This window comes from Typopeltis vanoorti, chromosome 15 (assembly GCF_054136105.1).
Source record: "Typopeltis vanoorti isolate ZY-2024b chromosome 15, IOZ_Tvanoo_1.0, whole genome shotgun sequence".
NCBI lineage: Eukaryota > Metazoa > Arthropoda > Arachnida > Uropygi > Thelyphonidae > Typopeltis > Typopeltis vanoorti.
The window spans coordinates 11,852,177-11,996,355 of record NC_143563.1 but is presented as its reverse complement, the minus strand read 5'-3'; the positions used below and the strand labels follow the sequence as shown (position 1 = coordinate 11,996,355).

The window sequence follows — 144,179 nt, the reverse complement described above, 5'->3', positions numbered from 1 at the left end:
TTTAACCTTCTCACCTGTGGAATACATTTAGACATTGCATCTACTAAATAGTTTTTGAAAATCTCCCAAGCTACATTGATCTCTTTTCCAGCTAACGCCTCATTCCATGCTATACATGCAAGCTGTCTCCTGAGCTCTTCATAATCATCCCCCCCCCCTTGTACTTTCACATATACCCTTTTTTTCACAGGGGTCCTTGCACTGCTGGCAACCACCCAGGTAATCACCTCATGGTCACTTTCAGCAATTGGTGGATGATTTGACACCTCATTTATAATTACATCCTCTGATGAGATGACCAAATGCAAGACTCTTATTCCTCGTGTGCCCTCTGTTACATACTGTCTGAGGTAGTTATCTCTCAAAAACTCAAGAAACTCATTTTCTTTACTTCCAGTTGCTATCTCTTCATTCCAGTCTATATTGCCATAATTAAAATCACCCATAATGATCACCCTTTTCTTATTTGCTTGGCTTATTTGACTATACATTTCACTATCACCACCATCCACATTTCCAGATCTCTAACAACATCCCACCAAGTATTTGATTCTATTCACCTCTATCTCACACCATACTGCCTCAAAACCACTGGCCCTATTTCCCTCTTGCATCTCTACCTTGTATGGACATAACTCTTTCTCTATCATCAATAGCACTCCCCCTCCCTTTTTACCCCTTCTATCCTCACGAAACACATCATACCTTTTGATCTCTATTCCTGTCAGGATGTCGTCCTCATCTAACCATGTCTCACTTATTCTGACAATGTTTGGGTGAACAGACGCAATTAGTGCAACCATTTCATCCGCCTTGTTTCTTATACTTCTAGCATCGGTATACAAACAAACAGATGCGATTATCTGATGCGATGTCTTCAAAACTTGTGCAGTTGAGCCCCTGAATATCAGATCCTTGTCCACCACCACCACTCCCAGATCTCTCATTTCCTCTACTTCTTTTAAAGTTTCCCCCTGAAGTGTATATGCTACATTCCATTGCTGCTTTCCAAATTTCAAAACCTTACACTTCGCAACATTGAACTGAAAGTTCCACTTATCTGCCCTGTCATGCAGTCTATTCAAGTCCTCCTGCAAGGCCATAACAGCTGCATATCACTAGTTAAACCCATCCCAATATCATTAATATAACAATTGAACATCAATGGTCCCAAAACTGACCCCTTTGGTACATCACTAGTGATCATCCTCTTACAGGATACTATATCCCCCATATACAACTCTCTGATACCTATCTGACAGCGAGTCAACTCAGAAGTTTGCTATACAATCCCAGCTGTTTCAGTTTATTTATTAGTTTGTCATGTGGGAGCCTATTAAAAGCTTTTGCAAAATCCAACTATACTGCTGTATATGCACTTCTACTGTCTAAGATATTCATCACCTTGTTGTAGTACATAAGTAATATAGTAAATCATGATCTCTCCCCTTAACAATATCATTCTGATAACCACAAAGAATACTGCTGTTTTCATCCCAGTATTCTGTATACTACTTCTCATCAATCTCTCTAGTTCTAGTACCTTCACCACAACTCCAGATATACAGATTGGCCTATAATTTGAAGCCACAGCCTTATCACCATCTTTTATGCAGTGGAACAATTTTACCTTCTTTCCACTCCCTAACCTGTGCTATTATAAGACTTATTAAACAGGCATACCAATGCTACTGTCAGTTCCCTGGAACATTCCCTTAAGATGCATGTTGATGTGTCATGTCATCAAATTCTATTGCCTTACTGACATCGAGGTTGTTTATTTCCTCAAATATTTCCTGCTTGCTCACAGTTAAGCCCTCCTCTCCTATGTCCTCTAACTTAAGTTCCTCATGATTCCACCCTGATCAAGATGAAGCACTCTTATAAATTGATCATTGAATACCTCAACAATGTCTTCCTGCAATTTTCATCCATTAATATCATCTTACCATGATCATTCTTCCTTCTACTTGCCAGATATCTAAAAACCTCTCTAGGGTGTTTCTTTGCCTGCTTTGCCAATTTCTGCTCATACTGCACATTTGTTTTTGTGACTAACTGAGTCACTCTCTTGGCTTGTTCTTCATGTAACTGATTATTACAATTATTCATCTTCTACTGCCTCCAAAGTACCTTCTTCCAGATTTCATGGTTAAGCCCCTCATCCATCCATTTTACACCTACCTTATTCAGCCTTTTAACCTTTGGAATATATTCACACATTGATGCTGTGTGAATATTCATCACACAATTCAATGTGTGAATGATTCACACATTGATTTTATTTTTTTGTCAGTTTTCAAGCAGCATTTATTTCCTTACTGCTCAACTCCTCATTCTATGATATAGCTCCAAGCTGTCTCCTAAGCTTATCATAATCACCAGCAGTGGTGTAGCTAGAGCTTTTGCCGCCCAGGGCGGTCCCTGAGTTTGCCACCCCTCTCAACACACACCAAAAATACTACAAAAAGTCAAAACGACATATAGGGAAATAAATTAAAACACTATGTTTATTTTTGAAGTAAACCTTTAATTTCAACATTCTAAAATGTTATTTTTCTTGCTTTTCTGTTAGCAAAATTGTCGATGACATTGGTGAAGTCTGTTTCATAGTACTGTAGGTAATTCTTAATCAATTTTATTTAGAAAAACTCCTCTCACAACTAGCAGACGTACAGCAATTGTGAGGAAAATTCGCAACAGTATTACAATATTTGGAACTAAGTTCTTGAGTCTGTATTTTAGAATTAACTGCAAAAGTTCAAAAAGGTTCAAAGTGCTGCCTGGGGCAGACCCCCCCCCCCTCGCTAGCTACGCTTCTGATCACCAGCCTTATGATTCCACATATATCTTTTCCTGATAGAAGTCTGCATATGGCTAGCCACATTCCAAAATATAATTTTATATTTTTTTGTTTTATATTCTTGTATGAAACAAGAACACATTGTGTAAAACACTGAGGAAAAGTTAATGTTTTGCAAACCTGCAGTTTATTTCATCTAATTTACATTATTTTTATTTAGGCTTGTCACTTGTATATTAATACACTTTAAATTCACTTTCAGTGTGTATTTAGATTAGATTACTCTGCTTCAAATAGTGTGTTTGCATTTACTCGAAACATTATCTTTCACTTGCATTTAGTACAGAGTCATTCCCCCACAGGATGCATTCTGAAGTTTGGATAACACTGCCTTATCTCTAATATAAACTTTTATTTTATAAGACAAGAACAAGTATGATGCAGTAATGTTTTGTGTGTATTCACTTGCCAGTACCTGTTCTTATTTTCGCTTATTGAAAATTCAACAGTTTGTTTCCTTTAATGCACTAAAATCGCATTCCTATTATTTCCTTATGCAGATTACACAGTGAAGAACAAACGTATTATTATCACATCAGCATCTTCATGGAGTATGGACTTATGGGAGGCAGACTAATCTGTTTGCACAGTGCTATTAGATGATAACGTTTTCATAACAGCATCTTTTTTGTTGATAATGTGATTATGTATCGCATGTTCATTAGTGATAAGGTCCTAAATATAACGTTATTTTCATAGTTTTTTTTTTCTTTTATGAAATCCAGTTAAAAATATTGATTTTACCCTTTTGTGTTTTACAGATTTTAAAGACACCATTGTGTTCTGAATGACAAGATAAGTCCCAATGTATATGAACTACAAAATAAAAATTAACCTATATGTTCAGGATAAATAAAATAATATGATACCAAAGTAATCAGATAAAAATTAGTGATAAAAATATGCAATATACAAAAGATAATCAGATGATCATTAGAAGCTGTCAGCAAATAGGAAGTAGTAAGAAACTGAAAGATATGACAAGAAATGTAACAAAGACTGCCACGATGGTTACAATGACATCAATACTGCAAAAAACTAATGAAGAAATTTTGATATATTTAAGTGAAAAAGGGAGTGGTTTACAAACTTATTTGGAAAAGCGTGAATTAAAACTTGAAGAGGTAAAATTACTTTTATTCCTCTTGGCTAAAGCTTGTGAAACAAGAAATTCAAGAAATGTTGTAAATCTTCTTCAGAAACTTCTCTCATATAACATATTTCTTCTTGGGACAGTTCCAAGCACATTTATTAAATCTGTTTCTATGTCAAATGATGTTTATGAAATGGCAAGATGCTTAGTGAGAATATTGGAAGAATTTTTTTTTAGGATGCCTTCTGCCACTAGTTCTGAATTAGATATCCTTATTCCATTTTTGAAAGATTATCTTGAGAAAAACAAAGCTATTGTTATAGATGCAGAAGGTATTTTAAAATCTGTAGTTCAATTGGAGAAACAAAAACTTGAATTCTTTTCAACTGCACTGACAAATGTATCTACATCTGAAGCTTCTTTTATACCACCTAGTGATTTTCGTCTATTATCTGTTATTCCAACAGAAGCTGATATACTTTCACCACAGCCTGTATATCTTCGGAAAAATATCATTTCTGGATGCTATCCAAGTGTTAATGATTATTTGGATGTGCAGTTTCGGCTTCTAAGAGAAGACATGTTGCATTCCTTGCGAGAAGGAATTATGGAGTATAAATTTCTTCATTCAAGACATCGCTCAACAAATTATCTAACCAAATGTCGCATTTACAATACCGTCATTATGATGGGATATGACTACACCCCTTCAGGCCTTATTTATGTAGCTAATGTACTATTATCAAAATCAGTGAACTGGAAATTCACCAATAAACTGAAACCAAAAAGTTTGCTTTGTCTGTCTTCAGACAATTTTGAGACCATGTATTTTGTGTGTATTTCTCAACGATCACCTTATCAAGAAATAAGTGGCAGCTGTATACTGAGTCTAACTACAGAAACAGACTCTGGAGAGCAGCTAAAACTGCCCCTTTCTACATATACTGCTATTGAACCAGATGCATACTTAGAAGCTTATCAACATTCCCTGAAAGTGATGCAAAATATGCCAATGGAGAAGTTTGCATTTTCTGATGTAATAGTTTTTCTTAAAAACTATGTTTCCTTACCTCTTTATCTCCATCCGTGTGCTAGATATAAGTTACCACTGCCAGTAAAACCAAAGAAGTTACAGAGAGTAATATTTGATAAAAAATTTGTGTGCAGTTATTTCACAAATAAATCCATTTCAGATGAAAAGTACCTACAGAAATTAATGGAAATTGTTTCACAGCCAACTGTTGATTGTTGCATATCTGATGAAAATTGGTCGTCTTTTTCAGATACCCTTGCACTAGATGAACAACAGATGAAGGCATTTCAATTAGCATTAACAAATAAGATTTCTGTTGTTCAAGGTCCACCAGGAACAGGAAAGACTTATTTAGGACAGAAAATTGTAAATACTATTTTAATCAATATGAATAAAGAAACAAGAACACCAATTTTAGTTGTCTGCTATACAAATCATGCCTTGGATCAGTTCCTACAGGGATTATTTCCTTTCACAAGGAAACTCTTGAGGTATGGTGGCAGGACCAAATGTGCAGAAATAGTACCACACGAATTGCACAATATTGCATCTGCTATTAGAAATTGTTCCTCTTTATTAATACAAGGTTCGAAAGGTAAATTTAATGACGATAAGATACTTTCCTTGCTGATAGCCAAAACTTTATTTAAACATTCAGAGTTTCCTGATTATGAACCAGTTTCTTCATCTAAATCTAGGTTTATTTCTTTAAAAAAAAAACTACAGGATTTGAATTCTGATCTACAATTTCTCATATCACATCCCCTCTACTGTGGGGAAAAAATTTTAGGCAAGAAAGTATCTAGCATTCATAAGAAACAAAAGAAGGAAACAGCAATAGAGTTTGTAAGAGAATGGCTGTGTTTAACTCCAGAGTTGATCCACCTGTATGATGAAACAGAAGCAAACAAAAAAGTCTTAAAAAAGAAAGCAAGCTATATCAAATCTGCAAACAAATATGATCAATATTTAAAGTTGAATACAAATAGGTCTACTCATATAGAAACAGTAACTCATAAATTTCTCATGGCAGAACCAGAAACCACAAAAGCAAACCCTGAAATAAGCACTTGCCAAACTGAATGGAATATAGTAAAACCAGAACCTGTCCAGTTAAATCATGGATTTAGTTCTCTCTTCAGCTCTCAATGGAATACATTTGATTATGTTGATAATGGCAATGTAGTCTTCAACTCTGATGATGTGGCTGAAATCTCAAAGGAATTGATAAATATTTTGACTGGATCTACACAGGCCCAAGACAATGTGGAATGCTGTGATATACAGAATCTATCAGAAACTACTGACAGTGAAATATGGGGATTACTTATTGAAGAACGGTGGAAACTTTTCCAGAAATGTAGAAGTGAACAAGAAGAAATGCTGAAAAATGAAATTGTAAAATATGAGAATGATTGTAGAATTCTCACTGAACATATCCAACTGCAAAAAACTATTTATTATGGTCACATTTTACAGCAAGCTGATATTGTTGCTTTCACTGCAACTTCTGCTGCCAAGAACAGGAAATTGATTCAGCTATTTGAACCAAAAGTCATTGTATTTGAAGAAGCAGCAGAAATTCTAGAAGGTCAAGTTATTGCTGCTATTCCTGATTCTGCTGAGCACTTAATCTTGATTGGAGATCATCAGCAGCTGAAGCCTAAAAATGCTGTTCATGAGCTGGCAATAAAATATAATTTAAATGTATCATTGTTTGAAAGGTTGTTCAGCAATGGGATACCCTCACAAACTCTTCATTTGCAGCACAGAATGCGCCCTGCTATAGCTGAACTTCTCACACCAGATATATACCCACATTTGAAAAATCACCCAAGTGTTCATCGATACCCAGATGTTAGGGGCATGAAACACAATGTGTTTTTTGTGTGTCACCAGTATCCTGAAGAGGAATATACTGAAGCCAGAAGTTATTCTAACACAAGAGAAGCAAGATTTCTGATTGGTCTTTGTATGTATCTTTTAGAGCAGAATTATGAGCCATCTGAAATCACTATTCTTGTTCCTTATGTTGGTCAGCTCCTTGTTATTAAAAATATAATGGACAGTAAGAGAATTCATGGTGTACAGGTCTCAACTGTTGATAATTTTCAGGGAGAAGAAAATAACATCATTCTTATCTCATTTGTTCGAAGCAACAGTTATGAAATTATTGGTTTTCTAAATGCAAGCAATCGTGTTTGTGTAGCATTATCACGTGCGAAACATGCTCTGTATTGTTTTGGCAATTTCATGCTTTTTGCAGAAAAGAATAAGCTGTGGTCTTCCATAGTTACAAAATTAGCTAAAAAGGGTGCTATTGGATATGAATTAACCATTCAGTGTTCTAAGCATCCAGAAACACAGAAAAAAGTGTTAAGCGAAGTAGACTTTCTTTTAAGGTGCACTCAACCTTGTGGTTTTCGTTTTAGTTGTGGTCATCACTGTCAGAAGAAATGCTATTTTAATGAAAGGCATAAAGGGTTATCATGCAAACAATGCTCTAAAAAAGCTAACAAAAAAATCTTTGCATTTGATGATGCAAGGTCACAATATCGAAAGCATGGAGACACAGCCAGTGAAAGTTCATGGGAACAGCTCAGAACAAATGATGAAAACAGGTCATTTTCTGAAGAAACTGATGAACATTTGAAGTACATGGTTCATAGTGAGATTACGCAAAACGGAAAATTTTATGGGGTTTTCTCTCAAACCACTTCTTGTGAAGACGTCTTTGAAACTGCTCAAGATGGTGATAATGCAGATACTTTGAAAATGACCCATGAGGAAAAGTCACTCACATGTGATGATAAAATTTCTGCTCTTGTAAAATTTGGCAGTAATCAGCATAACTGTATTGCTCTCAGTTCCCATATTCAATGTGACAGCATAATATCTGCTAGCTCTCCATGTGGCCATCAGGTAGAGATTACATGTGGTAAGTATGCCCTACTAGACAAGGACAAGGTAGGAAGTGTATGCAAGGAAACAGTTGTTGTTAGTTCTCCATGTGGTCATCAGGTACAAACCATGTGTTGTAATTTTCACAGCTTTAATGGAGAAAATATAAGACAGCTGTGCAGTAAACTGATAAACATTACTTCTCCATGTGGGCATATGGTCAGGATTCCATGTCGAAGGAGAGTACAGAATTCTACAGACTGCTTCCTGGTTAAGGTATGTCCTGAACCATGTGCCACTATTTTAAATTGTGGTCATAAGTGCCCTGGTAATTGTTCTGATTGTTCTTACTTGCAGATACATGGACGCTGCTTCCAGTCATGTGTGCAGGTGCTGCCTTGTGGTCACCAATGTAAACAGCTGTGTGGGGCACCATGTTTTTGCAACTCGCGTTGCATGGTTCGTTGTCCTCATTATCGATGCACAAATCTATGCAACCGGCCTTGTATCAAATGCAAAATGCCATGCATCTGGCAATGCAAGCACATTGCTTGTACTCGTCAGTGTGGTGAAAAGTGTGACAGGCTTCCTTGTGACAAGCCATGTGTACAGATCTATCCCTGTGGTCATCGGTGTGTTGGATTTTGTGGAGAACCCTGTCCACCAGTATGTTATCGATGTTGGAATGGAATGCTAGTTCATAAGGATTGTGAGAGTCTCCAGAAACGGTATGTGTTGTTAGTTGATTGTGGACATGCTGTGGAAAATAAATATTTCTCAGAATGGTTGAAAAAGTCCCAACTAAAGAATTGCAGAGCAAACTGTCCACGATGTTTAAAACCCATTACTTACAACTGTAGATACAGAAATAGCATTGAATGCATGTTGCAGAAGTACCGAATGACAGATCATATTCAGATTAAAATAAACACATTACGATATAAATTGGAAAACTCTCCTTTATTACAGTCCTCAAATGCACTTTCTTCTGTTTTGAAAGAAATACTCGCTATGCTTAACGATGGTAGACCACTTGTTGAAGTCAGACTTGCTGCTCTAGAAACCATTGTATCCTTGTGTAACAAATTTGGTTGCCTTAATTCTGCTTTAGACTCTGAACACCAGCAACATATAACTGACGTATCACTATGGATAAAGTATAATCTAAATCAAGCTAGTCTTCAGCAACTCAGTGATCTTACGTGGGTAATAAGAAGAACACTAATATTTTGTTCACTTTCCATCCAGAAATATAAGTGTGTAAAATCTGAAAATTCTGAAGTTAAAGCATTGTTTGCTGAAACCATGGATATGCTTCAATCATTTAGACATTATCGGGAAAAAGAGGAAAAGATTGTACAAAGCAAAATAAAGGCAATGAATGATCTCATTGAAATATCTGGTCCCCAGAAAATGAGTAGACATCAGTATTCTACATTTTTCTACTTTCCTGAGTTGGATTAATTTGGGTTTGAAATTTGAACTTTGAAAATTCTCTTCATATATGCAGTAACTCATAGAACACTCAGAACTTCAAAACATGACATGCTGAATAAATGATGCTTGTACAGTGAGTAACATTTCCTTGAAATACACAATTTCAGTTTGGTCTATCAGGTGTGTGAAATTCATTATCAGAGAATTGATGCTAAAAAGCTTTGTATTGAATATTATTTCTTCATGTGTTTTGAAAAGTTTAATGCCATATAAAATTATTGAACAGAATTAAACTTAATGAAAAAAATCGTATGTATTTACATACATATACCTGTGTTGTTGCTGATTACTTGATAAATCCTGTTCTTCATTGCTAGACAAGTGACATATTCTTTCTCTTAAAAGAATATTGAAACTGTTATTGATTAGATATTGTTTAAATTTTTGGGTGATTTAACTTCCCTTAGTTGTTGTTTTTGCTATATTACTTTTACTATTAATAAACTTCTTTTGTTTTTCTGTTATCTCCTTTAATTAAGATGAAGTGGGTTATTTTGACTAAACCTGAATAATATCTGTGATAAATTTAATATGAAAATCAGCATTTAAAAGACAAACAAATGAAAATTGGCAGAACCATCAACTAATGTAGAATGTAGAATCTACAGAACAAGTAAAATATTTCAGTTATTTAAGCACAGTTTAATACTATTTTTGCAAATAACAGTTTCACACACTTAAAGGAAACTAGACCACTCTGAAAAAATTAACTCCTTTTAAACTCGCATTAAGTTCACTATTGAGTGTGAATTTAATGACAGGCTTTCCTTTCTGGATACCCTAATACTTCGTAACTAAGATGATACTGAATTTTCCATTTACAGGAAGCCACCTTCACTGACAAGAATTATCAAAAGCCTCATGCACCAAGCATGCACACTTTAACTCTCTGCTATTAACACAGAGGATTGCTGCAATACTGAGAAGGACTCTGACCTGCAGAGATAAGAGTTATCATAGTATTAGACCCTGATCAGTCCACACCTAGACTATTGTTCTCAAATTTGGTCCCCAGGATTTGAAGGGGATAAATTAACTGTGGAAAGGGTACAGAGGCAGATAACAAAGATGGTTTCAGGATTTTAAAAAGTTATGAGGTTTGGCTGAGGAAATGTGGACTACAGAGTTTGGTAGATAGAAGGAGAGTGATATGATTGGGACTTTTAAACTGTTGAGAGGTCATTACAGGGTTGACACTGGGGAGTTCTTTCGCTTGGTTGAACAGCAGGAAGGAGTGATGACAAGGGGCTATCCCTGGAAGTTACGAAAGGAAGCTGTGAGAAAGAGGGTGAGGAGTGGTTTCTTTGCATGGAGGGTGGTTGAACCATGGAATACATTGCCTGATGGAGTGGTGAGAGTGAGAATGGTCAATGAGTTCAAGGAGTGGTATGATAGACTTTGTGTTTCCTAGGAGGGACCTCTGGCAATGAATCTTTTGGCTCCATGGAGGCCTGAATAATAATAATTAGAAGAATTAAATAAAATAAAACTCACTCTATCATTTAGTAGATACAATGAAACCATGATACAGCAGATAATTGATAATTATCATCCTTCTGCCACACTGCAATCTGTTTAAAGGATCCACATACCCTACCTTAAAGGGACTTCTTAACAAATAGCAAGGATCTCCTGCAAACATAATCTGTACAGTAGCTTCAAAGTAGACCAGAAGTTATCTTCTTTCCAACCATCTATTAAGTATAAATTATCACCTCTGTCTTTGCTTGGTGCTTATCAAGTACCTTGTTCCTGTTGACTCACTCCTTTGGACAGACTTGCCATTTTGCTGAGATCAAAATCCAAGATTATGTAAGATTTCTGGAATCAGAAGGTGATGGAAATGCAAGAAGGAAGAAGTAGAGGAAACCCAAAGAAGAGATAAAAAAGATAATCTAGAGGAAGATCTGAAGGAGAACAACCTGGACAAAGATGCAGTTTACAACAGAAACTAGTGAAGAAGACTCACCAGAAGCAGCAACCCTGTATAGAAATGAGAACAGTTGAAGAAGAAGAAGGTTTAGGACTTGCTTCTGATGCCATTGACACTAGATGTGAAGTTCACTGGAATCAAAGAAAGATGTTGCACTGCAATAGGCTTAATTTGATCATCTCTTTCTTGAATTGTGTAAAGTCTTAGGCAACTGCCCTAATCTTCATTGCCTATCTCCATCACTGAATGGTTATCGCTAAGTTTTGGAAAGTAATTGCAATTAATTGTTTATAATTTTTTTAATCACCAGCAGTATGACTCAGTGTTCATGTTTTAAAGTTGTAGCTAATTCTTCTGCTTTCTCCCTGAATGAATGATGTTTGTGTTACATTGAGCGAAATATATAGAAGAATTTAATAAATTCTTATTTCCTTTAGCCATGATTTTAAAAATAGTATTAGGTTTTCCATTCATGTTTCCATTAAATGAACTGGTAATTTGGGAACAAATTTTAGTGAAGATGGCAAATTAAATATGGAAATATACAATAAAAATTGCAAATCTGGTGTGGTAGGAAGTCAAATTTATATGGAATACGAGAGAAATTTGTGGTAATCGCATAAAATACTTAAAATAACATATATGTTTCTACCATACTTTCTGTTTTCTGTGTTATCAGCTAGCCTTTGTCACCTACAAACCTTCAATCTGTGCATGGGGAACAATTCATAGACCTGTCAGAATCTTGCTCAGTTCTGCTGGATCCAGTCCACTCCTTCCTCATCCTCAAGAAATCTGAGTGATCAAATCTATATGCAACAGTCCAGATGTGGCCTTTATTAAAACTATAAAGGCGAATAATAATCTCTGTATCCTTACTTCTCAATGTGTTCTTTGATATCCAGATAATCTGATGAGCTATTTTGACCACCTTTGCAATATGGCCTATGCACTTCAACTCCCTGTCCACATTCACTCCCCAATCCTTTGCCTATACTGCCAGTCTATTTATGTCATCCTGCAGGATCTCTGTGTCATCTTCATTAACTAACACTCGTCCTAGTTTGCATCATCAGCAAACTGGATATTTTCCTTGAATTATTCCTTATATTTTTAATGTACAAATTAAACGGCAATGACCCAAGTTCAGAGCTCTTCCATTACATCAGTAGTCACCTGCCTGGATTTCCCTACATGCTTTGATCTCATCATTTATTCATTTCCTTAATCCAATTCATTATGAAAAGTGTGCAAATTATCATTTTGCTGTACTTCCATGGAGTTATAGCATTCATTGTGGGAGGTCCATTTTAAACAACCAGAGTCTCTCATACTACTTGTTAAACCAGGAAGTGGCAACCTTTTTTTAATGAAAGCTATATTTGATGTAATAATATCAAAAACAAAATAAAATTTGAAGAGCCACACTGCATCTCAAACTGTGAGAGAAAGGGGAGTTTTTTTTAAGAAACAGAATGGAGCAGGAAGATGTTTTATTTAAAATACTGTAAAACAAACAAACAAAAAAATCATCATCATCATACATATCAAGGATTTAGGCCTAGTATGGCCTGTTCCGGCCTTAGAAGTCATTGTTGAATCGTTTAAGAGGACGTCCTGGTTTTCTTTTTCCTAATGGCTTGTACTTTAAGGTTTGTTTTGGTAATCTTTCTGTTTTCATTCTTTGAACGTGTTCCATCCATCTATGTTTATATTTTTTAATTTTTTCAATTACTGGTTCTTGGTTTAGTTCTTTCATAATATCTTTGTTTCTTTTGTGATCAAATAGGGTATACTTTGAAGTTTTTCTCATAAACTTCATTTCTGCTGTTGTTAATCTTTGTTTGTCTTTTTGTTTTATTGTCCAGTTTTCGCTTCCGTACATTAAGACCGGTAGGGCTAATGTATTGTATACTTTTAGCCTGGTTTGTTTTTGAACTAGGTTTGGTTTAAATATAGAGTTAATTACTCCTGTTATTTTTAAATATTTTGCAATTTTTATGTTTATATCTTTTTCATTTTCATAAGTGATCATACATCCTAGGTAGTTAAATGAATTCACCTGTTCTAAGATCTTGTTATCTAATACTATTTTAGTTCTTGCTGGATCTTGTCCTTTAAAGGCCATAGTTTTTGATTTTTCCATTGATATTATCATACCATAATCTTTGGATATCTCATTTAGATTTAAAATAGCTTTCTGTAAGTTATCTTCAGAATTTGTAATTATTATTTGGTCGTCTGCAAAGAGGAGAGTGTTTAAGTTAACTGTAGGTGAAAGTTTAATTCCTTGATGTAAATTTTTACTCCATTTTATTATTATTTCATTTAAGTAGATATTAAAAAGAGTTGCTGAGAGGGGACATCCCTGTCAGACCCCTTGGTTTATCTCTCTTGTATATGATAGCTCATGATTTAATCTTATTTGTATTTGATTATTTTCATATATACTTGTGACAGCTTTTAGGATATTATTTGGTATTTGTCTTTCTTTTAATATGTTAAATAATATGTTTCTTTTAACTTTGTCAAATGCTTTTTCAAAGTCAATAAATGCAATATGTGTTTCTAAATTATATTCTCTTCTTTTCTCTATTATTAATTTTAGGCAGAAGGCTGGATCTATACATGATTGTCCTTTTCTAAATCCATTTTGTACCTCTAGAATAAAGTTTTCAGAATATTTCATTAGTTTGTTATTTAAGATTTGCTGTATATTTTGTAACATGAATTTAGTATACTGATACCTCTATAGTTTTTAGGGTCATCTCTATTACCTTTCTTAAAGATAGGAATCAAAATTGCTTTTTTCCATTCTATTGGGGGGATACCAGTTGAGTAAATTTTATTTAAAAATAATAAGAGTCTTCCTTTGAATCTTGTTCCTGCGTATTTATATAGTTCTGAACCTAGCTTATCTTCTCCAGGTGATTTTCCGTTTCTTGTTTCTTTCAGGCTGATTTCTAATTCTTCTTCAGTTATTTCCTTTTCATTTTCGGTAATTGTTTGGCAGTTGTCTTTTTTAAAATATTTGTCTGTCCACAGTTCTGTGTAGTAATTTAGAAATTCTTCTAATTTCAATTCAGTGTTTAATTTTATGTTTTCTTTGGTATCTGCATTTAGGTGTTTCAAAATCTTATATACATTGGGTCTTATTTTATATAAATCATGTTCTAAATTAGAAACAAATTTATTCCATGATTCTCTATGTCTTTTTCTGACTTCTCTTTTAGCTATGGCTCTTATTCTTTTATATTCTATTTCATCTTCTAATCTTTTACTGCTTCACCATTTGTGATAGGCTTCTTTTTTCTTTTTGATTATTTCTTTGATTGTATCATCCCAGATCTTCAGTTTTTTTCTTTTATTGAATTTTTTGGTCTTTCCTAAGCTTTCGTTTACTGCTGCATTTAGTATCGTTTTTATATTAAGCCATTCTATTTCTATTTCTTCATTTTGTTTTATTTTATCTAGATACTGGTTAATTCTTTGTTCATATAGCCATTGTACATTTGTGTCATTCAATAGTCTAGTTTTATAAACAAATGTTTCAATTTTTCTTTCTGTTCTTGTTACTTGTAGGTGGTAATCTTAATTTTATTTTAACGAGGAAGTGGTCACTGCTTATTTCATATCCTCTGTGAACTCTAACATCTAGTGAAAATTTCGATGTCTTTTCATTTAATATGAAGTAATCTAATATTGATTTCCATCCTCTTGCTGCCCAAGTATATTTATGTATATCTTTATGTTTATAGAAGGAATTCATTATTTTTAGGTTATTATAAACTACAAAGTCAATCAATATTTTACCATTTCTGTTTAGAGTGTGTTCTCCATGTATTCCTATATTATTATTAATTTTCGTGTTTCCAATTCTTGCATTTAAGTCTCCTGCTAAAATTATGTAACCATTTTTATTTATTTTATTGTATATGTTTTGTAGCTGATTATAAAAATCAATATTATCCTGTTCTCTTCCTTCTTCTGGGGCATATAAACCAATTATTGTTAAATAGCCACCAATAGCAATTATCCATAATTTATAATGTTTTAACTGTTTTGAAAGGGAGTTATGAATCCAAATCATGACTCCTGCTTGTGCTCTTTGGTCTCTGTCGACTCCACTGTATATCACATTAAAATTTTCAGTTCTCATAGTTCCTTTTAATTTCTTTTTTGTTTCAGTGATTACTGCTATTTTAAAATTTCTTTCATTTAATAACTGGTCTAATTCTATTTCTTTATATGCTATTCCTCTTACATTCCAGTTTGCTATGTGTATTATATTTTGTCGTTCCCATTTTCGTTTTCCCTTTTCCATTCCAGGGTCGTTTCCCATAGATTTAATCCGATTATCTTTTTCTGTCAGCATACAAGTATGGTTATGTTCTCCATGTCAGGGGACTAGCCTGACGATGGAATAGTTCAGTGGTAGGGCTTCTGAACTCGCCTTCTTCTGATAACCATAGGAGGAATAGGGTATATTGAAGGGGAAAGGGTAGATTATAGAAGAAATATAGTAAGGTTTATAGAAAGGACATAGTTGTAAGGCCAGAAATGAAAAGATCCCAAGGCCCTCGAGTACTCTAATAGCACAAGGGTCATAAAGTAAGAAGAGTTGGCTGATAAGGCCTTATAGGAAAGATTAAAGTAAGTGGGTCTTCCTCAAAGTAGAAGAAGGAGAGGATAGATCCAGCTAGCGGTCCATGGGAGTGTCGCTTCCCTTACAATCAAGATGATTGCCCCTTATGGCCCTGTTGGTCCACGAGTCCTTATGCAGTATATTCGGACCACCCCACCATATATATATATATACACACACACGCACGCGCATGTACACACACACACATATGGTGGGCTCCCCTATCCGCCACCCAGGGGACGTGCTCTCTAGGGGTTACAGGGTCCCCTCTCAGGGGACCCTGTAAAAAAATATATTCATTAATAGCAAAAAACATAACAAACATCGAGTTAGGTATGATTTAATGTGACTTTTGCTGCTGCCATTGCGTGAGTTTCTCAACATCAGGCAATTATGTCGTAATTTTCATCTTTAAACTTGTGTGAGACACATTATTCAGATAGTTTCTTGATTTATTTTTAATATATATGCTTGCAGAGATACGTTGAGTCAAAAAACTGAAGAGAAGTCTAAATGTCATTTTGTTTTGCAACTCCTTTGCAGCTTTTTTTTGTTTTGTTTTGTTTTGTTTTCTTGGCTCACTGGATATGTATATTTTGATTAATGTATCATGTTCAGTCAAAAATGCCTTTCTACATTTTTCTTTTTCCTTTGAAAGTTTTCACTACATATTAAACACCATGGAAGTCCTGAAGAATTTGCCACAGATGCATATGACTCAACCCATTCCTTCTTATATTCCTGGTTTTCTTATCCAGTCTTTCTCTTTTGAGATGATATTTTAAAAAATGAGAGCAGTTTTGATGTCCTTTTATTTCACTTGTTTAACAATACCATGCTATTTATGTTTAAAAAAAAATCAAGTGATTGATAACGTAAATTCATGTACCTATCATTACTTTTTCTCATTTTAGCTATTTTATACTCATCACTGTTGCAACGTTAACCTTCAACACAAGGTGTCGAAGATATGCATGCTCTGTTCATGATGCACAGACAAACTGAACTGAGAAGTGATTGTGGCATGTGCTTGTTATACATGTAGGTTGCACATTGCTGATCCTTGCTATAAACAGATTTGCCATCTGTTGATTCACGATCCGTCCATGGAATTCACTGCCTGAATGCAATAATGCCACTTCTCACACTTCTACTCACCACCTTCTTTTACATCTTTCAGGGATGGCCTCTTGTTCTACTATATGAACAAGGGGCCATCATTCAGATGATATGATTCACATATCATCTGAATGATATGTGAATCATATCATCTGAATTATGTCTTCTATCCATCAAACTCTGTAGTTTGCATGTCCTTTGTTTAACCTCATCACTAACATTGTAAGCAAACAATGTTTGCACCTGAAAATATTTTCAGGACTGAAGCAAGGTGGTGCAACTGTTGGCAACTCGGAGCAAAGGTGGACCAAGCTCTCATCACTCCTTGTCTTAGTATCTCCCACCATGCAAAGCACATGTCCTTGCAGACATGTATAATGCTATGCATTGAGGGAAGGGCCACTACCCAGACCGGTTTCGACCTTTGTATACATGAAGCAAGCTCTAAAAATTAGGTGCTCCCGAAAGATCGCCCATCTCAGTGTTGTTCCACTCAGTGACAGGCTCACCCCGCCACCGAGAAGAACTTCTCAGCATAGGCTCTACCCAGTGGCAGGCTCACCCCACCACCGAGAAGAACTTCTCAGCATAGGCTCTACCCAGTGGCAGGCTCACCCCACCACCAAGTAGAGCCATAATCTCGGCAGTGGCCCCCAAATCAGAGCCAGAGTCGCACCAGTTTCGACCTTTATTGAGATCTCGTCAGTGGGAGGCAGACCCAGAGGTGGTGATGCTAAGGCAGAAGCAATGGAGAGGTCATATTTACCTATATGAGTCGCCAACCGGTGCACCACCTTATTATTAAATTACTCTGGATTTAGAGAAAGATGTTGGAAGTTTATTTTGCACTTGGTTAGACTATAATAAATTTAGTTTAATCCTTTATCCAAGTGTGAACAAACAATGTTTGCACCTGAAAATATCTTCAGGACTGAAGCAAGGTGGTGCAACTCGGAGCAAAGGTGGACCAAGCTGTCATCACTCCTTGTCTCAGTATCTCCCATCATGCAAGGCACATGTCCTTGCAGACATGATAATGCTATGCATTGAGGGAAGGGCCACTACTCAGACCAGTTTCAACCTTTATTGAAGTCTCGTTAGTGAGAGGCAGACCCAGAGGTGGTGACACTAAGGCAGAAGCAATGGAGAGGTCATATAGGTAAATACTGAGGTAGATACTGTGACAAGGAGCGATGAGAGTTTGGTCCACCTTTGCTCCGAGTTGCCAACAGTTGCAATGTATCTTAATGTTAATGGTTTATGTATTTTTGTCAAATCCTGGTAACCAGATCTGGGCACAACAGTCCAGATGTGGCCTGATCAAGGCTTTATACAATGGAATCACCACTCTTTTTTTTTCCTCTGCTGGTCAAAATTCATCTTAGCATTGTAAGAATCCTCTGAGTTGTTTCACAATATTTGCATTGTGTGCCCTAACCAGGGCTCCAGAAATACAACTTAAATCTATTAGCCAGATAAAAAGTTTATTTGGCCATAGTTATTGGTCTAATTTATATAAATATTTTTATAGATGTTTTTTTTTAAAAAAAACACTAAATGTTATGGTGAAAAACAAAGTAATACATTCTTTAATTCTCACTATATACTTTAAGGGGTTTAAAATGTCCACCACAACACAACTCATTGCAACTTAGTTTGTGTTTTCTTTCATTTATTGGTCATAAATTGATTTGATTAAAATTTTATTTATTTGAAGAATAACTGCAGTTTAATGTAAATATACATGATATGAGAAACTTACATATCCAGTGACAATATTACTGACATAAAGGTTAAAAAGCCAAAATCCCAGTATTGACTCCTAGAACCCCACTTGTGACTCTTCCTCTTCCTTGATATATCCCCCCCCCACCGAAGCAAAATACAAACTGGTCTATAGTTTGACTGCATTCTGCCACCAACTTGGATTATTATTATTATTACATCACACCTCCAGGGAGTCCAAAGACTCATCGAGGGAGGGTGCCTACTCTACAACTCTTCGTCTCACTACCCCACCAACCTCCATCATCTAACACCAATGCCATCTACTGCCACTAGTACTTTCACAGACAATCACAAACATCCGCGGTTAGTAGTTGGAAGGGGGCCAATCATTCGATGCTGTTGGCACACTCTCCCTCGATGAGTCTTTGGACTCCCTGGAGGTGTCAAATAATAATAATAATAATCTATGCCCATGCTGGGATTCGAACCTGCAGCCTTTTGGCTGGAGAGCGGATATGCTAACCACTTGGCCAACCAGGCTGGCAAAAAATTTCCTATAATTGGCGACTAGACTTGAACTTAAGTTTATATTCGGGCTGTTTAATGCTTAGTGCAAACACCACTTCCACTGAGCTACACAGGCCCAGATTAATTTAATTCTTTGCAAGTTGAGACATGTATGGCACTACCTTTCCCTCCTTCCAGTCATTTGGCATTTTCTTAGTAGCTAGACTTTCATTGAACAGCCAGGTCAAAAGGAGCTTCCAATTCCTCTGCACATTCTCTCAAACTACACAGCAAAATGACATCCAGCCTCACTGCTTTATTGATTTATTGATCTCCAGAGGCAAGATGTTCTACTTCATAGAACTCTTATAGGGGACATAAGAGTCCCCTTTAAAGTTCTTCATAGAACTTTAAAGGGAACAGCAGAGTTCTACTTCATAGAACTCTGCTGTCCCCTTTAAAGTATCACATTCCTAAATTCTGCCTTTTAACAACTTGTCCAATTCTTTCCAGTTTGCTCCATTGAGATATAAAATGAACAGGTTAGTCACAGGAGCTACTAGTTCCCTTGCATGTTCTTTTAATACACTGGTTGATAGGAAAATTAATGCAAATACAGCCATAAATAGGATCTAATCCTATTGCTCTATTTGCATATATATATTGTTTTTCTTTAGGGTATAGCCATTTTCTGTATGGTACATTTCAACTTTCATTGAATCGTTCACTTATTAAATGTGTGTGTGTGTGTGTGTGTGTGTGTGCGCGCTTGCATGCAGTGACGGTTGATAGAACAGTTTTATGACTCTGCCATAACCGACATAGAAGATCAAGGATTCTCACTGCTTCATTTCCAGAAGGACTGAAAAATGGACTTGGAACCTTATGTTAAAACAACTGATATAACCACAAGAAAGAACATAAGGTACCTTCATAACCCTGTTACTAGTATGTTCTTTCTTGTGGTTATATCAGTTGCTTTAATATCATTATTGTTCTAGGTGTTTATCAGAAATTTCAAGCCCCCCCCCTCATATAGGATATTGCCTAATTTTGGAAGTTGTTTTTTTTTCCCACTTGGTTAGACTATAATAAATTTAGTTTAATCCTTTATCCAAGTGTAAGCAAACAAAGTTTGCACCTGAAGTATCTTCAGGACTGAGGCAACTCATTTTAAAGGTGGACCAAGCTCTCATCACTACTTGTCTTAGTATCTCCCATAATGCACATCTCCTTGCGGACATGTATAATGCTATGCACTAAGGGAAGGGCCACTACCCAGAGTTTGTTCACAGTCAAGAAAGGAGTAGGAACTACGTTTTTCTTACACAGAGCAGTGCATGAGTGGAATAGTTTGCTTTTTTGGGGGGGGGGGTAGTAAGCGCATCTTGTGTGAATGAATTTAAGGAAAGGTATGAAGCTGGATTGGGTGATGTATGGCCTCCCTCGATGAGTCCTTGACTCCTGGAGATCTCAGGTGGTACTAATAATAACAACTCTAATATAGTTCTTGGTAAACAAACAGGTGTGGGCGATCAATTTTTGTAAGCTGCGGATAAAATGTGTGCATGAAAAATGGAAAAAAACAACTTTTCATTTGACGGTAAAGTTAGCCATTCTCTTAAGAAGGGGAGTGGGTTTTTTCTTTCTTTCCTCTTTCACAGCAAATCTGGGTAAGAACACACGCAATCATCCTACATAGTTCTGTACACTAGCCATAGAACCTTAGCTGTTTTAATCAGTAGCGCACTGAGGGTTTAATCTTGCCGGGGGAGGGGGCTTGTTGAGTAGAAGATAGCTCGCATACGAGCTGTGACTGAGCATCTGCAATAATTCTGGTTTTAATTATAGTATTTAATGGAGAAACACTATGCTTCGAGACATTTGTAATCAATACTTTTGATAAGAAATCTTATAAGTCACTTGAAAGTAAGTTTATATATTTGTTTTTCTTCGCTGACAAAATAACTTGCAATGCTCCATTCACGTAATTCAGAATAGCCTGGTATCTATGATTTCCATAAATATTCATTCAATCGTACCTAAATAATTTTATACCATCAATTAAAGTCGATTGGTAACAGCGAAATATGCAAATGACAACAGAAAAAGAAGCGAGTATTTGAATATCAATATTTTCTTCCTGGTTTCAGTTTAACACGACACGAAGTGTATTAAAAACCTGTAAATGGGATTGTTATTCTATTACAAATTGTTAGGAACGATATGCAGTTAACCCTTGAACAACGCGGGGTTAGGACGCAGACCTCCTCCCCGCGCATTATTCGAATCCGCGTATAATATTTGACTCCACAAAAACTTAACTATTAATAGCCTACTGTTGACCGGAAGCCTTTCCGATAACATAAACAGTCGACTAATACGTATTTTGTGTGTTATATGTATTATATACTGTATTCTTATATGAAGTAAGCTAGAATAAAAACGTTAAAGAAAATCATAAGGAAGTGAAAATACATTTACAGAAATGTACTGTATTTATCGATACCATAAGTTTACATCGTCTATTTACATCAGGGGTCTTCAACGTTTCAGACAATGCGGGCCGTATTAAAATTTACATTCACAATTTGATATTTTATTATGTTGCATTTATTTATTATGTTTTATTATGTAACTATATCTTGTGCATTTGATACTTTAAATAAAATCCTATAAAAATAAACAAACTCAGCTTTAAGAGCGTAGGTAGGAGTCGGGTTCATGATAAGTAAATACAATCAATACTTGAAAAAAGATAATTTAATGAAGAAAACATTCATTTTTTTGCAATGTCAATGGGAAACTTGGCAATGTTTTTCCTTGACCAGCTTTTCGATGTTGGCATCAATGTTGGAAGTCGCTATGCGCAGGTATTCTCGAGATGTTGGTCCGTAATCTGAGTTCTTGTCTTGGATTTCACATGCTTCATTCTGGAGAATTGCTCACATAAGTATGTGCTTCCTAACAAACGCACATCTTGAAAGAATGCCGGGGAAGATTAGGGAATGCGTCCTCAGAAATGTGGTCTTTGTAAAGCAAGGGCACATTGAATAATTTTTCTCTCAAAGAAGAGTTGTTTTGGAGTTCAAGCAGCTCCATTTGTACTGAGCCAGGCATTTCGGCAACATTGACACTGAATGGCATTGAAAATAAATCTGAAGAAGACTTCTGGGTTACGAAAATCACTCAATCTCTCTTCGAACTCACTTCGCAACACGGCTAATTTTGTAGCGTATTAATTAAGACACGAACAGTTGGACTCAACGAGAAGCTGAAAATGAGTTAAGTCTTTTTTTTTTTTTTTTTTGCGAGTTGTGCCTCCCAAAGTTTGAGCTTGGCCACAAAAGCTTTAATGTGATCAAACAGAGTATGCATCAGTTGATCTTTCGATTGTAGCCGAGTATGTATTTAGGTCATTCGTATGCAACAAGATGTCGGTCACGGAGACAAAGTCTGTCATCCACTTCGGATCGTCGAATTCCGAAATCGGCTTCCCCTTGGTCTTAATGAACTGCTGTATTTCGCTCCTTAAGTCAAAGACTTTTCAAAGAACCTTCCCTCTGCTCAACGACAGACAATAACTTTCATGACATACTCAAATCCAATAGTTTTCGTGCACAAATTCTCTTGGTGGATTAAACAGCGGTAATGGACGAAATCTTTTCCTTCTAGTTCTGGTTCTTTCCTTGGAAGAGCAACAAGCCTTCGTTCTTTCCCACCATAGAAGGGGCACCATCAATTACCACACTCTGAATGTTGGTTATGCTGAGGTCGAAACGCTGGAGAGTTTTCTTGGCGGCTTCAAGAATATCAGTGCCTTTCGTCGTTCCCTTCATAGGTACGAGCGCTAGCAGTTCTGTCACAGTGAATTGTTGATCAATGCCACGGACAAAGATAGCCAGTTGTGTTGTATCCTTCACATCTGTGCTCTCATCTAAAGCAAGCGAATATGACGTAAATTCGGACGACCGTTTTTTTTAAACTTCTTTCACTGTCATTGGCAAGTTCTTCGACACGTCTTGCTACAGTTATCCTATACAAACTCGGTTTTTTAAACACTTTTTATTTGGGCACAGAATATCCCCAGCAGCGATAAGACACTCTTTCACAAAACTCGCCGTCCAAGAAGGCGTTTGATTTTTAGCAATTTTTTCAGCTATTACATAACTTACTTTGACCTACGCTTCGCTCTCTTCCCTCTGCCTTTTAAACGTACCCTGTCGGCATTTTAAATCAATTTCGAGACGGTTCACTTTGTCCACACGAAGCTACCCTTGAAGGTGATCGAAATTGCACGCATGCTTTGTCTCATAGTGTTGATTTATATTGTATTCTTTTGATACTGACACTGACTCACGACAAATTAAACACACTGGCTTATCGTCGATCGGCACAAAAAAAAAGTACAAATCGGTCTACTTTTCATTAAAAACCCGACAAGAATCACTTGGTTTACGCTTTTTACTCGTAGATCCCATAGTAGTGGAAGGTGAACCCAAAAAATGGCCGTGTAGTGGTTATTATCCACTGATATGTCTCACACTAATGAAAAAAGTCTGGCAATATAAAACCACAATAGGCTATGGCTGACTCGACGAACCTGCGTGCGCTTATACACGAATATCACACTGTTCACGACTGACTGACTATGGATGAGATTCTCTTGTATTTATATGAAAATAGCGAAGTATCAAGAATCTTGGAGATGCACTCGAACGAGCTACTGCTTCAGCCATCTACCCGCGACGTTAGTACTAGTACTTAAGTACCGCTTGGCGCTGGTAGACGGCTGATGAATCATGTCTATTTAATATTCATTTTTATAGGATTTTATGTAAAGTATCAAATGCACAGCGTTCCTGGTGAATCTGAAAAGCATCTTACAATTCTGAATATCGCAGTACAGCTTAGTAAATTACTTTTTATTTAATCGCGTTTTAATGTTAAATAGTTATTTTTTCAAAATGGCCGGCGGGCCACGACAAAGAGCTCCGCGGGCCATGAGTTGAAGACCCCTGTCTTACATGATACAAAACATTGTAGGTGTTATACGCATTACTAACACTAGACATCAAAAATGAAAAGATAACGTGAAAAAGAATTATTCATATTTATTTACAGGTATAACAATTCATGCATCGATAACTAAGAAACAGCAATATGATTGCTTTATGGTAGGGCAGAGCTTCCCAAAGCGGGTTCTACAACTGAAATTCTAGGGCTTCATCGAATCTTGTTTACAAACATTCACTTATTTGTTTTTAATTAATGAATCAATGCGATATTTGTTTCTTTTATAGCTATTTTATTTTATTTTAATTATTATTATTATTTTTTTTTTGCGGGTAGTTTGTGTGTGTGTGTGTGTGTGTGTGTGTGTGTGTGTGTGTGTGTGTGTGTGTGTGTGTGTGTGTGTGTGTGTGTGTGTGTGTGTGTGTGTGTGTGATTTTCCATTTACTGTACCGAACTTTGTATTCATACTTTTTGCGGTAGCCTAGCCTATACACTAATGAACGAATTGTTGTAAAATTTTTATTTTATTCTAAATAATTAACATTTCTCTCGACTGCGAATGGCGCCATCTATGGTCTGTAAGTGTTTGTACGCGTAAGTTTTGATAAATTTTAACTTTTTATAATAGATTTGTGTATACATTGCATTTTTGAAAATTATGGAGACAACTACCGTGTTTGAATAAAAACTTGAGTTTAATATAACTAAAATCTACATTCGACGTTTCGCCCTTTATGTCAAGGTCATCTTCTGGAGCATACAACTATACACAGACAACAAGCTACACTACAATCAAACTGGTTTGTTAAAGATACTGACCAACCGCTACCACAATTATTGGCCTGACCTCTGCTGAAAAAAAAAAAAAATTATACATCGACGCTAGAGTCCTATTATTAGTGTTATCTGTTGGTTGTGGAAATACATTGGATGCAACAATAAGTATCTATCTATATACATATATTAACGTCATGATTATATCTGTACATTCCAGCCAGTTGGTATGAAATGGTTTCTAATACTAGTTGAAGATTGGCTAGAGTCCTGACTTATGTTGGATCTTATATATTAGGTAGGCTGAATGCGTGCCATCCAGATCCTTGGAATTTTCATGCCATCTTTGTTGTTGATATTTGGGTGGTTTATCAGGATTTCGCAGGCTTCCTTAAATTTCCTTTCATAGCAAGTTTTTGTGTAGTGTAAAGAGCGGGTGCTTTTCCAGTTGATTTGGTGTAAGGTGTTGAGCGCGCGGTGTGAGAGGCCTGCTTCACCATAATGGTTATATTTAATGTGTCTAATGTGTTCTTTCTTGCGTATAGGGATTGTCCGTCCTGTTTCACCAATGTACGGTAAGTTACAGGTGCAGCGGATGCAATAGACTCCAGGATGTGCTAATGGGAGGAGAGGATCCTTAGAGGAGCTGAATATGGTTTTAAGTTTAGTGGGTGGTTTAAAGGTGGCATTGAGGTTATAATGTAGGATTCTGTTGATTTTTTTCTGATAACCGTTTAATGTATGGGATGGTTATGGTTTTACTGTAATCTGGATTCGTTTTTGTTGTTGTTTTATGGAGTATTTTATTAATGGTATTTTTGTTATAGCCATTATTTATGAATGTGCCGCTGATGATTTTTAGTTCTTGTTTCAGGGCTTGCTGGTTAGAGCAAATAGTTGTGGCTCTGTTTTTAAGGGTGTTAAGGACTCCATATTTTTGTGATGGGTGGTGGTATGAATTAGCATGTGTGTATTGGCCAGTGTGTGGCGGTTTTCGGTAGACCGTGAAGGATAGACTGCCTGAAGGAAGACGTGTGACTAGTGTTCTAGGAACGGGAGCGAATTTTGATTTTCGATTTCGATGGTAAATTGTATGCGTTCGTGTTGTTTGTTCAAGTGGCTAAGGAATGTGTTTAGCGTTTGTCGCCCGTGCTGCTAAATCGCGAACACATCATCAACGTATCTAAGCCAGACTGTCGGTCTTAGCGTGGCGGAATCAAGAGCCCTTTGCTCAAAGGTTTCCATGTAGATGTTAGCGATTAGTGGTGAACCCATGGCTGTACCTTCTTTCTGTAAGTAAAATTTGTTTTGCCACACGAAGTAACCGGACTGTAGTACGTGGGTAAAGAGGGCCGTAATGTCGGGCGGAAATTTGTTCTGTAGTAGGAGAATTGTGTCATTGATGGGGACATTAGTGAAAAGGGTAGAAACGTCGAAACTGACTAATAGGTCGTCTTTGTCGAGTGTTATGTTTTTAATTTTGTTTATAAAGTGTTGTGTGTTTTTTATGTAGGAGGGGGAATGACCTACCAACTCCTTGAGTGTTGTCGCTAATTTCTTGGCTGAGTGGTAATTGGGACTGTCTATTCTTTCCACGATTGGTCGAAGGGGCACATTTTGTTTGTGTATTTTCGGGACCCCGTATATTCCCGGCGGGGGGCGTACTGGGATTTGAGTTTTTTAGCCGTGTCTGGTGGCCAAGAAGTGACGGACTTGACTAGTTTCTCTGTTTTATCCTTTTTGTTGGGTTATAATTTACCAGCTTATATGTGTTGTTATCTAGTTGATTCATTTGAAGTACGTATGTTGACCTATTAAGGACGACAGTGGCATTGCCTTTATCCGCTTTCGTTATTATTATACTTTGTTTGGCTTTTAATGACTTAATTGCTGCTAATTCTGTTTTTGTGAGATTGTTCTGTATGGTTTTCTTAGTGTTCAGGACATCACTAGTTTTTTATCTGCTATATTGTTAGGTAGGGACCTGATGCCTCTTTCTATGTGGTAGATAAATTCCAATTTGTTTACCTTTTTTAGGTGTTATTGCGTAGTTAAGTCCTTTATTCAGTAACGTAAGTTCACTATTTTTTATTCAGGGTGTGGCTTGATAGGTTGATCACAATAACCTTATTCCTATCTGCATCAGGCTAAAAAATAAATTTACGTCCGCTAAGGCACTCCGTATTTATGACCGCACAGAAAAAGCTATGCTCAGAGAACAGATTCAAACAGCCCGCCGAAACCTAGCTACAACAGAAAATCTGGTTTCAAAATTGCAATCCGAACTATCGAACTATATTAATCCAGACATTCTACAAGTACTTGAAAGAATTACTGACAATTCAGCCAAATATACCCTGGAAAAGAAAAAAGAAAAAAGAAAAACTCAAGACCAAATTCCACAGTTTGAAACAACGGCACAATATGGCGGCCAATCACAGGAATCCATCCAATCAGAAGACGACCTCCTCCCCGATAAACACCAACAATGAACAACAAACAAGGGAGATAAGGAGCGACCAACCACAGGCAAGCAAGAACCATGTGATCAACCTATCAAGCCACACCCTGAACAGCGGCGCACTTACGCTACTGAATAAAGGACTTAACTACGCAATAGCACCTAAAAAGGTAAACAAATTGGAATTTATCTACCACATTGAAAGAGGCATCAGGTCCCTACCTAACAATATAGCAGATAAAAAACTAGTGATGTCCTGAACACTAAGAAAACCATACAGAACAATCTCACAAAAACAGAATTAGCAGCAATTAAGTCATTAAAAGCCAAACAAAGTATAATAATAACGAAAGCGGATAAAGGCAATGCCACTGTCGTCCTTAATAGGTCAACATACGTACTTCAAATGAATCAACTAGATAACAACACATATAAGCTGGTAAATTATAACCCAACAAAAAGGATAAAACAGAGAAACTAGTCAAGTCCGTCACTTCTTGGCCACCAGACACGGCTAAAAAACTCAAACCCCACTATGCCCCCCTCCCCAGAATATACGGGGTCCCGAAAATACACAAACAAAATGTGCCCCTTCGACCAATCGTGGAAAGAATAGACAGTCCCAATTACCACTTAGCCAAGAAATTAGCGGCAACACTCAAGGAGTTGGTAGGTCATTCCCCCTCCTACATAAAAAACACACAACACTTTACAAACAAAATTAAAAACATAACACTCGACAAAGACGACCTATTAGTCAGTTTCGACGTTTCTGCCCTTTCAACTAATGTCTCCATCAATGACACAATTCTCCTACTACAGAACAAATTTCCGCCCGACATTACGGCCCTCTTTACTCACGTACTACAGTCCGGTTACTTCGTGTGGCAAAACAAATTTTACCTACAGAAAGAAGGTACAGCCATGGGCTCACCACCACTATCCCCCCCCCCCCAATCTCTAACATCTACATGGAAACCTTTGAGCAAAGGGCTCTTGATTCCGCCACGCTAAGACCGACAGTCTGGCTTAGATACGTTGATGACGTGTTCGCGATTTGGCCGCACGGGCGATAAACGCTAAACACATTCCTTAGCCACTTGAACAAACAACACGAATGCATACAATTTACTCCCGTCCCTAGACACACTAGTCACACGTCTTCCTTCAGGCAGTCTATACTTCACGGTCTACCGAAAACCGACACACACTGGCCAATACATACATGCTAATTCATACCACCACCCATCACGAAAATATGGAGTCCTTAACACCCTTAAAAACAGCTACAACAATTTGCTCTAACCAGCAAGCCCTGAAACAAGAACTAAAAATCATCAGCGGCACATTCATAAATAATAGCTATAACAAAAATACTATTAACAAAATACTCCATAAAACAACAACAAAGACGAATCTAGATTACAGTAAAACCAAAGCTATCCCATACATTAAAGGGGTATCAGAAAAAATCAACAGAATCCTACAACAACATTATAACCTCAATGCCACCTTTAAACCACCCACTAAACTTAAAAACATATTCAGCTCCTCTAAGGATCCTCTCCTCCCATTAGCACATCCTGGAGTCTATTGCATCCGCTGCACCTGTAACTTACCGTGCATCGGTGAAACAGGACGGACAATCCCTATACGCAAAAAAGAACACATTAGACATATTAAATATAACCATTATGGTGAAGCAGGCCTCTCACACCGCGCGCTCAACACCTTACACCAAATCAACTGGAAAAGCACCCGCTCTTTACACCACACAAAAACCTGCTATGAAAGAAATTTAAGAAAGCCCGCCAAATCCTGATAAACCACCCAAATATCAACAACAAGATGGCATGAAAATTCCAAGGATCTGGATGGCACGCATTCAGCCTACCTAATATATAAGATCCAACATAAGTTAGGACTCTAGCCAATCTTCAACTAGTATTAGAAACCATTTCATACCAACTGGCTGGAATGTACAGATATAATCATGACGTTAATATATGTATATAGATAGATACTTATTGTTGCACCCAATGTATTTCCACAACCAACAGATAACACTAATAATAGGACTCTAGCGTTGATGTATAATTTTTTTTTTTTTTTTTTCAGCAGAGGTCAGGCCAATAATTGTGGTAGCGGTTGGTCAGTATCTTTAACAAACCAGTTTGATTGTAGTGTAGCTTGTTTTCGGTGTATGGTTGTATGCTCCAGAAGATGACCTTGACATAAAGGGCGAAACGTCGAATGTAGATTTTAGTTATATTAAACTCAAGTTTTTATTCAAACACGGTAGTTGTCTCCATAATTTTCAAAAATGCATTCGGATCACCGTATAAGCTTAAAAGAAAAGATTTGTGTAAACTTTATGGTAGTAAATGATACAATAGACTAGTATCTACATATATTTTATCCATTGATGACATATCTTTTTCTTAATTTTTTTCGATATTGCTTACTGCTCGTTTTGTCTGCGCGTTTTTGAAAATTGTCGTAAATCTTCAAAAAATTTTCCAATATATTTATTCAAAAAAAAAAATATATATAAGTGGACTCGCTAAGTTCAAACTCGCGTTCTTCGAAGGTTAACTGTATTTACTATTAACTGGAGTTAGTTGTACAAAAGCAACTTCTTCAATGACGATTCGATCATGCTTTAGCTGTGAATATGTCAATTAATAATATTTGTCTGCACTTCGCATGAATTGTAGTGCATGTTGAATAATATTCTGCGCAGCGATAAGATATTTGCATTAGATATATAGTGATTGGAACTCACAGGATTCATACATCCATAATTCGATGGATTTTTTCCTTCTGGCCAAAATAAGGTTTATTGCAGTTGCACGAAATTCGGTAAACGCGGGATATTTCAGGTTGCTATGTTTTTGTTTGGGCCTACTGAGCAAGGAACGCAGTTTCAGAAGAGGAGTGAAAGCAGTCCGGATGCTGTATTTTTTAAGAACTTGGATTATTTTTGGCGAAACAGAACTGGCACATGGTAAGGATGATGTAGCCTTTTTCACTATTTCGAGTACTTTTGGTAACTTTGCCGCTTCTTTAGCCAGCTGATCAACTCTCTCATTTCACGAAAACCCACTCGTAAAGGGCTACATAACCTGAGGGGAGCCCTCAGGTTAGACGAAGCCCTTTGGTCTGAAAGACCTGGCTTCGATTCCCGTCTATGACGTGAGAAACCTTTATGTGATCTCTTTCGACTAAAGGTGAGTTAACCGGTCTCATACGGAGGTGGAGGATTTTCCTCCTGGTAACGGGGGAAAAACGGCTACGGACTTAGGGCAAGAAAGGCAACGGGAAACAACCTTGCTCCATAATCATCTCCCTAGTTTGTAGCATACGCTACAAACTAGGGAGATGCCCCATCCACCCACAAGGCTGAAGGGAAAATACAAATACATACTACCTGAGGCATAACCTCGCTCTCAATGGTTATGAACATTTAACACTTCTATCGCTATGTAGGCCGAGCGGGAAGATCGGTGTTGATAAGCATGTCTGAATACTGAAGAGACTTCAATTTTTGGTATGTTACTAGGTGATAATCCAGTTTTGAGTAATAAAGCTGAAGTTTTGTTTTTATGCAGTTCAGGTCTGCAAAATCTCTTGGAAGATTGTGGTGTGCTATGATGTCCACTGTTGGATTGTTCTGTGGGGGATGAGGCAAAATTTAAACTTCTCAGTAAGATTCTTTTCGGTGACAGATAAGACTTTGGAAGAAAGCCTTATGACAATTTTAGAGTGTCCTCGATGTTTTACTTGTTTTTATTATTCTTGTTAAGCTATTTAAATATTTTAATCAAATTATATATTTGATTAAAATATATAATTTTATTTTTTTTTTTTTTGAACTGCCCCTTTTTTATGTAAGTCTCACACTAATATCCCATAACTGTCGGTAGCATTGCAAGCTCTATTCTAGTGGTGGTCAGTTCTATTTTCTTGTAGATCCTCTCAGCTCTGGCTGAAGGGAAGAATATAATGGATTGAAAAGATCCTTCTGACATCTTAGCAAGTTTACATGTAGCCAATATTTTCACCAATTTGCCTACAGATGACACAGTGGATTTTCTTTCAAACCTTTACCCACCGGACACAGTAAGACCACTTAAACACTTTACGGACAACAAAAAGGACTTGCCATGTGTTCCCCACTATTTCCAACCTTGGCCAACTTCTTTATGCAAATAATTTCGAAACGAATGCGATTAAACACCATTACAAGAAACAAAATTTGGTTACGTTACATTGAAGATATTTTCGTTATTTGGTGAGGAACCATAGACTACTTAATTCTGGAGATCACAAAAAAGTACCGTAGAAGTAAACGAAGAAGGAAAAAGATTTTTCTTTTGAGTATAAAGAAATCCTACCGCGACTGGAATACTTTTACATGCCTCTTCACACCATCGCTTATCACAAAAGTTAGGCATGAATAAAACATTGCGAGGCAGACCATATAAGATGTCCAACCTCATTTAAAAGAAATTAACTACGCTACCTCAGGCATAGTCCCACCCTCAATGGTTAATAAATCACCACAATCACCAAAATTTTTCATAAAACTCCTGTATTTAAACATTTTAAGAATGCAATCACACCTCCTAACATGAGCGATTTACAGACCAAGTGGCTACACGAGTACCACATCAAAGTGGCCTTTTAACCTTTTCATAAAATCTCCGGATTTACACCACCAAAACACACACATCGCATGAAGACACCTGGAGTTTTTCAGATTCTTTGCTCTGGTGTTATTTGCTATCTAGGCTACACAGGAAGTTCAGAGGGGGGGATCTGAACACGTGAGAGACGCCGGGAAAAGATGACAGGATAAATCAGGTCTTGTGTCCCATGCAACAATGGTTGCCCAACTATTGATGGCTTGTACCAAAAGCCATATAAAGAAATGGATTTAACGTTCTTGTTTCGGATATTTATCTTTATGTACAATTAATCTCGTTAATTATCTCCAAACGTGTGTTTTGAACACCGTAAACCATCTATACAAGTATGTGCATTTTTAAAAATATAATAAATGGCTAACTGAATTGTGTGCGTTTAAAAATATTTACGTCTCATGCAAAGTACTTCTAAAGTCAATATTTTCTCACAACTTATGAAACAATCGTTTCAGAAATGAGCGATGCGATAAATGTATTTTGAACAATGTATAACGTAATATTCTGCTCATGCAAATATGAAAAGTTTGCAGGGGTAATAAACGTCACAAACACTCAACAATCAAACAACCTCTATAAAAGAGAGAAGGGAATGTTTTGATTTTCGTGTTTTCGGTGATGGTAATGAGAATGTTATTGAAGCTTACGTATGCTTTCGTTATTTCAGTATTTTAATTAGAAAAAGATGTCTTCATTAACCTTTGAATGTAAGCAAACGCCTCGATCAGAATAGGATATCAGCAGTTAAGTGGATCTACTCTCTCCGAAAGGTTTGTGAATCTAAAAGGCATTCGTTGATTGGCGTATTCTGAGCTATGGAGAAAGGAAATCAGCGCAGAGAATGTGGATGTGAAGGCTGCGTCTTTCGTTGAAAGCCCTGATTACGGTTAGGGCGCAATCGGTCCAGAATGCTAGTGTGTTGCTAGGGCATTCATCAGAGAAACGACTCTGAGGCATTAGCGTGCGGAGGTGGAGCTGGCAAGGATGACCCGGTTACGTAGGAGTGGGGACAGTATAACACGGGTGGCTCGACGGTAATCAGGAAACGAGTTGTAACTGACACTTCTAGAAAGAGGATTTGGGAGGGTGGGGTAAGAAGAGAATTTTATATAAGGGATGGTTGCTTTTATGTAATTGCGTATTGAAGTTGGTCAAGTACAGATGCGATTCATCGTGTCTGCGAATTCTTTTCTTTACCTAAAGATTCCGTTTTTTTTTTTTTTTTTTTTTTTTTTGAGGTTCATAATATTTTTGCTGTCCAGTGTTCTGTCGTATATGTCAGTTTTTCTCTCTACTTCCATTTAAGTAGAAAAGAAATATTTACTGCAAAGAAAGAATTCATCTAACACTCAAAGTGTTAGATGAATTCTTCTAATACTTGGAGAAGTTCTCGGCCTTTACCATAGATTGCAACACCATCGGCACGATGCTTTTTCTAAGTTCGTACATCTGTCATAAGCATCCATGTGAATTTGCAAGTCATTCTATCGAGTAGTTTGTTTTATACAGCTCTCTGAAGCAAACGTGTTGTTTGCATACCTTGAAATGGATAAAATTGTGAACCGTGTGGTTATACAATTCTTTATAAAAGAAGGTTTAACGCCAAAAGAAATGTATTCGAAGTTCTTAAACGTTTATGGGCACTCTTGTCCTTCGTTTTCGACAATTAAGAAATGGGTTGCCGAGTTTAAACGTGGCGTACCAGCCTTGAAGATGATCCACTTGAAGGACGTCCAGAAAGTGTAACAAGACCTGAAAGCATTGATCATCCACTTGATCAATGATTTCAGGTCAATGACCAAAGAACATGTAGGATATATGTTGCATGAAGAATTGCAAATGAAAAGCTTTGCGCAAGATAGATGCAGCGCTTGTTCATAGCAGATGAAAAACGCACTCGCATGAAAATCTCTAAACAGTGCTTGGAGCATTTTATCAAGAATAAAACTGATTTGGTTCGTCGATTATTACTATGGATGAGACTTGGATTCACAATTACTCACCAGAATCCAAACAGAAGTCAAAACAGTGGACAGAAGCTGGTTGCTCATCTCCAAAGAAGACAAAGTGGGTTCCATCAGCAGGAAAAGTCATGGCATCGGTGTTTTGGGATGCTAAAGGCATTTTGTTTATTTATCTTGAAAAGGGTCAAAGAATAACCGGGAAATATTATTCCGATCTCTTAACCAGACTAAACGAAAAAATTCTTGAGAAAAGACCTGGTTTGCAGAAGAAAAAAATCATCTTTCATCAGAACGATGCACCTGCCCACGAAGGTGTTTCGGCCATAAGAAAATTAAGGGATCTGCACTGTGAATTATTGGAACTTCCACCTTATTCCCCAGATTTGGGGTCCCTCTGATTTCTATCTCTTCCTAAAACTAACGGACGGGATGATGGCGCTGTAATAAATATATTAGTCTTAATTCGATTTTTCATTGTTAGGCCGATTAGGTTTCAGACCACTCTCGAATCTGGATGTACAAGTAAAAATTATAGCAGGGTATTGTTGAATTCCATGAAAGAATCATTCGTAAGTTTCAGCTGAAGAGGGAAACATCTCCATGCAAGGATTATTTGAGTGAAGTGCGAGCAAAGGTTAACCCATCTTCTATGGGTCATGAATTTACTCCTTTCAATATGAAGGCACACACAATCGCCTGTAATAAAGTTTGTTTCTTTGAGCCAATGGCATTAAATTTCTAAATGACATTTCCAGTAGAATCGAAAATTAGAAATGCACAAAATAAAGAATTCCAAGAGGTCTCATCCCATATGGGAAGGGATGAGGTCTCATGCAATTATGGCCTTTCCCGTAATGCATAGCATTAAACATATCTGTAAGGATATGTGCGTTGCATTATGGGAAATTAAGGTAATTGATACGAAATCAACTGAAATTAATCTAAACATGGCGAAATCTGTTTCCCAAAATATCAGTGGCCTGAAGACGAAATACGAAAAAACAGAAATCGTTGAATTTCAACACCTAATACACGAGATGTTCCAGTAACTCCTATAAATGCGGATTCCAAAATTCACGAAGTCAAACCCCTTAAAAATTAAAAATTACCCTAAAAATTATAGAGGTACAAGTATTCTAAATCGCTGTTACAAAATATACAGCAGAATTTTAAATAACTAATAAAATATTCTGAAGGCTTTATGTTAGAAGTGCAAAATGGATTTAGAAAAGGACGATCATGTAGAGACCCGGCCTTTTGCCTAAAATTAATAATAGAGAAAAGAAGAGAATATAATTTAGAAACACATATTGCATTTATCGACTTTAAAAAAGCATTTGACAAAGTTAAAAGAAACACATTATTTAACATATTAAAAGAAAGACAAATACCAAAGAATATTATAAAAGCTGTCACAAGCATATATGAAAATAATCAAATACAAATAAGATTAAATCATGAGCTATCATATACAAGAGAGATAAACCAAGGGGTCCGACAGGGATGTCCCCTCTCAGCAACTCTTTTTAATATCTACTTAAATGAAATAATAACAAAATGGAGTAAAAATTTCCATCAAGGTATTAAACTTTCTCCTACTGTGAACTTAAACACGCTCCTCTTTGCAGACGACCAAATAATAATTACAAATTCTAAAGACAACTTACAGAAAGATGTTTTAAATTTAAGAGTTTTTTCCTCTTGGTATCTTTAACGTATATTACCCAAGAGAAAAAAACTCTGATAGTATATGAATATTTTTCTAGCAAGTTCTGAAAAAGTATAAATAGGCACTTCAAATAAAAAAGGAACATAGGTAAAACTGCTTTTAATCTTACTTACTTCAATGAATATACATTTTATATTACTGTCTATATTTATATTACTATTTATATTTATGTTTATATTACTATTTATATTATAAAACATAAATCGAACCCAACTCGGTAAAATAAAATCCAACTGAAAGTGATCCTTGAGCTTGATGTCTGCTGCAAACAGTTTTTATTTGAGGTACTAATTTAGTCAATTTCAATCTCAACTCCCCACGGTTTGTGATATCCAGACCATTTCTTTTTTTAGTAACAAGTCATTTACGGCACTAAAGCCACATTCAACTAAATATGATGATGGGAAAAGCAAGCAACCGTAATTTTCTTGCAAAACTAGTTGAATTTGGGTATTTCGTTTCTGTCTTTTCACAAAACCATGCCATTGTTTCTTTTATGTTGAATAAAGTTCTACTAGACTCATCATTTTACATTGCTGAGAGTTCTTAATACTGCATGGCCACAGCAGTTAAGTCCTCTAGCATTGGCTTAGTTATCCGAGATGGAAAATCAATTTCTTTTAAATCAGAGGATAAGAATCCCTGTGATAGCCATCTCACCTCGGTGTGAAGCAATAGTCATACATGGTCAGCAGTTTTATCCTCACAAAATTGTTTGAAGAGAGGTCACATTTGACATTAGCTTTCATAAGTGTTAATATATTTTACGACTGAATTCAACTCTCGCTTGGAAGAGGTGAAAGTTTTTTTGGAAACTAAATTTTCTCTGTGAATAACACAGCACAAGCAACATTTCAGGATGGTCATCCTCCATTGATTTTAAACAGCCACTTTCTTGCTCATCATAACAGGAGCGCCATCTGTAGCACCGAACTTCAAATACTCATCTGAATACTAACGAACTTTTTTCTTGCTTGTATTACTCATTTTATGAAAGGGTCAGCAACTGAAAGGGTAAAAAATAGGTTTATAAAGTATCCTTTACGCATGTGTGGGTTATACAAGGAAATTAATGGCGTATAACATGCGTTTATACTACTACGAACAATTTTATTATGTTTATGATGCTTTAAATTGCGGATGTTAGTGATAGGAAAGCTTACGTGGGGATCATTTAAAAAACGTCTTCAATCAGAGGGATTTCGCTAAGGTCATTTGCAGAAAATATGCGAGACACTTTGAAGTTCTTTCCTTTGTCTTAATCTTGGACGAAGGAAGAATAGCGTGTTGTGCGATGTAACAGAACACCTTACGTCTAGCGATGTACAAGAGAGTAAATCAAATACAACATTCTGAATATTTTTTCTGGGTTTGTGAAAAACGCATCTTAATGTACACTTGCAGTGACATCCGATGGTTGTTCTTTTATCAATCGTGCACAATTTTTAGTGGGGTTCTTGAGCGAGTATTAAATTTTATTTTCCTTTAGTTCAATACCACCTAACTGAAATACTCGTTATTCGAATGTGTGGGTTGAAAATAATAAAAAATCATAAAACTACTTTTTAAAAAAGTGTACGAAATATTTCGTATTTCTAATCCGTTAGCAGTACAAATATTCAAAGTAATAATAATAATATTCAGCGCAAAACTACCCAAACAAATATAAACATGTATAAATGTATGAAATTTGCCTCATAGAACATTAGTGCCATGGCCTTTTGCTACCATGGGTAAGTGTTTCGGTAGGAGAATAAGAATCCCTTGTATTTCTGAGGTTGTAACCCTTGGAGGAAACAGCGTGGGGGAAAGTGAACGAAGAAATCACCTCAATAAGTTTGATAATGAACTGTGAGCATGTAGATCAGTGGCTGCATTTCTACAAGCTTATAGGAAAGCAGAGAAAGAACTACTTCTCCAGGACACTGTCCATGAAAATATTTGGAATTTTATTAACAGACGCAACGCTTATAGTATACTATAAGATACGATAAAACACTACATGAATAATTACAATATAGGAGTCAGTGAACGTGGCGTAATATCCTGGCAAAGTTCCATCAATACCTCCAAGATGTAATGAGAACTCCATCCTTATATAAACGATCAATGCAGAAGAATAGGAGTCCTTATGACCCTTGACCTCACCCGACGCTCCAGTTCATCCCACAGATGTTCAGTAGGATTGAGTTTAGGGCTCTGTGGAGAATAGTCAACCGTGGTGCATTCACTGCAGATATCACTTGACTCCCTGTACTTTCGTCTTAGCATTATTTCACTGTGTTGACCTGGGACGTCTGAATTCGTCAACGATTTACCGAAGAGATAGGCCTGCGACATGGCATCCTATCACAACGCGTCTTTCAAACTCCTTAAATTCCCTTCTCGCAACCATTTCACCCGGACACTGTTGCACTGGCTTCAGAGCATCATTTCCCTCCAATTTATAAACACGTGACTCGTTGCATGGCACGATGCACCTTGGCCTTTCGGTATCCACTGACTTCTTTCCAAGACGCGTATATTTATTGCTGGTTTAATAAAATAGTTTCAATGTAACTAACTAGCGTGTGTGTGTGTCCATGGCGCTAATCCGTGCGAAAAAAAGAACGTCCTAAGTTCGATTTTAGTTGCAAACTAGAAGAACTTTTTCCTAAGCCTTTTTTCGACGTGTACCCGAGTTGGTCGATCTCTGGCACGAGCAAGCGGGCTTTTTTTTCTCCCGGAAAATCGGGTTTTTCGTCCCGTAAAGTCAAGAAAATTGTCCGTAGAACCAAAGCTATTTACAGACAGTAAACGTAGTGTTAAAATTAAGGAACACGCGGTGGCAGCACTTGTCAGACGTCTCTGCACTGGATATATTCAATTGGCTGCCAGTGGAGATTGAACTGCCCTCTTCCCCCAACTCGGTCTCCAAAACTTAGACTTAGATAGGGAAATAAAAGGAGTTAGCGTATTTATATTTATTTATACTAATTACAATACGAAGTTACGAAAAATGTCTTGTTAAATATTCATGCATAATGCTAATATAACACACATCCAATCAAGATCATATAAAATTACAATATAATTTCATACAAATCATGACAAAATTTTCAATGTAGGTGATACAAAATGTACACTACTGGAGGATGAACATAAAATGCATAAATGGGCGTCCACAGAAAATTTTTCAGGGGTGGGTAAAGTTTGGAGACAAATTACATCAATAATTTTTTTATTTTATTTAATTATTTAATTTTTTGGGTTTTTTCACAAGTAGATCTCAGGGGAGGGGGGGGGCTGCTTCGGAAAGATTTGTGGAATATCTCTATCAGCTTTCAATACTATTAAGTTTCTCCTACAGCGTAGATTATAATCCACTTTTTTTATTCACTATCTACCAAATAATTGTCCGGATGCCCCTGATATTAGACGTTATGAACATTCCAGGTTTGTTAATAACATTAAAACCGGTCGTAGCAGTTGAATACTGGTGGTATGGAAACACGACAGGAACTCAGTGATGAGTTCCATAGCGCAAGTAACACCATGATGAGCATGGTGAAAGAGTATCTTCTAATACTCCATTTTACTAGATTTCCACGGAAAAGAAGATGCACACAAGTCGAACATCACAACAACGAACAAGGCGGCTCGTCTAGCGTGGTGCAAAGAGTGTGTGAACTAGATAATTGAACAGTGGAAATCTGGAGCGATGAATCAAGTTTATCTGTTTCCATTCTGATGGCAGTGCGTGGGTGTGGAGGCATCCTATCACAGTGTGTTGTACCCGGAGTAACGTTGAGTGGTAGAGGAGTAGGTGTGAGGTACAATCAGTTGATTTGGAGTCAGACCACTGGTCGTTTTCCGTGGTTCCATGAAGGCAGATCAGTACCTTGATGTTCTGGATAATCAGATGCTGCCTACACTGCGGAGTTTTTATGGAATGAACCGTGTTACTATTAAAACGACAATTCCCCTTCGTGAAAGTTTATGGGCACTCTTGTCCTTCGTTTTCGACAATTAAGAAATGGGCTGGGGAGTTTAAACGTGGCCGTAATAGCCTTGAAGATGATCCACGTGAAGGACGTCCAAAAAGTGCAACAACACCAGAAATCATTGATGAAGTGCACGATATGGTTTTGGGTGACAGGCGAGTCAAAGTGCGTGAAATTGCTGAGACTATAGGCATTTCAAAAGAACGTGTAGGATATTTTGCATGAAGAATTGCAAATGAAAAAGATTTGAGCAAGATGGATGCCCCACTTGCTCACAGCGGATGAAAAACGCACTCGCATTTTCTCTGAACAGTGCTTGGAGCGTTTTAACAAGAATAAAACTGATTTTGTGCATTAATTTATTACTATGGATGAGACTTGGATTCATCATTACATAAAAATCCAAATAGCAGACAAAATAGTGGACAGAAGCCGGTTGTTCAGGCCAATGAAGACAAAGTCGGTTCCATCAGCAGGAAAAGTCATGGTATCGGTGTTTCGGGATGCTAAAGGCATTTTGTTTACTAATTATCTTGAAAACGGTAAAACAATAACCGGGGAATATTATTCCGATCTTTTAACCAGACTAGACGAAAAAAATTACGAGAAAAGATCCGGTTTACAGATGAAAAAAAAATATCTTTCATCAGGACAATGTACGGTCCACAAAGGTGTTTTCGCAATGGGAAAATTTAGGGATCTGCTCTATAAATTGTTGGAATATCCACCCTATTCCCCAGATTTGGGTCCCTCTTCCTAAAACTAAAACTCTTCCTCACTGGGCAGCGTTTTTCTTCGAATCAAGAGGTGATTGCAGCTGTAGAGAGGAATTTTGCAGATCTTACTGACAACCACTACAGGGATGGGATTATGGCGCGGAGCATTTCTGGAATAAATGTATTAGTCTTAAGGGAGATTATGTTGAAAAATAAAAATAATTTTGAAATTATAAATCAGTTTTTTCATTGTTAGGCCGAGAACTTTTCAGACTACCCTTATACGTGTAATGCATATTGATACTTAAAGAATGTATGAGTTTTTTTTTGTCAATATAACATTTAGTGTGTGTGTGTGTGTGTGTGTGTGTGTGTGTGTGTGTGTGTGTGTGTGTGTGTGTGTGTGTGTGTGTGTGTGTGTGTGTGTGTGTGTGTGTGAAATACACACATGCACCGGGGATCTGAGAAATTCTGATAAATACCTGACATATATATATATATATATACATACATACATACATATATATATATATACATACATACATACATATATATATATATATATACATACATACATACATACATATATATACTGTATATATACATACATACATACATATATATATATGTACATACATACATACATACATATATATATATACATACATACATACATACATATATATATATATATATATATATATATATATGACTCACTGATAGTCAATAGCTCACAAGGCGAGCCAAGTGCTCAATAGTATTCCTCAGTCCAGAAATTTCGCGCGAATTCGATAAAGGACCCCACTGGTTCAATCAATCCATCTTGCTAGAACAGTCAACAGCACTCGTCTCACACATTCAAAAACCACAGCCATTCCACCTAAAAGGGTTGATCGAGTCGTTTTTCATCACAGACTTTCTTAATAACAAACATTAAACGGTATTCAAATATATCTTGATGATGATGTGAGAATCTAATGCATAGCTCTAAAAAATATAACTCTTAGCTCTTTACTTAGTTGGAAGGACGCCGTTCGACTGGAAATACCAAGGCTTTATTTAATCTGTCTGGGACTAGAGGCTCATAAGCTTTTGCTCAAGTTCCATCATTGGCTACGATACGATTCAGGAATGCATCACCTTCATTTTCGTATTGTTCCAGATGGAGACCAGCAACTTCATACTTGTGCCATTTTGCATCTCACTCAAGTGATGTGAAGCCCAAAGAGCTGAAATTTTGCCCATACCGACGCTCTCTTTTAGGATGTACTGAGCGCTTTCGTGGCTTACCCTAGTTTTCTAGACCAAATGACGTACAGTCCATCGCCGGTACCAGTTTGCCTGCTTGCAGGATGAAAAACCCCAGATAAACGGGGGAGAGGACCCTGGTGTCCACGCCCAAGACCGGCTAACTTGGCTATGGCTGGCTGAGGAAGAGCCTTAAGCTCACGTCGTCGACGGGAATCGAACCTAGGACACTCCTTCCCCAGGCATATGATTGCGAAGCGCATAACCGCGTGGTCCATCGCCGATAAACCGCGAGGAGCCCCCGAACAAGCTGAACGCGTTCACCTGAAATGCAGGTCATCCTGTACGACGATTATCTTACGTATCTTAGGATAGTCCGGTACGGTATGGCACTGTCGCCACAGGCGTTCCTAAGGCCATGATAACAATCATCGCAGTTTTACCTCGTTCAACCTGGACTTTGATCCAGGATCGTTGTTCTAATCTTGTGAACATACCTTAGAGCGTTGCACATTGAGGCATTGCCTTTAACCTCTTCTCCACTCAAGGACACTTGTTAGAATAACTCTTTCTTTTACGTTGCTGATCAGCATTCATATTTATGAATTTAGGGACACAAAATACACGTGTTGAAATGATTATTTTACTTATTATTAATAAGACAACACTTGACGTTTCTACTCCTTTATTGAGGTCATCAATAGAAAGATAGATGTGTATAGGAACCAAGCTACATGCTGTTGCACTCTATAAAGGTAAATTAAATCTCCACCGTTAATTAATCTTTTTCCTATCCTGACCTCTAGTGATAAAAAATAAATAAAAAATAATAAAATTAAATTAAAAATAAATAAAATAAATAAATAAAAAATTGACTAATTAATGAATAAAATAAATAAAAAACTACAATAAACTCTGCTAAAGTCCTCCTGCACTAAGATTCTTCTGGACTTGTACAGTTCAAGTTGCTATTGAAAGTTAAGGGGGGAAAAACAGTTCACCAAGCTTCTTGGTGAACTGTTTTTCTTTGGCCTGTTCTGGTTGCTATAAAGGTTGCAGGGTCCTCCACATTCTTGGAATGGTTAGACCATCATTTTTGTTTCAGGTTTTGTTGCGGTGTAGAGGACTTGGTACCTTTCCAATCAATTGTGTGGTATGTTTGGAGTGCATGGTCGGAAAGGCCGTTTTTTCCAAAATGGAGGTATTTAATGTGTCGTTTGTGTTCGTCCTTCTTAATTGGGATGGTTTGCCCTGTTTCCCCTACGTATGGCAGGTTACATGTGCATTGTATTTTGTATACCCCTGGGTGGGCTAGGTGTGGAAGAGGATCTTTTGGAAGAACTGAGTAGGTGTCTTAATTTAGTCGGGGATTTAAAGGTGGTTTTGATGTTTTAGTTGTGTAGTGTTCTGTCTATTTTTTCGGAAATGCCTCTAACATAAGGTATGGCAATAACATTCTTGAAATCTTTTTTTGTTTTTACTAGTATCTCTGTGGAGGATCTTGTGAATAGTTTTTTCACAATTTTTTATGAACAGCTTTTTATGACCCTTAGTTTTTGTGTTGGGTGGTGATAAGAGTTTTTGTGTATGTACTGGCCTGTGTGTAGGTTTGCGGTAGACTGATAAGCTGAGACAGCCTGAGGGAAAAGGTGTGACGAGTGTGTCTAGGAACTGAAGAGAGTTTTTTTTTTTTTTTTTTTTCAATTTCAATGGTGAATTGAATACGTTTGTTTTCAAAGATCTGCTTGTTCAGGTGGCTAAGGAATGTATTTAGTGCTTCGCGGCCATGGGGCCAAATGGCGAAAATATCATCAATGTATCTGAGCCAAATTTTGAGAAGCACGCTGTTTCAGAGCTCGTTGTTCAAAGTCTTCCATATAAAAGTTAGCTTATTTTTACCTTCGAAAAAGAGGGTACAGCCATGGGCTGTACCCTCTTTTTTGAAAGTAAAAATTGCTTTGCCGCACGAAATATCTGAAGCGGAGTACGTGAGCAAAGAGGGCCGTGATGTCGTGTGGAAATAGATTCTGTAGGAGCAAGATCATGGATCGAGACATTGGTGAAATGGGAAGTTATGTTCACAGCTAACTAATAAATCTTGTTCGTTGAGTGTAATGTTTTTAATTTTGTTTATGAAATGTGTATTTTTTATGTAGGAAGGGGAATGACCTACCAATTCCTTGATTGTAAATTCTGGGCGCGCGGGGCATAATGAGGTATTAGTTTTTTAGTTGTTTCTTCTGGCCATGTGATAATGGATTTAATTAGCTCAGTTATTTTCTTTTTGATGTGTTTCGTGGGGTTTGTAGTTTGCCTTTTGTAGGTGCTGTGGTCCGAAACCAAATGGTTCATTTTTTCTATGTACGTTGTCTGATCTAAAACAACATTTGGCATTCTCTTTATCTGCTTTTGTGATTATAATGTCCTGGATACTTTTTAGGGATATGAAGGCCAGTTTTTCCGTTTTGTTTAGGTTACTGCTTAGTTTTTTGTTTGAATTTAGTATACAAGATGTTTCCATATGTATTTTGTAAGCTAGATTGGTGGGGAGGGATCTTAAACCACTCTGTGATAAATGATATCAAGTTTGTTTACTAACCTCGACGAATGACGTAGTTTAGACCTTTCTCCGGCAGCAAGAGTTCACCTTGGGTGAAATTGTAGTTTGATTTGTTGAAAACCAGGCCGTGGTCCGATGGTGGTTGCTTGCTCCTAACTTCGTTTGTGAGTGATTGGCTGCTCCTTATGATGTCGGTTTGTGAATAGTGGTTCATTTCGTTATGGCGTCCTGATTGTCTTGTGCTTTCATGTTGTTTTACTGCTTAAAATTTCGTTATTAATGTTTCCTTGTTTTTTAGTAATAGGTGCTTGGCCGAGTCGTCTGTGATCCTGTCTAAAATATCCTAAACGTCAGGATTAACCTAGCTGGATAGTTCTAATTTTAGTTGTAAAACTTTGGCTTGGGTAGATGCTAAGTTTTTTCTTGCCTCGTGGATCTGTTCACTTAACAACTTTTTCCAACCGGGCATAGATACCGAGCATTTTGGTTTAATGAGGTTGGGTATTAAGTTGCTGTCTCTACATCGTTTCAAAAAGGCTAGTCGATTAATTAACATGCAACTACGTATCTTTAGCTTATGGTAGAGGCTGCACTGGATGTGGGTCAAATCTCCATGGATCATGATGACTCTTTCTTTTGAGGTTATCTTTTAATGTTCTTAGCCTGACCTAGAGGTCAGGCTAAGAAAAAGATCAATCAACAGCGTAGATTTAATTTACCTTTATAGAATGAAGAGCATGTAGCTTGGATTCCTATACACATGCATCTCTCTGATGATGACCTCAATACAGGGGTCGAAACTTCAAGTGTTATTTTATTAATAATAAGTAAAATAATCATTTCTACACGTGTGTTTTGTGTCCCTAAATATGAATGCTGATCACCGTGTAACCTTAAAAGATAAAGAAAGAATTTAAGTGCATGCCATAGTTCTTATACAAATCTTTTCTGCCATCAAACACACCCCACACGTCTAAAAACTCGCATCCATATCTTCTACACAGCCTGCGCATGAATTCATTTGCTATCATCGCCCTCCTTCTTAACTTAGTACTATCATATATAGGTAGTAATCCACCAATTTTTACTCTTTCACATTTCTTTCTCTTCCAACAGATCTTTCATATCTTCTGTCATACTATATTTGTCACTATTTGTACCTACCAGATTTGTCATTTCTTTTACTTCTTTTTTGGTTTTCAATTACGTTTGTCATATTTTTAATTTTCACTCTTGCGAAACTAGAAGTGGTGACTCCCTCGTCAAGCGCAAATTTTAAGATTGAATCACCATACCATAATCCCTCTTTTCTCATAGATTTTAACTGACTTACCTTGTTGTTATTATTAATATACTGACTACCAAGTTCAGTACTTTCCTGCCTCTTCTTATTCTGATCCTTTTTCTTATCCTGTCTAAGTTTTATTCAAACGTTTTACCACCTTTTCCAATTCCCTGGTAGATTTTCTAATAATTTCTTTAACCGAGGTATTTCTAATGTCAACTTATCCTCAGATAAAGTATCATCATCACTGCAGCAGTACTTTTATTCATCACGACAAACGCTCTCTTCAGTAGCAACAACACGAGCTTTAGACACTGCCTTCTTACCAATTTTCGGCGCCATTTTTATAATTAATAAAAAACTAATAATGTTTCTGCAGTTATGTCATAAAATGCTGTAGTACAATAATTACACCAAAATACTGCAATAATGTAATAAAAATACGCAATTAAATCTCAGAAAACTTAATAAATCAACAAAAATCACAAATCTTTCAGGAGCTCGCTAGCAGCACGTCTTTATCCTTTATTTTAATAATTTAATATTTTAATTTAATAGTAAATTTATAATACAATGTTTCCTAAGTGAGTCCTTTGCGTTGTTCTATGTATATGACATCACACAACACGATGTTCTTCCTTTGGCCAAGATTAAGACAAAGCAAAGATTTCCATTTCATATTCATAGCGACTTACCGATGGAATTATAATTCCATCACATAAAATATGCTTTATTGTGTGTGTGTGTGTGTGTGTGTGTGTGTGTGTGTGTGTGTGTGTGTGTGTGTGTGTGTGTGTGTGTGTGTGTGTGTGTGTGTGTGTGTGTGTGTGTGTGTGTGTGTGTGTGTGTGTGTGCCCGTTTCATTATCTTATCACAAATTCTTCCAAAATCGGTGTTGAACCCAGGCCACGTATCAATCGCAAGAACCAAACCCGTTACCAATTTCTTCCTTTTGATAAAATGCCGTCACAGAGGCTGCTAACACACCTCACACAAAAGCAAAAAAGTCTTAATTCCTTTTACTTAAATGAAAGAGCCAATAGACTTCACTTCGGCGATGTAACATTGTTTAAAATTAAGGGGATATTAAATACCGCATTATTTCAAAGCCGAATAAGAAACTCAAAGATCGGAATCCAAGAGTTTCATGCCGAATATAGTATAGTAAACTACAAAAGTTCTGGGGGATTGTAGCGTAAGCTAAAGCACGTAGTTCAACACTAGTGCAACTCGTTGTAAAGGTGGGTAAAGTTCTAATCACTATTCTTAGTATTACCCATAATGTAACCTGGTCTATCTACTACCATAAAATTATCTGGTCTCCCTACTCACTGATGAGACCTCAATAAAGGTTGAAACCGGTCTGGTCTGGGTAATGACCTTTGATCATTTGACAACCTTTTGCTATTTCAGTTAAATTTAAAATAACTTTCTGTAAGTTATCATCATCGTTAAATTCCTGTCATGTACCCTGAAGGAGTGTACAGGATAGGATAGTACAACATGAAAAAAATTACATCATTACTAACTTCTTATCAACAATTTTCCTCCAAATCAGTCTGTTACTTGTCAAGACTCTAACATTATCAGATCTTATATTTCTATCGTCTAAGGCACTTTGTACCGTATCAATCCACCTATGTCTTGGTTTTCCTCTGGATCTTTTTCCTGCCAACTGGGCAGAAAACACTTGCTTTGCTAATCTTTCCTCGCCCATTCATTTTAAGTGACCATACTACTTCAGATTAGCTCTGCTAACGCATTCCTGGATGCTGACAATGTCAAGTTCTTTCCTAATATCCTCGTTTTTAATAAGATTGCCATTGATGCCATCTGTTCATGCCCCTAATATTTAGATCCATAAGTTAAAATTGGCTTGAATACTGTCTTGTATACAGCTAATTTAATGTTTTGGAGCCCCCCTAATCTTTCTCAGGACTCTCATATCTGCGGTCTCTAGTCTTTGGTGAAGTGTTTTACTTCTGATCCAGCTCCCAGATCAATAAGTTAAAACTGGTTTGAACACCGTCTTGTATACAGCTAATTTAGTGTTCTGACTAATTTCTCTCTTATTCCATATGAATTTATTCAATTGACTTCCTACCATACCAGCTTTGTTGATTCTATTGTCTATTTCCATATTTAATTTACCATCTTCACTAAAAATCGTTCCTAAGTAACTGCAATATTTTACTTATTCTATAGGTTCTCCATTCACACTTCAACCTGTGCGAGTCATAGGGAGAGTAGTGGTTTCAACATCCCAATCTTCAAACACCCATTTCAAATCCGACATCACATCTGGAGGGCTTCAATCTTCCCAGACATGTATGGACCACTTTAAATCGGATCAGAACAGGACATGGGAGATGTAAGCATCTCCTGAATAAATGGAACTGGTCCGATAATACTCCAAACTGTGAATGCGATAGAGGGATCCAGACCATCAATCACATTGTGCTTGAATGTCCTATCTACTCATTCTCGGATTCTAAAGAGGACTTTTTTAAACTGACCCCAGAATTCCTTTAGTGGATCCGGGATTTAAGGATTAAGCTCTGACTCCTGATTCTTCATTTTGATGTTTAATCATTTCAGCCTAGTGTACCCCTTTTAATATGATTTTTACAATTGTTTATATGCTGTTGTATGGAATTTTATATATTATTCTGAGACCTGTACATCATACGCTAAAATATTTCACAATGCAGTTGAAATTTTCAATGATTCTGCCTATTTTCATGGTCTTTGTCTTTTTTATTGCTGACCTTCATACCATATCTATTACAACAGTTATTCAATTTAGTCAGGGAGTCTTACAGACGTACTGAATTTATTTATTTAGAAGTATAACATCGTCCGCATAAAGCAAAGAGCTGACAATAACATCTCCAATTTTGATATCAGGTTTAATACCACATTCCTTCATAATGTGATCCATATAGATAATGAATAACAGAGGGGATAATGTACATCCTTGTCTCACACCAGATTTAACATTAAACCATCTTCCTGTACTTCCTTCAATTCTAACTGCTGACTTACAACTCAAATAAAGACTAAGTATTGCTTGATATAATGCCCCATTCAGCGATCTCTTCCACCAGAGACCGCTCACGATGAATCGTATCTGTACTTGACCAACTTCAATACGCAATTTCATAAAAGCAACTATCCCTTATACTAAATTCTCTTTTATTTCCCCACCCTCCCAAATCCTCTTTCTAGAAGTGTCAGTTACAACTCGTTTCCTGATTACCGTCGAGCCACCCGTGTTATACTGTCCCCACTCCTACGTAACCGGGTCATCCTTGCCAGCTCCACCTCCGCACGCTAATGCCTCAGAGTCGTTTCTCTGATGAATGCCCTAGCAACACACTAGCATTCTGGACCGATTGCGCCCTAACCGTAACCAGGGCTTTCAACGAAAGACGCAGCCTTCACATCCACATTCTCTGCGCTGATTTCCTTTCTCCATAGCTCAGAATACGCCAATCAACGAATGCCTTTTAGATTCACAAACCTTTCGGAGAGAGTAGATCCACTTAACTGCTGATATCCTATTCTGATCGAGGCGTTTGCTTCCATTCAAAGGTGAATGAAGACATCTTTTTCTAATTAAAATATTGAAATAACGAAAGACACATTTAAGCCTCAGTAACATTGTCATTACGATCACCGAAAACATGAAAATAAAAAGATCCCCTTCTCCATTTTTTATATAGGTAGTTTGATTGTTGAGTGATTGTGACGTTTATAACCCCCCCCCCCCCTGCAAACGTTTCACATTTGCATGAGCAGAATATTACGTTATAATATTGTTTAAGATGCATTTATTGCTAAAATTCTTTTCGTTAGCATTGTTTAATACTCTGTTGGAAAATATTGACTTCAGAAGCACTTTTCATGAGACGTAAATAATTTTAAAAGCGCCAAATTTAGGGAACGGCAACATTTATTATATTTTTAAAACGTCCACTTGTGTAGATAGCTTATAGTACTGATAACACATGTTTGAAGATAATGAAAGAGTTTAATAAAATATAACGCTACAAGTTTCGTAAGTCGTTCGACTTGCATCGTCAGGGGAATTAGTAAAAGATGTAAAGAAAAGAGACTTTAAACAATTTATTACATATTTTAGATGTTATCCGAACGTGATAATTGGTACATAGAAATAAATATCCGAAATGAAAACATTAAATTCATTACTGTATTCGCCTTAGCACATTGCTATTGTTCATAAAGTGTTTCATATTTTTATGAAACATAATTTTATATTTTATTGGGCACCCATCTGGAGTTCATATATGATGAATTTAATCTTTTTCAATAGCTAAGCTATAGCGTTGCATTGAGATTGAAAGAGGAAACTCCACCCCAACACTATGCGTTTTCTGATCTACGGAATTTTGCTAGTAGACTTTCGGATCTACAGGAAAATTTGAGGAGTAACTCGCTAGTATTTCAAAGACCGGAATTAACTTCAACCAGTCGGCACCAGACGATTCGGTGTGGAAAGCATAAATGATATATTTTACAGAAATTGAATAGCGATCAAGCTCTTGACGTGGTCAAGAAGCTGTTGAAGAAGTTCGAGTCCGAGTGGCGGGGCTTTCTAAATTTGTATGCACAGACAAATGATCCTGAAAGAGAATATGAAGACACAGAAGGTGAAATCACAACTCTCCCACCACAAAAGAATCCCCGACAGACGGACTCCAAGGGGAAACACAAATTAAAGACGTAGGACTGTAGATGATCACATTGAGGAGGACTCATCAACAAGGAAGCAGTCCCCTCACTTATCCTATGGGAAAAGGAAAAGTGGACCTCAGTCTCACAGATCCTCAGGGAACAAAATATCACCTACTCCTGGGCCAAAAACAGATGAGGGGGTGAAAATTCCAACCTATCACTGTTACTGACTATAGATAGATGACCAAAATGATGGACAATTTTATGTTGCCTTATCATACCTTCGCTCTAACAAGCGAAAGAAATCTTAAGGTAAAAGTTTAATCTTAAGGTGCTCCCAGGGATTGCTGAGGGCATCATTACTGATGAGATAACTGCAGACCTCATCAACCAGGGCCTGCCCCCAATCACAGTGAGCAAATGCTTAGAAACGATAAAAGATCAATGTGTGTTGGCTGAAATTAGCAACATCTAGAAGCGGATTTATGAGTTTACAGCTGTCTGCGGACTTAGAATACCAAGATGCACGCTGGCCAGATGCACACACTGCGAAGAACCTCATCCGGCCAATTATATAGGTTGCATTCTCCAACCAAAAATTCGTGGGGCATTAAGAACCACCCAGCCACCCTCCTCAGTGACACTCGAAGCACCCAGGATGGTCATCCTCCAACTCAATTAAATACACTTTTGATAATTCAGGTAAGAAAACAACCTCCCTCCACAACAAAAACTACGCGGAAGTAGTACAAGTACAAAGTACAAAGTACAAAGAATACAAAGAATAGTACAAAGAATACAGCAACTCATGAACAAACACGTCCCAACCTAACAGAATGCCTCACTGGTCACCATGCGTCATGAATTCAGTAAAACCAGACCATCACTAACCTCCACAAAGATTCCTGCAAGGAACCCACTCAGTTCTGCCAGCCCTCAGCCATGAATAAAAACAAATTCCAACCGAACTCCCTCCTGATCATTGCCTGGAATGCCAATGGTCTGACAAACAAGGTCCTGGAACTCCAAGAGTTTACACACTGATATAATCCTGACATAATATTAATCAACGAATCAGACCAGCAAATAATCCAAAACTTAGAACTTGTTCCATGTATAGAAAAGACAGACTCAGCGTCACTGGAGGAGGTACCACCATCTATATCAAAAACTATCTAAGCCACAATGTCATAACCAATCCATGAATCTGAAGGTAACTAGCATGGAACTGCACACCAAATGTAGTAACAGAACTCACCCTGGCAGACTCAAAATTGATGCAGTCTACAATTCACCTCCAACCCCATACTGATATGAGATTTGGACTCCATCCTCGGATCCACAGACTCCATTATCATAGCAGGAGACCTGAACGCCAAGCATGCAGCTTGGTGTAGCACAACAATCAATAAAATTGGCCACACTTTATTCAGTTATACAACATTCAACTCAGATGTAGTAGCAGGACCTACCGAGCTCACTCATCGCAGCTCTCTAGGTAGATGAGATGTATTAGACATTGCCATTTTCAGAAACATCAGATATCATAATCAACTAGAGACGATCAACGAGCTTTCATCAGATCATAACCCCACCCTACTTAAACTAGGCAAGCAAGATCAACTCTCCCCCATGCACTGCTTCATAACATGGGACAAGCCATTCAAAATTCACCAAGAGCACATTAGCCCACCACCCATCATCCACAAATAGGAACAGATAGACGAAGCAGCGAAAAACCTAACAAACTAAATCAAAGAAGGGCATCAGTAACCACGCCTACAATCATCCACTCGACCAGCCGGATCCTGGAGGATATCATGGACCTTATCAGAACTACAAACAAAGCCATGAAGAGATACCACAACACAAGAGCCCCATAAGACAAAAAAAAATTCTAAACAACTTGAACAGTCAAGTCAGAGATGCTCTTCAAAACACAGAAATCAAGAATTGGAAAACAAAAATCTGGAAATTCCTGAGAACCTTTCGTATCAGAAGTCTCTGCTACTACATGCACAAACGGATGAAGAAAACGTTGAAGCTCTAGTGGACAACTTGGAAGAACAATGCAGCCCATCGTACGAAAACTTAAATATTTACCTAATTTACAAAGTTCATGAACATGTTAAGCGCGCCTTAAGGCAATCAAAGGATAACTCAAAACGCATCACCCCCTACTACTCCAGCAGAAATAATCAAGATCATAAAGCATCTAATTAACAAAAAAGTTCCAGGTCCAAATGACATCACCAACAGATTCGTAAAGCTGCTCCCACGAAAGTCTATAGTCCATCTAGTTAATATATCTAACACAATGATAAGATTTCAGCATTTTCTCATAGCTTGGAAACTGCTGATATCATACAAATATAAAAGCTAGGATATAATCCCCATCTTCCCCAAAGTTACAGACCAATCAATCTACTTTTCAACCTAGGAAAAATTACTGAAAAAGTCATCCTCTTAAGACTACAAGAAACAACAGATACGCTTGGAATCCCAAATGAACAGTTCGGCTTCCGATGAGAACATCGCACAGTACAACAAATCCACCGACTAGTAGAACACATCAGAAATGGATATAACTGGAATTTGCACACTGCCGCGGTATTTCTAGATGTCGTTAAGGCCTTCGGAAAAGTCTGGCATCAAGGCCTTCTCTACAAACTTATAAAAACAAACATGCCAATAAATCTAATAAGGATAATAAAAATATACCTCAGCGAAAGAACCATGAAAGTAAAAGTCAACGGAACAGTGTTAACCAGGCCCAAAATCCTAGCAGGAGTTCCACAGGGCTCTTTGCTAGTCACCATACTATTTTCAATCTACGTACCAGATATCTCACAAAACCAGAGGATAACCATCACAGCCTTATATGCGAATGATACAGCAATACTAATCAGATCTCTCATCTACCATCTGGCAATCAAGCGACTCCAGGACAGTTTCACTACACTGGAGAAATGGTTCTCCGGCTGTAGGATCCAAGTAAACCCCCCCACAAAAGGAAAGCCTCCATCAAAGAAGACATACATACATCTCTACAGAGAAAAGATTCCATGGCAGAGAGAAACCAAATATCCCGGAGTACAACTCGACAAAGACTCCTATTTAACAGCCATATCAAACTCACAGGTTCTAAGACATCCGAAGCCATAACTCTCAACCCTACCCCATGATCAATTTTTTAGATATTCCTCCCAAGTATTGCCTTTGAAAATCGATATTTTTAATTAAAAGCAGCATTGCATCAACAGAACAGGATCTGATATTCGAGTATACACATTGCTTGGATAGAAGTCAATGGCCACTCCCATGGGCAAGGTGCAGCGTGCCATGCAATGAGTCACCTGTTTGTAGCCGGTATAAATTTGGAGGAATATGATGCTCCCAAGTCACTGCTACTGTATCCGCGTGAAATGATTGCAAGAAGGGAACTGACGGGATTGGAAAAAGGTGGTGATAGGATTCCACGTTTCATGCCCATCTGTTCGGCAAATTGTTCACAAATTCAGCTATCTTACATCAGCATTACATACATTACATTAGTCAGGCGCTATCAGCCCGGGGAGGATTTTGGCCTCAAGCACCACATGTCGCCACTGGGCACGGTCCTCTGCGACTGTCCGCCACGTTCCAGCCCGACAGCCTGCAGGTCTTCCTTCTGATCCCCCCATCTCTTTCTCGGTCTCCCTGGCGGCCTCCCTGATCCGGGTCGGACTTCCCACGCCTGTCTCACAGTCCTTTCGGGGCCCAACGGTACAGGTGCCCCAGCCACTGAAGACGCCGGGCTCGCAGCTCCATCAAGACGTCTGCCGAGTTGTATAAAGCGTGTATGGCAGCATTGGACCGCCTCCTCCAGACTCCGTCTGCTATGACCCCTTCATAAATACGTCGTAGCATCTTGTTGTCGAATACTCTCAGGTGATCGGCTTGTCTCGCCGTGAGCACTCACTGATATACTGAGGTGGAAGTGTAGGGATTCAACTGCGAAGTGCTACCCGCAGTGGACGAAGAACCAGACTCGCCGAACGTATGTAAAAGAGCCATTCTTCGGTCGACACGCGAATGCGGACTTTGGGCATCGACTGGAACATCAATTTAAAAAAAAAAAAAAAAAAAAAAAAAACAGAACAGAGGCTCACAACATGTGTTTCCATGGTAGGACCGATGCAAGCGTCACATTACTCGAACTAACATGCAGAATCGTCTTTAGTGGTGCACAGAGCGTGTACAGCGGGCCATGGAAAGCTGTGTTATGGAACAACTAATCACGGTACACACTCCATCGAGCAGTTAGATGGTTGTGGATGTTGCGAAAGCCCAGTGAATATCTCTCACCAGTGCGCAACCCCAATAATGAAATTTTTCATCTATGACTATATTTGCATATATTTTTTTCTATATAAACTTTATTAAATATATATGAATTTCTCTTTAATTTACTTATTCTTTCATTGCATTTCTCATTTAAAAATTAAACGAAATATTTAAAAGAAATAAAATACAAATCAATTTGAAACAGGAATAAACGAACTCATAAACTGAAATACCACAAACAAAATATCACAAACAGAATAAAAATAGCACAAACATTTCTTCTGCAGACGTTCGCTAATGTTGCTTTACTGATAAAAGTTCCTATAATTTCTTTATCTCTGACTATATTTCAAAAATAATTATCTTTTATAAAATCTTTATGTAATAAAAATTTGCATGATTATTAGAGAATATTTCTCAGAATATTTTTATTATTCTTCAAAAGCTCATGTTTTTTGTTAACACCTCTAATTTTATTTCATATAAGTTTTATTTATTAAATGCTTTAAGGAAAGTTACCAAATTTTGATGAATACAATTCAAAGAATTCTTTGCAGTGCAAAATTCTGTTTGGCTGAGAAGTTAGCACGTCCATAATCCACCTAAAAGCTAAAAAAAAAAAAATCAGCTAACGCCTTTTTATTCCCGTATATATACAGGAGTAGGCGAGGCCATTTAGCCCTATCTAACTTTTGGAGACTGAGTGGGCAGTTCAATCTCCACTGGTACCCAATCAGAGACAGATGGCCCAAGGCTATCACTAATTAAGCGGTACGCAGTGAAGAGAGACGGCTCAAATGTGCCGCCATCTCGTGGTCTCTAACCCTAACACAATATATTTAATGTCTGAAATAATGTGGGTTCTACGGTCGATTTTCTTGAGTTTACAGGACGAAAAACCCGAGTTTCCGGGAGGAAAAACCTGCTTGCCCGTGCCAGAGATCGACTAACTCGGGAACCGGTCGAAAAAAGGCTTAGAAAAATTTCCTCTAGTCGCCGACTAGACTCGAAACCAAGACTTCCTTCGTACGGCCTAGCGCGGTGGTGTGCAAACGCCACATCCACTGAGCTACAAAAGGGTTCAAATCCATTTATGGACGTGGATGTTAGTAATTTTCCTAATAATAACTCTGGGAAATATAGGTTCCGAATTAGGTTTTCGTTTTTTTTTTTTGTTTTTTTTCATAGATTTCTTGAAAGTGTTGGATGACGCAAATTATGAATGCCTTTCAACCAAGTCTGAAGTTAAATTGGAGGATGGGGGGGGGGGGAACAATTCTTGAAAAGAGTTTTTGCAACTTGTTGATAAGGGATTCTTCATTCAATATTTTTGCTACGACAACTGCAAGGATTCCTTCTCTTCAACAATTCATTAATTTCCAAGACAGGTATTCGTAAAGCGAATTGAAATTTTTTCGATAGAGGAGATACATCCAATTTCCAATCGGTTTCTATATTTGGTCTTCTCCACTTTCAGATTCCACTTCCTGTAATTTATATTCTCCTAAGGCTTCTAATTTTTCTTACTACAAAAAACTGTCACGACTGCTACAATCTGTCTTCCTACAAGTCTTCCAAACGAAATTGAACAGTTAAGGGTTCCAGTGAATCGCCTTTGATATAATCTTACATCGTAAAATACGTATTAAGAAGTATTTGAATTAAAACAAACCCCAGATTGTGCGAGAGAAGGTGATCTTAAAAGAACATCATTAGAAGTGGGATGTCCAAAAGTATAACTACCTCGCTTGCACACTCACCCCTGAATTACGAACATTCGACAATTTAGAATTGTTGGATGGCGTCCACAACCTCTAAAAATATCTCTCATCAGAACATGATTTACGCAAACTCACAAATTTTGCCGTATGAGGAAGAGATTGGGAGTTTTCCTTAGAACACCTAGGTGACCCTAGAAGATCTGAATATTATTTCAGATATTTTCAAATATTATTTCAGATTTACAGATATTTCAGTAGTTATAGCTGCCCTTGTTGAAATCGGTCCTGCCTTGTTCGTTTTCAAGTCTGGGTTTCGTAACCTATCTATTTGAAATATTACACATTTGTTTTTGAATCACAGCAAAATCGAAGCGTTTCCAGTTGTCTGTTGACTTGTATATTGTGTTCGTGCTATTTTATTGCTGTTTTGTCCACGAACAAATCCCTCATTTTCTTATTCACCACACAAAACATTTGGGATGAAGATACGAGAAAAAAAAAGCAAAACTAATTTAAGTAGCTTGTGAAAAAGCTTGTGAACTATTGATCTAGTACGTTTTTTTTTTTTTTTAAATTCATCTCTGTTACTAATTTTAGAGGACACATTGCTGAATTAAGGTAGCCATCTTCAGATACCATTATTCAAATATTCTGAGTAATTTTGTCTATCTGCAACCCCAAATCAGGCAAGGAAATCACTCAGCGGTAGATGAAGATGAGGATGAATACACACGAAGAGGACATCGTCTTCCCAATCACAAGGTAGTCCCTTATCCGGACTACAATTCGAACATTCGGTGACCTTAACATTGTCCTGCTGAATCACCAGTCTTGGTGATGCAGTTTTTTTCTTGAAAATGGTGTTTGATTGTTCATCAGAAAAAAAACCAATTCTCCAAGCTTGCTGCACAAGCTCATTAATTGAGAAAGAAGTACTATTTATTTGTTAATAAAGGCATTCATTTATAAGCATTTCCATTTAGGCTTTTATTTTTGTAGACAGAAAACGTCTTAAGCTTGCGCGGCAATAATTGAGCTTTGCGTTGTGTATCGAAGGCCGATGCTTGCTCGTCTAGTCAAAGCTACCTTGGCTTGCTCGGTTGTAGGAGCTTCCAGGTCCTCGCTGCAGCACTGTGATTTCATGCGCACGCGCATAGCCATTTCACGTCGTCTCACTCTGTTGCTTAAACACAGGCCATACGCAGTCAACGTAGCTCTAGCCAATGAGATTCAGCCAGCCTTTACAAGGTGTGCGTGTTGCTTGGAAAAATTAAGTTATAAACAACTTTTTATGACGATGTTATTCACCAGTTCATAAAGAAAAACCGTAGGGTAGAATTTGTATTCAAGTAGCTAAATTGAAAAAGATAGAATATCATTTGTAAAATAAATGTTGTATTTGTATGATTAAATGTACATAAATTTCTAAATATATAGTTTTAAATGCCCAGTAATTCATTATTCCGCTAATCAGACTTCAATCTTCAATAACAAGACTTCAATAACAAGAGTAAGCGTGAATTTCAAGACCAGCATTCGCCCCTGGAAAACTGTGTTCTTGCCTTCGACTTTCGGTTTGGAGAAACTAGGGAAAAAAAAGAAAAAGACAATATTTTCTCAACTTATAGGCATCGCAACATACAGGGCTTCTCAACATACAGACATAATATCACCTATCAAGTAGTCAATGTGTCTAATCATTGTCCGATAGTTTTTATATCTAAAAAATTCTGGATGTCTAAAATTTAAGATACAAGAATATTTGCGAGTAAACATTTGGTAGACTCATAGTTTCTGATTACAAATGTGTGACTGTTATCGATTATGAAAATAATGTAAATATTCATATTTTGTGTATAACGTATTTGGAATAAATGCAGTTACATTTAAATACTACTTGACTTCTAACAGCTATTTGCGAAATATAATTGGCACAATATTAACAACTATTTAGTTCAAAAGAATTCACAGTTAAATAATAAATATACATTATGCAGAAAAGATCCTATTTTATATTATAATTTAGACTACACAAAACTTAAGACTTGATTGTGATGATGACTGTGGCCTGGCCAGAGTCATCATCATATATATATATATATATATATATATATATATATATATATATATATATTAAAAAAAAAATCCAAATCTTCGTTTATTCTATAATACAATTTATTAAAAACAATAAACCGTTTTTATTGTCGTGCCATATATTTTAACTCCGAGATTAAATTAAGAACAAAATATTATGATAGCTTAATGTATTATCGCAATTACCCACTGTACTTATAACTGTGATTATAACACTGTGTTATAACAAAAAAGAATAAAACTATTATAAATAAATAAATAATAATGATTTCTAATATATATATATTCACCAGTTTAGACCCAAATTCCTCTCGAAAAAAAAAAATGCGGGAAGATTTTTAGTGCTAATAAATGTTTTTAATAATATATCAAGTTAAGAGCAAATTTCAGACAGTAATACAAAACTATGTATCATAAAAGAGGAATTGCATGATAAATGCCACTGTTTTAGATAATAGGTTGACATTTCCTTGTATATTACTCAAATACAATTTATGCTTTTATGTTTTCTATTTTTGACGCTAGATGGCGAAATCAATCTTAAAATTCGTGTGTCAACAGCTTAAAAATAATTACTTTAGCAATGCTTTTAAAATCCTAAATCCTAAATCCTAATAGGAAATTAAGTTCTAATTTTCTATCAGGATCACCAGGACATGTGATCTCATAATAATGTGATGTACATTATTTCATTAATTTTATTATCGGTGTAATAAATTCCAGTAAATAAAGCGATTCTTAGTAAATCAAACTACAATGTTCGATTTTCGACTTATACATACTCTGTTCCAAATATTTTTTCTTTGTTATTAGTTTTAAATATCATATTTCGTTAATAATAACTGATATTTCATATCGTGTGTTTTAAGAAATGTTACTATCGTTATGACTATATATATAACAGACTTAACATGAACACACACACACACACACACACACACACACACACACACACACACACACACACACACACACACACACACACACACACACACACACACACACACACACACACACACACACACACACACACACACACACACACACACACACACACACCTTAACTATTTCTTGGAACACGATAGCAGCCAAACTCCAGCCTCAGCCTATTAGAGATAGCTGATCCAAGATCAATGATTTTAAACACCAACTCAGTAAACTCTCGTAAATACTCTAAGACAGCATATTACTGTGATCATCGAAGGAAGCAACTACTAGAGTGGAACTTAAAATGGTCTTCCTTGAGTGGCCTAGCGCTATAGATGAAAACGCCATTCTAGATCTCTCTATCATCATCGATAAAGAAGGGACTCAACTATAAATAAATAAATCACCTAATTCCTTTTATTCCTTTATAGGGAGTAGGCGAGGCCTTTATACCCTATCTAACTTTTGGAGACTGAGTGGACAGTTCAATCTCCAGTGATAGCCGATCAGAGATAGCTAGTCCATGTCTATCACTAATTATAGCAGCGACCGATGACGAGGTTGGCAAACAAGTGCTGCCATCTCATGGTATACCTAACCCTAACAAGATATGTCAGTGTCAAATCAAATTTCGAGCGACCAAGCGCAGAGGACGCAAGTGCCACTTCTACTCAGCTAAACAGGCCTCTACTATATATGAACACACACACACACACTGCTCGGAAAGGGGTCCATAGATACCCCATGGGCTAGATGCGTCATCCCATGTAACGAGTCACGTGTTTGTAGCCAGTATAAATTGGAGAGGAATATGGTGCTCCCAACGTAGCATAAGTGTATCCAGGTAAAATGGCTGCGCAAAGGGAACTGACGGAGTTTTAAAGAGGCGTTGTGATAGGATGCCATGTTGTGGCCTATCTGTTCGACAAATTGGGCCATCTCAGGTTAACAATCCGTGATCCCATACTGAGAGCGAAGCGCAAGGGGTTAACTGCAAGTGCTACCTGCACTGGACGACCTGAAGATTCTGGACAATGCAATGCTTCTTACTTCCTGGCGTTTCTAAGGAATTGACCATTGTCTTTTAAAGCAAGACAATGCACATGTCATATGGCTGCTGCTGTAATTGCGTGGTTTGTTTGACATGAACGTCAACGCACTTGACTGGCCCCCACAGAATTCTGATCTCAAACCCTATTGAACATCTGTGGGATAAACTGGAACGTGGTGTGAGGTCGAGAGACGTCCGTCTCACAACAGTCCTTGACCTCATAACATGCTTACAGGAAGAATGGTTAAAAATTCCCAGTGATCAATATATCGTACACTTGTGAAAAGTATCACTACAACAAGAAGATGAGTCTTACATTTTATTAAAATGGCGTCATTGCTGTTTGTTCTTCAAACTATGGTGTCCATTGACTGTTTTCCAAGCATGGTGTGTGTGGGTACGATGTTCATAAATTATCGTTTTCCTCATTTTAATTCATTGTCTTTGTTAATATTGCTGAGTACTTTTCTATGTATGCGTATTAAATATGTCGAACATTTCTTTTTATAATGATCATTACCTAAAGTGCAAGATAGTTTTTTTTAAATAATAATTTGAAGTACGTTTAAAATTTGCTACTAAAAGTTTTAATTCGATGTATACTGTTTGATTATTTAGATTGATGGGAAATGAGTTCTTTTTCCGATTGAAATGTAAAAAGTTAATTTTATTGTTCTAGAGATACAGACATCGATTGAAGGTACCTATCTAACAAGTCGTGGGATGTTTTTAAAGCTATTTAAGTGATCTTGATGTGAATAAAACGGTTGGATCAGAGGAGATTTTGCCGAGTGTTTTGAAAGAGTATGCTAAGGAATACTTGAGGCTTCTGACATATTTTTTAATGTACGGTAAATGTTGAGTCTGGGTGCATATCCATGGACTGAAACGAGGGCGTGATTGGTTCATTTTGTGGAATAATCATGCCCTCTTTTCATACTGAAGGGAAGTGTTGCTTCAGTAATATAGTTACATTTTATATTAAGGTGATGCATTCACATGTAAAGGTAATTCACATATTAGGAAAGTTCTAGATTTTGCAAAGCCATTTGAAAGACTGTCACATATTGGTCTTTCTGCAAATGGGTGTGTATAGAAGATCCGTATCTCTAAGATGATGAGCTACCCATGGCTCAGGACAGAGCCCTTTGTGGCTCTGTCCTGAGAAAGTACTGTTTAACTTTCGTACGATAATGATACTGCGAGTTTTGGCAAGAGAATATTGTTTTCTGATAATGCATGGTTGAATAAAACTATGCATGTTAATAGTTTTATTCAACTGATCTGCTCTGTTTTATGCTTGCGTGTTTTATGCATTTGAAATCATATGGAATAAGTTGGTTAATCTTTATGAGTATATACTGCGTGTGTTCTTCTGGCCGGTTTATCCGTTTTGCGAGATGAAAGCTTGAGTTTCATGGACGAAAAAATGCTGACTTCTATAAAAGTATGGGACCAGCTAACTCATCTTTAATTGAAAAGTTCTGATAAAATTTCTTCACGTCATATAATGAATTCGAATGTGTTTCCAACCAATGGGCATCGTTGAAACTTACTGATCCACGCAGGCTCTTATTCGAATAGTCAAGATGATTACTTTCTAACATTTTATTTCTCAGAAATAAGTTATACTTTCCAAGAAGTTATACTCTTGTTTAAGTCTATATCCAAGTGTAAGCGAACAAAGTTTGCTCGTGAAGTATTTTCGTAACTCGGATTGCTCGTAAATATTACTTTTAGTAAGATGAATATTGATAAGTAAATGGGGAGTTGTCATTGCACTGAAGATAGCTTCGATTGGAGACCACGTGTGGACTTCCGTGCAAAGACTGTTGGTTTCATGATGTTGGTTAGCTATGATGACTGTTGGACGGAGTGTAATTGGCAGAATTTGGGAAATTGGCAGAGGATTGGACCGAGACATAACAAGAGGCATACCTTGTTAAACTGCGCTTACCTAACTGATACCCAGGATTTTCTTCCCTTCTTGAACCTTTTAAAAAATATCCCCGGTATTATCTGGTAAGCTTCTCTTAAAATGTATAAGTCATTATTGGAAATTATGGTCATGTGTAACTTTTATGGATGGATAGAACTGATGCATTGACATCGAACCAATTTATTTATTCATATGGAGTTTCCTCCCTTTTCTCCCCTGTCCCTATTGAGGCGAGTTGAGTCCCCTCATGGGGGTTCAGTATTTATGGCTGTAGATCCGTGTGTGAAAGAGCCATAGGGTAAACGGCCCCGCCTACTCCCTATACGGGAACAAATAGGCATTAGCTTAGCTGATTTGATCCGTGTGTGTTCACGAGGCAGGTTTGCCTGCTTGCGGGATGAAAAACCCCAGATAAACGGGGGGAAAAAACCTTACTGTATACGCCCAAGACCGGCTAACTTGGCTATGGCTGAGAAAGATCCTTAAGCTCCTCACGTCGGCGACGGGAATCGAACCCAGGACACTCCTTCCCCAGGCATATGGTTGCGAAGCGCAAAGCCACTAGGCTAACAGCACGGACATCGAACCAATTTAAGGCGGGGTACGAGAGATATTATGCCTGAATAGTTTTCTGCGAGAGGTGTACATTTCATTAGTCTGTTTCATTTTGTGTAAAGATGCAGCAGCACTTCATGGAACGTGAAGTATTCTGGTTGTCAGTTAATTTACATATCACATCAGTGGTAGAATACTAAGTTCTTTCAGTAAAACCTCATTAATCACTAATTATATGAAGAGCCAAAGGCTTCAATTCGGCGACATGAACTTGTTTAAGTTAAGGGATATTATATCTAATATTGTTTTTTAGCCGAATAAGAAACTCAAAGAGTTTCATGCCGAATATAGAAATTATATAAAGTTAGGTGAGTCCAAGCGTAAGCAAATACCTGGATTCTAGATCTTTAATCTTTAATTAAAGAGAGCGCGCGCGCGCACACACACACACACACACACACACACACACACACACACACACACACACACACACACACACACACACACTAGTTTTCAGTAGCATGCACAAATCATAAGACTACGTTCCTTTTTATTTCGTTGCATGAATGTTTTGGATTATGTTCTTGTGGTTTTAATAATTATAGAAGTGCATTTTTAAATTTTTCTTTTTTTTTTTAATTTCAGATCTAACCCTTCCTTGAAGCGTTGAATGCTCTAAAACTGCTTGCGGTTAAGGTGTTCATGGATAGAGAAGCGAACAGAGGCAGCGATGCATTCAAAGCCCTTGCTTTGGGGGCAAAGCAATGTGCGTAAGACGACCAGAAGACCCTCCCTCAGTAGATAGCTCAGCTGAAAAATTGAGAATGTCATCGATTAATAGGGAAACGCGTGTATTCCCAGAACACCTCCTCCTCCTCATTCCCTCCGGCATGTATACAACACATTTGTCTGTTAGTTAATGCAATGATCCTTATCCTATCTAGTATACATTTCCACTATGTTTTACTTCAGGTTTTTCATAATGAATGATTTTGCAATCAAGATCAACTAATCAAGAAAATGTACAAGTTTAAGGGAAGTAATATATTTGTTGTTATACAGCAATAAATAATGGCGGAATACATTACGAGTGCAAGTTATTCACCAGAAAGAAAATCTTTCTGTGGAAAACAATACAAACAACACACTCGGTTTCAATCCTTCCCACATACAAAACACAACGATCATTTAGTACTAATTTTTTAATCCTAGAGATAGTTTTGCGATGTGAGACACTGAGAACATACATTAAGACATAAATAAATTCAATCATACATATAAAATATGACAAAAGTTAACTCCATCCGGCCAATTTCATCGTAAGCTGACTGTGCAATATTAGATATTTGTAACAACTTTCTGTATCCAGTATTTCTTATCTTTACAAAGAGAGAGAAGAGCCTGGATTGTGCTGGATACTCTCACGCAAGAAACAAACAGAACTATAATGTTAGCAAATTATAATACCCCGGAAATCTTTCTTAATTTTATGTGATTTTCTCCCATTAATGGATGTAAGTCTATACAGGAAAGATAAAATACCACAAGCGACTGAATGTTGAATACTCTGGCCAAGCATGCCATCTCTTTCACTTTACGCTTTCAATAAGCATTACTGTTGTAGTTTCACATCGAATGATGAAGTTCATCTACCACCTATAGTTATTCACAAAATATCCATGGTCGGTGTGGGATTCAAACCCACAATCTCTTGGTTGAATACGGATACGCTAACCATTCGGATCCAAGCAGTTCGGCAATTACGGCATACGTCTGCTCCTCTTTTTTGGTCTATTTTTTTTTTTTTTACCAGAGCATGTTAATGACTTCCCACCACACTAATTATTGAAGACCTGAAGTGACTAAAAAGTTTCATGTTTGGACTATGGAGAACGGTGTCCAGATTATCTAACTTTAGTTAAACTCACTTTTCTAATGCTAATGTAATGTAGCTCAGAGCTCTTCCCTTATCCTTTTCAAAAATGAAAAAAAAAAAAAAAAAAAAAGCCACCTTGTCCTAAATTTCATCGTAACCCCCTTCCCAAGCTTATAATAATTTTAAATTTCTCTAACGCCATAATTACGAAAGAAAGGGCTTCAAGTATCCCATTAACTTAATACAACTAGCAATTTTAACGGGCATGCAACACTCCCTAGTAGATTCTACAGAGAAATAAAGCAGCTTGCTATACGATACTTAACAAATCTATAAATAAATAAATCTCGGTGTCAGGGTTTATAGTTTCTCAACGCCATATCCTCTAAACAGCTCTTTGTTGTAATTCCACTGGCTTTATTCTCCAATCTATTATATCATTATCGTTCTATATTTGTGACCTTCGTTTAGTTGATCAATAAACATAAATCTTTATCACAAAGGTTTTGTTATGAAATTTATATTAAATACCAAACTATGATGACACTGCCCCTGTGTTGCTGCCAGCTGTTGCCTTTGCCGATACCAACAGGTTAGCTTGTGTAGATTAACTAATCATCAGGTGAAGGTTTCTACTTTACCAGAATTGCAAAAAAAAAAAAAAAAAAAAAACTGGCACATACGAGGTTTCACATTACAGCCCGTATGGACGTGACCACCATTTTTTTTTTCTTTTTCTTTCTTTTTTTTGTAAAACATTTTAATAAAAACTAGTGGTGTATGTTACAAAATTAAAAAAATATATCCTGCATGTTTTGTATCTCGAATATTAGTGATCAAAACTGTTTAAGCTAAAATAACAATATTTACAAGATTCAATTTAATAATTTTGTTGACAGCATTACAGAAAATATTTTCTCATTGAGAAAAAGCCAAAACAAAGTAACATGCAAAAGCGCACCACGCGGTGACTTCGCGAACTAACAATTTCGGTGCTGATTTATTATCATCATGCGAATTTATTTTAAATTGTAATTGGCCATTATATATCATATGTAATATATGAAGATATTAAAATATATCATATAAAATATATGATATCTTTTAAAAATAAAACTGATTCACCAAAAATAGCTTTCCTTTCTCAGTATCAAACTGGTACCTGATGATCATTAGACAACGTTGTTCTTTGGTGATAAACAAAATAATCCATAAAATAAAAGAAAACAACAATATGTCGATACATCGCTTTGTACAATCTTTCCAAGTTCACTACTGTATTTAAACTTTCTTTACAAACCTTTCAGATTTGTATCTCTGTTTTAGTATTATGTTGATGAATACGATGCGCCGAATAAGCTTGATCTTAAATGTCACTAAAAATATTTAACGAAAGTCAAATGCTAAGTGAAATACTTCATCGAGTAAACAAAAAATATCCTACTATATCTGCTACAAGAGTAGCACTCCGATTCGTCAGCAACTTTGTTATTGAAGCATATTGCGCACGGTTTTGCGCATAGAATGATGACATCTGGTGGTAGAGATTAAGCAAAGAATGTGGCGTCGTTAATATACAAGATACGTATTTTGTCATAATATAAGTTGTAATATAATAAACTTTTATACGCTATTTCGAAATTTTGAAATGATGTGTAAAATTAACGCATCTAATACTATTACACAGGCTGTAATAGCTCATTTACGATGAGCTATTTTCTCTTAAGAACAAATGCTAACAAAAACCGTACAAGAATCAAGAATGTCAATCGAATATTGACATCATCTGTACTTATACCATCACAAAAAAAAAAAAAAACTTTTTCATTTACATACCCATTTCACAGAAAATATTCTTACCCTTACAATAAATAAATAAACAAACACATAAATAGGTTTCAAAAATGCTTCGCATCGCTATGTATCGATATGATTACAATTCTCATATTATTTCAGAAAAAAAATATAGGCCACCAACTTTTATTAGCATCGTGTACATTTATTGCATTTTACACGTGATATGTTGTAAGGTGTTTGAAATGCGCAGACTCAGTATCCCCTCTACATTGAAATAAAACAGAATAAAAACACAGATTATTGATCAGACGTGTTAAACAGCATTGTAGCATAACCTCGAAGTAACTTCGTGTGGCATTAACTTTTCTGGTGTATTGTAAGTATTTCCAAAATTTGTTCAGAATAAACTTGCAGTCAGTTTCATTAAATTTTTTTTTTTTTTTTATAATACACAAAATTGAATCTAAACTTTTATAGCAGTTTTAACTGAATATTTGTTTCAATAGAATTTCGCTGCTAGGAGCAGTTATGGGATCAATTCTCTTCTTGGTGATATTTGAAAAAATCTTGCTGATTGCACCAACCACAGTAACAAAAATGGTAAGATTGATTCTCAAAGCGTGTGCTTCGTATTTCAATTAAATTAAAAACATCAATGATTCCATTCCATAAATTGCTACATTTTTAAAGAAAAAAAAATTATAATCGATACTTTGCAGTTTTTTTTAACCCAATTCAAAATGAAATCATCAGAAATATTTGAAAGATACATGGTTGACATTTCCTTTTATTTAACTGAAATACGTATGATTTTATGTTTGCCGTTTTTTTGTCAATAGATGGCACATGTGTTCGGTATACACAATCATATCAAAGCCAAAAGAATTATGTATCCTGTCAACGATAAAAAAAAAAAAAAAAAAGTTAAAATACATAGAGCCTCACAGAACATTAAAAAATTCACTCTAGAATGGCTTTAACAGCATTCATTACACCAATAATTTATTATTGTTTTAAGTACATAATAATAAATATAAAATTTATTTAATTACAATTGGGATTTAATATAGCTTTTTTAGTTTATTTTATTAATATTTATAATAAAAAAAAATAAAATTACAACAACAACAATAATAATATAGTCCAGTATGAATTTTATCATAAAATAAGTTCTACTTATTCCTACACTGTTTTATATATGTTATGCGTATTTTACTTCTCTCTCAGTATTCATGAAAGAAATGCATGTAAAAGTTTTAGAATTATAATGTATAAATTCCATAACTGTGCTTTTTAATTAAGCTTTGTTTGAATGCAACATTATGTTGATTGGCAGGGAAAAGAATCAAGACGTGATTCGCACATTAGGTAAGTACCGACAAATTTTCCGTATTTGTGTTGTTTTAATATCCTTTGGCAACAGTTTTGTTAATATATATCGTATGTGTGTGGTAATTAAATTTTCATTGAAATGTTGGTTGCCAATTAGCAAGGTTAAAATAAAGAATACTGTGGTTTCTTCTGAAAATATACAAAAATACATTGGCTTCCATAAATTAGGGAACAAAGTAAAAAAAAAAAAATTGCGATCACTCGGGAGAAGGTAAAGAGCTTAATGAATCTTCCTGGATTATTGTAATTCTTGTAGATAAATTTATACATTAGAAATACATAATTGTCAGATTTTAGGGGAAGACAACGTATACTAGAATATTAATTTAAGAACTTTAATTAATACTTCCTATATTTCGGTCATGTTATATTACCATCTTCAGGGATTACAAAATAATGATATGTGTACGCAGCACTAACACAAAGCAAATATGGCTGAAGAAAACAACTGAAGTCGATCCTAGAGTCCTAAAGGTACTCCTTAATGTTCTAAACCACAATTAACTACAACCCCCTCTCCGTTCATAACAGAGATTACTCTAAATCTATCACAATTCCTTATATCCCGGGTACTTCTGAAAAGCTAACAAAAATCCTAAAAAAATATGTCCTGACATCTTGTTACAAACCCACGGCGGGTTCGAATCCCGCCGTGGGAATGAATGTGGTGATTGTCTATGGAAGTGGAGGTGGTGGTGGTGGTGGGCGTTAGATGGCGTTCGTGTAGTTGCAGTTCGTTGCAATTGGTGGGTTGAGTAAGTGGTGGAGACAGAGAGTTGTAGAGCAGATGCCCTCCTCGATGAGTCTTTGGACTCCATGGAGGTATCACGGTACATCAAGGTACCTTCTATATCCTACCTGGATATACAAGGTACCTTGTAGTTGAAAACTGTCCTCCTATGGCCAAACAGGCATGACAGCTAATATCAGGATATCTGAACATGAGGACTACATCCAGTTCAACCAATAGATCCACTCAGGACTTGTTGACCATGCTTTGGACACCCGCCACAAAATACGCTGGAAGAAAGCCACTGTTCTACACCACAGAAAGTATAAACATAAGAGATTATTCCTGGAATCAGCCTCAGCTCTGATAAACTTCCCAAACCTCAACAAATTTAAATGCATGAGACTGCCCCAAATTTGGGAAGCTTGCATTCTAAGACCATCAGCCCAACAGCCAAGACAACTCTTTTTTAGTCCACTAGGAGAAACCTTTAGGACTCTTGGACCGATTCAGTTGTTTTCCTCAGCCATATTTGCTTAGTGTTAGTGCCTGCGTGCACATGTCATTATTTTGTGATCCCTGAAGATGGTAATGTAACATTACCGAAATATAATGTTAAATATAGGAAGTATTAATTAACATTTTTAATTAATATTTTAGTATACGTTGTCTTTGCCTAAAATCTCACCGTTAAAGAGCTTAAAGGTAAACATTGTCAATCTTAAAAGAACAGGATTAATGCATGAATGTTCATCATGATTGAAATGTATAAATTCGGAATTCTTTTGCCTCCGCCTGTAGGCCAGACCATAATCAGATGGTGACTGTGGAAGACTTCGAGAGATACAGCAGGGTTGCTCTTCCAGCGGTCTTCAGAGATTATCTCCATGACGGTGCTGATGGAAACTTCACTTTGCTAGAAAATGCAAAAACCTTTTCAAAGTAAGGGCTCTTCTTGGGCATTAGTTCAGAATCAATTCCGACAGGGTATATCTTTATTTTTTATTATTCTTCCGTTTTAATTATGGCATTTGTTTTTGTAAATATATGTATATGACGAAGCCTAAACTATGTTAGTGAAAAATACAGCAATTTCTTTTCTTTTTTTTTCCTGTCTTCAGATATAGAATCAGACCTCGCATGTTGCACAATGTGGCTAATTTGGATATGTCCGTGACCTTACTCAAACATAAAATAACATTTCCAGTCTGCCTGTCCCCAACGGGTTTTCAAGTGCTATTCCATCCTGAAGGAGAAATTGCCATCGCAAGAGGTAAGTCGTGGTTTAGAAGAAATGTGTGGCTCTAATAGTCTACACTGCATTAACAATGTCATTTTTTCATTTGGTTTAGCTGCTGCCAGTGCTGGAACTCTTATGATTTTGAGCAGTGTTTCAACAACCTCTATTGAAGACGTGACCAAAGCAGCACCCGATGGAATTCGCTGGATGATGATCTACCCTTTAAAGAATCGGGACGTCACTAGACGCATTGTGACGAAAGCAGAAAAGAACGGGTTCAAGGCAATCGTATTAACAGCAGACTCCCCAGTATATGGCAATAAAGTAAACAATTTGAAGAACAACTTCCACATCCCTGAGGGAGTCAGGTAAGATATTAAGTGATTCTGGCCTTCGTTAGTTGTCATACGATCTGTAATTTATTTTATCTTCCTATTTTGGTTTTCTCTCTTAACCCGTCTCTTGTTTTTTCTCTATATCTGTATGTCTACTCGTTTCTCTCTTTTTATAATATTCCTTATTTCTAATTCTAATTGGTTTATTGAAATTTATTGAACGAATTGAAGCAGCTTTGATTTGGTTTGGTAGTGGAGAACTCATTTCAACCCATTGCGTTCGCTGTCTGTCATTATCCACCCATCATATCAGATCATGCGTTCCACAGATCTCACAGTTGGAACAGACCATCAACAAGACGACCAGATTGGTCTTCATCATGACGTGTGGAGCATCCCTGTGAAAATAACTGGACCTATTTTTGAACTGCGCCACGTAACAAACACTTCTCGCCATAAACAGGATACATCTCTTTATGAATGTCATTTATAGGAAGTCCTTTTGGCCAGGAGAAAAACGCAACAAAACGCTGGTAGTTGTACATTCCTAGAGCACGGTCGCCATTTTGAATTGCTGTGTCATCAGCCTAGACTGTGCTGCTACCTAGCGATGCATACTGAATATCCTTCGCTTCCAATTAATTTGTTCTACTTTTTGTTTGTAGTTTACTGACTTACCCTGGTAATCATTTCATCGAGTGTCCGTAGAAATTCCCTTTTTTGGAATCGTAGAATGAAAATTATTTCATTGGAATAAATTACAATGAAGCTAAAGTTAGATGTCACATTTTTAAAAAACGACCTTTGAAGTTACACGCCAAAGTTCTCACATTAGTGGCACATCCAGAGGGGGGAAAAAGGGCCCTGGCTCCCAAAGGAAAAAGGGGAAAACATTAGAAAATTTTTCCAAAATCTTTTCCTAATTAAAATTATTTTTTTTAAATTTATGTTGTGTCGTGTCTTCTGTTTGTATACTATTTATGAATTAGCGATCATTGCTGATGCTCAGTCATAGGTCGTATGCAATGCATAGTGTGTATTCTCAAATCGTCTACTCGACTCGCCTCCCCCCTCCATATTAAACCCTGAGTGCGCTACTGTTTCACACTACCTCATTTAATTAAATTACTATGTTAATTATAATCTATAATTGAGAGAAATAGCATAATAATTCTCACATTTTTTCTTTACATTGGTAAAGCTTAAAATTGATTTCGAATATATTCTGTTTCTCATTTTGTAGTTTGCCAGTCTACGCTGAAGCCTATGGCCTGCTCAACGAATCAGGATCAAAGATATTTGAAACGTTTGTTAACGATTTGGACGCTGCGGCCACCTGGGAAACAATACGTTGGTTGAAGACCATCACTTCCTTGCCCGTCGTGGTCAAAGGGATTCTCACAGGTGAGTAGGATTTGTCTAATTTTAATTAAGAACACTACACAAATCGATAAAATTATATCTGGCGTCAGTAGCCTATTTGAAAGAGATCCATTAACCATCGGTTTTAAAAATTGATTTTTTGAAAGACATCTATTAACCAATTGAAGGGTGCAATGTTTCGCTGTTCTTCCATTTGCGCTATGACGTGAAAAAAATAACTGAGAAGGGATTTAGGAGGGGGAAGAAAAGATGAAGGAGATAGTCTCTTTTTCAACCTTACTTTCATCCGATCCATGGAATTAAAAGCATTCAGTGAAGGTGATCTGAAATGTTGATACATTTCAGGAAACAAGGATACCACCACGTTACTGATATATACTTCTTTATATATCAGTAACGTTTATATAATATAATATCAGTAACATTTATATGATATAATTACTGATAATAAATGAGTATTTTGCATATATCAAAATGAATGCTTGGTTACTTATAATAAATACGTTATTGATTTTATTTATTCCATGGAAAATATTAACAAGGGTTAGTTTAATGCTACTATGAACAAGGTTATGTATTTTGGACCGAAATATTGTCGATATTGGCTTCAATATTGGATAAAGGTTCAATATTGGCTAAGCTAACCAAAATCACATCTGGTTTGTGGAACTTTCCCTATGAAGACAGATTGAAGGAGCCTGGGCTTCAAAGTTTAAGAGATACCAGGTTTAGCCAGGTTACCAGGTTACCATATAGATATTAGAAATATGAAAGCTAGTAGACTGTTCTTACACTGCACATTAACTAAAAATTTCCCCTGGAAGATGAGTAACGTTATGGTTAAGAAGAATGTGATGCCCAGGTTCTTTTCATGGCGTGTTAATGGAATAAGCTGCTAATGGACATTGCTAATGTGTCTTTAGTGAATGTTTTAAGGAGAAATATTATAGCTACCAGTGAATCACTCCTTCCACGCCCGTCCATCAGTGAGCCACTGAATCTCTGTTATTTATTTTCTGTTTTGGGGGTAATTTTTAAACCATGAATAGGGAGAGCCACCTATTTCAATGTCTTAGCCTTTTCCAGAAGCGTTTCATGTTTTGAGTGTATGAAATGCTTTGCACAAGTCAGTAAAAACTACTATACCATGGCAATTTTGTTTATATATGACAGTGTTGATTAAATTTGTGAAATTCGTCAATGGTGTTGTTCCTTTATTCTTCTGGAAACCGTGCGTTGACAAGTGATAGTATAGCTATGGGTCTCTATCTGCTGATTGAGTTTCTTTTCCCATGTTTATATATGCTCTTTTTAAGCTTGTAGTCTTGTTTTGTCTCCGATAAACGGGCTGGGGTTAAACTGTCCCCTGTTGTTGGCTGTATTTCTTTGGTGTTCGTGCAGCAGAGGGAGAACATATTTAGCATTAGGCTTTCGTTGCCAGGTGGAGTCCGAATGGCCAGACAAAATAAAAGAGTAGATTTCGATGGCACTGCTACACTTAATATACCCTCTTTCCGACAATAGATCCTTTAGGCATTTGTTACAGTTTATGATTCATCTTCACTCCTTTCCTTGAGCTGGTTCTACTACACTTTAACAATGGCGACGCCCCTTGTACAATCGTCCATGACCTCAGTCCACAACCGAATTTTGAACACACGAAATTTGAAAACTACTTGGTAAACTTAGATAACTTATACATAAAGTTCTTCACCACGTTGAGTGGAAACACGTTTAAAACTTTTACATTAATCAGCTAGAGTAAAATCACTTTAAAACACTACGGTAGGTGTGAAAGGTACCAATGTATTATACATACCAGGATCCTCTCTCAACGAGTCCTCTAAAGTGCCTATAATAATAATAATAATAATAATAATAATAATAATAATAATAATAATAATAATAATAATAATAATAATAAGCCTAGATTTTTCATTTATTGCGTATTCTATTACACAGAAGCTTTACAAATAAATTTTATATTTGTTCTATCACAGGTAAAGATGCCACATTAGCTGCAATCAGTGGAGCTCGAGGTATTCTGGTGTCCAATCATGGGGGAAGACAATTGGATACTGGCCCAGCCACTGTAAGAATCCTTTTCCATCCTTCATTTAGCGACCACTTCAATTGTACCAAATTAGTAAGCTTGCATTCACATTGAGTTTTCACTTTCTATTTTGCTCAATGAATAGTTTGGATTATTTTAAAAGCAACAAATATTCATTATTAAAATTATTTTAATAATCGCAGTAGTGTTTTGTTTTTGTTCAGATCGAAGCCTTGCTTGAGGTGTTGAATGCCGTAAAACTGCTACCGATTGAGGTGTTCATAGATGGAGGAGTGCGCCGAGGTAGCGATGTGTTCAAAGCCCTTGCTTTAGGAGCTAAAGCGGTGTGTGTTGGACGACCAGCACTGTGGGGACTTGTTTATGATGTGAGTATTATTAAATAAGTCATGTATGGGGAGAAAGTTATTGACTAATTAAGGGAACGTGTGTGTTTATAAGGGAAGTGGAATATTAGTAGTTACTCTCCATGTAACCCATGCGGGTGATCATTATGATTTAAGTTGTTGACCAAATGGCACCTAGTTTTAGTGAAACCACAACAGAAGAAACATCCCCCTCCTCACCTCAGCACATCCAAACAACAACACACCTCATTAGTATTATTAACAGTTTAGTGTTACTTACCAAATCATAAACAAAGCGTAGCGATAAAGGTACTAAATCGCAAAGTTAGTTTGGGGACGTAAATTCTTGAGATTACACGTTGAGGTACAAACTGATTCCAATGCAGTATGCTGGACGTTAATCTGTTTTAGTGAATCTGGTATGTACCATGGTTGTGAAATATTATATATTTCTTATTACTGTTCTCTAACACTGGGGTTTCCTTATATTAATAGGGGGAAAGAGGAGCAACGATCGTGTTGGATATTTTGCGACAAGAAACCAACAGAACGATGATGTTAGCAGGTAAGAAAACAAAAGAAATCTTTCTGAATTGTGGCTGTAACTCCTTTCTTGGATCTCGTTTCACTGTAGGACAGTAATCAGGATTTCTCCGGTCAGCAGATGAATCATGGCATTATAACAGGAGAGAGAAAGAGAGAGAGAGAGAGAGAGAGAGAGAGAGAGGGGGGGGTCAGTGTGAGCAGAGGTGGAGGAAATGATCCCTTTCTAATTAAGATTTCTTAGCAAGGAAGAAATGACCAAGAATAGTAGAGGCATTGTGTAGGAGCATTATCCCTTCCCTGGTAGAACATTCAAACCGAAGTACATCAACAAGCAGGCGAAGAACTGGCTAATTTGCAGTGATGATTATCATTGTAGTTATGCTATTTATTGTAATTATAATTTTATTTCCGTAAGATTATTAAGATTAACTATTTATTGAGATTTATTTGTTTCCTCAGGATCAAGAAATATTGCAGACATCGACAGATCTCAGGTGGTCAGAGAAAGCTATTACGAGAATCTGTGGACGTCTGTTATCCCTTAATTCTTGAATTCGATGACAACATTTAATAAGCCAAGAGTGTGTTTCCGATATCCTCATCACCCAACTGCAAATGATGTTTAAGCAAAATGTTAGACTTTAACGCCTTTGCTTTAAACGAGTACAATTTCATATGTGTACAAAAGAGCAAATAAATTTATATTTTTATTCTCTAGAGTTAGTTATTTTGTCTAATAATTCAAATAACTGAGCAAAATTAACAACGCTAATAGTTGAAAATGATTTTCGTTTGAAGAAAAAAGAAGAATCTTGAAGATAATGTGGTTAGCCCTATGGCTAACCATATTATCTTCAAGATTCTTCTTTTTTTCAAGATTCTTCACTCTTAGTCTGGTCTCCGTTGACTATTATTATGAGCTGCAGAGGTTCATATATATATATATATATATATTCCGAAAAAATTGCCCAAAATACTATCATAGTTTCTTGTCTAGGCCATATAAATAACAGATTCCCAGCAGCATTCATAAAATGAAACTAGTACATCATTATTTCACAGCTCAAAAGTCTCACAATAAAGATAGTCTTTTGAAATGTTCTAAATCTCAAAAAGAGTACAGTAAAATATAATAAACCAAATTGAAAACAAATGCGATTATAAGATTCTGAAGATACTCTACACTGGAATATTAAACTAACACTGGAGATAATATATAAGAAAGCCGCAAAGAAAATCAAAATACCCACATAATCATGCATTCCTTGAATAACATCAAAAATAACCGTCGATATGCATACAACTTAATAGAAACAATTAAATCGAAACCCAAGTAATGAAGTTTGGAAACTGAATATAAAAGTACAAGAAACAACCTTGGAATGCAGGTGCAAAAAAAGAAAAGAATATGGAGACAAATTAACCTCAGCACATAATGATGTGAAAGATACCTGGAATCTGATTAACAATATGCTGGATTATACTGCCAAAAACAACGTCTCTGAAACCATTAAAACACGGGTTTGACGAAAGAGGAGAAATCTTTTGACAGCAAATAAGTGACTTTAACGATTGCTTTCTAGACTACATCCTAGAATACAGAGAAAAGATCCGTCCATTCATCGAACGTGATCTTCCACTTAGAGTACAATGAAATCCGACATTGTGGTTTTCAACCACATGAAGAGAAAAAATATGCTCTGCAGTTAATCAAATCAATCTAAGCAAATGTCAAGGAATCGAAGCAATTGGACTCCAAGATAATATTCACTACACTAGGTCGGATCATGTTAATTATCGGACTTATTGTAGCTGAATACTAAATAAATTATTTCTAATTGGACTAAATAAATTACTAAATAAATGATTTCTAATTGGACTAAATAAATTACTAAATAAATGATTTCTAATTGGACACATACTCTCACGCTAAAAACCACAATGATCATATGTATCTATCTATATATTCAGGAGAAAGAACTCAATATAGAACTACAGACACACAGCTACACTACTAGTTATCAACGAAATAGTGGAGCAGATACTTCTTAAGAAACTTGCTACATATACCGAAAAATTTCTTATCGTTCCAAAAACAGTATGGTTTCCAGAAGAATAAACGAACAACATATCTCTGGGAGGATTTCACAGGTTTAATCAAATCTTCCTTAAAGAAAAATATAAATGTCGTGTTTATTGACCTGTCTAAAGCATTCTCAGACATGAAACACTTCTAGAAAAGTTAAAACATATTGGAATAGAACCGGTGTCTACCAACTTGGTTTAGAAATTACCACCACAACGGAAAACATAAGAAATTTTTCGATAAGTATTATCGGATCATTTCGCAATGTAGAGTTATCAGTAGCTTATTGCGTTCCACAGGCGACTGTTCTATCTTTCTCTCAACGTTATTTCGAGGCAGAAATGAACTGGAATAGACACATGAAATATTCACACAAGTTAACTATATAGACTGAAAGACAGCTTCTGTTTCGATAAAAGTACTCGTATGCATGACATGACGTGATTGTAAACTAATCAGATTTATATCATTGCAATATAAAATGATAAAGTGATATTCTGGGAGCAGATCATGCCCCCAGAACATCAACCCAAATTAAGCGTATGTTTACTGATCACATAATTCGTTTATACTTTCGGGAGTGGGGAATATCTTTTTAGAGCTGTGTGAAGGTAATATTTGAAATGATTCCATTAGTTCTGTGATTTGGAGCCTAGATCGTTAATGAAGTGAATACCACCAGATAACTAGGGTTTGTGAATAAGAAGGCTATCGACTAATAAGGGGACTTTCATGTTTAAGGGAATTTAAATTGCTGTCCTACGGCAGGTAATAATGCAGATTACTGTAATGATGGTAGATTTGGACTAAAAATGGACAAGTTTCTAGGCGAACAACAGTGAAAACAACTTCCTCTATCCCCCATGCCCTACCCTAATCACTCCAATTCCATTATCTTTTAGAGTAAGCAGCAATGCGGGCCACCAAGAATATAGCAGGTTATTGACCACAAACGAAATCTTTTTACTGGAAAAACAATACAAACACAAAAACACATTATGTCTAATTCCTTCCCACATACACAACACAAGAATTAATTGATTAATTGGCGAATGATGATACAATGACTGCGAAGCCCCTTTACGGGGAGCTCAACAAATACAAAGGTATTAATTGTAATGTACCTGTAAAGTGCATGTGTTATCCTGGCCGGTTCGAAAGAAGAAACCTACCACATCCGTACGAGACTGATTAACTCACAATTTGATTGAAAATACCTGATAAAGGTTCCTCATGTCATAGACAAGATGCGAATCCAGGTCTTTCCAATCAATGGTCTACTCTAAACCAGCCGAGGTACGGAGGCTCAGCTTTATATAATTATTAAATCGCAAACAGTTTTATGATGTGAGTCACTGAGAGATTATATTGAAGCACAATTAGTTTCAATATGCGGAAAGCTAACTCCATCCGGTTATCTTTCTTCGTGAGATGGTTGTGCAACAGTACATACTCACGAGCCAAAATATTATGGCCACCTACCTGGTAGCATGCTATGCATTCCTTGGCCAAAATAACCGCTTATGCCCGCTTTCGCATTGGCTTCACTAGATCGCGGAAGTTGGACTGAGGAATTCTCAACCAACTAGACAGTATAACTTCCCAGAGGTCAGCAACCGAGCGACGCACTGGTATCGACCTGCGGAAGTCGTATTCCTCTCAGGAATGTTCGATGGAATTCAAATTAGGAGAATTGTGCGTCCAAAGAAACACATGGAATGCTTAAAATTCTCGTTAAACATACCTGCACAATACAAGCCCTTGACACAGGACGTTTTCTTGCTGGAAGAGTTCAAATCCATCTGACTACATCGTCATCCTATAGGCAATACATTCTCCAGAACAATTCTCACTTAATAATTCATGGCGGTCATTGGAGATGAAAGAGAGCATAGTGGTGTCCATGAGAACAATCTCCATACCAAGGTAGTACCGCCAGCATGTTTCCTGCCAGTCGTGCAGCTTGGTTCGTCAGAAACTGGCACGATAATCACGATATATTGGAGCTCATCAGCATATATTTGTAATTACTTTTCTCTTCCTAATATTCTCTTACTTTACAGAAGAATGTGCAATCAGGATGATGCTGGCACAGAAAACCAACAGAACCATAATGTCATCAGGTTAGAATACCTCTCAAATCTTTATTGGTCTTTTTTTTTTCTTATATGAATACAGTTGATGACTTGTAAGCCTATAGAGGAGAAATAAAGTGTAAGATAATCTGGCCAAACAGATTATCTCTTTTGAATCCTCTTCAGGTCTCCAAATAAACACGGTTATTGCCTCACACCGAATGATGGGTTTCATCTACAATGCATAGGAATTTACAGAAAATGAATGCTTATGGTAGTGTTGAAACCAACAGCCTGTAGATTGCAGAGCGGATAAGCAAACTACTCAAGACCAGCAGGGCTAATTGGAAAATACATCAAACTACTCTTTCTATTTGTTTATAATTTTCAAAAGAGCATACTAATAGCACATTTTAGATGGGAGATGAATTCCATCGTCCCACACCAGCTTATTCAAGGTACTGAATGGATGTGAGGGAGGAAAGCTCTAGCCTTAGTCTTTAGATTAGCTGTTACTTCAGATTAGCTAATGTAATATAAGCTAAAATCCTTTTGGGGTGGACTTAAACGAAACTACCGGAAAGGAAATTCAGAGTTGGGGGTGGGGGGGGGGGGGGGTGGGGGGGGGGGGGGGTGGGGGGGGGGGGGGGTGGGGGGGGGGGGGGGTGGGGGGGGGGGGGGGTGGGGGGGGGGGGGGGTGGGGGGGGGGGGGGGTGGGGGGGGGGGGGGGTGGGGGGGGGGGGGGGTGGGGGGGGGGGGGGGTGGGGGGGGGGGGGGGTGGGGGGGGGGGGGGGTGGGGGGGGGGGGGGGTGGGGGGGGGGGGGGGTGGGGGGGGGGGGGGGTGGGGGGGGGGGGGGGTGGGGGGGGGGGGGGGTGGGGGGGGGGGGGGGTGGGGGGGGGGGGGGGTGGGGGGGGGGGGGGGTGGGGGGGGGGGGGGGTGGGGGGGGGGGGGGGTGGGGGGGGGGGGGGGTGGGGGGGGGGGGGGGTGGGGGGGGGGGGGGGTGGGGGGGGGGGGGGGTGGGGGGGGGGGGGGGTGGGGGGGGGGGGGGGTGGGGGGGGGGGGGGGTGGGGGGGGGGGGGGGTGGGGGGGGGGGGGGATAGGAATACGGCGCAGACAATTGTTTCCCACCTTACTTATAATCAGATTCTTGGCCGAAAAAGAATTCTCCAGACTGGTTTTTCAGATGCATTCAGTAATATTTTATGTGTTATTTAATAGATAGCGTTAATCTATCAGATCATCTGCTCCTTATTGTGGATCTAAACTTAACACATAACGACGATAATGCTAATGGAGATTGTTCATATTCATGTGAGGTATGGTAGCGCTCTGAATTGGTAGTGGAAATCAGAGAATGCAGATATTATGAGCGAAGACGTATGGTTTTTACTTATGGTTTTGTCTGCACATACATCAGATGTCTCCCTTTGTCAGAGTTATTTGGATGAGAAATTTTACTGTCAGAAAAGACGACCACCACCATATCTCATTGTAATTTTACTGAACAGCAATGTGTTATTTAGGTATCTGTTTATGTACATGTAAGTGTTACACAAATTGTGTTAAAACCAGCACCCCAGATCACCCACGAGCATTTTAGTATATGCGTGGGTCATCCTGTACTGTGTAGGTATAGCTTCCACAGTTCGTATTTTACTGTTTCGTAAATGTTTGTTTAAAATTTTGCGGAAGGTTGTTGAGCAGTGTTAAGTATGAGATACTCCTTCAGAGCTGCACTCAGTGAGTTGTTGTAGTGCCTTGTTGTGTAAAAATGTTGTGGAGAGTCGTGTTATGCGATTTTTGTCTTTGCTGTAACGATAAATGTTCTTGAAGTGATTTCTTAGTAATAGTATGTAGTGTTTTCGATTTATACTGTTCGAGATTTCTTGTATCACATAACGGATTAGATTATACTGACCGCTGTATATTGCACCTGCAAAGCACTCTTGAAATATATATATAATAAAATACTATATAGATTATTCCTTTCACTTGATGTATTTAACTTCACTGATATATTAAAAACAAATACAATTAGAACGGTCTGATTTCAGGTAAAGATGCAGTATTAGCAGCACTCAACGGTGCGCGAGGTATTTTGGTTTCCAATCATGGAGGAAGACAGCTAGATACTGATCCCGCTACTGCAAGTATCCCCCTCTTTCCTTTATTCATACACCAATTCAATTTTAAGGTACGATATCAATAATCAGTAAGCTATTATAAATCCGCTGAAGGAACGCAAGTTGCTGAATAGTAACATTGAAAATATGTATGCACGTATACACAGTTTATTTCGTTGTATGAATGTGCCTGTTTGAATGAACGTTTACATAATTGTAATAATAATCACGAAAAATATTTTGTTTTCTTCAGATCGACGCCCTGACTGAGGTGTCGAAGGCCGTGAGATTACTTCCAGTTGAGGTGCTCATGGATGGAGGAGTACGCCGAGGCACCGATGTGTTCAAAGCTCTTGCTTTGGGGGCCAAAGCAGTGTGCGTAGGACGACCAGCACTATGGGGGCTTGTTTATGATGTGAGTATCATTCGATGAATGTGGCATGAGGGTGAGGTCATTGACTAATTAGGGGAAATCGCATGTTTAAGGGACGTGGAATGTTAGTTGTAGCTTGGAAGGTAATAATGGGGGTTTCAGTAATAATGTAGTATATGTTTCTAGTGGAACTATAGCAGATAGACACCCTCCCTCAATACCTGCCACTTAAAAACTTACACTCGTATATTAACTCACGCCGCTAGTTTAGTAATAAAGATACTATATCGCAAACATATGTTTGTGACGTGTACTGCAGTATGTGGAAAATCAACTCCCATTGAACCCTATGTGAAAGTTAGATGTGAAATATTCATTTCTAATTACTGCTGTCTAACCAGTATTCTTTTACGTTTACAGGGAGAAAGAGGGGCTAAGATGGTGCTGGATATTCTCCGAGAGGAGACTAACAGGACTATGATGTTAGCAGGTAAGAATAACGTCTTAAATCTTCCTAAAAGAGGCATACGTCTATCTTCTCTTTTGTCTGGCTTTTCGCCATAGCATATTAATTCAGAAATTTCTCCAAGTCAGGTGAGTTATGGTATCATAGCGTGGAGGAAACGATCGCCTTTCTTCCAGATTGCTTGTTAGAAAGGAATAACTTAAGAAGTAATGGAGGCATCGTGTGATTCTGGATTAGTTTCACCGACTTGATTCTTTCACTAGTACATCAGGAAACGATGTAACCATCGTAATGTTTTTATCGAAGAAATGAAGGATATAAAGTAAAAATGACAAAAGAACAAAAAATATTGAGTTGTTTAACGGGAAATTAATAATGAATTGATGCTTCGTCCATCATCATATCAAGCATGGTTTAAATTAGCTGTAATTTGAATTGATAACTGTCATCGCAGCTATGCTGTTTATTGATTTTACCACGATCATCAGTATTCACTATTTATACTATTTCTTTTTTCTTCCAGGATCAAGAACTGCTCAAGCCATCGAGAGATCTCAGGTGATCAGAGAAAGCTATTATGATAATCTGTGGACTTCTCTGCTACCTTGATTCGCAGATACAACAACTACAAGGCTGTGTGTGTGTGTGTTAGAATTACGCATTGTCTAACTATGAATCGAGCTTAAGGAAATGTCTGAAATAAAGCAAGTGTAATATTTAAATGCCTTGGGAACCGATAACTTGTGTAACAAGAAAGCAAATAAATTTCTTTTGGTGGAGTCTCTAGGATTAAAAACGTTGCCTACAATTCGACAATTTAAACCCAATGAGTATACCAAACAGCGTTGATTAGTGAAGGTTGTTTATATTTGAAGAAAATAAAACTTTGAGAAGCGGTAAAATAAGTGTGCTAATACATGAAAGTATACACGATCAACGAAAAATTGCCTTTATGTGATGAGAATGCTTAGGCCTCGTCTTCAGCAAAATGCAAAGTTGTTTCTTACAGATGACAGTTTTGCTTTACTAGCGGATAGATTTTGATTTAAATATTCTCATGTTAAGGTTTAGTGGAGTAACAGCAACACGAATAAAGCCTTAAACCCATGTTTATTGATTCCAAAAATTTGTTTCTCACAGAAGTATCATCCTGGATTCTGTGTGAAAACTGTAATAACACACATAAATAATACAAAAAAAAAAAAAGAGGAACTATTATACTGTAAACGTAAAGTCCTTAGAGAGGCACCTTCTGTGGACTCAGCTTACCGACATTCATCCTCCTATACACAAAACACCGACCCTTTTAAAATCACAACTTCACTTCGATGTTGTTCTAAATTTGAACAACCATATGAACTATAAACACAACAAACCGATGATAATAGCAACCAAACTATATCGATTAAAAGACATAGCTACCACATAAATAAATAGATTAATCTATAAGGCATTACGATATCTTAAGATACGCAATAACAACCTGTGCATTCTGTGCTGACTACAGCCTACAGTCACTGCAATATATAGTCAAGTAAAATGCTAAACTAATTTTCTAGGAACAAGAAGAACGTGTTATATTTAATTGGATCTTCACGCCAGAACATAAAATATTTAATGAAAAATATTTATGCCACTACACAGTCATGTTAAAACACTATCGTAACTACAGAATAATCCGTACAGGGAATAAGGTAAGAATACCATAATAAACAAACTACAGGATTTCACATAAATATACACCAATCTCTGCGGAAAGGCCATCCGAGCTTTTGTATGCCTGACGTGAGCCACATTCTGCTGTTGATTAGAGAAACCTTAGAACGTATAGAACTGAAATTGCTTTGTGCAGATATGTGCACCTACCTGACTGTCTTGGACTTTTTTTTTTTTTTTTTACTTGTGAATTTCCTATTCTTCAGCGTTTTATCAACTGTAGATTAAGGAATGCTGAATTGCTATACAATAGTACGCATGCTCAGCCGTTTTCACTTTGATGACATTCTCATGAACGAATTACATGCAGTCAGGGCCGAATCAACACCTAGTACATCAGGGCCCCCGGCAGGAAGAGAAATGTGAGGTCCCTATCACATTTCCTAACGTTCAGTAATAATAATAATAATAATAAGATACTCATCGATGTTAATTCCATAAAAGTGAGTAACTAATAGCTGAGTACCGAAATAAAACGAAGTTTAATGGTAGTTTTTTATTAACCGGGTTTCTTCTAACCGGAGTTTGAAAACGGCAATCGACAAAACTAAATTAATCTTTTCAACTTAATTCTAAGTTCTTTCCTCATAGCATTTTCATAAAATACGTTGCATTATGTTATATTAGGGTTATGTAATATTTTAACCGGCCAATGTCGAGCACTGAAAATTTGTTTGGTTTCTCTATTTTATTATTATTATTATCATTATTATTCACATCTCCAAGGAGTCCAAAAGACTCATCGTGGGAGCACACCTACAACTGTCTCAACCACTACACCGAATCTCTACTATGAATCATCTCCATCAACGCCATCTACCGCCCACCTCCACCACCACCACAAACTAGTATTTTTTGTTTGTAAATTGCATGTGTTCTGAAGGGCCGATTTCTCTTATTTTATAAAATAAGAGAATGGGCCCCCAAAAGCGGGGGCCCAGGCAGTACCGGGATCACCGTTACCTTAAAACGGCCCTGCATGCAGTTATGTAATAATTTTTTTTAAAAAAATAAACGCCATATACGCTATTCATAAATGTTTTATAAAAAGAAGTGTGAAAATGCCTAATAAGTATTTTTTTTAGGTAGTACGTTTATATTATCAGTTGCGATTAACGTATCGATCATTTCAAAATTTTGTGATGAGGAAGATCCAGGCGTGATTAACTTGCTGAATGATGACGATAAAAAAAAAACAAAAAAAACATATGATTAGAGGTATTTTATGTCACTTTATTAGCTTTCGGAACAGCGCAGGAACAAGAACAAGATTTTCACTGAAAATGACGTTACTCAACTACGCATGTATGTTGAATACATCTTAAATAATCGCAGTCTGTTTCCTTTTTCTTATCTGTTCTTAACGTTTCCTCTGAATGACTTATCTCCAAGCATCTGCTCCTTCCGTAGCACGCCAAAATTCCGGTAAGTTTAAGGTAACCGATTTACAAGAAATATCCTATCTTATAGAGGCTGTCAACCAGCTTCTGTTGCTAATTCCTTATTTGTTGATCAAACCGATTGGCACACAGGCAGAAGGAACTTGAATCTTTATAAGGTAAGTGAGACATATTTCACCCGTGTGTGTTTTTCGCACATTTCCTCACAATTTGTTTCAGTATTTACCAATTAATAATTATAAAAACTCTGCATTTTAATAGAAAACGTAAAATTCTCGTATTAAAGCCATTTCAGAAATGCTTTTTTTTTTTAATTACAAAATTTGCTGTAAAGTCGAACGTTTGTTCAATTACTGTAATTTTACCAGCAACCCCTTTTATGATAAGTTGATAGAGCGTGCAAAAGCGAAAGTTGTAAACTGCACCGTATTACAGTTGAAAAATGGTCACTGATTCAATAAGCATATCACGTGATTCATCTTGAACAGCGAATCTTTATTAATGGTCCGCCTTCATTAAGTTTTCTTAAGCCTACAGGAAACAGTATACAGGTACATAAGCAGGTCGCAAAATAAATAAAAAATACCAAAAACATACACTTTATATTTTTTTTTCAATTTCTTTTCCTTTAAGTGGCTTGAAAAAAAGTGCCATATCGATGCTTCGCCTTAACATTTAAATTTGATGGTTGGATCCAATACAATACCTTAAGGCTTAACTTTTCTTTCCGTTTTTTTTTTTTTTTACTTTAATGTAAGAAGATAGATTTCCATCATGATACCAATACAGCAAAATACTCACTTGTATTATTTTTGTGCTGTGCAATTTTTCACTTGTGGAGTATGACAGACGGCATATTTTTGAAGCGGTAGACCTATTAACTTTCTTTGCGGTTATAATAACTATCATAAATGATTTTCGATTTGTCTAACAGTGCACTTATAGGGGAAATTGCCTTTTCTGAATATGTATTCCTATTTATGTGTCTCTAATACGCCATCAGTAATCAGAAAATGGCGTCTAAAATATTTACACAATATCAGTTTAACGAAAGTTTCAGAGGGCGCTACCAAACCATATCAGTATTTTATGTATTCCGATATATTTCTTCGATATTGAAAGAATCATTAGGTGGCGCATGAAAACTCTTACGTAATATCAATTTAACGGAATTTTCAGAGGGAACTAGCAAGCTATATCGGCATTTTTTAGACGTCTACTAAAAGATGCTATCTTTCATTGATGGGATTGACATTAAAATAATGTTCCTTTCTGTAATACAATTTTCACAAAAAATATCATAATGAGTTTCATTTATCTATATTTAATAAGTTAACATATTTTACAACTAAAGTGCTATGAATATCGTACGGTAGCTAATGGGAATTACTTATAGTTTTTTATAGATAGAGATGATGGGGAACATTCTGTGAGTTAATTTTGGGGATTGCAATGTACCCAAGAATCAAACGAAAAATAGCAGAGGTGATTGAAGTTGATTTTGGGTATTTCTCCATCTTCACTTAGCATGTATACGATTATTTATGAGATGATTTGGGAAAGCAATTACTCCTCAAATTCAAAACTGTTAGAATAATAAAAGCAACATGCTACGCACTATATTATTTATTTTTTATGTAATAATAATAATAATAATAATAATAATAATAATAATTTTTTTTTTTTTACAATGAAAATGATAAGGTTTATTATCACACAGAGTATCTGCACACACACAATGAAAAACATATTATCTTTTCTGTACAGTACGAAAATTCGATATACAAAATGCAGAGTACATTTTACAAATATGAATATATATTTTTTTAAACTAGCTAAATATGGATTGGCACCAATGTGCGCACAATTCACGATGCAATGCAGTAATGCAGCATACACACACAATTCAATAATAATAATAATAATAATTTTTTTTTTTTACATTTTTTTATGTCTCAGTATAAGTTACATACAATAATAATATTTACAGTATTTACAATAAGGATTATACAGAATTTTTTTTTTTATTTTTTATTATTTTTTTTTTTATGTCTCAGATGAATTGCATACATAGTTGCTGTAGTAATTATATGTATATATAATATTTATAACGCATTACAAGTGTGTATAACAGATACTTGCAAGTTAGTAATTTTCTTCCTCGAAGCTTAGCAGTGCTTATCTGAGGAAGATAATAGATGACAGAGGGTGGTGGTTTCATGGTTGTGTTCCTATAGTGGTCACAAGCCAGGTGTTAATTTTACTGTTTGTTGGTACGTGCTTGAAAGACTTCGACTGCTATTACAGTTTAACTTTTTTTTTTTTTTTTTTTTTTTTTTTGTGCAAATAGGGTTGGATTTAGACATGGTGTGTTTGTTTCTTTGTGTTCTTGTAGTGGTAGTTTTTTGAGAGGGGGGTTGTCGTAGGTTTGTGTGTGTGTGTGTATGTGTGGTGGGGGAGAGAGAAACAGGAATTGCTCTAATTTTCATTCTCGCTATAATATTTATATAGTGCCTGTTTCAGCTCTCTGTATGTTCCTAGGTTTCTGTTGTCGAACGGCAGTTTGTTTATCATGTCAGGTACGTAGAAGTTTCGGGTGGCTTTGCCGTGGTGATTGTTGTACTTATATGTTATGTAGTTTGTTGACTGTGGTCTTGTTATTTGATATGTTGTTCTGGTTACTCTATATGTTGGGCTGTAGTAGTGTTTTAACATGACTGTGTAGTAGCGTAAGTGTTTCACCTTAAATATTTTGTGTTTTGTCCATGCTTCCTGCATAAGAGTGGGTTGTTCCCAGAATATCAGTTTTATCATTTTATCTTGCAACCATTGTAGCCTGTTAAGTCTGTAGTCTGTGCAGAATGCATATGATGTGATTGCATATCTTAAAATGTTTTCACATAATGCTTTATAGATTAGTATTTTTATGTTGTTTGGGGCAATGTCTTTTAATCTGTACAGTTTGCTTGCTATTATCCTAAGCTTGGTATGTAGGTAGTTTGTATGGCTATTCCAACTTGATCTGCATCGAAGTGAAGTCCAAGATAGCGTGTTGTTTTCACCTGTGTGATGGTTGTGATTTTAGGTTCTGCACTTTGTGTATAGGAGGATGAATGTTTGATAGTGAGATATTTAGTTTCTATGGGCAGGGTTTGGGGGTTTTTGAATATCATTAGCTTTGTTTTTCCAGGGTTTATATATATGCCGGTTTTGGTTAACCAGTTAGTGATTTGATTGATGTCGTGTTGCATATTTTTGTAAGCGATTTTTGCAGTGTTGTGAATGGATACTATGGCAGTGTCGTCTGCATACTGGAAGATTTTACTTTTTAGGGGGAGTTGGCTTATATCGTGTGTGTATATGTTAAATAGAATGGGAGATAGGACAGCTCCTTGCGGTACTCCACAGGTTACATGTACCTCTTTGCTGTGTGCTGATCCTATACGTGTGATGTGCTTTCTGTTTTTCTTGTATGCTTTAAACCACTGGAGTAGACGACCTCCAATTCCGATATGGGTAAGTTTCGTTAACAAGGTTTTATCCAATAATAATAATAATAATAATAATAATAATAATAATAATAATAATAATCGTATGATGATACATGGCCATGAGTCCCCGTTACTGGGAGGTACGGTACCATCTCAGTCCCCCCCCCCAAACTTTATCCGGACTTCGGAACCGGCATAGCTGACGAATCAGACCTATGGCTGGGTCAGTATTTCTGACTGTAATCCGTGTGTGTTCACTGGACCGGTTTGCCTGCTTGCGGGATGAAAAACCAAAGATAAACTGGTGGAAAAAAACCTGCTGTCCACGCCCAAGACCGGCTAACTTGGCTATGGCAGATCCATAAGCTCCTCGCGTCGTCGACGGGAATCGAAGCTAGGACACTCCTTCCCCAGGCATATTGTTGCGAAGCGCACAGCCACTAGGTTAATCGCGCGAACTATTTTTTATGTATATTTCATACATAAAAATTTTCCAGCCTATAATCAGATTTAGTATACAGAGGATGGGCTAAGAATTTAATAATATTATTATGTTATCATTATTATGTTACGCCTCCAGGGAGTCCCAAGACTCATCGAGGGTGGGCACCCACTCTACAACTCTCTGTCTCTATCACTCAATCCATCAACTACCACCACCACTAATATTTCCACAGACAATCACAAACATCCATGCCCACGGCGGGATTCGAACTCGCAGCCTTTTGGCTGGAGAGCAGATACGCTAACCACTTGGCCAACCAGGCTGGTCAATAATATGGAAATTGCTGCTCCAGAGACCAAACACAGAACCTTGTCAAGTCACTTCAGGCCTCCAGTAAGAAAGGTGGTAGGCAGAGAAACTGAAACTCATGAACCAGCTCAATCCACCTTGAGTAAGTATTCTTTTGAATATTTAGGCGTGAACTACCTATCTGTAACCTACAAGTAAGGAACTTTACCATGCTAACTTCCCATTCTTATATTATCAATATGTTTGCTCATAAGGCAATTAAAAAAACTGCGAATTAGCATAACTATGTACATATATCCGTGACCATCAACTCTTTTCAAAACTGAGAATTTCTTTTTCAGGTGGATGGCGATGTGGTTCTCCGACAGAGTGTGGATTGTTATTCTCACTGCAACTCTACTATCATCATCATCATCGTCCGATTATGGTAAGACACGAATTTGAACTACTAATGAATACATCAAATTCTAAAGAGGGTGGTGACCGGCTTGCTACATCAACCTTTACTTTTGTGTCTTGCTCCACAGGGAATTCGGGTAATTCCAACCCAATAACAAGACGAGCGGTCCGCTATCCAGATGAGGACGAAATTTCAAGGACAGAGAGATGCACGACAACTTCAACTGGCGAGGAAGGTGTGTGCGTGAATGTTCACAACTGTCCCAACTGGATTTCGTACACAATGGAAAGTCCGTGCGACTGGGATGAGTTGGTTCCTTATTTATGCTGTCCTGGAAAACTGAGTCGCACGGGTGGTAAATTTGAATCGCAGATCGCAGTGCCGAATTTGAGGGTGGATGGTAAGTTAACTTTGTTTTTTTTGTTTGTTTAACATATTTATGAATCGCTGTAGTTTGCTGTGTGCATCGTACACAGGTAATAAAATCAGGGTAGTCTCAGACTGTGCTGAAAAAAAGTATATTTATAGAAAAGTAGCTCGTATATCTTGAAGCGAATTTCAGAGAAACAAATAAATAAAATAAAAACTATACCTCAAGAATGTAAAAAATCATAACTTATCTATAAATCACTACTGGTAATTTAAAAAAATACAGACAGCAAGTGTGGTGTTGTATGAATTATAACGTTCCTGATTATGATTTAACAGTCATTACAAATAAGTTAATAAATATATAAATAAAATAAAGTAAAATGTTGCATCTAACAGAACATAATCATCGCTAACACGCTAACCACTCGACCAGCCTGTGGTCGAATTGTTAGCGTGTCCGTTCTCCAGTCAAGAGGCTGCGTGCTTGGATGTTTGTGATTGCCTGTGAGAATATTAGTAATGGTGTTTGACGGTAGATGGCGTTGGTGTAGCTGGTGGTTCGTTGTAGTTAGTGGAGACAGAAAGCTGTAGAGTAGGTGCCCTCTCTGGATGAGTCTTTGGACTCCCTGAAGGTGTCATGTAATAATAATAATAATTAAAGTTCACATTTCGAAAGACTGTAAGTGGGTAACTACTCAGTGGAAAGATTTAATATTTAACATGACGTGTGCGGCTATGGAATTTTATTTTGATCAGAAAACAACGTTACTTCTAAAAGTTGCCACTAGGGTGATACAATGCGCTGCAATACGTGTAAATTACATATGATACTCCTGGTATGCAGCGACACGCAGTCACCGCGTACCATTTATGCAAATAAGAAATGTCTTCAATGGGGGTGTGCTTTGAAAGAACTTCTACAAAAGCTGGTAACTGCGGAAAGCGTCAGTTCATTGCCTGTGAGCAGACAACGTGTTAAAGCACAATGTTTCCATTACCAAAGGATCGCACAATTCTCATGAAGTTGTTTTACCAAAATAACAGCTGTGCCTTAGCTTGATTAAAAACGTGTCCTATGACTGCACATGGTTTATGAAAAACGATCCAGAAATTTAAAGAGATAGGTTCCTTAGATGTCAAACCTGGCAGAGGACGGAAGCCCATCTAACGGCAGACAGTGGAGGAAGTAACCACAGTGTTAGAGGAAGAAAGGATGGCAAATGTCGTAGGGAGCAGAAGCACACGGCGTATTGCATGGTCTTTAGACAAACCCGTAAGCACGGTTCACAAAATCATAAGGCAAATTCTGCGCTGTCATCCTTACATGATTTTTAACGTTCAGCAATTGCTTAATCCTAACCTGAGTGCACGAGAAACATTTGCCCTGCAGTTAAACTGAACTGGATGACGACTGGCGATGGACCATTTTCTGAACTGATGAAGCTCACTTCCATCTGAAGGTGCTGTGAATACGCACAACTACAGAATTGGGAGAAACCGCAAACCCACAAGTCATACAACAGATTCCACTTCCTTTCCCAAAGATCTCCGTTTGGTGTACTTTTTCAGCGGAATTCATTATCGGACCTTTCTGTTCCGACGAGCTCGGTCCTGCTGGTCTCGTTCCCAGCAATGGTAATAGCCAGCGATGTGCATCTCTCTTAGCCGATCAGGTGATTCCAACATTACAACAGCATCAGTGCCTAGATTCATCAGTTTTTATTGAGGATAACGCCCCTCCTCAGTAGTATGGGAGCCTCTTCTGACAAGATCAAGATCAAGATAAGATAAGGAATCGTGACGTGATTGGTTGATGACGTCATTGTGTGCATGGCTTCATGGGTCTGCAATGTTTGGAATTTCCCTGTGGGCATATGTGTCACTGGCTTCAGCTCTTGTGTTTTGGTTCGCGTATGGGATTATGGGTGATGGTAGAGATAAGGATTCGTGGTGTGATTGGTGGTGCAATTCTGACAAGATGAAGATCAAGATAAGATAAGGAATGGTGACGTGGGTGTGTGTTGTTTTCAGATGTAGATAAGTGACGTCATTTGTTATTTGTAAATAAATGTCGTCATTTGTTATTTGTAAATAAGTGACGTTATTGTTTTGAATGGAAAGGGAAATATATTAGTGTATAAGTAATCGTGTTGTCATTGGTGGACACTTCTGACAAGATCAAGATCAAGATAAGATAAGGAATCGTGACGCGAATGTTTGTTGTTATTGAGTTTGGAATTTCGCTGGGGCCCTTGTCTGTCAGAAATATCACGTGATGTTTTTGGTTCGTTTTTTGCCTTGTGGGTGATATTTAGAGATAAGAATTGTGACGTTTTGTGTTTGGAAATTAACAGTTTCGAGCTTTTCTGAATAATTTAATTATATGCTATGTCACTCAAACATACAGTTTTTTTTTCTTCTATAGATGGTTGTACTAATTTTCCAATACATTTTGAGGTATTTATTTCCTGTTAAACGGTGGGATTCTTAGAGTAAGTCGCGATGGCGGCAGTGTAATAAGCTATTCGAGCTTTTCTGAATAATTAATTATATACTTAAAATACCTGTCCTTAAACACACACACACACACACACACACACACACACACACACACACACACACACACACACACACACACACACACACACACACACACATTAGACATAAAAATCGCTAATGTATCCATGTTGATACTCTAATATATACCCTATGATTATTCTTATGGAAAAAAAAACTATTCAGTATTAGAATTACGCTTACCGAAGAACATGCGAGCAGTTGTTATGTTTAAGTTAAAAAAGTACTTACAGCTTTCCAGATGACTCTTCTAAATACGAATATTCCAAAATAGTTCAATTTTATATCCACAACACAACACCAACACAAAAACTACAAAGAATGAAATTTCTGTAAATACTGTAACCTGAACTAGTTACTTCGTCCTTTAGATTACAGACCGTAGATGCTGGGGTTTCGTCATTTGCAATATCCCCGAGCGAGCGGTTTTCTTCAAAGGGGATGACATGAGTCACATCCGTAAATTGGGGTATTGTTCAAAAGGTAGCATTTCCTCAAGTTTGGATATTTCTTAAATAATTACATATGACTAAGGACTTAGTATCAAGATGTTTGAATAACACATATCCTAAAATTATTCATCCTTCGTTACCGTCGGAATTCATTGGTGTTATAAATTAATGCTTACATTTAATTTTAATTTAAAGTACTATCCGATTGGTTGTCTGTATTAATTCTTTCGTACTGTTGTCCAAATTTGGTGGGAAAGTCTATGCGCCGATTTGTTTAGGGTAAGTGTTATTTCCGGTTTCGAATTCCGATTGCTGTTAGAGTATAGAATTCAGACAAGTGACATTTTTTTTTTTTCAATTGATTCGTTATTTTCTGTATTTTACTTTTACAGTTCACATTCTAACAGAATAACTGAGCAGAATTAATAAATATATACATTATATATTTATAATGTATATATTTATTTTCTCATTAAGTCTTACCTTTAAGGTATCTATCTTATCTGGTCGCCTTTTGTTGTACGTAGGTGAGAAATCGTGTGTTTTGTTTCGAATTCTTGGTTTCCGTTGGGAAATTACCAATATAACTATTAATTTTACCTTCGATTCCTTGTACTCTTAACCTATTTCTGTAAGTAGAATTTATTTGTGAATTATTTTCGCACACTGTTAATTTTCATTCATTAACCTTCTTTGTAGATAACGAACAAATAAGACTTTTAATTCAATGAATCAACAAAAAAAAATTCTCTGGTTACTTTGTGGCATGAAATTTCACAAGGGAAAAAGAAATGTTATCTTCCTTCTTAAATTTGTATAACACATCTACGACACCCAATTTGTTCATTTAATTTACACATTTTATTGAACGAAATATTATTTACAAATTGTATTTACTGAATCTAACAATACAGAAAATAAATAAATTGAAAAATACATCAAAGGTTCTTCCATGGTTGTGGAATTGCCATCGTATGGTTTTGACAATGTGACTCTCATCTGAAAGTTAATTTTCCTTTGTCGTTCGTTGGGAATTTATTACTGTAGTAAAATTAAGGGTTGTGTATTTATTTCTTTGAATCCAATACGTATACTTCAGAGAATTATTAAAAGCACAGAATCTTTCGTTATGTTTCCAAAAGCATTTAAAAGTACACATTATGTTTTCACGTTTTGGGCATCCAATTTCATTTAAATCAAGAACAGGCCTCCCTATTAACTTCGTTAATGTTTTTGATTTTTCTCTTCCTTTGGCAAGTAATATATGATATTTGCATGTTGATTCTATCATCCAATCTCTTAGTTTGTCCAAAGCTAGTGAACCAATTTCCCACTTCAGCTGATGGTTATATTTTATTAACCAAGAATTCTGTTTTTTAACTCTTTCAGGTAATTCTTTCCAATTACAAGGTGATTTTGTCACTGCATATCTTACACTAATTCCATCAGAAATACAAATTTCTTTAGGAAATAAATTTGAACTCTTATTCAACAAAAATTGTAAACAATTATCCCAATGATAACTGAAAAATTCGTATTTTTCACCCACTGTCGATTTTTCATAATCGTTTTCCTTCATTCTTCTTCTTCTTCTTCTTCGATTACTTCATATGGCACCACAAATAAATAGTTATTTATTATTATTTCACTGATTATTAGCTCTGATCGTATACTTTATGGTAACTTTCATTTACAAAATTCTAAACAATTAGAACTTTTCACAAAGAAACTTTCAAAGAATTTGTGGCTCACCCATTATTTTTGCATTACCAAACACAAATCACAAAACAGCAGCTGCAGTGGATGAACGATTACCTTAAGTCCAAAGTCACTCGACTCTATGGTATTTTCTTATAGTACTGTTTACACTTACCATCCCCTACCCTGACCGTTCCTTCAAAAATGAACCTTTTGTGCAGATGACTCAACGACATGTTTTCACATGCTGTTGGATATACTGTTGGTGTGTTTTTATCTTACTTTGTGTAGGGAAAGGTAAAATTTGTATATGTGTTATCTGTAGAGTACAAACATTTTCTCTATGCCAAACTTTAAAGAAGTGTTAAAGTCACGTTTTGTTGGTTTAATTGGGTGCTTCTCTCTTTCTCTCTCTCTGTAAAATAACTAAATTCTAACAGTTCGGATTTTCGATTATGTGAACGATTTGTTTTCAGATAACTCAAATAATATTAATAGGTAGCATTAGACAATTTCTAAAATAATCAATACATGGATATTCGTTTTCAACACTTTTTGTTTCCTGTCCTGGCATTAATTTCACAGTTGTGATTTTTTTAAATAATTAAACAGAATTGCATTAAGATATAAAGTTGTGGATTTAAATATCAAGATCTAATCAGAATAACTGAGTAAAAATTCACTGTGGAAAAACACAACAACAAAAACACACATCTTTGTTCATTTAAGTTTACAAATGCACATTTTATTTTGCTGAAATACTATTTACAAGTACATTCACTGAGAAAAATTCGAAACATGTAATTACCTAAAAATATTTCACAATATTTAGTTTAGACTCTTAACATTTTCCAAAGAGTTCAATGAATAAAATTTTTGTTACTCACTGTTTCTTGGTTACATTACATCAAAATAACTGGTCACGCAAAAGAATTTTTAAATCAGATACCATGGTAACCACACTTCCATACGTTTGATATTGTGTCAGTCTGGAAATGACACCATGCCTCACTAAGCATTCTGTGTATTCTTTTGTCAGCAAATATACACAAACAGTTTTTGTAAAATGTTCGTAAATGTCCCAAAATAAAGAATCTTTATCGAATTGGATAAAATCTTGAAAGTCTAATTTTACCATTGATGAATTTAAATGTTGGGTGATAATTTTTCCCATTATACGAAGAGAATGTAATTCAGTTTCCAAAAATAGTAAATGATTATCAATGTCGTACATTTTTGGTGAAAATCTCTCAGCTTCTTCACAACTAATAGAAAAAACCTTACTTCCATCAGTTCCTGTATCACCAAGTATTAGTTCCCCATCTTGGCATTTCAGAATATAACACTCACCAAGGTCCATTTCATAGTCAACTCTTCTTTGCAAGTAGCCGAGGATATCAGACCACTTCCTGCGTAATTTTTCCCCAGTGGTCCTGGATAAATACATCACAATGTACGTGTCTTCTAAAATAATAATCGGTTTCCATCCTTTTAGAGCTAGGTGAAGAGTTTTGTCTCGTTCTATTTTCCTGAAGAAAGAAAATTTCAATGACTTTTGTGGCTCACCCATTATTTTGCTTTACTTTATTTTCATGGATACCAATCACTACAACACAATACGATAACTTCGCAGGATGAACGAATTGTCGTAACTGCAAAGACACTTGACTCGTTTATTTTTCCTTATAGTACTGTTTACCTGACCCTTAACCCTGACCGTTCCTTCCAAAATGAAACTTTTGCACAGATGATTCACGGACATGTTTCTACATGGTGTTGGATAAACCATGACGACAATGACGGATGTGTGTCACCCTGGGAAAATTCCAAGATATCTTATCTCAAAAACATCACCCACAATTCCATAGACAAACAAAATATGACAACAATGTCGTTATGTGTTTGGATATTTCTGGGGAACATATGTCTCTCATTCTGTGATATCACAGAGGGTGACAGATGTCTTCCCTGCAATGCTCCCGCCACCTAACCCCATCACCCTAGTCTCTCACCATCCCCTCTCCTCCAGAAGATGTCTGCTCAGCCTAGTGGAGATGAGTGAGCTCATCGTTTGCGGATATCTTTTAGTGATGTCACCTCCAATTGATACTGATAACTTTTTTGGGAAAAAAAATTTAAAAAACTGGTTTTTTATGATAACTTTTTAGGAAAAAACGCGTTTTTTATGAAAACTTTTTTGGAAAAAAATAAAAAAAAGCGTTTTTTTATTTTTTGGTTTTTTTATTGGTTTTTTTTTATTGGTTTTTGTGTTTGTGTTGTTTTGTGGATATAAAATTGAACTATTTTGGAATATTCGTATTTAGAAGAGTCATCTGGAAAGCTGTAAGTACTTTTTTAACTTAAACATAACAACTGCTCGCATGTTCTTTGGTAAGCATAATTCTAATATTGAATAGTTTTTTTTTTCCATAAGAATAATCATAGGGTATATATTAGAGTATCAACATGGACACATTAGCGATTTTTATGTCTAATGTGTGTGTGTGTGTGTGTGTGTGTGTGTGTGTGTGTGTGTGTGTGTGTGTGTGTGTGTGTGTTTAAGGACAGGTATTTTAAGTATATAATTAATTATTCAGAAAAGCTCGAATAGCTTATTACACTGCCGCCGTCGCAACTTACTCTAAGAATCCCACCGTTTAACAGGAAAGAAATACCTCAAAATGTATTGGAAAATTAGTACAACCATCTATAGAAGAAAAAAAAACTGTATGTTTGAGTGACATAGCATATAATTAAATTATTCAGAAAAGCTCGAAACTGTGAATTTCCAAACACAAAACGTCACGATTCTTATCTCTAAATATTACCCACAAGGCAAAAAACGAACCAAAAACATCACGTGATATTTCTGACAGACAAGGGCCCCAGCGAAATTCCAAATTCAATAACAACAAACATTCGCGTCACGATTCCTTATCTTATCTTGATCTTGATCTTGTCAGAAGTATCCACCAATGACAACACGATTACTTATACACTAATATATTTCCCTTTCCATTCAAAACAATAACGTCACTTATTTACAACTAACAAATGACGTCACTTATCTACATCTCATAACAAACATTCGCGTCACGATTCCTTATCTTATCTTGATCTTGATCTTGTCAGAAGTGACCACCAATCACGACACGATTTCTTATCCACTAATATCATCCTTTCCATTCAAAACAACAACGTCACTTATTTACAAATAACAAATGACGACATTTATTTACAAATAACAAATGACGTCACTTATCTACATCTGAAAACAACACACACCCACGTCACCATTCCTTATCTTATCTTGATCTTCATCTTGTCAGAATTGCACCACCAATCACAACACGAATCCTTATCTCTACCATCACCCATAATCCCATACGCGAACCAAAACACAAGAGCTGAAGCCAGTGACACATATGCCCACAGGGAAATTCCAAACATTGCAGACCCATGAAGCCATGCACACAATGACGTCATCAACCAATCACGTCACGATTCCTTATCTTATCTTGATCTTGATCTTGTCAGAAGAGGCTCCCATACTACTCTCCTCGCATTGCCATTCCTGTCAAGAGGTTGCTTCAAACCCATTTCGCAGAGGACAGAATCATCAGCCGCCATTTTTGCATAACGTGGGCACCGCCCTGGCTAGATCTGCTAATGGGAAGCGAATTCTACCACGGATTATGCAGTCATCATCTGTGATGTTCAATTCCCGATTTGTTGGTGCTTATTTCATTTCAAGTTACACCTGCATATAATGGTTCTGTTTCTTTCTGTTTTTTTACAGCTTGCGGAAATCGCCCTCGACATTTTGTCAATCCTCCGATGCTGCTTAACCCAATACCACTCGATCGGGATCAGCTTGTGAAGCGATCTGCAGAAGATTCTTTTCATCTTCCGCCTAATTTTTTCTTATGGAATTGGAGTGGTAAGTGAAAGCCTATTCCATCATAAAGCATTTCTACTTTGATTTTTTTATTTCGTTACTTATTCATTATCACACAAAGAAACACAAGCTATTCAATGCACTATCAAAAAGTTGTGTTCATATAAATATTTTTCCCACCATATTTATTTTTTTAAATAATCCCAGACATAAAACGTTGCATACTATAACACATTAATACAGTAGTTAGCCGAGAGACCTGTGTAGCTCATTGGAAGTGGTACTTGCGTCCTCTGCGCTTGGCTGTTCGAAGTTTGACATAGGTTCAGGTCTAGTCGCCAACTGGAGGAACTTTTTCTAAGTCTATCTTTGACCGATTCCCGAGTTAGTCGATCTCTAGCAGGGACAAGCGAGTTTTTCCTCCCGTAAACTCAAGAAAATCGACCGTAGTACCCACATTATTTCAGACAATAACATATCCTGTTAGGGTTGGGCACCAAGAGATGGCAGCACTTGTTTGCTGGTCTCTTCATCAGTAGCCGCCTATAATTAGTGATAGATATGGACCAGCTATCTCTGATTAACTGTCGGTGGAGATTGAACTGCCCACTCAGTCTCCAAAAGCTAGATAGGCTATAAAGGCCTTGCTTACTCCCTATAAGGGAATAAAATGCGTTAGCTGATTTATTTATTTATTTTATGTATACAGTAGATAGCCTAAATTTATGTATGCTCAGTACACGCACAGGTATGTGTGTGTGTGTGTGTGTGTGTGTGTGTGTGTGTGTGTGTGTGTGTGTGTGTGTGTGTGTGTGTGTGTGTGTGTGTGTGTGTGTGTGTGTGTGTGTGTGTGTGTGTGTGTGTTTTGATAACCCAAAAATGAACACCAAAATTGTTCAGTTTTATTTTAAAAATCAGAAGACAATAATTTTGTAAAGATCTGCAATTATTTGCCCATTACGTTCTTCGTATCTGACGGCTCCCAATTTCTTCTATGTGGTTACCTGAAGGAACAGATGAATGTGAACAAGCCCCAGACAATCCAACAGTCGAAGGAGAACATTCGTGCAGAAATTAGGGTGTTGCATTTAGAAACATTAACTGTTATGGAACGTGCCGTAGAAAGGACCCTTCTTTGTGAGGACAAAAATTGAAGGCAACTACGTGATGTGGTTTTTTATAACTAATATAAGAACTTGTAACAAATAAAAACAAACAAAAAAAACGAATAACAATAATTAATAAATAAGAGTTATTAAATATTTCAACTCCGTGTCTTATGGGCCACCCTGTACTTTCGGACTGGCCGTATGAAAGGGCACCACTTAATATGTGATCATCACAACCTCCTTCCTCGTGTTTTTTATGTTATTTATTTTTACTTTCAACTCTAATATGATATTCAATATACTTTTTTAAAGAAAAAAAGGAATCTTTTACAGGTCTGAAGTCAGGTTCGCCTACGGCACCATATTCGTGGCCTTGGATGGTAAGTATCATATTTTATTTATTTATTTGTAATTTAAAACAACAATATACCTTATTAGGTGTGGCAAAAATACTGTTCAAAAACTTTATTATTATTATTATTCAAGAAAGTTTTCACCCCCTAACGGAAACAGAACTTATGGCTGAAGCAAGCGGATAATACATTATATTTGTAAGTTTTGCATATTTTCTTGATGTTCAGCTTACAGTTGGAAAATCCGAGGTGAAAACTTCAGGTGTTCTTTACATACTACAAGGGATTCGAACCCGGTCTATCTAACTAAATGTTATCGTTAATACTGAAGAATAATACTACTAAATGAAAGCACAGCAGTAAGCTTGAAAGCGATTAGCGGCGTTTGTGATTTGTGTGATGAATTTGTATTCTAAACGAATCAACTTTTCACCGACCAATAACGGTTCTTAAAGGCAATAGCGAAAATGTCAACTCATTGAAATGAAAGATCAATAAGAAGTCCTACTCGCCAGGATCATTCTTATGTAAGGAATGCCTGAGGTTTTTGAATAAAAGGTTTTTGAATAAAATCTTCAGATAAATAAATGAATTCATATAACAATATCAGACAATAATTTTGAATTCATTATTCTGCTATACTCACGTTGATTATACGTATGAGTAAAAAATATAAAATAATACAAATCTTTTGACGTCTTTGATTCCATAAAGGATGTAGGAGAAACTCTCTTAGTCGTAGAATTTGGAAATCGGAGCGTAACAAGTCTCTGCAACTTATGAAAGCCGAGAATTGATACATAGATATTGATGATTATAAGAATAAGAATTTCAGAGTATGGAACTATATGTATAGTAGGTTTTAACTCCAGGAAAGTCGGGGTTTTATGATCGAGTAAATTCAAGAAAGTCGCCATAGAACCCACACTATTTCAGACATTAAGTATACTGCGTTATGATTAGGGACAACGAGATGATGGCACTTGCCTGCCTCTCTTCACCGAATGTCAGATATAATTAGTGATATTCTTAGGCCAGCTATCTCTGATGGGCTACTACTGGAGATTGAACTGTCAACTAAGTCTCCAAAACGTTCAATAGGGCTAAAACGGCCTTGATTTCTTCCTGTAGACATCAGCGAATTTATAAATTTTAAACTGAACACAAAATCATTTGCACTTGTTTTTAAAATTTAAACAAAAACAACTCACAGTAAATAAAAATAATGTTGTGATTATTAAATCTAGATAAAAAAAAAGAAAGAAAGGAAGAATGTTCATCGTGCAATTATTCATCTTGCAGGCCGGAATAATGCAAAACAACTTCAAAAGGACAAGACACCTGTGTGGTGGTTCACTGATTGGGAAGAGATACGTATTGACTGTGGCCCATTGTTTTCAACAGGACGCAATCCGGTAATCATTGCTTTCAGTATTTAACGAATTATCTTGCATTTATTAGGTGCTAGTAGTTTGAATCAATGTTGCAAAAGGAGGATATCATTTGGGTGATCATAAACGCATTTACTAAAGTAAGAACTTATAAGAACATGTTTCACCTCGTCTTCTTACAGGAATCCAGAACGGTACTCCGTTTTACTCGGGGCCCACACGGTCGGTGAGCTAGACAAGAAAGGAACCCTGCATGAAGTGGAGAGTATCGTGGTGCATGACGAATATAATCAAAGAACGCATTACAACGATATCGCTCTTGTTCGCCTGGCAGAAGACGTATCATTCATTCCGACTCGTGACGTAATCTGTTTGCCTTCCCCTGATATGTACATGGACTTCTTCACTGGTCTAAACGTCACAGTGCTTGGCTGGGGAACGACATCTTTCGGTAGGTTGCCATTATTTCTGATAATATTAGAATTGTTTATTTGATTGATTGATATTCATTGATATCGGATGTAGCAATACAGTGCTAATAAAGATGTATATCATGTACAGAAACTTAAACGCATGTGTATGCTTATATTTAAATAAGTTCCTTTTTATCCTCTGAATTATGAGTTGTTTCTGAAAAATGTTTTTGATTTTAATACTTTACCAACAGGTGGCATCAAAAGTCCTACTCTAGAGGAGATAACTCTTCCAGTGGTGCCACTACAAGAGTGTAACCAATCCTACTTCCAACTGAGGGATAGAGCAATCTCGCGTGGACTAAGTGACTCGATGTTGTGCGCAGGTCTAAAGGAGGGTGGAAAAGATGCATGTCAGGTAAGAAAGTTGGCTATCAACTGATGACGAAAGAACACAAATATAGATGTCTGTTTTCAAATGATTACTAATGTACTCCGAGTGAATTCTTTTCAAACTGCACCGTCTTGTAATGCACTTATCAGATTAAAAAATATCCGGACGCTACTATCCGTCTAGAGTTGAAGAATGTGTTTCCGTAGCCATTCAGCGGCACACAAGCCTAACATTAGCAAGTGAAACGCTAAGCGTCGGTTGGAGTGGTGCAATGCTCTCCACAATTGGACTCTGGAGCAGTACAGCCACGTTTTCTAAAGTAATAAATCATTCTTTATCTTCTAGCAATCCGACTTAATACGTATTGGCAGGAATATCTGTCTGAGAGTGTGAAAGAGCGTAAAAACAAGTACAAAACTGTGGAATATCCCAACGGTCACTCCGAGATCAGATGAAGGAAACTATCCACAGTGTCATGCACGAGTAGGTGACGAAGCTAGTAATCCATTCAAAGAGTATATGCCACGTAAAAAAACAGCGTGTTACTAAAGTGTAAGCTGATGGAAGAGCTTGCGCAATTTTTCTCTTTATATTGGAGTTTTATTTTTATCTGTGTAACATGATAATCATGATCTGTTCAGCATATCATATTAGACATATTGTTTCTCATAATCAACATGATATTTTGTGTTAAACGCAATGGTTAAAAGTGCTTTTTTATGCTTTTAATCAGTAATCAAAAACCTTCTATCTATAATGTTTACTTTACCAGTTGCGATTTCATCAACTGTTAATTCCGTCGGCCAGGATGGTTTACGCCTATCCAACAAACAAGCAATGGGTTCGAATCCCTTTCGCTTTCACCTGTAGGAGAAAGGAACCACGTGTCGTTAAACGAGTATCCGCTGAGGCCAGTATTGGATCAAGGCTCACAGTTTTATTCATCAAGTTTTAAATCAATTTTTTTTTAAACGTAGTAAGAGTAGACGGTGCCATCTGGTGTATGAATTCGATAAATATCATGGATGGAGCACATATTAAATAATAACAGTTGATAAACGAATAATTGAAGTGGAATTAGAAATAATAATTCACAAATTAGTAATAATAGTTTAATGTAAGATGTTGAATACAGGGAACTTCCATATAAGTGAACGGGTTAGCATTGTTATTCATTGCTAACTGTTGATACTTAACGACAATAAAATGGTTTGCAATAAACAGGTGTCTCCTTCTTCAACCTGGATGAGTCCACTGATGGGCGAAGGTCGCTCCAAATTCTTTTTTCATTCCATTTTGTTTTCAATTTTTCTCATCCATTATATTCTGATAATCACACTGTTTCTTGGTCTTCCCCCCTTGCGTCTGCCATCTAGCAAAGTTAATATCATGGCGGCAGCTTCCAGGGCTGATGAGAAGCTGTTCGTTATAGATTTGATTTTACTGACCAACTAAATTTAGAATTTTTTTCCCATGTTGATTCCAGACTTAGTCTATTGTTGAATAGGGAAGGTGTTTAACCCTCTCCTTCTCAGCAAAATCTATCAAACACACACGCACACACAGGTAGTGATACCTGTGTGTATACGGTATGTATTTCTGTCCTGTTCCTGGCAGAACGGGGATAAGACAGGGATGCATCTTGTCCCCTATTCTTTTTACTTGCTGGAATATGTCATAGATGAAGCTCTTCATGAATATGACACTGGAATAGTAGTTGGCAGACTAAGAATAAATAACTTACGTTTTGCAGACGATATCGATCTTCTGACAGAAAGTGAAGAAGAATTACAAGAGATAACCAGCCGCGTTTTCGGAACATTAAAAAAAAAAGATTATACATAAACCTACAACAAAAAACAAAACAATGATAACCTCAAAATCAGACATTGAATTCTTAAAGATACAAATTAGCAATAAACAAATTGAGAATGTAAGCAAGTTCACACCTAGGAAGCACATTGAGTCAAGATGGTCGCTCAAAACTCGACATTTAATACCGAATTGCTAAGGCAACCGTGGCCCTACAGAAGTTAAAACCATTGTGGAGAGATAACAGAATACCAATCACAACCAAACTAAGAATAATTGAAACATTGGTGAATTCTATCCTCTTGTGTGGTTGTGAGGGCTGGACTTTATTGAAGGAAGATGAGAGGAGACTCCTGTCTTTTGAAATGAAAACTTACAGAAGACTTTTGAGAATCCCCTATACCGCTCATGAAACCAATGAAAATGTCCGAAAACTGATTGATTCAATAGACGGGAGAAAAAGGGAAAACATTCTGACAGTCATCAGAAGAAGACAGATGAAATGGTTTGGGCATGTGGAGAGAGCTAATGGCATTCCAAAGCAAACACTAGAAGGAATCGTTCCGGGTTCAAGGATTAAGGGCCGACCTCGATTAAAATGGACTGATAACATCAAAAAATGGACAAATTACTGCCTTTCTCAACTGACATCAAGAACAAGAGATCGAGATGATTGGAGGAGGCTAACAAAGAATATCACCTGCCAGCCATCAGTTATCCAACGGTTCATTTAGGACTACGGGAGAAGAAGAAGAAGAAAAGGTTTCTGTCCTGTAGTTAAAATAATATATTAGCAAAGCTGCATAGTGACATAAATGTTTTGTTATCAGTATTTTGTGTTCTGACATTGCGGTGTATGTAAAGCGAGTATTGTCTCTTTGTTCCCAAAAGATCAGCTTTATACTCTGTACTGTAATGACATTAATCTATTTACTGTGTAGGTGCACATAATGCATACGTTGTTATAGCGTATTTTAGTATGTTTTGGAATGCAAAATTAGTGTTTTTATGTATGAAGAAGATGAATCTTTCATTTGTATAGCTTGATTGCTATATAATAATAATAATTTTATTCTCCAAAGTTAGATATAAAAGAACTAAATCCCACTAAACGAGAAATAAGCTGTAATATTCTAGAATTCCAGGACAAAGAGTGGCAACAAACGTTTTCCAGATCAAACCTAATTTTAAAATGAATTGGCATCCTCTGTGATCATTCTACTCTAATTTCTATAAGACCACGCACCATCTGTGCAATTCAACTTGCGAGTAAAACATTGTTGGAAAACTTTCTTACATATTGTGCAAATGATGTAGTGAACACTAAGGACGTTCAAGTTATAGCAGATGAAAAACGCGTGTGTGTGTGTGTGTGTGTGTGTGTGTGTGTGTGTGTGTGTGTGTGTGTGTGTGTGTGTGTGTGTGTGTTAATAGTGTCTCTGTGATTTTATCGTTAATATGAAACCATTTTTCTCTCTTTCTAGTTTGACTCGGGAGGACCGCTGATGATTCAGGGAGACGACCTTTCTTGGGTTCTCATTGGAATGGTGTCCTTTGGCTACAATTGTGGAGAACCCGGATTCCCAGGAGTCTACACTAATGTAGCTCGCCACCTTCCTTGGATAAAAGACAACCTTAATGGCAACGAGAAGCTCATCTAACACCAGAGATCATTCATATTGTTTTTCTTTTAGATTGCACATGTCGAAGGAAGTTCACAGTCGATAATAAACTGAAACAAATGCCCACTAGTTATTAAATTAATAAAGCAGAGATTTCAGATATGCGAATATTTCTCAACATTTAAGCGTAACAAGCTTCCCTCTGATTTCCTAATGCGTTGCAAATTTGGTTTGTTGGCATGATTCGTTTGACCAGAGATTACAGGAAGTGCAGACAGTTACTTAAGCAGATTTAATCAGATATCACGAGACTTACAATTTTCCATTAATCAAACAGCCACAAGTTTTCTTGGATATACTTTGATGAGTGATGAGAGACACTCCTGCGATGGACTTGAACCCTGATGTCTCTGTCCGAAGGATATCGTCATATGTTACCAGGGAGGGAGACCCAAAATGAACAGTCTCAAAAGTATCATAAGAGGGACAAAGTCGATTTTTTTGTTCTTAATTTGCGAGTGAAATTATTAATCTGTAATCATTATAGAATCCTCACGCAATATCTCAACTGTAAAAGCCAAATTATATTTCCCCCCACAAGTGCGACTAACGATCACACTTGTGGGGGGATTTATAAAATGCAGAACTACTTATTCTTCTTCGAAGTTATTACACTGTAAGGAAGTTGCGTATGTGGAAAATGCTTAACAATCTTCCTGAACACGCAAAACAACCGTAGAACTCACTCAGAAAAGATACAGAGTGGCCATAAAATAATTTCCCTCTTTGTACGCATCTGTAGCTAAAACTAATAAACGAAATAGGAGCAAATTTTATATTGAGACGTTTGAAGGCATGAGGAGATGGTTTTCGCGAAAAAAAGATTTAGTACCAAAAGTCGCCGATAGGGGAAATTTTAACTCTGGCGGAGCCGAAAACAAACGGATAATTTGGCTGTGGGGGTATTTGAAATCCGTTGTGTATGCTGATGGCGTTCCCAACTTGCATGTCTTGAAAGAGAACATAAAACAGGCTGTTATGAACATCCAATCCGACTCCTTACGCTCAGCTATGGAGCATGTCGCACACCGGATGCAATTTGTTGTACACAAGAAAGGTCAGTACATTGAAAGTCGTGTACTTGGTCCAGAGGACCCTGATTCTGATGAATAAAATATTATTACCTGTGAGTTCAATCACTACATTAATTTCTGTATCTCTCGCAAGTTGTTGTTTTAGTTTAATTATAATTATTATTATTATCATTGTAACGCGCCACGTATCCAGATGGAACGAGTGACGCGGCTGTCGCTTACACCGTGGAAATGTTATTATTCCATTTTATCTGCCTTAAATATAATTATCCGCTTGTTTTCGGCTCCGCTAGCATCAAAATTTCCCCTATCGGTGACATTTGGTACTAAATCTTTTTTTCGCGGAAATCATCTCCCCATGCCTTCAAAAGTCTCAATATAAAATTTGGTCTCATTCCGTTTATTGGGTTTAGCTACAGATGCCTCCAAAGAGGGAAAATTATTTTATGGCCACCCTGTACAATAATGCCTCACAGTCGTAAATTTCTTAGGTCTTATTTCGGACCGTGTCCAAGTTGGAAATAAGACGCAGAAAACCTTTATAAGGGCTTTTACAACTGAAGGTTGAGTTAGCCAGTATTATATGGCGGTTGAAGCAATTTACTGCAAGAAAACCTTGGCTTTAATCCAGCAAACGAACTTCGTCCATAATTCTTAACCAACCACAACAAAACAGCGCCAAAACAACTTATGGATTGGTCCTTTCTCCACTTTTGCAAGTGTTCGATTACACCGCGCTACTGTAAAGTAATACATAGGAGGAAATTTGTGTCAAAGGGAACATATTTCATCTCATTGACGCAATCACTAATACAAATTATTTTACTTTTAATAATGAACTATAAAAGCTGTGCGGTATTCTGATAATCATGGACAATTACTCCTATCAACTAATTATCGAAAATTCCTTAATTTTCGATAATTAGTTGATAGGAGTAATTGTCCTTAATAAAACTCCCTTAATCACTTCAACTTTACTGACTCCAAGGGTGAAGCAAGATGCTTTTCATATTCTCCGCTGTCTGTATGTATACCGTGTAGGAAAAGTTTTATGAGCAATATCCTCACCCTGAGAGGACAATGGAATTATAGATCATTTCTGGAAATCAGGATGGCTTTAGGTCTTTTGTGTTTGTAGATATCCGTTTCATGATAGGTGGAAGCTTGTTGCTCCAGTAGATTGGGATGTGTAATCGGTTTTAGGAAATACTTTGCTGCAAGAACTGAAGGAAAGAGTAGATATAAGGGATGTCGGTGTCACGATGAAGTCGAACATCTTTGACAAACCATGGATTTGTAAGCCGTCTCGAAATTGATTTAAAATGCCAGCTGGCTACGCTTAAAAGGCAGAGGGAAGAGATCGAAGCGTGCGTCAAAGTAAGTTATGTAATAGCTGAAAAAATTGCTAAAAAATCAAAAGCCTTCTTGGACGGCGAGTTTGTGAAAGAGTGTGTCATTGCTTCTGGGGACATCTGTTCCCAAATAATAAGGAAGTGTTTAACAAACCGAGTTTGTCTGGGGTAGCTGTAGCACAACGTGTTGAAGAACTTGCCAATGACATTGAAGGAATCTAAAAAAACGGTCGTCCGAATTTACGTCATATTCACTTGCTTTAGATGAGAGCACAGATGTGAAGGATACAACACAACTGGCTATCTTTGTCCGTGGCATTGATCAACAATTCAACGTGACAGAAGAACTGCTAGTGTTCGTACCTATGAAGGGAACGACGAAAGGCACTGATATTTTTGAAACCGCCAAGAAAACGCTCCAGCGTTTCGTCCTCTGCTTAACCAAACTCGAGGGTGTGGTAACTGATGGTGGGAAAGAACGAAGGGTTTGTTGCGCTGCAACGGAAAGAACCGGTAGTAGAAGGAAAAGATTTCGTCCATTACCACTGTTTAATCCAACAGGAGAATTTTTGCCCGAAAACTATTGGATTTGAGAATGTCATGAAATTTATTATGACTATCGTCACATTATTAGGGCAAGAGGATTGAATCATCGTCAATTCCAAGAGTTTTTGACCCAAGAGTACGAAGCGGATCACGGCGATGTAGTTTATTATAGTGATGTGCGTGGGTTGAGCAGAGAGAAGGTTCTTAAAAGAGTCTTTGATTTAAGGAACGAAATGCAGCAGTTCATGAAAACCAAGGGGAATCCGGTTGCGGAATTTAACGATCCGAAGTGGATGACAGACTTTGCCTTTGTGACCGACATCTCGTTGCATACGAATGACCTAAATACGCGGCTACAATCCCAAAATAAACTGGTGCACACTTTGTTTGTTCACAGCAAAGCTTTTGTGGCCAAGTTTATGTAATATAAATTAATAAAATAATGATAACCTTTTAATGTAGAAAATAAGGGGGGATAAACATCCTTTGTTGTTTTAAAGCCAAACATCCATTTGGCTTTTTATCTTAACCTTTTAATGTGTTTGAATCTCATTGGCAATATTTGGGTGATTCACTTAGATCACGAACTTTTCCAGTGAAATCTTATGACATTGTTTATCTATTTTGGATTAGTTGAAATACCACTTTTTTATTTTTGTTGAATTGATCGTTGAAATTTTTTTAAATAACAAAATATAGTTCAAATCAAACCGTTTTTAAATTAAAGCCGTTTCTCCAAATCACCAGAATCAAGCTACTCACCTAGAAATTGATGGTTCGTCTTATGCTCACTTACCCTTCTTCGGCTTGGAGCCATACGGCTGATACTAATATTCTCAAATTACAACGAGTGCAAAATAAATGTCTACGTATGATCCTAAACGCTCCATGGTTGGTCAGAAATGTGCAACTTAATCGGGGCGCAGATGTCCCCCTATATTTACACTTTCCTGCAAACTATGGCAACGACGTTCTTTTAAAAAGCATCTGTACACTGCAACAAACTGGTTCAACTAGCTGCAAATTACGAAGCAACGCATTACTTCAAACATAAAAGACCAAAAGCCATTTTAAGCTACAATTCTGGTGTTTAATATTCAAGTCCGTTCAGGGCGAGCAATTGGCTCATAAATTTTTCCACTCACTGTTTCCCTATCATATAGTGGGGGGTATGAAAAGCATTTTGCTTCACCCTTTATTTCAGAAATGGTAATCGTATACGTTCATCCAAATCGAAGTTACAAGTAAACCCACAGAAGTGCACAGCTGTGCTCTTCCAGCAGAATGGTATCTCCTAAAGGGGATATCTTCCTGTTTAATACCAAGGTTCCCTGGAATACAGAAGCCAAATACCTTGGTGTACTACTGGACAGAAGACTAACCTTCAGCCACCACATTAAGGCCTTATGTGCAAAGGCATTTAAAGCCATCACCCAGCTCTACCCGCTAATTAATAGGAACAGTAAACCAAACACCAGGATCAAACTACTTCTCTACCAGCTGATGATTCGTCCCATAATCACATATGCTTCTCCAGCCTGGAGCCATATCGCCAATACTAATATTCTCAAATTACAACGATTGCAAAACAAATGCCTACGTATGATTCTAAATGTTCCATGGTATGTCAGAGACATTCCACTTCATCAGGATATAAATATCCTTTATATATTCACTTTCCTTCAACCCTTAGCAACACATTACTTCTTAAAAACGTCTACACCGAACGAACTGGTACAGCAAGCTGCCAATTACAACGAAACTGATCTCAACAAACACAAAATACCAAAAGCCATATTAATTTCTAATATAGATATATAAGCTCCATTCTCTCCCAGGGCAAGCAAACAGCTCATAAACTTTCACTCGCCGTATCCCTATCAGATAGCGGGGAGTATAAAAAGACTCTGGCGTCACCCCTGGAACCAGCAACTATGCGTTATGCTGATATTACTGAGAATGTACTCGTAAATTAACTCAATTTTTCTGCTTATTAACTTTGTATGATGATGTTTTATTACTGTTCCGAAAATAGAAAATACAAAAATAGCTGTAAGTAACCATAGTTATATATTTGTTAAAGGAAGTGATGACAAACTATTTGGTTCAAGCTTCAACCATGTCCGACTGGAGATCGAGATAGTTGCGAAGATTTGCAGGCAGGGAAAGGTGATTTATCCCATCGGGAAGCTGCCAATTCTCGTGAAGACACCTTCTGATTTTGCACCGACAAAGATGGGTGAGTTCGGAAGGATTCAAATAACGTCGTTTAAGCAAGGGAAGCCAGGGTGTGGTCATAAGTAGGAATTGGTTGGATGAAAATTGCCACTTGGCTTCCTTCCATCGACCTTGCGACGTGACGTAATTGATGACACTCTGTAGAGACCCCAAAGACAACTGTGGGGTTACTCGAAGGATATACTTTACGGAGGTCACTCGATCTTGGAAGTTTCGAATTTCCCATTCTTCGTCAGCCAATCGATTTGCTTCTGCACGGAGAAGCTTTTTGAAGCAGAACAAAATGAAATTCGACGTATGAAACTGGGTGTTTTCCGACAGGAACAGGATTCGATCCAGGATAATCTTTGCGCCATATCTGAGGACTTGGAACAGTATGTGCGGCTGAACGTAGAGCCTGGATTCGAAGACAAAGTGCGTTTCGCAGATGACATCGACGAACCTCTTGCCTTTAGCAAACAACAACCTGGTCAGATTGGCCACGCGAAGGAAATAGCAGAGAGGGGATTCCTGTGCCATCCTCTGACAACAAACATCGTCTTCCCTCCAAGACCAGAACTCGGTTATCTCTTTGGGATAAACCTCTTCTTGCCAAGTGAGTTGTCTACAGCGATCTGTTTCTTTCATGCATGTTATCACTTCGGCAACGAGTCCTACGTGTTGAACGTTTTTCCAGAAACACACCTTGGCTACAGAATAGACCATTTTCCTTCCAAAGGCCCACATTTCGGGATGTCCCAACTCGTCATCGAAGTGTCCGCCTGTTTCTTCCTTCCACTTGTAATACAAATCCAACATGCTTCGGATGTTTCGTGTTTCATTTTGGCTTTCGAACTGTTCGTTGGTTTTTCGAGGGTTTAGTAGAATGTTCAGAGCGGAGTTAATTTCGTTCGATAATTTTTTTGTGATTGCCGATGGCATGGCCATCAATTTTGGATGTGGAGAATGCGAGTGTTAGAAATTCATTGTTGTAGTGGTCGATTGTTGTGAATCATTAAATGCTGATCAACAATACTTCGTTCAGTACATTCCTGATTTTCATGCTTTCACAATCAGGTATCAGATCACAACCTTTAAAAGGAATATTTTTAGCTTTTGATGATCTCCACTACCTTTTGATGATCTCACTAAATTGGGTGAAGGGATTTCACCCTCTTTGTCAGTATCTGGGAATTAGCTGAATATAAACTTGTTTCCTTGCTATAAATACACAGTATATGTTCTCTGCTATCGAAGTATTAGAACAGGCATGTGATGTTTGTAACACATTTATTTTATTCAAAACAAGTCACCTTCATTTTTTCTATATTTTGTTTTATTTTATTAATGTAATAGATTCTATGCTGTCTTTATCTCGTATACTTAAGTTTCAGTTGCCCAAAAACTTCTTTAGTTTTAGTTCTTAGAAAAGTAAATATGATCCATTACAATTATAAAGAGTGAGTTGCGAGCATATTATATGTGTGAATTTCGTGTGTTCCATGGAAGGTTTGAATATTTTAGGGGATTTCTTTTCCCAGTTTATCGAATGAGTTCAACTAATATACTTTATGAATCTTCCGATTCATAATAACAATCTCTGATAATATTATTATATTAGAAATAATTAGGAAAATATTTTTTTTGATCATTTTCCTGGTGATTGATATTATATTTGTGTGTCGGTTTGCTTTAGAAATCTTTCGAATTCTTCAACCAAATGAATTTACAGTTCTTGTTTTTCTTTCTTCCAAGAGTATCATAAGTAAGTATGCATTATTCTTCTCACACAGCTTTGTATGCATGGTTGTGGCACATCCAAATACCAAGGATATCTCACTTCTCTCCTTTAATTTTTCAGTAGAAAAATTCTGAATGCGTTGTCTATGAATAATCGTTCTGGTTGTGAGTATTCCAGCAATTGTCTTCCAGAATTAAAATATATTCATAAGTGATATATTAACTAAATTGTCTTAGCAATCTATCATGAGTTATCTGGCATATACTGTGCACGAAATTTCATCGCCCACCTTCCTAGTTGGTTGGAAAATATACTGGCTGAAACACTGATCACACTCTATGATTTGATATTCTTCCGTTTCTCTGGTATTTTCAAGCCAGGGTATGTTTACATCAGTTTGGTAAGAAACTGATTCCGTTTTGATTAGTGGCGGCTCGTGGCTTGAAATCGTGGGGTTGCTGCAACTTTCGAAATATACATACACACTGTAAGAACAACGTATATATACATGTTTGGAAAAAATATCAAAATTATGCTAAAAATTAAAAAAATAATAATCATTAAAAATTATTGTTCATTATCGATAAAATTATACAGTTTAGTATAATTCAAAATTACTTAAAAATAAAATATATTCTTCTTGTTTTGTTTTGTTTCGAGCGAAAATACGTCAATAACTTTTATCTTGATGTTCGTGTGACTGTTGAAGAATTTGTAGTTCACTTACAGTCACAGAACTTATTTCTTGAGGTTGCATTTCTGAGGTCATAATTGTCAATAACCCCAATAATGTTCTAAAATAAAAACTATAACAAATGTTGTGTCTTTAATTGTAATGTCCAAATATTTAAAGAGATGAAGTAAACACGATAAGCACTACGAACACTCTACTACTGGCGCAAACTGCATATAAACAACAGTGGAACTGCGCGACGGACAGTGCCGCATTACGCTAATAGCTCGCAACTCACTATGACGTGCATATGCTTGCGCGTGTAGCAATATCACTCTGTGGTAAACACATTACTGTTAGCTTCCTTCGCCCTCTTAAGTGCTACAAGATGGATTTTTATTATTTTTTATACAAAATAAGAGAATTGTATAGGATTGTTGATGATAAAATTAAATATTACATGTGCAAATATAAATAAATTAATAAATATATTTATATATCGAGAAAAATTGGGGGTGCTGCAGTTCCTTAGTGCCTGTACAAGAGCCGCTCCTGTTTATAAATACAATCCAGATGTTTAGGTTACTGTATCCATTTATAGGATTATTTTGGTACTTCTTTAAGTGTTTTGTGTTCCAGTTTCAAGTTAAATATTATTAGTTTTTGTTTATATTTATATATTAGTTTTTATCCATACGTTTTATTAATAAATTGATCAGCCAAATTCTTGTTATGATTTATGAAAGTAAAGTAGACCAACTAGTTTTTTTTTAAAAAAAAAAATCAGCTAACGCCTTTTTATTCCCGTATACGGGAGTAGGCGAGGCCATTTAGCCCTATGTAACTTTTGGAGACTGAGTAGGCAGTTCAATCTCCACTGGTACCAATCAGAGATAGATGGCCCAAGGCTATCACTAATTAAGCGGTACACAGTGAAGAGAGACGGCTCAAATGTGCCACCATTTCGTGGTCCCTACCTCTAACACAATATATTTAATGTCTGAAATAATGTGGGTCCTACGGTCGATTTTCTTGAGTTTACAGGACAAAAAACCCGAGTTTCCGGGAGGAAAAACCCGCTTGCCCGTGCCAGAGATTGACTAACTCGGGAACCGGTCGAAAAAAGGCTTAGAAAAATTTCCTCTAGCCGCCGACTAGACTCGAAACCAAGTCCTCCTTCATGCGGCCAAGCGCCGTGGTATGCAAACGCCACATCCACTGAGCTACACAGGCTCCTGGGGCAGTGAAAGATGCACTCAAAGCTCACAGAGACCAATTATGGGAAGAAAGGTTAGCCTCTATCTCACCTACTGATCCTCTATCTGAGGACTACTGAGAAACATTAGAAACAAAGGCAGATCCCTTCTACTTATACTTTCATGAAATCTTAGACTTCGATCACTTGTATAAAATTCACAGACAGGTCAGACACTCATTAAAACTTGATACAGGTGCTGACCATATTGCACCCACATCACCTGCTGAAATATATGATATTATAAAAAATTTAAAGAACAAAAAAGCTCCTGGTTCAGATGGCATCACAAATAGAGTGATAAAGCTGCTTCCCCGAAAAGCTGCGGTGCACCTGACTATAATTTATAAATGCAATCTTAAAGTTTCACTATTTTCCTCCCACCTGGAAACAGGCTGATGTAATCCCAATTCATAAGCCAGGCAAGAATCCACACCTGCCTCAAAATTATCGTCCATCAGCCTCATCTCCAACTTGGGTAAGATTGTAGAGAAGGTCATCCTCTCACGACTTCAAGCCTCAGTAAATGAACTAAACATCCTTCCTAAAGAGCAATTCGGTTTTCATCAACACCATAGCACTACCCAACATATCCTCAGAATAGTGGAATATATTACCACCAGCTACAACTGGCGTTGGAGCTGTTTTCCTTGACCTAGCCAAAGCATTTGACAAAATATGGCACTTCGGATTGCTACATAAACTGATCTCAGCCGGTATCTCATGAAAATGTAGTTAGATCATATCTACAGATCAGAACAATGCAAGTCAAGATCAATGGTACTACCTTATCTCTGCTCCATATCTTGGCCGGAGTACTGCAGGGATTCCCACTGGCTCCATTGCTGTTCTCTGTATACATGTCTGATATCCCGCACAACCCAATGTCATCCATCATGGCCCTGTATGCCGATGACAACACAGCATTATTAGTCAGATCACTCCAGCCACACCTCATTACTAGAAAGCTTCGAGGAAACCTTCTAAAGTTAGAAAAATGGTTCACCAAATGAAGACTACAAGTGAATCCCCAAAAAAGCTCAGCCATTCTCTTCCCGAAAAGATCGATATCTTTTGCTGGTGACGTCTTACTATTCAATACTAAAATTCCCTGGCAGACAGAAACAAAATACATTGGAGTCATCCTCGACAAAAATTAACTTTTAACCGACACATCAAGACTACGTGTGCAAAGGCATCTAAAGTCATCGCCCAGATCTACCCCCCCCCCTAATCAATAGGAACAGCAAGCTAAACATCAGAATCAAATTGCTTTTATACGAGCTGACGATTCGTCCCATAGTCACTTATGCTTCTCCAATCTCCAACCGTACCTCCAATCCTAACATTCGCAAACTGAAACGTGTACAGAACAAGTGCTTGCGAATGATTCTAAACGCCCCATGGTTGGCCAGAAACAGTCAACTTCATCGACATACAAATATTCCTTATATCTTCTCTTTCCTACAATATTTAGCAACAAACGTTTTCCTAAAAACGTCCATACACTCCAACGATCTGGTTCAGCAGCAACATAGTTAGAGGCAACGTAGCTGTAGCCTACGAGGCAACGGATATATTCAAATATAAAAGACCAAAAGGCATTTTAACTTCCTATAGCGATGCATAATCTCCATGCCCATTCAGGGCGAGCAAACTGCTCATAAAATTTTGCCCTCACTGTAGACGTTCCAGATAGCGGGGAATATGAAAAGCATCTTGCTTCATATTTAGTTAAAGATAACTGATCTTTAACCTTCCTCTTCTAAGTTCTCCGGTCCAGGGCATCCTTCGGACTCCATCCTTTCTCCCTAAGATCCTCTGTCACCTTATCCCTCCACCTGAGCTTGGGCCCACCTCTTTTCCTCTTTCCCTCCAACTCCATATATTCCACTCGCTTACCAACATACTCCTCACCCTTCCTCTCTACATGTCCGAACCACCTCAGCCTACTTTCTTGTATCTTCTTGCCAATTGGTCCCACCTTAACCGTCCCTCTGATGTAGTCATTCCTTATCCTGTCCTTCTTTGTCACACCACTCATCCATCTCAACATTCGCATCTCCGCTACCTCCATCTTCCTCTCCTGTGCCTTTGTTATAGGTCACGTCTCCGCGCCATTAAGCATCGCCGGCCTCACCACCATCTTATACAGCTTTCCTTTCCTCTTACAACTCACTCTCTTGTCGCACAGGACCCCGCTCATCTTCCTCCAGTTCATCCAGCCGCATGTTATTCGGTGCCGTATTTCCTCATCCAGGTCACCATTCCTCTCGACGACCGACCCAAGGTACAATTTACCCAAGGTACAGAGTTTTCCTAACCTATAAATAGATCTTTGAACTCAATTACTTTGTTTAAATTGATTTTATCGCTCTTGGTAAATTTATTTTCCGAAGGAAATGCTTTATAGATTCTTGTAAATTTTTGTTGTTCTAGAATCGCTATTTTTATTTTATTTATTTATTTATTTTTTTTGTAAAAATGCATTGAAATTTTTGTTTATTTCTGATATTTTGATTCCTCGTTGGAATTTGATGGATACGCAGTTGCAAATGTCACGCATAGGTGAATATATCAGAGCAGGCAACTATCAACTCCTTGACATAAAAATCGCAATCAGCTGTTTAAATAACGCTATGCACTATGGGATACTCAGGTAATTGATGTGAAGTCAATAGTCTCTATATGCAAGTAGCACAGTCGGTTTTGCTTTGTTTTTTTATGATGATTTTGTTTTACCTGATTTTGCGCCACTAAAATAGCTTTTCACTGACAAAAAAATCATCATTTCAAATCTTTTCATTTGTATTTAATGCTGTAATGAAACTCGTTAGGCCACCTACTAGAAAGAACTTTTGTAAGAGCACTTTCGTTAATGGGTGGGAACTGTTTTCATTGGGATTGGATTTGAGGAAGTTTTGATTGGTGCTTAATCGATAATTTAGTTTCGTAAACATCATTTAATATAAGTGCGTATTAAAAATATTAAACGCTGAATAGTTTTATTTTTATATCTGTATATTTGTTATCACTCAGAATTAAACAATATCTCAGAATTAAATACCTTTTTAATACTAAGAGTAGTAATTTCAGAATTAAAAAAATATTTTTTTTTCTTAAATTAATTTTCAAATTTTTTTTCAGTTACCATTAATTTTTTCGAATAATCTTCTTTCATATAGGAAAGAGCGCGAAATCTTATTTGTTTCTTTCACCTGGAAACTGGCTGATGTGATTTCTATACATAAGCCAGGCAAAGACCCACACCTACCGCAAAATTATTATCCAATCAGTCTCATCTCCAATCTGGGTAAGGTTGCAGAGAAGGTCATCCTCTCACGACTCCAAACCTCAGTAAATGATCTAAACATCCTCCCTAAAGAACAGTTTGGTTTTCGACAACACCATAGTACTACCCAGCAAATCCACAGAATTGTCGAATACATCACCACCAGCTACAATTGGCGCCAGTGCACAGGAGCTGTTTTCCTAGACCTATCCAAAGCATTTGACAAAATCTGGCATTTAGGACTCCTGCACAAACTTATCTCAGCCGGTACCTCACTAAACATGGTTCATTAAATCCATTAAATCGAATTAAATTATATTCAGAATAGATCAATGCAAGTAAAAATCAGCGGTTCTACATCGTCCCACCGCCATATCTTTGCTGGAGTGCCGCAGGGATCTCTACTGGCTCCATTGCTGTTTTCTGTATACATGTCAGACATCCCACATAATCCGATGACTTCCATTTTGACCCTGTATGCGGACGATACGGCAATACTAACCAGATCTCTCAGACCCCATTTCATTACCAGAAAGCTTCAAGAAAACATTCTAAAGCTGGAGGGTTGATTCTCTAAGTGGAGATAAATCAACCCCCAGAAAAGCTCAGCCGTTCTTTTCTCAAAAAGGCCAATGTCTCTTGCAGGAGATGTGTCACTATTCAATACTAAAATTCCCTGGCAGACAGAAACAAATTACCTGGGTGTAATTCTCGACAAAAAGCTATCTTTTAACCAACACATGAAGTCTGCGTGCGCAAAAGCATCTAAAGCCATAGCTCAGATCTATTCGCTAATTATAGAAATAGCAAGCCCAGCAACAGAATCAAATTGCAACTATACCAGATGGCGATTCGTCCTATAATCACCTATGCCTCTCCGGCCTGGAGCCACACCTCTAATACTAACATTACCAAGATAAAAACGACTGCAGAACAAGTGATTGAGAATGATTCTGAACGCCCCGTGGTATGTTAGAAACAATCAACTCCACAGAGACACAAATATTCCCTATATCTTCTCTTTTCTACGATCCTTAGCCACCAAGTTTTTCCTAAAGACGTCCACACACCCCCAACGATTTGGTTCAGCAAGCTGCAGCATACGAGCCAACGGATATATTCAAATATAGAAGACCAAAAGCTATATTAGCCTCCTTTAGCGATGCATAATCTCCATGCCCATTCAGGGCGAGCAAACTGCTCGTAAATTTTACCCTCACTGTAACCACAGCAGATAGCGGGGAATATGAAAAGCATCTTGCTTCGCCCTTAAAGCATAATTGTCAATTTAATTGATAAAAATTAAATAAAATTTATGCTACATTATCTTAAATCATATCTTATCTTATTTAAATTATCTTAAATTAAATGTTATATAAAAGGATATTAGATGTCCGTCATAATTATATAACTAAATGTAAGAAAAAAATTACGCCTTTTACTAGTTTATGAGAATAAACCTTTGGCATAAAAAATGTCTGGTTTCAGTCACTTTTTATTGGATACGGTTTTACTAGTCTGTAACATTTTAGTATTAAATAATTTAGTCTGAATATTATAAAAAAATTAATAATGCTTCATTTGCCATTTTATTCTAACGAAATTCATCAAGACACCTTGCACCGAAATTAATTGATCAGTTATCTATGTGGATGGAAGTGTCACGAATAATAATAATAATTTTTTTTTTAAAAACATTTTATTATGTCTCAGTATAAATTACATACAATAATAATATTTACAATATTTACAATAAGGATTATACAGAATTTTTCAATTTAGAATATACATAATTATAATGATAATAATAATAATAATAATTTATTTATTTATTATTTTAATTTTTTTATGTCTCAGATGAATTGCATACATAGTTGCTGTAGTAATTATATATATATATAATATTTATAACGCATTACAAGTATGTATAACAGATACTTGCGAGTTAGTAATTTTCTTCCTCGAAGCTTAGCAGAGCTTATCTGAGGAAGATAATAGATGACAGAGGGTGGTGGTTTCATGGTTGTGTTCCTATACTGGTCTCAAGCCAGGTGTTGATTTTACTGTTTGTTGGTACGTGCTTGAAAGACTTCGACTGCTATTACAGTTTAACTTTTTTTTTCTTTTTTCTTTTTTTTTTTGTGCAAATAGGGTTGGATTTAGACATGGTGTGTTTGTTTCTTTGTGTTCTTGTAGTGATAGTTTTTGAGAGGGGGGGTTGTCATAGGTTTGTGTGTGTGTGCATGTGGGTGGGGGAGAGAGAAACAGGAATTGCTCTAATTTTCATTCTCGCTATAATATTTATATAGTGCGTGTTTTCCTAGGTTTCTGTCGTCGATCGGCAGTTTGTTTATCATGTCAGGTACGTAAAAGTTTCGGTGGCTTTGCCGTGTTGATTGTTGTACTTATATGTTATGTAGTTTGTTGACTGTGGTCTTGTTATTTGATATGTTGTTCTGGTTACTCTATATGTTGGGCTGTAGTAGTGTTTTAACATGACTGTGTAGTGGCGAAAGTGTTTCGCCTTAAATATTTTGTGTTTTGTCCATGCTTCCTGCATAAGAGTGGGTTGTTCCCAGAATATCAGTTTTATCATTTTATCTTGCAACCATTGTGGCCTGTTAAGTCTGTAGTCTGCGCAGAATGCGTATGATGTGATTGCATATCTTAAAATGTTTTCACATAATGCTTTATAGATTAGTATTTTTATGTGTGTCGGGTTATGTCTTTTAATCTGTATAGTTTGCTTGCTATTATCCTAAGCTTGGTATGTAGGTAGTTTGTATGGCTATTCCAACTTTGACCAGCATCGAAGTGAAGTCCGAGATAGCGTGTTGTTTTCACCTGTGTGATGGTTGTGATTTTAGGTTCTGCGCTTTGTGTATAGGAGGATGAATGTTTGATAGTGAGATATTTAGTTTCTATGGTCAGGGTTTGGGGGTTTTTGAATATCATTAACTTTTTTTTCCCAGGGTTTATATATATGCCGTTTTCGGTTAACCAGTTAGTGATTTGATTGATGTCGTGTTGCATATTTTTGTAAGCGATATTTGCATTGTTGTGAATGGATACTATGGCCGTGTCGTCTCTGTACTGGAAGATTTTACTTTTTAGAGGAAGTTGGCTTATGTCGTGTGTGTACATGTTTAATAGAATGGGAGATAGGACAGCTCCTTGCGGTACTCCACAGGTTACATGTACCTCTTTGCTGTGTGCTGATCCTATACGTGTGATGTGCTTTCTGTTTTTCGTGCATGCTTTAAACCACTGGAGTAGACGACCTCCAATTCCGATAAGGGTAAGTTTCGTTAACAAGGTTTTATGTGTTAGTGTGTCAAATGCTTTTGTTAGGTCAATGAATACCACTAATGTTATTCTGTTTTTATCCAATGCAGCGTTTATTAGATCTGTGAAATCTTTCAGGAGTGTTGCCGTTCCTTTATGTTTTTGAAAGCCATATTTTGTTTTGGGTATGATTTGAAATTTTTCAACGTATGTGGAGAGTTTCTGATGTACAATGCGCTCCATGATTTGGTTGATTACAGGCAGCGTGGCGATAGGTCTGTAATTACTTATTATGTTTATTTTTCCCTGTTTGTGTATGGGTGTGAATTAATGCAGTTTCAGTGTTTCAGGTGTGTGTCCCGTTTCGAAGATTTTATTTAACAGTTTTTGTATAACTGGAAGTAGGTCGGTTGAGTGTTTCTTGATGTCTCTTGGTCTGATTCCGTCTATCCCCGGTCCTTTGTTACGATTAATTTGTTGAATTGCCAGTGATAGTTCTTCTTTTGTTACTGTGGGGAACCACATCGACTGGGTTGCTCGTGGACCTAGTGGAGGATGTTCGTTTGTGTGAGGAAAGGTTGTTTCTTGTAGCTTTTGGACAGAGTTCACGAAGTGCTGATTAAGGTTGTTTGCCAACTGTTTGAGGGATTTGGGATCGCAGGCAAAGCTGTGTTTTATTGTTTCTGAGGCAGTGGTTCTGTGTATATTGTCCAGCATTTCATTAATCAGGTGCCAGGTTTCCTTTATGTCATTCTGAGCTGTTGTTAATTTGTTGCTGTAATAGTTTCTTTTTGCCGTTCTAATCTGAGTTGTTAGGCGATTCCGTTTTCTTTGTATTCAGCTTTTAAAGCGATATTATTCGGCGACTTCTTAAGTTGTTTCCATAGGGCATCTTTTCTTTGTATGTCTGTTAGTATGTTTGTCTGTTATCCATGGATTTTGTTTCGTTTGGGGGCGTATTTTTATTTTTGTTATTGCTTTGTTATATATTTTGTTAAATGCAAGTTTAAGATTATTATATACAGCTTCAGCAGAGTCTAAAGATGCTATCTGCATCCAGTCTGTTTTTTTTATTTCATCGTTCACTATTGCTTCGTTTACAATGCTATGATACTGTTTTATAGTCTCAGTGATTTTTATGTGTTCTGGTTCAGTGTGTAACTGCAATGCTGTGAAATAATGGTCTGCTAGTTTGCATGTTATGACGGCTGCTGTGTGGCTGTTTGGAGGGGCCCTTATATTTATATGATCAATGCAGGTTGAGATTGTTGTGTTTCCGACTATCTCTTCTCGTGTATACGACTGTATGGATGGGGTTATGTTATATGCCGATAATAGGTCTAGGTATTGTTCTGTGTTGTTATTTATGTTCCTAATGTTTATATTAAGGTCTCCTATTATTATCAAGTATTTTGAGGTGCCTACTTTCGTGGCTGAAAGCCATCTGTTTAGTTCTTCTAGGAATTTTGTGGTGCTTAAGTTGGGTGGTCTGTATATTGCGTTTAATATCAGGGAGTTTTCTTGTTTGATGTTTTTAATTTCGATGCACATGTTTTCTGCGTATTCTGATTTATAGTTTATTTCTGTTACTTCTAGTTTATGTTTGGTAAATATTATTATACCACCGCCTCGTTTTGTTTGTCTGCAGTGTTTGTGTTGTTGGAAGTGTGGCATTTGGTAGGAGGATGCCTCTTCGTTTGTCGTAGATACTTCAGTCTAATAATAATAATAATAATAATAATAATAATAATAATAATAATAATAATAATAATAATAATAATAATAATAATAATAATAATAATAATAATTGCTACACTATCCATGCGTGGTTTCGTTAGTTGGAAATCTAAGTTCAAATTAGAGAATACCAACAAGATATCAATATTGTGAGCTGTCCGAAAGAAGCAGGAGACATATTTATTTACTTATTTCATTTATTTATTTTATTTATATTTATTTTATAAATTGAAAAAAAAAAGTTGTTTTTTTTCGCCAGTATTATTGACACTCAAGAATATTCACTAATAGTAATAATATTCGTTGCTGTCTTGTCTATTAAATGCGTGGATAATATTCTGAGAGCCTCCTTAGCTCAGTCGTTATAGACGAAGCCTTCTGGTCGAAAAGTCCTCGGTTCTATTCTCATCCATGGCGCGAGGAACTTTCATCTGGTCTGTTTCGACGAAAGGTGAGTTAGCCGGTCTCGTGCGGGTTTTTTTCAAATATGTATACATATATGTGGGGTATTCCAAAAGTCTGAAAGAGACTTCGCTGATTTAGTTTAAAAGCCTTTCATTTGAATTATGAATCTTGATCGCCTTCCACTCAGTTTTCAAGGAGCATCCGAATACGACTGAAATTTCACGCTGCACTGACTGTCAATTATGTGCAAATGATTTCATTTTGGAAAGGTAGATTGGTAATTTATTTAACTGAATTGACTTTATGTTCATAGAACAAGAAGATATTCAAGTTAATGAACTTAGTGGAGTAAAAGAAAAGAACTCTCTTACATATTAATATGAAATTTAGTTATATCATCGTATGAATAATATTTATTATCAATTTCAAAACGTTATGTTGGAAATCTGAAACGAATTCGTTTTTTTTTTGTTTCAAAGTTTTATTTTAAAATGCCATTTAAAGTAGATTTTAAATGTAACACTTAACGTAGTTTCATTGATTTACTACTTTCGTGTTGGTTTTAGTTAAGAATATTATTAACATTTGCTTTTCTTCAAAATATTTCAAAAATTTTGATTTCTGAATGATTTAGTTTTAAAAATTTTATGTTTATTGTTGTTTTAATTAATAATTAAATTAAAACGAGCAATGGTATTCTAACATATTTTCTTTTCTAAACAATGTCAAGTGCAAAAACTGTTAGGGAAAGCATATTTTCAGGTGATTTATTCCCCGTGTGGTAGTCGAGAAAGAATAGTTCCACTGTAGCCCATGCATGTCATACGAGGCGACTAAATTAAAAATAGGTACCTAGGGAGGATAATGGATGGCAGTGCTGTAGCCAATAAAGTTTTAACTGAAGCTGGGCTATAAGCTCTGATCCTGTCAGGAGGGTAGCAGCAATAGCCGAGCTTCAGTTAAAACTTTATTGGCTACAGCACTGCCATCCATAATGCCAATCCATAGATAACGGGGAATATGAAAAGCATTTTTTCATATTCCTCATCTAGCAAAAAAAAAAAAAACTTTCAGCTTGATAAATGGGGTTTAGGCTTGGATTTTTGACGAGATCAGACGTGTTATTTTAGATTGAGCCCGATTAGATTTCATACAAGGTTTCTCACATCGCACTGGCGCTGACACAGATTGATTCACACTGTCTCCCCCTCTTCATAAAAAATGCACGAGGTCTGATGGCCGTGTAGGCCCTACCCACGATTAGGACCAGTGGTTGATTTATGATTTTTTAGGAAGGTACTCTTTCATCCTGTGACCGAGTGAATTCTAGACACTCCTTCCCCATTTATTAGGGAATTTTACACTTAAGTATTGATTTTCTGGTAGACAATTTGTGCGTCTACGGGACTTTGCTGGAAGATCGTAAGATCTTTGGGATTTTTGTCAGTAGAGAAAATATCGGAATACACCGGAATATTCTCAACCAATATACGGTGAACAAAAAATGGAAGAGATAAAAAACATGAAGGACGCCATTCAAAATCTAAACAGAGATTTTAAACTTGACTTTCTTAAATTTACCTTAAAGAAATTTGGGGCAGAATATCCCAGCTTCCTGAATATCTACACTCTGGTTAACGACACGAAATAAGATGATGTGGATACTGAAGGGGACTTCACACCTGTTCCATCACCAAAGACTTCCCACTCCCCGACAATATGATTGTTCTCAGGAGGATCAATCAAACAAAAGACGAAGAACATCTGAAGATCATGTGGAAGAGGATGTAGCAACACATGATACCCAAGACAGAAAAGAAAAGATCCCTGCAGTTATCCTCCGAGACAAAGAGAAGTGGACCTCAGTCTCAAGGTCACTAGGAGAACAAAACATCAACTTCTCCAGATTAGGGTGTAAAGATTTATCCTGCTCAGATAAATCTTTACACCCTCATGTAAAGATTTATCTTTACATGAGGGTGTAAAGATTAATCGGAGCAGGATAAATCTTTACAGATTTATCCTGCTCTCAGATTATCGTAAGATGACGAAAATGCTGTACAACCCCATATTGCCCTTCCATACTTCACACTAGCAAGCGAGAAAAACCTTAAAGTAGTGCTTAGAGAGGTTGCTGAGGTCATCACAACTGATGAGATCACTACCTCATCAGTCAAGTACTGACCCCAATCAAAGTCAGCAGAATACTGGATCTGATAAAAGGCCAATACCGCTGGTGTTTGTCGAAATCAGCAATACACAGAAAAGGATATATGAAGTGAAGATGCCAAAAATTCGGGCGTGCTCAAAAGTTGTGCAGACCTGCCTACAGGTGTCTGAAATGCGCAGAGGAACACCAGACCAATACCTGTGCCAAGCCAAGATCTACACCTGCCTGTTGTGCTAACTGTAGACGTCCACATCCCGCCAATTACAAGGGGTGCCTGTTCCACCCAAAACATCGTGGGTCAGCAAGAGTGAACTTTGCTCCCCCCATGCAATAATACCATAAGCAACCAAGCAAGTTGCTCTCCTGTACGAAATACCTCACCTTCAGCAGCACAGGAAGGTATCCGACCTTCATCCATGACCAAAACATACGCAGAAGCGGCACGAACTCGGATTTCTTCATCTTAAGAGCAAAGAAGCTCCAACTTAACATCATTTCTAAATGCTTCTCTTGCCACCATGCTGCAGGAATTCAGCAAAGCAAACCCCATCACCATCTTCCAGGAGATTCTTTCTAGAAACGCAATCCATATTGACATCTCTCTACAATGTATAAAAAATTTCAAACCAAACTCGCTAATGATTGTAGCATGGAATGCTAATGACCTGACCAATGAAATTCTGGAACTGCAAGAGTTTGCAAATAGATGAATTCCAGACATAATCTTGATCAGTGAATCACACCTTAGACCATCTAATTAAGATGGTCTCAGACCATCTTAATACACCAGATTAAGAAGATATATATTATATAGGGCGGACAGACTTCTGGTAGTGGTGGCAGCCATTGTTTTCAAAATTATTTAAGCCAGAATGTTTTAACCAACCTTCAAACTTTGAAACTTGAAGTGACAGGTGTGGAGGTGAACCAACAACGCAAGTAGATTTAAAATCTATGCAGCGTACAATCCTCCCAGAAATCCACTATTGACATCGGATTTAAACTCCATCCTCGGCTCCACTGATTCTATAATTACAACAAGAGACCCGAACTCCAAACATACAGCTTAGTTCAGTTCGTCAATCAACTCCAAAGGCCGTACTTTATTTAACTATAAGTCTTTCAACTCTTCAATAGTAGCTGGACCTATCGAGCCACACACTGCAGCCCATCAGGAAGTTCGGATGTACTAGACATAGTCATCCTCAAAAACATCAGATAGCAATATCAGCTAGGGACATTGGAAGAGCTTACTTCAGATCATAACCCCATCCAGCTCAAGCTAGGTACCCAGGATCAACTCTCCTCAACACTGCATGGAATAAGCTCTCTAAGGTTCTCCCAGTGCACATCGACCCACCTCGTGTCATTCCTAACAAGACATATTAACACAGCAATAGCATTAATCACGCAAACTACTGTCTTCCACTCGTCCAGTAGGATTCCGGAAGAGATTATGGACCTGATCAGAGCTAAAAACAAAGCCAGAAAGCGATTCCACAACACGAGAGCCCCTCAGAAACACAGGAATTCCGAATGGGAATCTAAACTTATGGAAATCACAGATGATAACTCCATCTGGAAATTTCTAAAAAAATCTACATAGCAAAAGGCAACCCCTTCCACTTATGAAGACTAAACATGGAATTGCACACTCAGATTAAGAAGTAGAAGCCCTAATTGACAACCTGGAAGATCAATGCAGCCGATCTTATAAAAACTTAAATATTAATCTTATTTATCAAGTTCATCTTCAGGTCAGAAAAACCTTAAGAGAGCCTAGGGATAATTCAGATCTCATCACCCTCACTACTCCAACAGAAATAATCAACATTATATCCCAATAGAATAATAAAATTACTCCCAAGGAAGGCCATAGTTCATCTAGTTAATATAACCAATTCCATATTAAGACTGTAATGCTTTCTCACAGCTTGGAAAACTGCTGACATCATTCCTCATGTAGGTTATTACCTGAAAAAGTCTGGTAATAACCTACAACTCCCCCAAAGCCTTGGTAAAGTAACAAAAAAGTCATCTAAGAAGACTACAACTAGCAGTGGACAAACATAAAATAATCCAAAATGTGCAATTTCCTTTTTGCAATGCTCATTGCACAGTGCAACAAACTCACCGATTAACCGAACACATCATCCATGGTTTCAACTGGCACCTCCACACCTGCTACTGTGTTCTTGGACGTTTCCAAGGCTTTCGATAAGGTCTGGTATCAAGGCCTTTTCTTCAAACTTATTGAAAACAACATTCCAATTAAGGTAGTAAAACTAACTCATACCTTAGCGAAAGATACATGCAGATAAAGCTTAACAGAATTGTTTCATCAAGGCGCACAATCCTGACTGGTGTATCACAAGACTCCCTTCTGGTCCCACTACTGTTCTCAATTTATGTATCAGACATCCCTCTAAATTCAAGAACAATCTTTGCCCTGTATGCCGACGATATCGCTATTCTAGCAAAGGTCTCTCAGCCCTCGCCTGGTAATCAGTAGACTCCTAGGAAGTATCAACGCACTGGAAAAATGGTTCACTAACTGAGGGATTCAAATAAACCTCCTCAAAAGCTCAGCCATGTTATTTCCAAGAAAAGAGGTCTACATTAAAGAAGACATCCTGCTCTCTGGTCAAAAGATCCCATGGCAATCAGAGACCAAATATCTTGGGGTACTACTGAATAAAAAAAAAATCCTTTTTAACAAGCTTATCAAACTCATTGGTTTCAAGATATCCAAAGTAATAGCTCAACTCAACCCAATGGTCAACAGCAAGAGTAAACTAAACTTAAAATAAATTACTACTTTACCGAATGGTCATACGTCCAATTATTACCTGCTTCTCACCAGCATGGAGTCACACTTCACTATCAAACATTTCAAAAATGTAAAGAATCCAAAATAAGTGCCTAAGAATGATTTTAGATGCCCCATGGTTTATCAGAAATTCACAGATTCATCGAGAAATCGGAATTTCATACAAAATTCTTCGTTAAGTCAAGTTCGCATTCAAACCCGCTGATCGTACGAGCTGTCAATTACAACGAAACAGAGTACTACACAACTACAAAAGACCGAAGGCTATTCTACTCCCAGCTGATCAAAACTAATACAACTTCCCCGAGAAGGCGAACTTAAAGTTAACAAAACTCCTTTTCCCAAATAGCTTCCCTTACAGACAAAGGAGAATATGAAAAGAATTTTTGCTTCACCCATCATGATAGTAGCGTTATACGTTATAATTTCAGGTGTTCTGGTAGAAGCATAAATTGCTGGTATTGTATTCTGCAAGTATATAGGAATAGACAAATAACTGTTGAATGTTCGTGCATATGTGTTATATTCGAAATCTGAAACGGATTTCAATTTTTATCATTTTGATTTTTTTTTAATCATTGATAGCTGGTACCCTATGGAGGCAATGGGAATTTTTTTTTTCTTCTGGAAATGCAAGTTTTACTTCCTTCACAGAAGGAAAAATTATAATGATGTAACATAATATTTATTATATCGTCATTTTTATTTTCTTCATTCATTCTTTTTTTTTTTTCTTTTAGGTTTCGTTACATGGCCACATCATTTATTCCTTTCTGGTTTAAATTTCGTCACGTAATTTGAATCTCCACTTTTAATTTTTAATTTTACAGTTCAGTTTTAATTCCCTTGTAATTTATTCTTTTATGGTTGTTCGGTTTTATGATTCTAAATTTATCAACCATGTATTATCTCATTTTTATTATTAATAATTGAATTAACAAGTAGTCGTCAATTTGGGTGATAATAAAAATTTGTCAATGGTAATTTTGGTAATAAAGAATACAGATAAATGTGGATTGAAACAAAAACAACATTATGATACACGCAAAGAGACTGAAGTATCTAACCTGGGATGGAACTCATTGTCATAAGAATCTTGAACTGTCTTCGAAGCTCGATTAAGCTTTTATGAAGACAGTAATAATAATTAATGCAAGAAATATCTAATGAACTTCGTTCACACTATTAAAAATGCACAACACTATTAATAAACATCGCAGAGACATTTAAAGCAGTTAAAATACGCTACACTCAATCAAAATAATGAACTAAAACTAACACTGAAAACAGTAAACCAAAATCAAAATTATTGTGAAAAAAAAAAAAAAAAAAAAAAAATATGAAGGAAAATTCGACTTCTTCAGATTAATTTGTTCCCGACTGTAACTAACTGTCGTTATGTTCATTGTTTATTTACCAACCATCAAGTTGGCTCAATGAAAGGTTTTTAAAAAATAAATAACTAAAATAAAATAAACAGCAGACTTGAAAATGTTTATAAAAATGACAGATAAAGCATAATTTCATAGCACTTTCTGTTTACAATAATTCTATATATAATAAAGGCAAAATATTTTGCCTTTATGTGATATAATTCACTGAGATAGCATATTATCATTTAGACTAACATAGCGTTTTATAAATCATTACTTTAAATAATTGTAGTATATAATCTAAATATACATTTATTTTCTAAGATAAAAAGTAATGATTTTAAAAATTAATAATGAATATTTTTATCATAATAGTAAATTTTTTTATAAAATCCATTTAAAAATTTTAATGTACTTAGTATTGTTAAATTGTGAATGAAGCCATGTTATGTAATTTATTATTTTTCATTCACATTTAACATTGCTTATTAAATATTAATCATGGTTTATATAAAATTGTTTATTATTCCTTAAATAAGAATTACTAATTAAATATTTACTCAAAATCTGACCTGCTATTAACTTATAAAATAATAATATGTTTAGAATTTTGTATAACTAAATATATATGGTGTAACATAAAGTGTTAATTTATATTTAACTGTATACGTAATCAAAAAGTTAAAGAAGTAGCTTAAATATTCTGTTGTTTTTATTTGTAAAATATTTAATGTTATGTAATCACTCATGAATAATATTAGACCATACATTACATTAGCGAAATGTTTACGTGCAGTCTGTTGTCATGGAGACGCACGCGTAAACAACCACGAGTGGAGTAGAGCGTGGCGTTCGAACGTAAGGTGGGAATGAAGGTCATAGATAGGAGAGAGAGATATAGAGAAGAGGGAAGGTCATAAAAAAAAAAAGAGGAGATAGAGAAGAATTAACATTAAGGAGTGAGGAGAGAGTTTTGCGGATCCAAGATTATATAATCCTCAGGGCAGAGATTTATGAGTATAGTGTTCGAAAGTGAACCTATAAGTAGTGAAACAAAGTTTAATGTTATAAGCGAAATCTGCTGTTGTTATGAAGAAAGGTTGATGCCGTAATCAGATAAAAGGAAACTGGACAGTCAATGCGAAAATTCTGATTAGTTCTAGTTAATCTGGATTACGATTAAATTCTATGTTGCCCTAGGAAAAAGTTATATTGGTTACTTGGAGAAAAGTGAACAGGAAAAGATATTAGTACCTAATTACTGTTGTTTGGAATAGTGAAGTGCGACTTACAGTAATACAGTTTAAACTATGGAGAATATTTGTTATGTGTGTTCCGCTAATGTTAATTAAGTTAATTCATAAGTGCTCTCTCAATAATTTGATGTATTGAAGAATTTGTCTGGTAAGAGTAGTTGTATAAGTTTCTCTATTCTAGCATTAACTGTAATATACCTCCGATGCTCAAGGTCCGGGAATATATTTGCTTGGAATATAGCTTACGTAGTTTATTGCCTGCTGTGAATATAAACATTGAGCTGATAGATTTGTGAAGACTGAAAAAGTGTGAAATTGTTATATTAACTTGAGATAAGAAGATTTGTGTTTTTGAGACTGTGAATAGTATATGAAAGTTAGAACATTGAATTAGCATCAGTGACCTAAGAAGATGTGTTAAGTTAATTGTATAGTTCCATTTTAAAATAGAGTTCTTGTATTTGTTAACCATATCATATATTAAATGTTTTATTTTGTTGATCTAAATATTGTGTTTGCCTGAATTCCTTATTATTGCACCGTTCATAAATATTCGAATCTTGCGGGAACCCCAAGTAAAAATGATAATAGATGATTCGGCCTAATGAGATGACTGTTAACTTAATTTAGAACTGATCCTACTATTTATATAGACTAATCTAAGAATAGGGTGGCGCAGTATAAATATAAATTTCCCTACTTTTAGATCGGTGATCAATTCGTAATTAGTTGTATCATTCATAAAAGTGACTTGAAACTAGATAGATTTAGAACACGACAGAAAGGAGTCGTCACGACAGTATTATCAGAAAAGAAACAATAAAGAATATACGTCAGTTCCACTAGGCGGCATAACTTTCTTGTCGTTTTATTCATTGTGCGTAAATTATGTGCATAGTGCATATTATTAAGTAGCATTTCAAACATATAACAAATGTAATATCGAATAGATTATAAGAATAAAATGATATAAAATTTAAATTGTCAGAAGCAACTATAATATTACTAACAGAATCTATAATATATATTTTTTTTTAAATTTAATTTGAGGAATTAAATGTTTGATATTGAAATAGTTATTGAGTTATTACTCATTAACATATTGTGATATTTTATCTTAGCGATCCATTTGTCTTATTATCTTAAACAGCCATTTGTCTGTCTGAAATATTTTTGGTATATTAAGTGTTAAAAATATTTTTGTAAACTAGTTTGTAAATTAATTTTAAATCAGAAATATGTTGTTCTCTAAAAAGATCAATTTTTAATTATGATTACTTTCTAACACCTTTATTTCATTAGCATCACATAATTAAAAATTCGCCTAGATGGTGTTAGCGCATATATTTAATAGGTATAAAATATATAAAATATTTATATAAAATATAAAATATTTACAATGGCGAAGAGAACAGGCTAGGGCCAGAAAATTGTATCAAAAGTCAAAGTCTTACCTTGTATTCCGCAAACAAAGCAGATTCACAATATCTAAAACTCACTAATCACCACTTAAATCAAAAAACATTCTTCGCAACAACAACCATCATGCGAGACAACAATGCGAGCCGCCATTTTTAGGAAGAAAGAAAATGATCAAAACTGACCTTATATACAGTATATGGCAGGAGAATGTAAACGATATCAAAGACGCCATTCAACAGTTAAACAAAGATATGTCACTTGACATTCTCAAATTCCTCCTAAAGAAATTTGAAACAGATTATTCTGGTTGCTTGAATTTCTTCACTCAAGTAAATGACACTGAAGATGATGATTTGGACATTGAAGAGGACATTACACCTGTTCCACCTTCAAAAACTCCCCGATAGTTCGATTGTTCTCATGAAGAACATTCTAATAAAAGACGCAGAACATCGGAAGGTGGATTGGAATTGATGTAACAACTCAACAAATTCAGACCACCCAAGATAGAAAATAAAAGGTCCCTCCAGTCATCCTTCTAGATAAAGACAAATGTACCTCAGTCTCAAGATTCCTAGGAGAACAAAATATCAATTTTTCCTGGGCAAGAAATACTGAAGAGAGTGTAAAGAATCACCCTACCACTGTCACTGATTATCGCTTGATGACTAAAATGCTTGACAACTCTAAATTGCCCTTCCATACATTTGCGCTAGCTAGCGAGAAGAACTTAAAAGTAGTTCTAAGAGTAGTGGCTGAGGGTATCACAACTGATGAGAACACAGCTGACCTCATCAATCGAGGATTGACTCCAACCAAAGTGAGTAGAATGTTGAGGTCAGATAAAACACCAATGCAACTGGTGTTGGTCGAAATCTCCAACACACAGAAAAGCATCTATGAAGTTACGGACATTTGTAAGCTTAAAATTACAACCGAACCGCTAAGGAAGAAGGCATCGGCAGGGCAGTGCCACAGATGCCAGAGGTTCGGGCATGCCCAAAAACTGTGCAGAGCTGCATATAGATGCCTAAAATGCGGTGAGGGTCATCAAACCAACTCCTGCACCAAACCCAGGTCGACACCTGCCTGTTGTGCCAACTGTAGAGGACCACACCCCTCTAATTACAAAGGTTGCCTTTTCCATCCAAAAAACCTTGGATCATTAAGAAGTAACCACGCTCCTCCAAGAAATGACACAATGCACGTCCAAGCAGTTCGCCCTCCAGATCATATTACCTCACATTCGACAACACAGGAAGGCACTCGACCCTTAACCATGTCCAAATCATATGCGGAAGCGGTAAGAACCCAGACTTCATCACAAGAGCGAACAAGCTCTAATCTCACATCAGCTTTAACCTCGTCACTTGCAACAATGCTGCATGAATTCAGCAAAGCAAGCACCTCACCATCCTCCAGAAAAAGATTCTACCTAGAAACCCAATCCATATTAACAGCTCTCTATAATGTTTAAAAAATTTAATCCTAATTATCTCATGATAACAGCATGGAATGCCAATGGCTTAACAAATAAAATTCTCGAGCTGCAAGAATTTGCAAAAAGATTCAATCCAGACATAATCTTGATCAGTGAGTCCCACCTCAGACAATCAAACAATTCAAAACTAAGAGGCTATATTTTATACAGACAGACAGACTTAACTCTAGTGGAGGAGGCACAGCTATTTTTATCAAAACTTATTTAAGCCACAACGCACTGACTAACTCCCAAACCCTAAACCTTGAGGTGACGGGTGTGGAGGTGCACACTAATAACGCAGGCAAACTCAAAATCTATGCAGCGTACAACCCTCCCAGTATTGACACTTCCACTATTGACAGCAGACTTAGACTCCATCCTCGGCTCCACGGATTCCATAATTATAGCTGGAGACCTTAACTCCAAACATACGGCCTGGTTCAGTTCGTCAATCAACGCCAAAGGCCGTACCTTATACAACTACACATTACTCAACTCATCAATAGTAGCTGGACCCACTGAGCCCACACAGTACAGCCCATCAGGAATTTTCTGATGTATTAGACATAGTTATCCTCAGAAACATCAAATATCAATACCAGCTGGAGACAGTAGAAGAGCTTAACTCAGATCATAATCCCATCCTACTCAGGTTAGGATGTCAAGATCAGCTCTCTTCCCATTATTCTTTCATACCATGGGACAAGCTCTCTAAGGTTCTGCCGGTCCACATCGGTCCGCCCCCTGTCATTCGTAAAAAAGAAGAAATAGATCAAGCTGTAAACAATTTAACTAGGCAAATCAACTCAGCAATAGCATCAGTCACTCAAACCACTGTCTTCCACGCTCCTAACTGGATCCCAGAAGAGATAATGGACCTGATCAGGGCCACAAATAAGGCCAGAAAGCGATATCACAATACCCGAGTCGCACAGGACAAAGCAACCTTAAACACTTTGAACAGACAGGTTCGAGAAGCCCTCCAGATCCACAGGAACTCCAAATGAGAAACCAAACTGAAAGAAATCAACCCAGAAGATAACTCCATGTGGAAGTTTGTAAAATCTCTTCGTCCCAAAAGACAACCACTTCCCCCTTTAAAGACCAATCTTGGAATTGCACACACAGATGAAGAAAAAGTAGAAGCCCTAATTGACAATCTGTAAAATCAATGCAGCCCATCTTATGCTAATTTAAATGTCAATCTTATTCACAAAGTTCATTGTAAAGTTAGAAATGCACTAAATCAGCCTAAGGATGATTCAGAAACCATCACCCCCACATCACCAACAGAAATAATAAATATCATTTCCCATCTGAAGAATAAAAAGGCCCCCGGCCCTGACGGCATTACCAATAGAATAATAACGCTACTCCCACGGAAAGCCATAATTCATCTAGTTAATATTACCAATTCCATTTTAAGATTCCAGTACTTTCCCACAGATTGGAAAATCGCGGACATTATACCTCTGAAAAAGCCTGGCAATAACCCACAACTTCCCCAAAGCTACAGCCCCATCAGTCTTCTTTCCTGTCTTGGCAAAGTAACAGAAAAGGTCATCCTATCAAGACTACAATCAGCAGTGCACCAACAGAAAATAATCCCAAATGAGCAATTTGGGTTTTGCCAAGCTCACAACACGGTGCAACAAATTCACCGACTAACAGAACATATCACTCATGGTTTCAACTGGCACCTTCACACTGCTGCTGTGTTTTTGGATGTTGGCAAGGCCTTTGATAAGGTCTGGCATCAAGGCCTTATCTTCAAACTAATTGAAAACAATATCCCAATTAAACTAGTGAAACTCATATATTCATATATCAATGAAAGATACATGCAAGTAAAACTCAACGGAATTGTTTCTTCAAGGCGCAAAATTCTAGCAGGAGTATCTCAAGGTTCTCTTCTGGCCCCAATACCTTTCCCAACTTACATGGCAGATATTCCTCTCAATCCAAGAACAACTACTGCAGCCCTTTATGCCGACGACACCGCTATTCTAGCTAGATCACTCAGCCCTCGCCTAGCAATCACTAGACTCTAAGGAAGTATCAATGAACTAGCAAACTGGTTCACCAACTGGAGGATTCAAGTGAACCCCCTCAAAAGGTCAGCCATAATGTTTTCAAGAAGAAAAATCTGCAACAAAGAAGACATCCTGCTCTCTGGTCAAAAGATCCCATGGCAATCAGAGACCAAATATCTTGCGGTATTATTGGATAAGAAACTCCTTTTCAACAAACACATCAATTTCATTTGCTCCAAATCTTCCCGTCATAGCTCAGCTCTACCCATTGATCAACCGCAAGAGCAAATTGAACCTACATAATAAATTGCTTCTTTACCGGGTGGCAATGCGTCCAGTCTCATCTACGCCTCACCAGCATGGAGTCACACTTCAAGATCAAACATTTCAAAATTACAGAGAATCCAAAATAAATGCCTTAGGATGATCCTGGAGGCACCGTGGTTCGTCAGAAATTCACAGATTCACCAAGAAACTGGCACTCCATACATCTCCTCCCTTCTTCGTGATCTTGCAGAAAAATTCTTCGTGAAGTCAAGTTCACATTCAAACCCACTAATAGTACAAGCTGTCAGTTACAACGAGACTGATTACTACAAACACAAAAGACCGAAGGCTATTCTTCTCTCAACCGATCAAAGCTAACACAACTGCGCTCAGAGGGCAAGCTTAATTGCTCACAAATCTTCAACTCCCAAACAACTCTCATTACAGATAAAGGGGAATATGAAAAGCACTAGTGCTTCGCCCATCCTGTCAGTAACGTTATTGGTGATGGTGGTAGCGCATATTTATTTAATCTCTAATATGAGATTAGGATCTTTCATTCATTAATATTATCTTTCATTCAATTTTATATCTATCTAATCTAATATGAGATTATCAGTCACGACGCGGAAGGGTGAATACGTGTCCAAAGTCGCTCTTGCCTAAAGTTGTATTTTGTGCGGTCAAATACGTCAATCAACTTCAAGATTTATACCTACATAATCGTAAGCACCTGATGTATCGCGTTATAAAATTAGTTTTCTAATTTTGCGAAGTTGGGAAAAGTTATTTTAAAATTTTAAATGTTCATTGTTCGTGTGCTTATTGTGACAACGGTATGCCTTCGAGTGCCGGGAAATTGTGAGAGCTTGCGTTTCCCCTTATTCGCCCGAAGCAATGGCCAGTAAAAACCACAGCATATCACCAACAGCAGCCGGGCTACGCCCGAGCTCAGCAGGACTCCGTCCAAGGTCGCAGGATTCCGATCAAGGAAAAGACACCAGCCACTGCTCCAGAGAAGGAAAAGACATCAGTCTCAGCCCCCCGGACAACAACGGACAAAGGTCAGTACTCTCTGTCTCTTATGCCAACATTGTAGCTAATACATCCGCGCGAATTCATACTACTGCTACAACGGCCACCGCGCGTACAAACGTTCAGCTAGCCAACCGCGTTTCCCGAGACAACGGAATTGTAATTTTCGCAATCGAAAATACCCCACTGGAAAAATATCTAGACGCAGTAGTTCAACATGTTCCCCCCAAAAATATAACTCACATTTCAAGAGTTGCCGGAACCGTACAACCGTACAAATGTACTTTAACAACGCATCTTGGTCTGAGACATTAATTGAAAAGGGAATGGACATCGGAGCATGCCACGTGAATGTCTCACCAATTGCACTTGCTCCCACAAAAGTAACAGCGTCAAATGTCCCACCGGAAATAAGCCATCAAATGCTTCCCGGATTACTATCAAAATACGGCGCAGTGACAGGTAAAATCCGAACGCTACGCGCCTCTAGGCCTGAATTCGCTCACATCAAGAGCTTTAGAAGACAGGCTCTAATGCACTTTGGTGACAATACAATCGACTCCATACCCAAAATAATCAACACAGAAATAGACGGAGTACCCTGCACCTTTTATATTCGTGTTGCTGCTCAGTGCTTTTACTGCCACGAAGAAGGTCATGTAAGGAAGTTATGCCCATATATATCCATATACCCAGAAATGAAAAACCGGGTAACAATACTACCAACCCTAGCGGATCAGAGAATCAGAAGCAGCAAGCAGCCAACCCCCAAAAACAGAGCATCTCTAACAAACAACAAAGATCTCATGGAAACAACTCTCAGTCGAGTACCGAGGAGACAAAATCAAGTGGTAGCACTAACGAAACCCAACTTTCGGAAGAACCTCCACCAACATCGATTAAAAGCAATCCTAGAGAAAAGGAAACAGAACACAGACATTTAACTAACTCTGATAAAGATAAAAATAACGAAGAGGAGCAAGAAACAAAAACGGAAAAACAACCAAAGACAAACCAGCACAGCTGCAGCAGGGAACCTTTGCCTCCAAGCATTCTGGAACCCTCCCAGTAGCCTGTAGAGGGGGATGAAGAGATCGAGCTTCTTGAGTCCTCAGATGATGAAGAGGAAACTGGAAATGCAGGTCTTCCTCACACTGAAGGCCCACTTACAAGTGAGCAGCTTCAGAGCTTTCTTAAAAAAGTTCGAGGCTCTTCACAAAAACTGCTGACAGCCTATGACTACAACTCTGACATCAATGGCCTTATCACCCAGCTGGAAGAATTAAGAACTATTCTAGCAGGAAAAAAGAGGGAGAAAAACCACCAATCTCAGGAAAAGGATATACTATCTGATAAACGGGCTTGAATCCCAGTGGCAGCGTAACTATCCATAAAGGAAGTGAGGATTACCGCACCAAATAAAACTAAACCATAAAATAATGAGCACCTCAGTAAACCTTCTCTCACTAAACGCTAGAGGATGTGCCACACCACTGCGAAACAGGCTGGTCCTGCAGCATATCCTTGCCCACCGGCCAGAAATAGTTATGCTGCAGGAAACTAACTTCCATTGCAACAGCAAAGCTTCATATTAACACTGGAAGAACTGGCCTTATACCATGCACCACTATCCTGCCATACAACTTCATGGATCTGGAGTCAGCATTGGAATTCACCAAAACAGCGCTCTAAAAGTAGAAATAATCGATACCTTTCCTGGGTGTGCAATATATGCACTCATTACAACTCAGACAGGAAAAAATATATATATCATTAACATATACATCCCACAAAATGAACAGCTTGCAGTGCAGGTACTAGAGTTTGTGTGAAACCACCTCAGCAAGGTGGATGACCACATCATACTGGCAGGGGATTTCAACTGTACTCTGGATCCTGCAATGGGCAGACAGCAATGCCAAGAACATCGACACTCACTAGCTCAGCTTCTCCAGGGTGTAATTAATGACTTCGAGCTGACTGATGCCTTCAGACACTTGCACCCACATGAGAAAGTGTTCTCCTGGAGAGCCAAAGGTGGTCCTACCAGTGTCCTATACCAGGCACGTCTCGACAGATACTACACATCGATGCACACAATATCCTATATCAGGAGAGTCACATACCATCCATCTCATGCATCAGACCATGATTCCATCCCTCTTAGCATTTGCATTCCTGGACACACCAGACACAAAGGTGGTGCATACTGGATATTTAACAACAGCCTACTAAAGGATACAGAATATCTCAGAACCTCCAAAATCTATATCGAAACTCTCATCAGAGATATACCTACTTCACAATCAATTTCCGAGTGGTGGTCACTTTTTAAATCCAAAGTTAGGGTATTCACCCAAAAATATAGTCACCGAAGAAATTTTAATAAGAATTCAGTCCTTAAAAATTTGCAACAACAACAACAGAAATTGCATCATCCAGAATCTGAGGAATACCAGTCCCTAGAAGTCACCATATGCTCACACCTAGAGCACTCTGCAAGAGGAGCACTAATAAGAGCACGACGCAAACATATTAACTTTGCAGATGCCCCCACAAAGTATTTCTTCTCACTAGAAAAACGCCAACAAGAGTGCACCAGTGTATCTGCTATTAAAACAGATAGTGGAAACGTCATAGAAAATCATGACGAAATCCTCTTTTATACCTTGCAGTACTACAAAAATTTGTACATGCCAACTCAACATCTATGGAGGCCACGAACATAATTCTCTCCGATGTGAAAAGACCCTCACCAACAACAAGGAGTAACACAGAACTCCCCATCACGTTACACGATCTAAAAACTTCCTGCACCTCCTTACCTAAAGATAAATCTCCTGGCATAGACGGGCTCACCACTGAATTTTACCAGTCCTTCTGGGAACAGCTTGGACCTATCCTCTACAGTTTTTGTACGACGCGAATACCAATGGCTTTCCACTCAATATGACAACATCAGTAATTAAACTCATTCCAAAGAAAGGAAGCGCGACAAAACTAGGAAACTGGAGACCCATCTCTATCACAAACACCGACTGCAAAATTATATCAAAAGCCGTTGCCAACAAGCTTAAACCCGCTCTGAGCGAAATAATAAATAGGCATCAGAGCTATTCCATCCCTGGAAGATCTATCCACGAAAACTTACACCTGTAAGTAAATAAGGGATCTCATAAGCATAGCGAACAACAACAGTGAAACAATGGGTCTTGTAACACCAGACCAAGAAAATGCTTTTGACCGCGTTGAACACCTTTACCTCTTCAACTGCTTGAAAGCATTTGGCTTTTACTCAGGCATCATTCACTCAATTAAGATGTTGTATGCCAAGGCACAGTTTTGCATGAAAATGAACAACAGGCTTACCATAACTGCACCATACAGCAGAGGTATTAAACAAGGCTGTCCACTCTCCGGTCCTCTTTACACAATGGCCATTTAACCCTTTTTGTGTAGACTCAGCATGCTGCTCAGGACATGCCGCCCTAAACTTCCCTACCAAACCATAACCCTGACAGCATATGCTGATGATGTTACAATCATAGCCCGCAAAGAAGAGGACTTCCATAACATACAAATGGCATACTAACAATAACAGGCAGCCTCAGGAGTGAAACTAAACACACATAAAACCACAGGACTGTGGTGTGGCAAATGGAAAAACCGAACCGATTCCCCAATGTCTGGTACCTGGTCCACAGAGCGAAACAAATACCTGGGGATTTACCTAGAAAACACACCCTCTTATGTGGATAAGAACTGGGAAACACTAAACAAGCGTTTCAAGCAAGTACTAGGAAAGTGGGCAGCAATACGAGCCTCTGCCTCCACAAGAGGGAGAACAATAATCGTTAACCAAATAGCCACCAGTGTCCTTTGGCATTCTTACGCCACCAGTGCAATTCATCAAACAAATAAAGTCAACCATATATCGATTCATATGGAACAAAACAAACTGGCTTTCATACTCCAAGCTATGTACTTCTCTCAAAGATGGAGGACAAAATTTGGCCTTCATTGACAGCAGGATAACAACGTTCCGCGCTCGATTTCTCCGGAATACCATACAACCAAAGGAAATATCACACAAATGCACCACTGGATATATTTTCACTTCTGCCACTAGAGGTCTCTCTCTCTCCACAACCTTAAGAATGACATCAGCTCAAGTGCCAGTAAATTTAACAAACTTCTACAAAGATGCCCTTCGACGATGGAAGAAGCTAAACCTCTAGCACACAGTGAAGACAGCATCCCTACCTGAAATCCTCATGGAACCCTTCTTTCACAACGCTATGGTAAGAAGCCCGAACACTCAGAAAGAGTTTTTCTTTCCTCCATGGAGCTGGCGAAGCGTGAGGATCTTGGGTGACATTCTTTCTCCAAGCCTCACCTGGCGCTTTCCAAATTCGCTCGAAAACCTGGAATATGGGAATGAGTCTGAGCAGATAGACACCGTAAAGGCCGCTTTTCAAGCCGCTATGCCTGATAGCATAACAGAAGAGGGGCTTAGCCCTCCCAACTCAGAAGATCTGGCGCTTCTCTTTCTGATAAAAACCAATAACTCATGGGAGAAACTTACACCCAGCAACACTAACAAGATCTACAGCACTCTAACCCAACCCGTCGAACCAAAGCACTTTATTGGAAAATCCTGCATCATCTGATCAAACACTATTTCAATGGGATCTACCATATCGCACAAGAGCCATCAAACCTGACGCAGATATTCAGTGGAGAATGTGGCACAATATATTACCCACTCCTACTATATTACGAAAATTTAACTCAAACGTCTCAGATAACTGCCTGATCTGCTACGAATTAGGAACAGTCCGGCATATCTACTTGGAATACCCAGTCAATACCCAATTAATCAGTTTGTCTCGGGAAACGGCAGCTCTCGCCTGTGGTAGTCTTCATACAGAAGAGGAATATTTCAATCTCGTCCATGCGGAGTCAAATAACCATTCATTCTGCAATTACCTTTTCATCACCGCGAAAGCGGTAATATACAACTTCTACCTCAGACATACAAGACCAGACAGCACAGCAACTTCACAGAGAGAGGCAACTGACCAACTCACTGCAGCCTTCCAACAAAAGGTGAGAAGTCGGATCCTACACGAGCATCACCACCATAGGCAAAACAGCACCTTAGATCTTTTCCACCAAGACTGGAATCCACGGAATCAATTCCTGGCTGAGCAGGGCGACTGCATTATAATCCACTTTCCAGCATAGAAGTGACACTATCCCCCCCCCCAAAGAAGGGGGTAGAAAGAAGGATTGTTGTGCTTAACAGTGCGAAAATTAATCAGCTGGCACTCTCATGTAAATAGATAATATTGTGCAATAGTAACTCCTATGTTCTTCCACATTTATGTTCTTATACAATATCATGTTAAAATAACTCTTAATTGCTTTAATCTAAAAAAAAAATGTAATTCGCCTTATAAGTGACTTCGGTGTAACATATCTCAACAAGAGTATGAGCATGTAACCTCTCTGTCTGACTGCAGAGAACCAAAAACCGGTTAATCCTGTACATAAGATTGTTATGTTCACAATAATAATAATAATAATAATAATATGAGATAATCTATCTATCTAATCTAATATTAGATATCTATCTAATCTAATATCTTTGGGAAAAAATGCCAGGCAGCAAATTCCATCTCTGCTATCAGACTTCAAGATGACAGCATCACAGAAGATCCAAGAAAAATCACCTCTGAAATCCTACAATACTACAAGAATGCATACAGCACTGCAGGAACATCCCATCATGCCATTCACGAAATACTGAAAGAAACAAAAAAAAATCTGCAACAGATCGGGACCACTTAGAAAACAAAATCACGCTAGAAGAACTGAAAACCGCATGCACATCTTTGCCAAAGAACAAATCTCCTGGCCTTGATGGTCTCACGTCAGAGTTTTTCGAAGTCTTCTGGAATCAACTCGGACCACTTCTCCTCAAAACACTGCAAGAAGCCTACATCAATGGCCTCCCACAATCCGTCACGACCTCAGTAGCACGATTGATACCAAAGAAGGGAGACCACACTGATATCCGAAACTGGCGTCCAATCTCCCTAATTAATACCAATTGCAAAATCATTTCCAAAGTTATAGCAAACCGAATAAAGCCAACACTGCCTGAAGTTATTGGCCAACATCAAACGTACTCTGTCCCAGGAAGATCAATACATGATAACCTCCATTTAAAAAGAGATCTCATCCACATCGCAAACAGCCAACATGAAAACCTAGCACTCGTCAGCCTTGATCAGGAGAAGGCTTTCGACAGGGTAGAGCACAAGTACCTTTATGAAGTTCTAAAGGCATTTGGCTATGGTCCTCTCATCATTGAAACAGTGCAATTGCTTTACAGAGATTCACACTTCTGTTTAAAAATCAACAACAGGCTCACGCGCACTTTGTCATACTCTCGAGGGATCAAGCAAGGATGTCCCCTCTCCTGTCAATTATACACACTGGCCATAGAACCCTTCTTAAAAAGAGTACACGACACCATCATCTCCAAACGAACCAGCATAATAGAGCCACATCAAAAAATTACCCTATCAGCATATGCCGATGACGTCACTGTAATAGTCCGAAATGAAGAGGAAATGACAGTAACCGAGAAAGCACACAGATTATATGCACAAGCCTCAGGGGCCACATTAAATTCTGCAAAAACCACGGGCTTGTGGTCAGGCAGATGGGCGTCTAGAAATGATTCTCCGATCGAATGTACCTGGTCAAGCGAAGGACAAAGATACTTAGGTGTGCACCTTGGCAACACCAAAATATATAACACACTGAACTGGACACAGTTGTACAATCGTTTTAAAGAGGTGCTAGGTAAATATAACAGCGTTCGTTCCATGTCTTCACTTAGAGGAAGAGTACTAATAGTTAACTAGATGGCTGCGA

General features: G+C 37.1%; 4 protein-coding genes across 8 annotated transcripts; all 4 read left to right on the top strand.

Moving 5' to 3' along the window:
- The first annotated feature begins 3,765 nt into the window (after positions 1-3,765).
- On the top strand, positions 3,766-9,354 carry LOC150098389 (NFX1-type zinc finger-containing protein 1-like). Its single transcript, XM_090405185.1, has one exon. It carries the CDS (start codon positions 3,766-3,768, stop codon positions 9,352-9,354), a length of 5,589 nt encoding a protein of 1,862 aa, XP_090261311.1.
- Positions 9,355-67,067: 57,713 nt separating this feature from the next.
- LOC150098388 (uncharacterized) lies at positions 67,068-75,508 on the top strand. Of its 5 annotated transcripts, none has more exons than XM_090405501.1 (11): positions 67,068-67,121; positions 67,252-67,345; positions 68,082-68,113; positions 69,669-69,809; positions 69,989-70,140; positions 70,220-70,475; positions 71,686-71,846; positions 73,826-73,917; positions 74,103-74,264; positions 74,739-74,808; positions 75,249-75,508. In XM_090405501.1, the coding sequence occupies exons 2-11, from the start codon at positions 67,274-67,276 to the stop codon at positions 75,332-75,334; spliced, it is 1,224 nt and encodes a 407-aa protein (XP_090261627.1). In that variant the 5' UTR covers positions 67,068-67,121; positions 67,252-67,273; the 3' UTR covers positions 75,335-75,508. The 5 variants fall into 5 exon arrangements, with proteins under 5 accessions (XP_090261627.1, XP_090261624.1, XP_090261623.1 ...); XM_090405498.1 differs by having other exon boundaries at positions 73,826-73,971; XM_090405497.1 differs by having other exon boundaries at positions 73,826-73,971; positions 74,085-74,264.
- A 3,230-nt stretch (positions 75,509-78,738) lies between these two features.
- On the top strand, positions 78,739-82,522 carry LOC150098387 (2-Hydroxyacid oxidase 2-like). Its single transcript, XM_090405184.1, has 4 exons — positions 78,739-78,801; positions 81,328-81,489; positions 81,868-81,937; positions 82,437-82,522. Exons 1-4 carry the CDS (start codon positions 78,739-78,741, stop codon positions 82,520-82,522), a joined length of 381 nt encoding a protein of 126 aa, XP_090261310.1.
- A 2,632-nt stretch (positions 82,523-85,154) lies between these two features.
- LOC150098386 (clotting factor G beta subunit-like) lies at positions 85,155-105,933 on the top strand. The gene is made up of 9 exons (XM_090405608.1): positions 85,155-85,187; positions 89,616-89,701; positions 89,802-90,074; positions 98,573-98,713; positions 100,114-100,160; positions 101,436-101,548; positions 101,707-101,975; positions 102,192-102,355; positions 105,628-105,933. The coding sequence occupies exons 2-9, from the start codon at positions 89,620-89,622 to the stop codon at positions 105,802-105,804; spliced, it is 1,266 nt and encodes a 421-aa protein (XP_090261734.1). The 5' UTR covers positions 85,155-85,187; positions 89,616-89,619; the 3' UTR covers positions 105,805-105,933.
- The last annotated feature ends 38,246 nt before the right edge of the window (positions 105,934-144,179 follow it).

Excerpts from the sequence above, each read along its gene's own strand:
- LOC150098389 (XM_090405185.1), top strand. The coding sequence starts at position 3,766 with ATGCAATATACAAAAGATAATCAGATGATCATTAGAAGCTGTCAGCAA.
- LOC150098387 (XM_090405184.1), top strand. The coding sequence starts at position 78,739 with ATGGCGGTCATTGGAGATGAAAGAGAGCATAGTGGTGTCCATGAGAAC. Across the intron at positions 81,490-81,867 it reads TATGGGGGCTTGTTTATGAT|GGAGAAAGAGGGGCTAAGAT; the intron begins GTGAGTATCATT and ends TTACGTTTACAG. Across the intron at positions 81,938-82,436 it reads CAGGACTATGATGTTAGCAG|GATCAAGAACTGCTCAAGCC; the intron begins GTAAGAATAACG and ends TTTTTCTTCCAG.
- LOC150098388 (XM_090405497.1), top strand. The coding sequence starts at position 67,274 with ATGGGATCAATTCTCTTCTTGGTGATATTTGAAAAAATCTTGCTGATT. Across the intron at positions 71,847-73,825 it reads GGTCAAAGGGATTCTCACAG|GTAAAGATGCCACATTAGCT; the intron begins GTGAGTAGGATT and ends GTTCTATCACAG. Across the intron at positions 73,972-74,084 it reads ACTTCAATTGTACCAAATTA|TGTTTTGTTTTTGTTCAGAT; the intron begins GTAAGCTTGCAT and ends TAATCGCAGTAG.
- LOC150098386 (XM_090405608.1), top strand. The coding sequence starts at position 89,620 with ATGGCGATGTGGTTCTCCGACAGAGTGTGGATTGTTATTCTCACTGCA. Across the intron at positions 100,161-101,435 it reads CATATTCGTGGCCTTGGATG|GCCGGAATAATGCAAAACAA; the intron begins GTAAGTATCATA and ends TTCATCTTGCAG. Across the intron at positions 101,976-102,191 it reads CTGGGGAACGACATCTTTCG|GTGGCATCAAAAGTCCTACT; the intron begins GTAGGTTGCCAT and ends CTTTACCAACAG.